This window comes from Corythoichthys intestinalis, chromosome 7 (assembly GCF_030265065.1).
Source record: "Corythoichthys intestinalis isolate RoL2023-P3 chromosome 7, ASM3026506v1, whole genome shotgun sequence".
Lineage (NCBI taxonomy): Eukaryota > Metazoa > Chordata > Actinopteri > Syngnathiformes > Syngnathidae > Corythoichthys > Corythoichthys intestinalis.
Window position 1 is genome coordinate 19,001,936 of NC_080401.1, and position 105,812 is coordinate 19,107,747.

At 38.2% G+C, this 105,812-nt stretch overlaps 2 protein-coding genes across 7 annotated transcripts in view; both read right to left on the reverse strand.

The window, feature by feature from the left end:
* Window positions 1–16,527: 16,527 nt before the first annotated feature.
* LOC130918568 (arf-GAP with coiled-coil, ANK repeat and PH domain-containing protein 2-like) lies at window positions 16,528–93,182 on the reverse strand. 4 transcript variants are annotated; one of them, XR_009063783.1, is made up of 24 exons: window positions 92,753–93,182; window positions 74,152–74,209; window positions 64,103–64,222; window positions 62,389–62,442; window positions 60,445–60,503; window positions 59,576–59,759; window positions 58,230–58,274; window positions 58,041–58,136; window positions 53,180–53,254; window positions 47,771–47,883; window positions 43,469–43,520; window positions 42,978–43,078; window positions 42,767–42,872; window positions 42,384–42,592; window positions 39,685–39,754; window positions 39,264–39,358; window positions 35,903–36,105; window positions 35,263–35,364; window positions 34,334–34,426; window positions 30,909–31,141; window positions 30,703–30,812; window positions 30,523–30,633; window positions 22,070–26,498; window positions 16,528–17,434 (listed from the first exon to the last, which is right to left on the reverse strand). XR_009063783.1 is itself a non-coding variant. In XM_057840370.1 (24 exons), exons 1-24 carry the CDS (start codon window positions 92,803–92,805, stop codon window positions 17,331–17,333), a joined length of 2,508 nt encoding a protein of 835 aa, XP_057696353.1. In that variant the 5' UTR covers window positions 92,806–93,182; the 3' UTR covers window positions 16,528–17,330. The 4 variants fall into 4 exon arrangements, 3 of the variants coding, with proteins under 3 accessions (XP_057696353.1, XP_057696354.1, XP_057696355.1); XM_057840370.1 differs by having other exon boundaries at window positions 26,437–26,498; XM_057840371.1 differs by lacking the exon at window positions 53,180–53,254 and having other exon boundaries at window positions 26,437–26,498.
* An 8,510-nt stretch (window positions 93,183–101,692) lies between these two features.
* ppp1r2 (protein phosphatase 1, regulatory (inhibitor) subunit 2) overlaps window positions 101,693–105,812 on the reverse strand; it is a 22,019-nt gene continuing 17,899 nt past the window's right edge. Inside the window, exons 6-7 of one of the 3 annotated variants that reach the window (XR_009063918.1) lie at window positions 102,473–104,279; window positions 101,693–101,982 (exon numbers count right to left, since the gene is read on the reverse strand). Coding sequence is in view for 2 of the 3 variants with exons in the window: in XM_057841801.1 (XP_057697784.1) it covers window positions 104,260–104,279 (20 nt within the window). In the remaining variant the exon portion in view is untranslated. Of the gene's footprint in view, window positions 104,280–105,812 lie in introns of all 3 variants that reach the window. The other 2 variants (XM_057841802.1, XM_057841801.1) reach the window with 2 other exon arrangements.

Below are 105,812 nucleotides of genomic sequence, written 5' to 3' on the forward strand. Positions count from 1 at the left end.
AAATGATTGATGCAAGTCAACACATGCATCTGCAAGGTTCATGAGAAAATTAGACAGGATTTAGCAAGGGTTAGAGATATTAGAGCACTTATTACACATATTCATTTTCACTTTTCTTTTTACAAATTAAAAAAAAAAAAAGGTTTCATTAGGACCTTATTTTTCAAATTTTGGGATTCTCTGATAATTGCTTCATGTTGCAGGTATTTAAGGGTTAATTTGTGTGATCATCACATCATTTTTCAATGATAATTCATGTTCTCATTGAAGGTATCGTATTCACAATGAGGTTTTACATCAACTATTTTTAATGTTATACCAATAGGAGTATTGGAAGAGGCCCCGATACAGCACTAAAATTCGGGTATTGGCTAGCGTTAAGAAATAATGCACCAAAGCTGCACAGTATGTACTCTTTGAGATTGTTTCCAATCACCGGTGGTCCTCCTCAGGACGGCCGCCAGTTACGAACGATGCCGTAAAAGAAGCCGTGCTTGTCACTCTCGAAAATGAACCGTCCAGGGCCGTTTTGAAGGTTTTTTTCCCCTCATTTAACAGTCATCATTTCGATGTTAGAGTTTATACTTTAAATGGTTGATAAATGTACATGTCAAATGATAGTACCAGCCAGGATTTAGCGTTTTATGAACTGACATTGACAAAAGCATGTTAGTTTTGTTAAAAGGTGGTAAAACAGGGAAACGTAGCTAGCAAAATTGATCTTTGCATTGACTGTGCACTACCTGTTTCACTAAGGTTTCTAAGCAGTGTCTGGCAAAGCTATGATAGCAATTACATAAAAGGTGGGTATGCAGTAATTTAGTATTTTTAAAAAATATATGGCGGAAAACATAGACAAGGCTGAAAAAGCACTTTCTGCTCTTGCACCCCTCTTTAAAATAAACTGCTGTATTTTAAGCCAAAAGAACGGTTGTGTTTGTTAGAACAATATGTCTATATGATGCCATAGCAGCTTCATGGCGCATTATGCCCCAGCACCATTTTTAATTTGTCCGTTTCAACCTGGAGACCCCCATTTACAGACACCTCGCAACTGCTTTTGTGTCAACCCAGCCATAAAAAGAAGGTAAGTGATTATATTTATTATTTGAAATGTCTTTACACTTTAGCTTAGAATCATTAATTGATGCCAAATATTTGGTTTAAAAAAAAAAAAAAAAAATCACTCGCAATGAAAAAGAGTGTAAATAGGCCACGGATATCTACCTCATAACTATCGCTCAATTTTTTTTTTTTTTTTTTTTTTTGGTTACTGTCTCATTTCCCCCGATATTTTAGATGATAATCGATCCGAACAAAGAAAAAAATTTAATTAAAAAAAGTTCAAAAGGGTAAATGTATTGGGAAAAAAAATCTCTACCACTCCTTGATGTCCAATTTCTGCATTGCGACCCTTGAAGTATTTCCGTGTTTCACCCATAAAAGCCCTACAAAGTCTGGCTGTGGCCATTCACAGCTGTGTCTTGACACTCGGTGATAAATGCTATACGGAGTTTTTGGATCGATACAAGTACATGATAATACCTTGTTAAAATCACCATGTCTTTAATTGTGCTCTCATGCTCACACTTCGAGTTACCGGAAAGCCACAAAAAGACATACATTAAGTCAAACGCTAGCGCGAGAATTATGGACACAGCAGGCTAACTGACTGGCGTGCTATCCATTATCTTTTTTACTCTTGTTGCCGTTTGAATTGCTTATTATTGGATGGCATCGATGTATTGGATACATTAGATGCCAAAATCAAAGCCTAGGTCTTAGGCTTCAAGGCTAAATACAATAATTCATGTTATGTACTCACATTTATATGTTCCCTTTATGCATATGGAGCCTTTTATTGTCAGTATCTTACATTCACATTCATTAATCATAATTGAAAAAATATTTTAAAAGACCGCAGCAAACATTTAAGTATTATGATATTGGAATTTAACCCCTAAAATTCCCCTGGAAGTGTATTTTCTTTTAAAGTTTTCATTAACTATACAGCTTACTCCCCGTTATCCATTTTTATCTACAAAATAAAACAGGGCTAAAATAACTCTACATTTACTCACACACCAATTTCCTTTATTGTACATCCACCCACATCATGTGCTTGCATAATGATTATCAAAGACTTGAGTAGACAAAGGGGGATCATCTTGAACTGTTCGTTATTTATTATGTACCAGGATGGATGGGTGTCCAAAACCTTTATTAAATGAAATATAGCCACATTTTTGAGGCCTTTGAAATTTTTTCTCTCACCTCATTCAACCTACCTTTAAGGTGTCAAAAAATGCCCTCCTGTTCATTTTTTTTCTTCCCCCAGAAAATAAAGATTTTAAGCCTTCCAATGATGTATCACACATGCAGATAGGACAATTCTGAAATTCTGCCAAATCGGTGTCAGACCGGACCTTTGAGTCACCTGAGTGTTTTCTGCGACACATTTTTATGTATCTGTACAGTACCTATGCTGATACCACACAGCAAGGCATTAGGAGCAAAAAATGATGTTTTTTTTTCTCATAACATTATATTCTTTCTATCAAAAAATGCATTGATGCGGTAGTGTAGAACATAGGCATTATGAGCAAAAAATGATATGTTTTTTTCTCATAACATTATATTCTATCAAAAATGCATTGATGCGGTAGTGTAGAACATCTGGCTTTATAGTAAAAGTTCTCATCTCCAGTTCATTCTTATGAGCTCCTAAAATTGGTAAAAAAAAAATATATATATATATATATACAGTATATTCTATTAATGTTCTATTGTCATGCTTATTAAAACAAGAAAAGTAAATTTGACTTCTCTTGGCTAACACTATTCATAATGCTCTCGCTCTTCCTTTATAGTCAATCCCACAGGAGGACTCCGCCTTGTCAACAGACCAAAAACTATGCAGGAATTGGTTCTATTTTCATCTCTATTTGCTTTCAACACGCCAAGTTTCCAGTTCAAGTAGGCCGGATGAAAGTGGTTTCATTTGTAATGCCTGGGGAAGACAACATGAGGCCCCCGACATGAATCCTGCGTGACTCAGCGCATTGCTCACTTCGAACAGAGGTGGGAAAATGGCCCAAATTCATCCCGAGCTGATTTTTAGCTTAATTTCCTCATCTGTTTGCCAACCTCACGGTTGTGGGTGTTCTAAAATGCTTCAGCTGTTAGAAAGATTTGCGAGGCCTCATAAAGGCACGCCTGAATGAGTCGAGTGTGGAAGATCTTCCCATTGGTGATGGATGAACTACAACAGAGAAGCTCTTCCCAGAATTAGAGTAACTCATTGGTTCCCAACAAACGTGGTAGGTTCCAAATTGTCCCTAGGTATGAGTGTGTGTGTGAATGTTTGGTTGTCTCATTGTGTCTTGCAATTGGCTGGCAACCAATTCAAGGTGTAACCCGCTTAGTGTCTGTAGTCAGCTGGGATAGGCTCCAGCACTCTCGTTCGGTTAAGCAGAATGGAAAATGAAGGCTTTTGATGCTTTGTTTATAGATGTAGGATAGTGTTATGTGCATGCGCGGATTGCGCGGTCTCAGGCGTTCCCTGAATTGACAGTCAATAACCATGGTTTTCTTTTCATACATAAATACAAGAGTGTAGTTTTGGTCCCACCATTGGCAGGTGCGATATACAGGTTATGACGTAACCGACTTGCATGATTTCGACTTTTCGATGCCGGAGTCTCGTCTGCCATTTTGTCTCCAGCTTTTTTTTTTTTTAAGTCCTGTAAAACTTTGTACATCACAGTTACCATAATTTTATTTTATTAAGATGATTGTTCTGCACTTTGGCAAAATGTTTATTTGATTATAATATTGACTTTTATTTAGTGATGCTTTTATTTTGGCGCAGGATGCGTAGAGCAGGTAGAACCGTACTTCTGCGCCCAAGTACATACAAAAAAGTAGAGGTGTGCATCGGCACTGCCCTCACGATTTGATTCGATTACGATTCGGAGGGCCACGATTCGATTCGATTCAGAGGGTCACGATTCGGTTCGATTCGGCAATGCATGGCGATGCATTAAAGCCTGGGATGCATTAAAATTCTAAAAGCAAAGCATATTTTTCGTGAATCATGAGGCAACACAAGCGGTCAGGCATTAAACAACTTTTTATTGGCTCTTGTGTCACTCCTGGTTGAAGTCAAATGAAAATAGTATACTATATATTAAAAAAAAAATCGCAGCATTTAATTTGTGCTTTGAATGAGAACCAGGGCTTTCTCGCTTTTTTACACACAGCAGCACTCCCTCTTTCTCCGCTTCAGCCATTGTTATGTTATGTCCTATCTCTCTGCTCTCTCGATTGCAACTGCGCATGTCTGTGACGTTACTCCGGTGAGGAAGCGGATTTGGGTTCCTCGTCAACCCTGCATTGCTTTGAATGTAAAGTAGCTTCCTCTACAGCGAAACATGAGAATAATAATACAAATGCAGAAACCAAATCCGTTGCATCACCGGAATTGCGCAGGGAAGATTTTTGAACGTACTTATATAGAGCCTAGTTCAGGCCTAAAAAAGCCAACCCGGCCCGCGCGTATTAAAGCCCGACCCGGCCCGAGCAATTAACTTATCATGCAGGCCCGAGCCCGAAAAACTCAGAAATTTCATTTTTTATTTGTATGCCCGAGCCCGAAAACCCCCCGAAATTTTACGTCTCATTTGTAGGCCCGCGCCCGGAACCCTCCCCTGTGCTTTGGTCAGATGAGACCAAGATTAAGCTTTTTGGCAGCAGTCACTCTAAGTGGGTCCTGCATGCCACGAAAGATGCGCATGCTGAAAAGCACCTCATACCCACTGTGAAGTATGGGGGTGGGTAAGTGATGCTGTGGGGCTGTTTCGCTTCCAAAGGCCCTGGCCCTTGTTAGGGTGCATGGCATCATGAATGCTTTGAAATACCAGGACATTTTAAATCAAAATCTGTTGCCCTCTGCCCGAAAGCTGAAGATGAGTCGTCACTGGGTCTTTCAGCAAGACAATGACCCTAAACATATGGCCAAATCTACACAGAAATGGTTCACCAGACAAAAAATCAAGCTCCTCCCATGGCCATCTCAGTCCCCAGACCTTGTTTTGTTGACAAAAGGGGGTTGTACAAAGTATTAACACCAGGGGTGCTAATAATTGTGACACACATTATTTGATGTCAAATAATTATTTCTTTATGTGGGATTTTTCCCCCACTGAATAAATGCACTTGTACTGAAGGTTGGATTTTTCTCCTTTTTTTCCATTAAGGTCCCATATTATTTGAATAAAAAAAATATTTGAAGCTAAAAAACACATCTTAACCAGGGGTGCCAATAATTATGGAAGGCACTGTACATACATGTGCTGTATGATGTGACATATACATTGTGTATAACAAATGAAAGTGAAATAAGGATTTCAAGTTGGCCTTTGCTACCTTAAATTTTTCTGAAAAGCGGACCTTGGAGAAAAAGTTTGGACATCCCTTGTCTCACTTTTTTTTCTTTCTCCAACTAAAAACTAACACTAATGGGAGTTTTGACTGATCTCAGACACTCACTAGAGCTGTCTCCAAGTATTCAGATAAGTGGTCATTTCCATTTAAATCACCAAGATCTACATAAAAACACTAACAATTTATATCTGTTAGTCTTAATGCGTCCATAATTTGAAAGTCAATCATGTACCGGTGATGCTTGTGCGTGATCTTGTTTCTGCAACGAAAAGTTTCCACAGGGAAGGTGCTGAACAGCTGCGCATTCCCCTCCAACCCATTATAAACTCAGCCGGGAAAGCTTCTGGAAAAAGTCAGATTGGTTGCAGATTGAAATGATGCAGAAGCATCGCATAATAACAATGTTCGGCGAAGTAGAAGAACAATAAATGCATCCCTAACACACAGTTCATTGTTTGGATTACTGGCGCAAAGCAGCTCCAGAAGGTTGAACCTTTTCAATTGACTGAACACATCTTGCCTCATTACACAACGCACTGTCATCGCCAACAAAAGTCAGATTTGTAAAAAGTACCTTTGAACACGTACTTGATGTTGAGTCCAAAAAGTGCAGGGTTGACAAATGTAAGCTTGGAGGTCACAGGAGTCAAATGTTTGGTTTTTATGAAAGGGAACGTCTCCTGTGGCGGTCCTTCATGTCTCCGCAGGCGAAAACACCACAAACTTCCTGGAATACAACCAGGACCGAGGCCAGAGCCTGCGTGTGCATGTGGCCGACACGCATTACGTGCACTGCCAGGCCTCTCAGTTAAAATTGATTTGATGGCTATTGCCGTCAGTGGCAATACAGAAAAACATACATATACGTATATAGATATACAGTGGTATGAAAAATTATCTGAACCTTTTGAAATTCCTCACATTTCTGCATTAAATCACCATCAAATGTGATCTGATTTTTGTCAAAATCGCACAGAAGAAAAAACTGCTTTAACTAAAACCACCCAAACATTTCTAGGTTTTCAAATTTTAATGATAATATGCAAACAATGAAAGAAGGGGAAAAATAAGTAATTGAACCATCACATTTAATATTTTGTGCCCCCCACCCTCCTTTGGCTGCAATAACCTCAACCAGACACTTCCTGTAGCTGTAGATCAGACTGGCACATTGATCAGGAGTAATCTTGGCCAATTCTTCTCTACATAACTGCTGTAGTTCAGTCAGATTCCTGGGATGTCTGGCATGAATCGCTGTCTTTAGATCATGCCACATCACCTCATCTTCGTCAGTCTCGTCTAGTCTGTCTGCTTTTTTTGTATTTCCTCTTTGGATCAACCGTGCTGGTCTTTCATACGAAAAATGGATCTGAGTAGTTGGTCTCTCAGCGCAATTGACAAGATTTTTTTCAACAAGACACGGTGCACGAGGAGAGCCGTCTTGCCCGCCAGCGTGTCTTACTTTGCTGTCCGTGGAAGATATCAAGGATATTTGGCTGTTTGGCTTGACGGTTGTGGGTTTTTCCTTTTGCTTGGCTTCAGAGGTGCCCTGCTCTACCGGAAAGTTTCCAAGACAGTAGCTTTCAAGGAAATCAGCAAATTGACAACGGATCAAGCAATTTAAGGCATTTGAAGTCCGCATCAAGGCTCAGATCGAGAATTGGCTTCGCGGACTCACGGTTTGGTCCGAGGAAGGATGGAGAAAAGTGGATGCTACCTTGCACCCGGTGACAGAACTGTCGAGGGAGACCGCGACTATTGGCAACAGGGGCGGACTGGTAATCTGTGGGTTCTGGAGGATCACAGAACGGCCGGTGCCCTGGACGGCCGGCGGCCGCCATTCATTATGCATCACTGTTTTTATCCCCCCTATCCTCTGATTATCTACAGTTCGCATCCAATCCGACAGGTGGCAGCAATGCGCCTGGTTTTTCACCGCCAATCTGATAGACTAGGAACGACGAAAGTACAGAGTAGCCTTCATTGGTTCCTTCCTTGTGGAAGCAAAATAGCGACGAGTGTTAATGCACAATATGGATGGTGGTGGCAAAAAAACTGAAAAGAGCAGGGTGGCGCGGAGAAGGTTAGAGAGAAAAAATTAAAGAAACTGGAGAGTGAAGCATTAAAATGTCATAAATCGACAAATATTTTCGCAAGCAGCAGTCTGGCTGCAACGGCCACGTCGGGTAACAACAGCTCAGCTCCCGGCGATGGTGAGAGGGAGCTGCAGCCGCTCTGACGTGCAGACGGTGCTGGGAGAGAGAAAAGAAGAGGGAGGGGGCAACGATAAACTGTTGGAAGTTCCCCAGACAAGCGCAGGGCAAGTAAATTGGGATGAAGAGGGTTACTTGCTCTGTAAACTGGCAATTGTTATCCATCAGGTAGCTACATTTTAAATCAAATAAATGACAATTTAAGGGTTAGTGCCAGCTAGTCGATGTACCCGTTTGCAATCGTGTCAAGTTACAGTATGCTAGTCCTACTATCCCTCTCCTAAGAAAAAATATTTTAGCCGTAAAACAATGTATGCACACGCAGCATAGCAATATTAATTCAGAAGAAATATAACAAAATATTAATAAAATGAATGGTTTTACTTTAAAGTTTAGGTAGTTAAATTGATGTTATATACATTATTAATCATTTATATATTGTTTTGTTTTCTGGTTAATACTTTCCAATGAAGTTTATGTATACAGGATTTGTCTTGAAATGTGTATTGTATTTTCATTGAAATTTATTATTTGTATGGCAAGATTAATTATGGCAGGGGTCTCCAAACCGGTCCTCAAGGGCCGCTGTGGGGCCTGTTTTTTGTTTTAACCGATCGAGTACCGACAGTTTAACCAATGAAGTTTCTGCTAAAACAAGCAGCACCTGACTGCAATCAACTGATTGCACTTGTAGGACACCAGATTGGTGCAGAGGTTTTGTCTTGTTTTGTTGGAATGAAATCCTGCGCCCGCCGCAGCCCTATGTGGAATAGTTTGGAGACCACTGAATTATGGCATAAACAATGAAGTCATTTTATAGACAGAGATCTATAGAGATATATTATAATCAATTGGATACGTAAAACTTGCTTTGAAAAATAAATTCTTTCATTTGTTTATTCAGGTTGATCATAGAGCTAGTACAGAAAATGAATCCAACTCCAGTTCAGCCTTGCAGTACTTTGAGTGCCCGTAGTCAGACAGTCACAGTCTAGACACATTTTCTTCATTTTTCTCCCAAAGTGCCCGAAATTGGTGCATTTTACAATAAAATGTAAAAAAAAAAAAAAAATTCTCCCGGGAGGGGCATGTTCCCAGACCCCCCTATGGGTCTGTGTTTCCCTTCGTATAGCGATTCTTATGGGCTGGGCTGAGTCAAAGTCCAGGGCTGCTTTTTAGTCCCAGTCCGCCCCTGATTGGCAATAACTTAAGGGACCTGAGATCTTGCCTACGCCATGAGAAGCGAAAATTTGACTGAAGACCAACCGTATTTGGACATATTAAATTACTTATTTGGCTTAATTTGATTATAATTTTACTTTCCTTTCCCGAACACCCTTACCCCACCCCTCCCTTCTCCTGGAGAGAGCGGCACAGATGGCCCTATCTCTTGCCCTTGATCTCTTCTCAAGGCCGGTCGCAGGGCCCTGCGACTCTTATGTTGTCTACAGACACGTACAAATACTGATACACTTGCGCATATACACACTCACACTCAACCACCCCCCCCCTTCAGTCCGCCATCGCCTGTTTCTTACTATCACTGACCCCCCACCACCCCCCTTCCTCCAGCCATGACTGGTAGTTTTTTTTCGGACAAAAAATCCCTGCACATGACCTGTGCGTTGTGTCATACCCATGCTATGTTGTATGATATACAGTATGTATGTCTGCTTGTAACTTGCTCTATAATTTCTAAAGAAGAGAGCGAAGTGGTGGTGCGCAACAAAGTCTGCAGCGGCCCGATGCTCACTCACCGAACGGAATTTCGTTGCATCTGTTGTCATCTTTTGAGATCTGGTGTCAATGACAAATAAATCCTTAAATCTGAATCTCCATCACTACAAGAGAATTCATGTGCTCTCTGCTCTTTTCATCTTTGTCAAATAAAGGATAGCTGAAATTTTTTCTTTCTTTCTGAACTTACAGGTATGTAAAGGCACGTCGTGATGCACATGACGTCATGCATACGTAGCTGCGTACCAAATATGCGCTCCCCTGGTTATCAACCAGTTTTTGGTATAAAAAATAGCCCAATTGGGTGGGCATCGGTTAAATCTCCAGAACAGGAGCGAAAGTGTTTCACACAGGACTCAAGTAATTGGTGGCGTTTCCCATTCATGCTGGCCATGCACACTCAGAGGTTGGATAGAGTAGCCAAAAAAAATTAATCAAGTAAGAGTAGCGTTACTTTTAAGATAATACTACTTAAGTAAAAGTAAAAAAGTATTTGGTGAAAAGAAAACATCGTAAGCTGTTACTCACTACTTGAGTAAAGTTTTTATTTTACAATGGTACTTTTTTTCTCAGCAGTTATCTATATGTGATGCTATAGACCCTACTCACCTACGTCACAAAATGGGCGTGTCGCTGTTTCCGGCCGCCATATTGTACCTCTTTTTTAGACCTATTCTCATTGTTTTCAATTAGTCGAGCAAGTTATAGAGCAATTCATGGAAGCCCCGGTGTTATCTGACGCTGTAAACTCATTGGATCCGTTGCATAAAAGGCGTTACGTGGAAAAGCTTCAGTTTATCCATTCGCCAGATCCGTATTTGATGCCTAAATCGATGTTTTTCGACACGCTGGCTGCGCCTGACATCTGATATCCCGATATTTACAACTATCTTGTCCACACAAAATCAGCCTATTCTCACGAAAGTTTGAAAAACTTTAAGAGCTTGGAGGCTTATAAATGCTACGTTGCTGGTTGGGTGAAACAGGTCCTCGTACACGAAAATTCGGCAGGAATCCTGTGCTTGGAAGGTGAGTTACGAAATTTTCAATTCAAAATCTTTTGTTATTGCTAACATCCACTGTCAATTCTAATGTATTTCATATCATTTGTCAATGGAGCTAGGGCTTTTAATGTTTATATGGTTTAGCGATAGCACTCTCACTATATACATATATAATACGTAATAAATATGAAGTGCGATAGCACTACTCCAGATTGTCCCTAGTTGAATTTATTTTTTGGCTTTTGACCTCAATAGTGAAATTGTAAATTAATTGTATGACAACTGTCTGATTATCTTCTTATAATTATATATTTTCAGGAAGTTCATTCACAACGTCTGAGTGTATGTTGTCGGCGTTTAGCCTAGCGATGATCTTAATTGTGGTTGTCAGCACAAAACCCTCTAAATATATATTAAATGCATCTTACCAGATATAAAATGACTACTACATAATCTGTGGTAGTCGTTTGGAGCCCAGTTTTCTCGTCGAATTGCAGCAGTCAATCTCGGTCTCCTCTTCGGCTCTCTCGGAATACGGTAAAAATTCAAGTCTCTACGTCTATCTTCTCTGTTTTTGCAACCGACCGCCACACACGACTTCACCATTTTGATTATTAATGTTAACGAGCAGAAAAACACGCCATAATAGGAGGAATTTACGAAGCGCTAATGCATTAACATGACTAGTATCCGGACAACATGGCGCGGGGGCGTGGCTGTGACGTCACGTGAGTAGGGTCAATAATTACACTGTACAATAATCCATTACATAACCACATTAAGCCTTTTAAATACAAAACAAACCCCATTGAATTCCAGCGAGTGAAAAAAAAAAAACGACAAAACTGAAGCATCATTTATCCAAAGAGCATTAGTGCCCTCTAGTGGAGAAAATTGTTCCTAGTTCGAATAGTGACTACTGTAATTTTCGCACTTTAAGGTACACCTGACTATAAGCCGCCAACCATCAAATTTGACACGAAGACGACATTTGTTCATAGATAAGCTGCACTGGACTATAAGCCGCAGCTGTCTTGACTGTATTATCGGATATTTACACCAAAAGATATTAACCGGAAACACTTTATTTGACAGTGGCATCATACGACTGGCATAAGATCAAATGAACCACCATTCATTGCTTCAAATGGTTTCATTTGGCCATCACTGCTCCCTTGGGGGAGGCAGTACACCTCTGCTGCCACCTGCTGTCAACACTGTTGTTGTCCAACATACCTCCTAGCATGGATTGCAATGCTACAGGTGTAAATAACAATCGAAACTCATGTTCTGTGCGAAATATTTCTTCAGTGACTGTTCCAGTTATTTCATCAATTGCTGGTTATGGCATCTTGTAACACTTTATTTGACAGTAGCCCCATAAGACTGTCATTAGACAATCATAATTATGACATGACACTGTCGTGAGCATTAATTAATGCTTATTACAGATGTCATTTAGTGTTATCCGGGTAAAGTGTCTCACTTTTGAATGGATGTAAAAGATCCAAGCTGGACATAAGTGGAGTTAGTGACATACCGTATTGGCCCGGGAAAAAAAAAAAAAAAAAAAGACTGAAAAAGTGGGGGTCGTCTTATATTCGCGGTCTAGACTTTATACCCATTCACGACACTAGATGGCGCCAGATATCATTGAAGCGATGTTCTGTCATGACAGATCTCGGCTTCTCTGAAGTTTAACCAGTTTGCATTATTTTATTGCAATGTTTTCCCTTATTCAGGTTTGTTTCAAGACTACAGTTACAGTTAGACTTCATTTTGATGGTTAATGCAGTTATTGCAATTTTGTTGTTTTATCACAATAGATTGGTTTATTTACATTTCAAAAACCTGAATCCATTCATTTACAAATGTGATTGCACTTTAGTTTACCTATTTCAATTCCAGATATTAAGATTTGAATGAGGCAAAATAACATGCTTCTTCTCTCAAATATATTGTTATAATCATTTGTTTCAGATGTACTGTAATTATTTTCTGGATAAAAATTAATTTGGTGTTCAAAAAGTCTTTTTTCAAACTTCAGTCTTGAAAAAGAGGGGGTCGTCTTAAAATCAGGGCCGTCTTATATTCGGGCCATTACGATAATTTGCTGGATGAGACTTAATGACATCTGTCATAAGCATTCAGTAATGCCCATGATAGTGTCATGTCATAATTATGACTGTCTAATGGCAGTGTTATGACGCCACCGTCAAATAAAGTGTTGCCTATTTACCCAAATAAAATCAAATTGAAGGAAAAAAGTAGCGGCTTATAGTCCGAAAATTACGGTTGTTCCTTCATGTTTCCTAATATGAAATTAAAAGGATCATATCTCAGTTTTTCCGTGGTCAATCGGAAGCCAATTAAAAACTGGGAGAGAGGTCAAAATCCATGCTTTCAAATCATGTTGATGCCAGCTTTGTCAAACACTTGATTTTTTTAACGGTGCTTTAAAGACGGCACCTGATTGAACAGGCCGGCGTGATCATAGAACGGCAAGCTTGAGACCGATTGCTGGAGTCATGCGATTATTGTCGTTGGCATCACTGGCAAAAAAAAAAAAAAAGTAAAATGTAATGACTAGTGTAGCCCAAAAGCAGCAGCGTAGTGTTTCTTCACAAATCTACTCAAGTAAAAAGTATGGCTTTGTAAAACTACTCCTAAAAGTAAATTTTTCTCAAAACGTTACTCCAGTAAATGTAACTCGTTACTACTAGGAGTGGGAACCTCTTGGTACCTCACGATACGATACGGTTTGCGATACAAAGCTCACATTAACGATGATCTGACAATATGACAATAAAACGATTATCGATACATTGGTCAGGAAATCATTCTAGGATATTCTAAAAACAACTAATAAACAGAAAAACAAGCTTCTGCTGTGAACTGGAATGAGTTTATCACTAGTAGACGTCCAATCCGTTTGAACTGGGAGGGTGGCATCCCTCCAACATCAAACGGATTGAACGTCTATGGCCATCAGTAGCATCCAATGCCAGGCAATGAGGGCCATTTAATGTCATTTACCTGTTTATTTTCGTCACTTTCTGTTGATTTTGGGGAATCACCCAAATGAATAGGCAGTGACTCAAAGTCAACAGGAAATGACCTGGAAATGCCCTAAAATGAACAGCAAGTGACCTATAAATGCCCTGAAAATCTGAAAGAATGACTGTGAATGCTCTGGTTTTGAATGAACGAACGTTCCAAGTCTAAATGGATTGGGTGTCGAGCACCGTCAAGGCAGCCTTCGAGTTAACTGAGACACTATTATGGTGGGAGATTTTTTTTTTTTTTTAAAAGACATTGACACCCTTTTAAAATGATATCTCGATTCTTGCAGGAGAATATTGATAAGCTTTTGGGATACAAATGATCACAATATATCACCATTTCGATATTTTGTCACACCCCTAGTTACTACCATACGCAGAGACTAAGGGGGGGCACGGGAGGGGGGTTCGGAAATATCATTATCATTGCATGTAATTGACTTTACTATATATGAATTTAAAATTAAGACTTTGCCGGTAAAATGTTGTGTATAAAAGTTGTAAATCAATAAAACCACCAACAAAAAAGAATGAAATGAACAAAAAAAAAATTTTTTATCATTGGTCAAAATCAATTTTTGAAGATATCATGTGCCGAGAAACTTAGGGTCATTTGCTTTGCTAAGCCAAAACCACCAGAGGACAGAAGAAACAAGGATATACGTAATTTTCTTGGAACCTAAGCTTTCAAAAGCAACAACAACTGCTGAGCGAGAACCAAGGATTGAAAATGTGAACCACGAAACGCCGGAGATCACCGCCAAACTGGTGAGCGAGTTGCAGTTTAAAGACGCTAATTGTAACAGCGCCACAACCGGGCCTACAATAATTCAATGGGCGACATCTTTGGCCTAAAGCATAGCTGTCCTAAAGCAGACCGATTTAAAATTCCCCTAAAAAATGGGGGAAAAAAAAAAAAAGAAACGCTCATTTTCAATGTAGGATTATAAATATTCTTGGCTGGTATATTAGGACAAAAAGGATGCAGTCTCCTGTTTTGCCTGCCGCCATTTTCAAATTGATTCGTTTCGAAAGGGTGTCAGTGACGGGGAAAAAATTAAATTGGATATTTTAACGGAACGCAAAAATCGGAGTCTACTTTTCTGCAGAAAAATGCACGTGCTCACACACGGATGCACACCCACTCACACATAGCTGGGATTCCTGTATTTGCGAGCAAGGGCTAAGCTACTAACTGAGCAATTTGCCCCATGCCACAAAACACCACCTATGGTTACTACTGAGAAAGAATATTTTATTCATGCTTATAAAACACAAATATTAACTGCTGTGAAACTATATGCTTGCGAGACTGTATTCATGTTCGTGCGTTCCAAAGATGTGTTTTTCATATATTTCATTGAACTTCCACAATGACGCCTGTTGACTGCCTAATCAAGATATGACTCCCTCTTGTACCAGCCAGAGCTAGTTTCCAAGGTCATAACTCAGGATGTTTTTCTGTGGAAAATCCCCAGGTTGGGCTGTAATAAGTTTCACTTCTGTTTCACAGTAAGCATCCAGTTTTGAGAAATTACACCAAATAAGGAGAAGCAGTTAGAGCTGACTCACTTCCCAAACTGTTGCTATATTGAACTAACCAATCAACGCGCACCAAGCACCCACTGTTAAGGCATTTTTTGACTATTGCTACTAAATAAAAAGGAGACGTTGCAGTTGGGAGACGACTCGCGACGCTACACAGTTGTGTAGAGCCTTGCAGCTGCCGACCCAGTGCGTACGTTAAACTTTGAAGCTGACTTGAGTGATTCCTGACTGCAAATGGTTTAATCCCCGATGAGGTGGGTGGGTGGTTTCTCTCGTTGTGACTGTCAAATAGAATACTCGTGGTTTTTTTCCTGACAACTACCCACCTCTGTGCATACTACATCGGCAAATTGAAAGTGTCCTGCACTTTTGCGTCTGTGTGCATGCCTATTTCCCCATGAACAAAAAATGTAACCAAAAAAAAAAAAATTCCGTTTTAGGTTCGGACCGTTTCCGTCCAAACTTTGCCTAAGTACAGTAACATATGTTGGTTCTAGTTATTGGTGCACAATAATTACTGGTCCGATAATTATTAGTCCGATAATAGGAATTATGACATCATCCCGATAAATCCAATAACATTATTAATAGGACCGATAATATGTATTGTGCTGGCTTCACAGTTTACAGTGACTTTACACACTATAGGAAAGCAGTTGACCATTTGCGGGGCATTGCTCCCACCTGCTGGTCAGAATAATTCGTTGCATCTATTTTTTGTCACAGTAGTTTTGTTCACATTACAAGCTCATTCACATACACATTGCGGTGCCTAGCGGTCGCATTGACAATCGTGAATGCTTTCTGTTAAGTTTCCGCCTCGGAAATATGTCTAAGTATTTTGTGTTTACTATAACATATGGATGTGCTGTTAATAAGTTGTTGTTGAAGTTGTTGTAGAAGCCAGCCAATGCTTTAGTAGCTCAAGCTAGTGTGCTATGCTATACATATAATAGTTGTGTATATAAGTGTATTGTGCAGTTTGTTGTATATTGAGGATTGAATATGTGTATTTTTCTGTTGTACTTTCACATTATTAAGACGAGTGTCTTCCCATAAAAGCAAGAAAAGACCAAGCCTTGTGGTTTATGGAAGTGCATTCATTTTTAGCTGGCTGTCGGGCAGTGCAGAAGTGAAACACACTGTTTTGTTCATGTCATTGTGAAAAATCTGGTGAGATCAAAGGCAAATCTATGTTCAATCCGCCACAAGTTTTTTTTTTTTTTTTTTTTTTTTTTAAACCTCCTGGTGTTCAAAAACTCAGGTTATACATTTAAAAAAAAAAATTTTTTCCCATCGGTTATCGATATCGGTATCGGCTTTGAGGAGCAGGAAGTTATTGATATCGGTATCGGTTTCAAAAAATGGATATCGTGCACCCCCAGTTCTAGTAGACGTTTTATTTTTTTTTTCCCGTTTTTTTTTTTCTTATGAGCACGTTCTGTTCCAACATTCGTCACAGTTATGCACTTTATATTTAAGAGGAGGTGTTTAGCTTGAAATAAGGACTCTAGACAATGGAATTACTTTGTGTATTGAAGTTCAGCTATAATAATACAAATATGGTACAGGACATGTAACAAAATTAAAAGAACTAGAGGACGAAAAGGGAGAGAGAATATACAAAAGTGTCATTCAAGTACCAGTGAACCATTCTAACATTTCTGTACAGCATTTTTGTTTTTAAATCCCAACTTGTTTTCTCATTTTTCATGAAGTGAAAGAACACGGAAGACAAAGACACAAACATACACTTTTTGAAAGGGAGACAAATTGCAGAATAAGAAGAATGATCACACTTTGGTTTCAATACTATTGTATGTCACACAAGAACGTGTTTTTTTTTTCTCTCCAGGCTTCATGTTGCAATGCTAAACATTTCATTAAAAGTGTACAGTCATTTTTCGCATTTCAAATTAAAACATAAAAAGGTCACAAACAAAAAAAAAAGAAATGTGTGGACAATTCATCACAATTTGAAAGAAAATTTAACTGAAATTGTGACAATAAAATTGCTTACAAACCAAAAGGATGTACGTGTACTGTAATAAAGATACCAGTAAAAAGTTGACATACACATGACGGTACATATGCACACGTCTTACCTTGAGGTAAACACTGGCGGTCATGTAAGACAAATTGATTTGTGCAAATTGAAATAAAAGCTTGATAAAAGCACAATCGAGTTATTTCTATGACGGAGAACAGCGTACCATTCACTTTCACGACGGAAGGTCGTCATCCATCAGCGGACCTTCGCTTCAAGGCTCTGAGTCAAAGCATTCAATTGGATGTCAGAAATGAAAGACGGGTGGTCTTCGTCAGGGTTTGTGGGGGTCATAATGCTGGTAGCGGTTCAGTTTGTCTGGGTCGTTGGAGGCCATGTGGGTGAAATCCTGGAAAATATCCTGGTAGGTTTCATCACCTGCAACAAAAGTAAATCAAAAATGAATTATTACCTGTTAAAAAAAAACAAAAAAAGAACACATTGGATATTTACATATTCAAAATATTTGTATGCTAACCCCTTATAAGGAACTCATTGGATGCCATTGACTGGAGTGGACGTCTAGCACCGTCAATGGCACTGAAAGATGAGCATTCAGAGCTGGTTCTCCCAGTTTAAATGAATTGGATGTACAGTTTATCACAAAAGTGAGTAATATTTAAGTATATGTTTTCATGGGACAACACTGACAAAATGACACTTTGACACAATGAAATGTAGTCTGTGTGCAGCTAATATGATAGATTTAATTTATTTCCCCTCAATATAACTCAAAATATAGCCATTAATATCTAAACCTCTGGCAACAAAAGGGAGTACACCCCTTAGAAACTACGTACATCCCTAAATGTCCAAATTGAGTACTGCTTGTCATTTTCCCTCCAAAATGTCATGTGACCCGTTACAGGAGTGCTGTCAGCATTGCTGCAGAGATTGAAGAGGTGGGGGGTCAGCCTTTTAGTGCTCAGACCATACGCCGCACCGCACGCATGCTATTTTTAGACGGTGACGTCGCATCGTAAAGTGGAAGTAAAGCAGAAGTGGGACATTATAGACCCGCCCTCGCATAGAAACCATGTTAATTCTGCTACTTTTCTCCGGTAATCTTTCAAAAACTAACTTGCCGATCACAGATTGCTTTTTTGGAACTTGTAGAAACGACTCTAGATTTACGACATATGAAGGATGTTTTCTTCACACGTTTCCTGAAACCAAAATGAATCCATTTACATTTCATATGCAGTAAACATTTTGTTGGGTTGGCATGGTCTTTCAGAAGACAAAGAGGTAAGCCATTTTGACATTTTTTACATATTGTTTAGCATGACGTTGTGCCGTGCTGCTTCTGTCTGACAATGAATGACCTAAAAATAATTAAAATGGTGTCTGACTGCCAGTTACCTTCTCTGTTGTTAAAAAAAAAAAAAAAAAAAAAAAAAACTTTACTAAGGGGGAAGTGTAAATAAATTATAGAATTAAGATTTGTAATCAATGAAAAATTAAAAGTGTTCGTTGTCATTTGCGATAGCCGCACAAAACTAACAATATAAATTACCCCCAAGAACGGTCAGAGATGTAGGATAACCAGAGGATACGGCTGGTGGTAAAGGGTAGCTTGTTGAAACAGGAGAATGTCACTGTCAGTCGCGTAAGAAAAGGTGTCGATAAAAAAGCTGGTTATGATTAGGTCGGCTGTTTTTTTTCGTCTTTTTCAGCCCTCAACACATCTCTTTAACTGAACATTTTTATGTTCTTCCACATCTTTGCCAGTGAATTTGGCACCAGGGACATCATTTTCAGAGAGAATTGGTAGGTTTAGCTCTGTAAACATCTCCTTTGAAGACGATTTTCACTCATTTAGTATTGCGGACAAGCTCCCGTTTGTCCCCCACTTAGCAACAGTAGCTAACGTCATGAATATTAATGAGCGGAAGTGACGTGTTGCTTGCGGTACGCCATTGGTGTGCATGGCTGTCACCCCAGGAGGAAGCCTCTTCTGAAGACGGTACACAAGAAAGCCCGCAAACAGTTTGCTGAAGACTTGTCAACAAAGCACATGGATTACTGGAACCACGTACTATGGTCTGATGAGACACTGTATATCACTGTCAATGGCAGGCAACGAGTTAAATACTAATAATTATAAATAAAAAGCAAATTAATTTTCGAGCTTTTTTGTTTTTATTCATTTTAATTCCCCCTCAATGATTTATAAGCTTGGTGGTCCAAAGTATGTATACATTTTATGTTTCATGTATATATTCTGACTGTGTCTGGTAATACAGTTGAAGGCGCAGTGGCAAGATCTTATGGTCGATACAGAATTGCTTTGCATTTTTGTTTGTTAAAACTTTTTCAAGACTTTTTGTAAGACTCTACACCTAAATACAGTATTGTTAATGAATAGTCATAAATTTTAAATTACTGTTATTGTTTTCAAAAACTATGGTAAGCCAACAGTGACCTTCTCTACCACTAGGCTTTGCATGTTTTCTGGGGGATACACTGAATTAAATTTTATAAATTATATTTTATCTATAACGATATTTAAAAAATACAATAATGATTAATAGTAAAAAATATACATTTAATTAGAAAGGCATCCTGGCACCCAAACACGGTATGTGGACATCAGGTCTTTTTGAGATATATAAGATATACAGTACTGTATAATTTTATTATATTATGTATATACAGGATATACTGTATGTATATATTTTCCCCAAGTGGAAGCTTCCATGATCCTAATAAATTTAATAATAAAAAAATATATATATATACAGTACTGTGCAAAAGTTTTAGGCAGGTGTCCTGCCTAAAACTTTTGCACAGTACTGTATATTGTAAAAATATATAATTTTTATTAATGACTAAAAACAGTCACTTGCCCTATAAAACATTAACATTCGCTGCCATTGAAGATGATAGCTGTCCCTTTTAACAAAATGGCACCGAATGAGTTTAGAAAAATATGGATGGATAAATTACATAAACAGACAAACAATAAAAGACTCAACGAATGATAACACGCATGTGCAACACAGGTAGTCCATGGGTTACGGATAAGTTCCATTCCTACGCTGGCGACGTAACGCAAATTTCCGTGTACGTTGGAATTTACCCTTTAAGTACCCCCAACTCTCAAAATAACTATCCAAAAGTCCAAAAATTGCCCTCTGGTGGCAGCGTTGGGTCTGGCTGGACTGTCGCCTTGAATGACTGAGGAGCAGACGCAGACGTCTGACATGGATAAAGGATACCTCCGCTCTGGTTTGGCCCACATCAGGCGTAAGTTGTTTCAGCTAATATATGTTTGTGTATACATTTGTAAGTAGGTTTATGAGCTACAGTTAGTGGAGTAATGTGCGAGCAATTTGCTATGAGAATTGTAAATACTGTACGTTAGCATTCGCAGCATTTAAGCGAGAAGACAGCAGTGATAATTTTGGGGGGCAAAAAAGGAAAGGTCAAAGACAAACACGCACCTTGGCACAATGTCACTTACAGCTACAAATCAAGTCATAAATCTAGGCGTAATTATTGACTCACACCTAAAATTTGATCTTCTGACTAAACAAGACACGGAAAAACTCATGCATGCATTCATTTTCAGTAGATTGGACTATTGCAACGGTATATTTACAAATCTTAATAAAAAATCAGTCAGGAAGCTGCAGCTTGTACAGAATGATGCTGCCAGAGTCCCTACAAATACAAGGAAACTGGATCACATTACACCGATTTTGAAATCGTTATACTGGCTTCTAGTGAGTAAAAGGGTAGACTATAAAATACTACTGCTCATCTACAAAACACGTAATGGCCTTGGACCAAAATGCATGCTTGATTTGTAGGATCCCTATGAAGCATATAGACCCCTAACGTTGTCTGGAACAGGTCTCCTGTATGTTCCAAGCATTTAGTTATTATGCTCCTCAAGTTACATGAAGGTCTGAAATGTGCTCAAACTGTTAGCTCCTTTAAATCAGGGCTAAAAACACTTTTGTTTATCACAGCATATTCATAACTGTCTACATACAGTATTTCAAAGTACTTGCTTTTTATTCATTTTCTGCTTTATTTCCATTTCTGATTTCAATTACTATTATTTTTTTTTTTAATTCTATTCATGATTTAATATGATTTTACCGCACAATTTTTTTTCCTGTTTCAATTGTTTGTTTTAACCTTCTTTTGATTTATTTTTTACGAACCATTTTATCTTTGCTCGTGGATCATGTGACGTAAAGCACTTTGAATTGCCTTGTTTTGAATTGTGCTATGCAAATAAATTTGCCTTTGCCCAAGCTACAGGTCTTTTGTTAGGCCAAATAGGCTAATTTAATCTACTAAATGTACATATTGATGAGACTAGATGGACGTTTGAACACCAATCGTTTTGTGTCAAGCGTTTTATTGTTAAAATGCGTGTTGTTTTGTACATAAGTGTACATACGTGTGTTACAGCTTTACAAATTGTAAGAAGTGAAGAAAGTCAAAAGCAAAATTGCCTTGCTTGCATTCTATAAAGCTGAACAACACAATTATTCATGTCATATTAATAAAGTTAAAAATACGATAATCTGAGGTATAAAGTTTGACAAGACAACAACAGCAAAAAAAAAAACAAAAAACAACTGGAGACAAAATGGCGGACAAGATTCCGGCGTCGTAAAGTCGAAATCTTGTAAGTCGAGTACGTCGTAACCCAGGGTCTACCTATGTTTTTTTGTTTTTTTTTAGGAGATCCAAACTCATAGGCCACTCGCCCCACAAAGTAGCACTGTCCTCGAAAGCTTTTTTTTTTTGTTCATGGAGAGTCAGACATTTTGGTTTCAGTGAATTCCAGATTTTGTACTTTGGTTGTCTCCTACTAAAGAACTTAGAATTAAGTAATCGTGAGCTCCTTTTCACAGCTAAATGAACTCTCAGGTAATAATCTCATCATAAAACGAATGACACAAGAAGTGATCAGTCAACAGAAGAGAACGGATAACCAAAAGCCCCGCATTTCAAAGAAGGAAAGGGAAAAGAAGAAAAGGTCAGCCATACCTGTGAGCGCGCCAGCGCGGCCGGATGTACGAAAGAGAAACCAAGCCCAGAAAGATGACAAGATGAAACAGAAGAAGCAAGCAAGACACTCACACGTACACACAAGTTATCAACTGTATTGCTTAAAGTGCAGCCTTTTATAGACAACAAATACAGCTGGGTCGAGAAAGAAGCCAACACAAGAAAGGCACAAACTCTTGAGCGGGAATTGACATCGACCCATATAACACAAAATTCTACAACTTAAGCAGTTGTGATCATACTGAGCTTCATCACGTTCTATTTCGTTGCCCTCATCCGCAGTCGCTAATCATCTCTTTCATCCTCACTTCTGTCTCATCATAGGTCCAAACACTCGTTATTCCAAAAATGACAGATGATTGGTTTTTTTTTTATATATACAGTACAAATAAAAGCAGCGTGCAAAGGCATTCAACAGTCCAGCACATCCCGAAAACGCACCATCGGGTGATGCAGCGTCATAGTCATTTAAAGGACCAGTGTGTAGAGGGGAAAGTTCCGTTCACTGGCGGCGACGTAATTATCATCGTACATACGGCTCCTTTAATCAAAGTGCTTGTGCGCTGTCCAAATATTTGGGGCTGGATGGGGCAGGCAAACAACATTACGTTTTTACAACGCAGTATCTACACGTTTGGATGATCCCTTCTAATTCTTCACAATCAAATATTAATTACACAGGGGTACAATAACCCAAATATTTTTGCTGAGTTAGAATTTTAAGCTGAATAAAACTAAAATTGGCAGGCTGATTCCAAAATTGCTGTTAGTTTTTTCTCAAGCATATCATGTTTTCTCCTTGCAGTTTAGCCTCCAGATAAGCGAAATAATCATGGCTGACTATTGTTGGAACTTCAAACGCGATTATCTTTAAGTTGAACACTAAAGAATCATTATTACAGAAGCCATATCTCATGTAACATAATAGTTCAATAATTTCATATTTCATTGCATGTCAATCTGATTTTTTATAGAAACAAGCACATATGTTAAGTTTAGGGATGTCCCGACCACATATTTTTGCACCCGAGTCAGAGTCACCGGATTTTGAGAATCCGCCGATACGGAGTCCCAGTACAGTACTGTACTTTTTACAGTACTTCCTCTTCCGCTGTTTCCGAGAGTGTTGCTGAATATAAAACGTATATGGCGGAAAAGACAGACAAGGCTGAAAAAGCAGTTTCTGCTCTTGCACCCCTCTTTAAAATAAACCGCTGCATTGTAAGCCAAAAGAACAGTTGTGTTTGATAGAACAATATGTCTGTATGCTGCCAGAGTAGTTTGATGGCGTATTAAGCCCCCGAACTATTTTTAATTTGTCCATTTTACCCTGGAGACCCCTGTTTACAGACATCGCGCAACCGCTTTTGTTTCAACCCAACCATAAAAAGGTAAATAATGATATTTATAATTTGAAATGTATTTTTTTTCTTTTTAGCTTAGAATCATTAATTGATGTCTAATATTTAGTTTAGACTTTTAAAAAATTATTCACTCGCATATTTTAAACTTTTAAACAAATTACGTCACAATGAAAAAAATAGTGTCTGTAAATAGGTCACGGATATCTACCACAAAACTATCGCCTAATTTTATTTTATTTTTGTTACTGTCGCATTTTCCCCGATATTATAGATGATTAATAATCAATCTGAACAAAGAAAAAAATTGACATACAGTGGTACGTCGACATACGATCGCTTTCACACACTTTTTTCGACATCCGACGTAAAATGCGACTCGCCATTTGTTTCTACATCCGACAACATGCTCGAAATATGACGATATATGACAGCGCCGCATGACAGACTCGGCGGCGTTGGCAAACAGCCGCCATTTTAACGCAGTAGACTTCCCAGATAGGCTCTGTTGTAGAGAACCTTCTTAGCTAACCTAAGTAACTTTTTATCTAAAATACTCCTAAATCGGCAAAATCTTGACTTGAATTTATCTTTAAATGATGAAACAGTTTTAAAACTTTCACATGTCGAAAGTAGACAGAAGGGAACTAATGCAAAAATGGGAGCAATGTTAACAACTTTAACGGCTCATTCACAACATTAAATGACTTCCAAACATAGCAAAGGTTACTAAGTTTTTTTGTTTTGAAAGGTAACACCAGCTACTTTGCCAAATAACTAATTACTTACATTCAGGTTACTAAATCAATTACTTTTTGGGAGAAGTAATTTGTAACTGTAATTAATTACTTTTTAAGAGTGAGATTAACAACACTGGTCATAAAGATGAAGTCTGCAGAATGAAAAGTGACGAAAGCGGAGATTTTATTCTGCCAATTTGTTGCCGAACACAATTTGCCCGCAAATATTGCTGATCACTTCTCAGAATTAGCAAAAGAAATGTTCCCTGACTCAAAGATTGCATCGGTAAGTTAATTTTATCAATTGACCTTTTTAATTTATAATTGGAAAGACTAACGAACTACCGTCAAGTCAAACTATATTGCGAGCTGAAGTGCCATGAAGTGCAGCCATCAAAAGAAATGATAGAAATTGCCAAAAGTTATACATATCATTATAACAAAAGTCACTGTTAAATTTTAATAATCATGATGTATCAGAAGATATTGCTTGTTCTTTGATTGCACCAGGTTATATGTTACAATATTACCAATGAAATCATTATTTTAAATGAGTTATTTTTGTTTCATATTGCACGCTATATACGACGTTGTAAGATTAGTCACCAATTTGTAAGGGCATATGTCACAATTTGTAAGATTGCCAACGGCCTCAGGTTGACAGGTATGAATAAACAAAAAATCAGAGTTGTGCGTAATAAGAATAGAAGTTAATACACTACTGTAAAGCTGTCGAAACAGAAGGGGCGAATGAAGAGGACGCTGGGATACCCACATATACATACAGTAGAAGCTCCTCTTAGCTAATTGGATGCCATGAATGCTAGGCAATAGCCAATGGCAGAGCAGCTATAAATATGTTACATTCACTGAACTCTGGGAACTTCGAGTACCAGCTATACTGTATTTTTGCCTTTCTAATCTTAAAATTTCTTTTGTAACGAGGTAATATTTTCCCGTTGAGGCGTGTCTTAACATGAAAGTTCTGCATGTAGAGGCGTTGTAAGTAGAGGTACAACTGTATTTTGAAAATTAATAACTCAATCTTTTTCCCCCCGATTCCGAGCCTCTGAACAATGGCGCGATCGGCCTGATTGCCGATCAACTGATTGGCTCGGGACATCTCTGGCACAGAATTTTTCTCATTTTTTAAGAAAAGAGGGCTATTATAGTGTGAAAACTTGACATGTTAGAGGGAAAACTAAGATCAGTTTTAGATTCTGCAAACGAAAATGAGTTAAAAACATCTGTTGGACCAAATTAAACAAAAATTGCGTTCCCGCGTGCATTTACTGTGCCAATTTTCATTTAAAACCCGCCATTTGTAACCATCACAGTCATTTCTTACAATAGTAAGTACAATACCCAGCAGGTTTTCAACAATCATAAAGGAAACTTTGGTCCAAAAACAACATGGATTTTCTTTCCCACCCTACCTCGAGCGTAACAGTTTTATATGAACATTTTAACTCATTGGCCGCCATTAATGTCCAATCCATTTGAAAACCCAGTTGAAATGGACTGGACATCTATCGCCATCAATGACAGCCAACTCGTTTAGTGCGTACACTACAGAATTATCTGGAAACAAAATAGGTCATCAAGATGGTTGCATATCAACATCATGATAGAAAGATGCCTCACGTTTGGACATTAAACAAAATAAAGTGACATTGGAAGTTTCAAAGAGACAGCCGCTGGTTACAACTCTGACAGGAATTTGGGTGGATACGCACATTACAAAAATAAAGCTCTAATATTGAGTATGATTATACTACTTTATAAACTAAAGTCATTTAAAAATAGTAGTCTCATAACAGATGTAATTTTCACTCACAAAAAGGATGAGAATGTCTAATATTGTGGCAGGGATCTAGCGGAAATTGTCGTACTTTATGGTTAGTGGAAGTGCATTGAATTTAAAGGGACTATGCAACCTGTGTCTAACATGTAATGTGTGTGACCTCAGAGACTATGAGCTGTTGTATGTTGAAACGGAATACTGGATGCAATCATCTCCCACTAAACTGGAAGTTTTTTTCTTGAGAAAACGCTTCTAATTCATAAGAAGCCATACCAACTCAGGACAAATATTCTACAAACTGCTGTATTTTTTTTTTTCCGTCTGAGCCCGTTTTGTGACACTCTTGTACAGTGCATTATGTGTCATCCAGCTGCAGACTGATAAACTCCTGCATACACTTCCTGTATTGCATCTCAGTGGGGCTGTTGGCGTTATATTGACCTGACTGGCTGTAGGGCCCCTCAGCCTCGCGCATCTCCTCGTTCATCTTGGCCAGACGCAGCCTGGAGAGCAGGAAAAGAGAAAAACAAAACATATTACAAAGATACCAATCAATTATCCTCTTCTAGGCAGAATAGCTTTACAGATGGCAGATCCACGTTAGATATAGTCTTTTTAAGCACCATAAAACACAAACGTCATCCAATAGTGACACCTTGTGGTTAAAATTAAATTCTCTTTAATGCAGACTCGGGATAAATTGTAAACTAAGCATGAGGGGATGATGGTTGAGTTTTTCAATGTGAGAGGAAACCATATGACCTGGAGGAACATGGGTGTTTATTTCCGTTAATGGCAGTGAAACATGATCACTCAATGTCTTCCTATTTGAAATGCACTTGATGTCTATATATATATTATTAGAGGTGTGCGACATTTCCGATTCTTAGATTATTCGCGATTCGGCCGTGGAAGATTTGAGAACAATTCACAAACATCCAAATTCCGATTATTGAAATATGCCAAGTAAAGCGGAAGTACAACACACTCAGCGCGCCGCGCGGTCTTCGGAATGAGGAATGGAGCGAGAGTAGCTAAACACCATGCTTCTCATTACCCGGCCCCTCGGGTAATGCCAATGCTCAACTCACGGCTCTAGCTCAACTCATGCCACGAGATAAAAAAAAAAACACAACAACATACCTGACTGCTGCCGAAAAGCTGCTACAAAGTACATCCACATAATGTTACGGTAGATATCATGTATATAGGACTAGATGCATTATAGATTCGGTAGCGTTAGCAGCACATCTTCAAAAAGCTAGATGCGGGCGTTAGTAAACGGCAGCCATCTTAAAGCAGTACACTTCCCTGCAAGGCTGTTGTAGCGAACCTTCCAAGCGAACCTAATTAACTTTTTATCTAAAATACTCCTAAATCGGTAAAATATTGACTTGAATCTATCTTTAAAATAGTTTTAAAACTTTCACATGTCGAAAGTAGACAAAAGGGAAATTATGGAAATAATGGGAGCAATTTTAAAAACTAACGGTTGATTCACAACATTAAATTAATTGAATGTAGTTTAAAGCTGCTGATACAGAATGGGACTGGAGTTTTTTATTTACTGTTATTTTTGTATATTTGTTTACTGCTATATGTTAACTTGATACTGAAATAGTATTTTAGTTTAGCCTGAGAGTATTTTTGAACAATTTTGGAACTAATGTACAAAACATTAAAAAAATTTAAAAAAAAAAAAAAAAGGAGGGGGGTGCATCAATAATCGTTTTGTAATTGAATCGGATATATATATATATATATATATATAAATTTATTTAAATTTATATATTTATATATATACACACACACACACAGTGGTACCTCGACATACGATCGCATCGACACACGATCGCATTTGCTTTATATTCGACATGTTCGACGACTTTACGACGACGATTTATGACAGTGCCGCAGTTTCTTTTTTTCCCTCAAAACGGACACACGGCAGATTTTCTTGTGAGAGGAATCAACAAGTGCAGGTGGTGAAAAAAGGAAAAGGGTGAAGCTTGGCAATGAAATGAAGATGGAAATGATAGAAAAATATGAGCCTGGTGTGCGTGTCCGTGCACTGGCTCGACAATACGGCCGTAGAATGTCTACGATCTCGACGGTCCTCCTCCGACTTCCGTTCGCCAGTCTTTATGAGTTAAAGTGACTATTATTGTGGTAACATCGCCAAAGAAATCGCCAGCTTTGTCAGGTTTTTTTATCATTTATTTTAGAACTTGTGCAACACAACACGCCTACTGTCTGCTGCAGTTGACGCTAACAACAACATTAAAAGACAAAGTAAAATCTCTACCTCACCTACAGTGTATCACAAAAGTGATTACACCCCTCGCATTTCTGCTGATATTTAAGTATATCTTTTCATGGGACAACACTAACAAAATGACACTTTGCACAATGAAATTAGCCTGTGTGCAGCTTATATAATACAGTTAATTCATTTTCCCCTCAAAATAACTCAAAATATAGCCATTAATATCTAAACCCCTGGCAACAAAGGTGAGTACACCCCTTAGTAAATACGTACATCCCTAAATGTCCAAATTGAGTACTCCTTGAAATTTTCCCTCCAAAATGTCATGTGACTCGTTACAGGAGTGCTGTCAGCATTGCTGCAGAGACTGAAGAGGTGGGGGGTCAGCCTGTTAGTGCTCAGACCATATGCCGCACTCTACATCAAATTGGTATTAATGGCTGTCACCCCAGGAGGAAGCCTCTTCTGAAGACGGTACACAAGAAAGCCCGCCCGTCACAAGATGACAAACTGTTTGCGGGCTTTCTTGTGTACCGTCTTCAGAAGAGGCTTCCTCCTGGGGTGACAGCCAAGCACACCAATTTGATGTAGAGTGCGGCAATACAGAAATTCTCCACAGTTCTTCACTGTTTCAACATGTTAGGATTTGACCCTTGAGGTAATGGAAAGGCACAGTTTAGGTGACTTGCTCTATCTACTGTTAAAGCTGAGAAGTGCAACAAGATGTAGCCTGAATTTAAGATTTTGTACAGGCCTTCTTCAATATTTTCATAATTTACTACGGGCCAAGAAAAACTGGGCAGGAGGCCACAGTTGGCCCTGGGGCCATAGTTTGGACATGTCTGTTGTAGATGAATAACTTTACTGTAATTAGTCTGTACACATTAGAGCATTAGTAACATTGAAAATACAACACAAACCAGTAGAGCTGGGAATCTTATGGCACCTAAAGATTCGATTACGATTTTGATTCAGAGGCTCCGATTTGATTATAAAACGATTATTGATGCACCCCCCTCCTTTTTTTTTTTTTTTTTTTTTTTAAATGTTTTGTACATTAGTTCCAAAATTGTTCAAAAATCCTCTCAGGCTAAACCAAACTATTATTTCAGTATCAAGTTAACATATAACAGTAAACAAATATACAAAAATAACAGTAAATAAAAAACTCCAGTCCCTATTCTGTATCAGCAGCTTTAAACTACATTCAATTAATTTAATGTTGTGAATCAACTGTTACAGTTGTTACAATTGCTCCCGTTATTCCATAATTTCCCTTCTGTCTACTTTTGTCAAAGTTTAAAAACTATTCATTTAAGGATAGATTCAAGACAAGATTCTGCCGATTTAGGAGTATTTTAAATAAAAAGTTAATTAGTTTCGCTACAACAGAGCCTTCTAGAGAGGTCTACTGCTTTAAGATGGCGGCTGTTTACTTACGCCGGAAAGTCTGTCATTTCGCATCTCTGTTCAATAATACATGTTCTAACACCGACGTCGTCTGTCATTTTGCATCTAGTTCTACATATATATGATATCTACTGTAGCCGTATGTTTTTAGCAACTAGCAACTGGGTGTTGTTTGTAGCGGCTGTCGGCCGCAGTCAGGTATGATTGTTTTTTTTATCTAGCGGCATGAGTTGAACATGATATTTACTCTCAGTCCGTTCCTCATTGCGTCCCAAAGACCGCGCTGACTGTGTTTTACTTCCGCTTTACCTGGTATAATTAAATAATCGGAATTTGGATATTTGTGAATTGTTCTCGAATCTTCCACAGCCGAATCGCGAATAATCTAAGAATCGGAAATGTCGCACGCCTCTACAAACCACAGTACCGTATATCAGGAGGCATTCTCCTAAGTCTTTCTGATAGTTTTCGACTGGCCAGTTTGTAAAATAGTATTATCTTTGGTGTGGCGTGGTTTTATTTTCTTCGTCATGATGCATTGACTAGTGTGAATTAAAACTCAGGAGTGATGTACAGTTCAGAAAATATGCTTTGACAAAGACTGCTATGGTTGAGATATCGGAGCACCTGTTCTATAGACCTCAAAACATAATTTCCTACTGTCAGGGTTCATTTAGTGACATAGAGCAGCTCACGGCACGTCACAACTGATTACAATGATGGCCTATTCAGCAAAAATGTGTGCTGACTGTGTTAAACAAAATTGATGAGATGTTTACAAAGCCGAAGCTTGGAGATGCTTCATAAAGAAAAGAGATGGGGATGAGAGGAGATAAATAAATGAGACTCACAATGTAACAATGTCTGCATTGGCCGCTTCCACCGCAATGGCCAGCGGTGTTTTCTCCTCTATGTCTGCAGCATTTTGATTGGCTCCTCTTTTCAAGAATAAGCACACTTGCCTGAAAGGGAGACGCAACGTATTGTGTGCCGAACTTAAGCGCATGAATCAAAAAATTCCAAAAACCAACCCTGTGCGTCCCAGCATGGTGGCGTGATGCAGAGGTCCTCGACCTTGAGCATCTTGCTGATTCACATTTGCTGCATTTTGAAGTAGAAACTCACAGGTTACCAATGAACCCTGAAATGTGACAAATATATATATATACAATACATATAACTACCAAGAACATTAGTACATTTGTCATTTTTCACTGTGCTGGTGAAGCCTGCTCACCCCCCGCACAGCCATAATGAGTGGTGTCCGCTTGTCATCTTCTGTGTTGACCCAGTTAACTGGAGCTCCGTGAGCCAACGCCTCAGCCATGTCGGGCAGACTGCGGGCACACGAAGCCCAGTAGAGCTGAAGGCCTGAACTGTACTCCTTGGGCTCGCAGAACACCATCTCCTTACAAGGTGATGGCGGAGGCAGGGTGGCTGGCATTGGCATGGGCGGACACTCAGCAACATCTGAATAATAAACATGAAACATCTTTCAAAGTGAATCCTTAAAAGCAACTTAAGCCATGTCCACACACACAATGATCTCAAAAAAAACAAAAATCTAATACAAAAAAAAAAAAAAAAGAAAAAGAAAAAAAAAATGATTTTGAAAAACTAAAATTTAGCCAGTCCTTAGTCTAAATTATATTTTGAGTTCACACTGCAAAATCCATCGACATACCATTTTAATTCATTCCAGGACCTGGTTTGCAAGTCGAAATGATCGTATGTCGAGTGGGATTTTCCCATATGAATACATTATAATTCGATTAATTTGTTCCACAGCCCAAAAACCTACGCTACATCCTTAATGAATACTGCTTTTCTGGAACAATTACAGATAGCAGTTACACATAGGAAAACAAATACATTTTGAACAAAAATCAGAATAATAATAATTATGTAATGTGTCGGGTTCTAATGCGGCAGTTGTATTTTGCATGCTGTTACTGAACGCACCGGGTGACAGACGTCAGAAGTGCGAAAGAGTTTGTATTTTCTCTTTGCAAGATTTTGAAAAAATATTGGAACAAATTAGCCAATCATTAGTGTGAATTATATTATTTTGAGTTCACACTGAGAAAAAAAACAGGATAGCTAAGGTAACATTGTTAAATATACAGTGGTACTGTACCTCTACATACCACATTAATATGTTCCAGGACCTGTTTTTTCCAAGTTGAAATGTTCGTACTTGAAGCGATATTTTACATAACACGTTATACAGAATACATTATAATTCGATTAATTTGTTCCACAGTCCAAAAACCTAAGATAAATGCTTAATAAATGCTTATATTAATAATTATGTAATGTATTGAGTTCTAATATGGCGGCTGTGTTTTGCATGCTGTTCCTGAACGCACTACGTGACTGACGAGCAGTGTTGTTAATAACGGCGTTAGAGTATAACGCTGTTACTAACAGCGTTATTTTTTCCAGTAGTGAGTAATTTGCTCATCTCGGCAACCGCGTTACCGTTACTGAGGATGTAAAGGCGTGCGTTACTATGCGCTAATACGTTGGTTGAATGAAGCGAGAAAAGTCAGTGAAAGACAGACTCACGGAGACGAGAGCAGAGAGGGAGTGGGGAGGCGGGACGAGTTGTGACGCCGTTGCAAACGCAATGCTAGGTGCCTCCAATAATAGCTGACTATAGCCAAAAGTAGAGCTGGGAATCTCTGGGCACCTAACGATTCGATTACGATTACGATTTAGAGGCTCCGATTCGATTATAAAACGATTATTGATGCACCCCCCTCCTTTTTTTTCCCTCTTTTTTTATTTATTTTTTAATGTTTTGTACATTAGTTCCAAAATTGTTCAAAAATACTCTCAGGCTAAACCACACTACTATTTCAGTATCAAGTTAACATATAGCAGTAAACAAATAAAAACAACATTAAATAAAAAACTCCAGTCCACATTCTGTATCAGCAGCTTTAAACTACATTCAATTAATTTAATGTTGTGAATCAACCGTTAAATTTGTTAAAATTGCTCCCGTTATTCCATAATTTCCCTTTTGCCTACTTTCGACATGTGAAAGTTTTAAAACTATTTTAAAGATAGATTCAAGTCAATATTTTACCGATTTAGGAGTATTTTAGATAAAAAGTTAATTAGGTTTGCTTGGAAGGTTCGCTACAACAGCCTTGCAGGGAAGTGTACTGCTTTAAGATGGCGGCCGTTTATAACGCCCGCATCTAGCTTTTTGTAGATGTGCTGCTAACACTACCAAATCTATATTGCATCTAGTCCTATATAAATGATATCCACCGTAACACTATATGGATGTACTTGTAGCAGCTTTTCGGCAGCAGTCAGGTATGTTGTTGTGTTTTTTTTTCTCATTGCATGAGTTGAGCTAGAGCCGTGAGTTGAGCATTGGCATTACCCGAGGGGCCGGGTAATGGGAGGCATGATGTTTAGCTACTCTCGCTCCGTTCCGTCCCGAAGACCGCGCGGCGCGCTGAGTGTTGTGTACTTCCGCTTTACTTCGCATATTTCAATAATCGGAATTTGGATGTTTGTGAATCGTTCTCGAATCCTCCACGGCCGAATCGCGAATAATCTAAGAATCGGAAATTTTGCACACCTCTAGCCAATAGCCTACAAACTATGCTCACGTGATGCTACGGTAGATATCACATGTATATAGAACTAGATGTGAAATGACAGACACGGGGCGCGTCAGAATATGTATAGAGAAATAGATGCGAAATGACAGACTTGCCGGTGTTAGTAAACAGCCGCTATCTTAAAGCAATTGACTTCTCTAGAAGGCTCTGTTGTAGCGAACCTAATTGACTTTCTATCTAAATACTCCTAAATCGGCAAAATCTTGACTTGAATCTCTCTTTAAATGATGAAACAGTTTTAAAACTTTTACGTGTCGAAAGTAGACAGAAGGGAACTCATGACGGGAGCAATTTTAGAATAGAATAGAATAGAATAGAATAGAATAGAATAGAATAGAATAGAATAGAATAGAATAGAATAGAATAGAATAGAATTGTATTGTCATTGTCAGCAAGAACGTTGTCAACAATGAAATTTTACGTGGCACTCCAGTATAAAAATATGTATTAAACTAAAACAAAATAGAATTAATAATAAGAAAATAGATACTCTAGTTCTATAAGTGAGTAGTTATAGCTTGCTTGAACTGAATACTGTATGTGCAACATGGTCCTGAAGTTAACAGCGTCATTTGTGCAAAACAAGAATAAAATGTGAATAAAAATTTTCTATAAACAGAACAACTTTAACGGTTCATTCAGAACATTAAATGACTTCACACCAGTTACTTTGCCAAGTAACTACTCTTACATTCAGGTAACTGAGTTACTAAATTACTTTTTGGCACAAGTAATTTGTAACTGTAATTAATTATTTTTTTAAAGTAAGATTAACAACACTGCTGACGACACATAGAGAGAAGTGCGAAAGAGTTTTTACTTTCTCTTTTCATGTTGTTGTTGGCGTCGGCTACGGCGGACAGTAGCCGTATTGTGTTGCCAAGTTTGAAATAAATGATTAAAACCCGGCAAAGCCGGCAACTTCCATGCTGATGTTAGAGTAACATGTTTTTATATATAACCGTGTTTGTGTGGGTATGGCTTTAGTTGTGTTTCTTTTTCTTTTTGTTTTTTTTACCTGCATCTGCCAAACTACTATTAGAGGGGGTGGTGACCAGCATTTCCCTACTGCCATCGGCACTTTGCTGGATGCCACTGTCAGCGCTTTTGACTGTTGAAAAAGAAAAAACGTAATGAACACAGATGTAAAACAAGTTAATCTTTTTTTTGTTTTGTTTTAATGTATTTTTGGTGACTATTTCGAATATCTACCAATTTTATGTTTTACGGTCTTTGTAAAACAGATTAAAAATTTTCTTGAAAAGCAATGTTGATGATTAATATTACAGAAATATTTAGGATCTAATGTGTTATTTTACTGATTTAAGCGTGACTATGCCCTTTTGTTGTGCCAGCCCTGCTCATCATTATAAGATAAAGTACAAGTTTAAGTACATAATTTGGAATATCTTCTGAAAAAAATGAATCAAGTGGGGCAGGGGTGGTTCGATTGCCTTTGTTAAAATATTTTAGACCTCCAATCAAAAAATCTTGATTTTAGAAATGTGTAAACTTCCATTCATTTCTGAAGATATTGCAGAGATTAGGCAAAAAATGAGAGGATGCCAATAATGATAAGCAGGACTGTGGCTATAACTGAAACATTGCCCTGTATATTTACTAAATTTTCTTTATTCACAGATAAACGCAGGACGTGTGCGGACGAAAAGATTCCCCCACTATCAATTCTTCACATCCCAACAATACGATGACAGTGTATATTAATCAAGGAACCACAACCATGTGTGAGTGTCATTCCCTGCCCCAGGAAAAAGACAAAAAGGAATCATTCTCTTCACACAAAGAAATACTATGTTAGTAGGGTCTGGATGAGGGAAGAGAAGGTGAGCGGATGAAGGGTTGTTAGGATCACAGCCTCCAATTAGCAAGAGCCAAATGGACAAATGGGATGGAAAAGCGGCCCAAACATTAACAGTGAATACTTACTGCTCCTGAGCTTGGAGGAGTTGTCAAAGTAGGAGAAGAGTGAGTGAAGCTCGTCAGGACAGAAGAGAGAGTCCCGCCGGGCCTCCGAGCCACTGGCAACAGCTACTCAAGGTATGACGGGATTTGGGGGATGGGATCGGGCAGGACAGGGTATTGATTGAGCGGCAAGGCGGGTGGGATTGGCAGTTTAAGGTAGGCGGGTGGAGCAGGTATTAGTCCAGCAGCAAAGTACAGCCAGGACGAGAGGACAAAGTGCGACAAAAAAGGAGAATGAGAGAGAGCAGAGAGAGAGACTGGGAAGGCAGAAATCATTTAAGTAGCAGCTTGGTTGACACTGAAGGAGGACTACGAGAGGCAATGACAGGCAAACACATCTTAGACATATGTTGTTCCCAAAGAACACACACTATGCCAAAGGGCTTGTTCGTACAGCACAAATAACACACTAAGCGCACAGGAATAGGACAGGCTTCGATGAGGAAAGGAAGAGTGACTCTCAAGATGTTAAGCCAATTGTAATCACCTCTATCACCCGCAAACCTTACTCAAGTAATAAAGTTTGAAAATTTACGAATTATTACATACCCTACAAGTGTTATTGTTTCTATTAAGGGATTCTTAAACTGATTGTTCCACTGACCTGACTGCCCAGAATTGTTGGAACCAGGCCGAAGTTTGGGGGTGGGTGGCGGAGGTCTTGGGGGGAGGTGCTCAGTACTGCTGCTGAGTCTCTTCTCTTGTTTGCTGAGGGACACCACCTTGTGCCGTAGCTCCTCGTCAGACGGCCTGCGCACAAACCTGCGATCCACGTACTTGGCTTTGATGTAGGCTTCCACTTCATGTCTGGTAAAAAACAAAACGAAAAGATCAAATTAAAGTGGTAGGAAAGTTTTTTTTTAATACTTTATGTTTTATCACCTTAGATGGCATTTTACCAGTTTGCACAACAATTAGTGTTGAAAGTGTCCAGAATTTCATTTTCCAAGCAACTTTAGTTGGTCTAGTTGGGGCTCTTCTGCAGATGCAAGGTTTCTTGCTCTGACAAGATTTAATTCGAATACATTTTGCTTTGATGGGGCGTCTGTGAAGTGGGTGCATCGGTGGGAGGCTCGTGAGCGTTGGCAATGCGTGTGGTGACTTTGACACATCGTGGAGACATGGACTACAATCGCTCAATGACACCAAGCTTCGCTATTTCTGAATTATTGAAAAATATTCACTCACTTCACACTCCCGCTATAGCAGTGCGGGCTTGCTCGCAAAGAGTTGACTTTCAGTTAAGGGGCAAGATTTCGCTAGGACTTCCTGGTTCCAAAATTCTTAGATAACCCTTTAATATTTCTACTCAAAGAATCATTCACTCATTTGACGCTAACGCACTCACACAGTGCATCAAGGTAGGAGGTCATCATCGTCTTGCAAGCGTTCGGAGGCAATTAACAGGAGAGATAAAAGAAAAAAAGACCCAAAAGCAATCGAAGACCAGATGAAGAGACCGATTTTTATCGGTGTGCAAATTAAGCCGGTGTTCTGTAAAATTCTGCACCCTTCGAATATTTTGCTCCCAAAGCTGTTGTAGCAGTGAATAAGCCCTCTTTTACATTCAGTTGGACTCTCAATGTTATCCAAATGTGCTAAATAAACAAGTTACATCATAAACATACATGTGCAACACAAATATGGCTTAAATGAATATTTAACGACATGGCGAAGACATTAACAGTGAGAGAGTAGCGTGCAGTTGTCGTGTGCAGCTAACATGGCAGAATATGTCTGAGAACTTTTCTACATGTCCGCCCATCATCAAACGTAAATAAATATTCCTTTCTTTAAAAAAAAGTTTGGAACTGATGCATCGCGGCCATTTTTTATTTACATTACTAACCCTACATGCGCAAAACCGCAAAGTTGCAATTTTTGATCGGGTGAAAATTTTGACAAAACAATGTCCATGAGCAAACGTAAGCAAATATTCTTTTCTTTAATGAAAGTTTGTAGTGTTTACTTTGGAACTGCTGCGGTCGCGGTCCTTTTGAACATTACGCGCATGCGCAGAAACTGCTGAGTCGCAATTTCGGATGGGGTGCAAAATTTGACAGAACACCAGCTCGATGGCAAATAGCGGTGCAAGGGTGAGGGTTGAGATTTTAAAAAGTCACAATGACAGGAATTGGTCGTGAGACAAAATGATTGTGGTAACCCACAGCAAATGCACATGTAAAAATTTAAACAATGATTTGTCTTGTTATTTATTAAGTGGCATTGGATCAATACCCCCCAGGTCAGCTACCCACACGTTTCACATGTGGATTCACTGAACCCTTCGAAATAAGATAATAAAACTTTTTTTTTTTTTCCAAATTCAAAACAAATATATCTAAGCTAGCAAGCTAATAATTCAGCAAATTCCCGTTCAAAATTCTTTTCATTTTGACATGCTTTATAAACAGGTCAAAATTTTAGACCACTCTGCTCATTTGTCTGTTGCATTCCCTCATACCAAGTGCAAGTCAACCTTCCACTGAGCAAACCAGTTTAACCTCCCATCAGATCGAGGACTAGCAGTTAAAGGAATGGATTAAGCCTGTAAATTGGGAGCAAACCAGTCCAAAACCTGGTCTAAAAAGCCACTTTGCCTAAATTTAATCAGAAAATAGGGCTTTGCGTTTCTTTACCTTAACCGAACCCTTTAGACTTACTCACCGAACCCCTGGGGTTCAATCAAACCCAGGTTAAGAGCTACTGCCCTAGCGAGTATAACCTGTTATGACAATGGATGGATGGATTTGTTTACATACTCTGTGCGGTACATTTAAGAACCAGGATGTGGCAACTTCCAGACAGCTATTCTCAGTGTTCAGCGCTCCCGATATTAGTGAGCATGGAGGAAGAACAAAGAAGGCAGGTACCGTAATTGCATAATAATGCATTGTGACCCATTTCAAAAACTACCGTTTGCAGAATGATTTAACATTGAAAAGTGAAATTAAAAAAAAAAACACAAAAAAAAAAACTTCAACCAGGGCGCACTCACATTTCGACCTCTTTTGCATCAAACAATTTAATGTGCTGAAAAATGACTTAAGTACAACTTTAAAAACAGATGCACTGCCTACTACCAAAGGCAAATCTCTCACAGGCTATTCACTGTTATGGTGTCCTTGAGCAGTGGCAGATGAAGTTTTTTTACTTAAGTAAAAGTACAAGTATCTAAGAAAAGATCAAGACTCAAGAAAGAGGACAAAAGTACTTGCTTTAAAATTTACAACAACAACAAAAAAGTATTTTCTCCCAATGCAAAAATGTGATGTATATATTTTCAATATAAATATATAACCAAGCAGAATAGAAAAAAGTACTGTAATAAAACTGACTTCACTGTAAAAAGAAGCTTAACAAGCTCAAAAAAAACTCAAAAACGTATCTTAATGGCAGATTGCAAACAACTATTATGAGCATACCCCCACCTACTCTACAAGAGTGTGCATCACCCATTTGAAGGCACGCTGCTCTCAATGTTGTTTTTTTAATTGGTCAATATCTTGTTCACCCACCTAATCTTGCTTGTATTTGTGTTGCTCCCTCTAGTGCTCAATAACGGTATAGTTGCACGGGGCTTAATGATTTCGCTAGAGGCATGAAAACTAAACTATCAATTCACAATGAAAGAAAACCAAACAAAAGTCACGTTTAACGCAGACGACAATTTGAAAAGTAGTGGAGTAAAGATTACAGGTACGTGCTGAAAAATGTAGTGAAGTAAAAAGTACCACTTCATATTTGTACTCATGTAAAGTACAGATACACAAAAACGTACTTAAGTACAGTAACGCAGTACTTTTACTTCGTTACATTCCACCACTGTACTTGAGCAATAAACTACTCCCAAAGGCGGCACCATTTTTGCCACGTTTACACATTACAGGATGACTGAAAATCTCCACAGTGTATGATTTTATTGATAGAAAACAAAAGAAAATCTGTCCCTTATGAAAGTATACCTTGGGTCGCCTGGCTGTGGTTTCCTCGCTCCCAGCTCCTCTCGCCGAGCTTCATATATCAGGTTAATAACTCCATTTCCAAGTTCACACATAAGCTGTGAAAGATTGGTTCAGCATGTCAAGGGAAAATAAATCATTGCACTCTTTTGGCTGAAAAAATCTTTTAAACCATGATAAAAGACTGTAAGCAAAGTTAAAAAATTAAAATGGGGTTTATGCTGCTGACTTCTGTTTTTCAGTTTTCCATCTTCACCATACAAAATGACTGGATTGTTACAGGTATGCAGAACAGATAAATGTAGTATTGCACTGCGATCAATTATCCTTTCACTTATCTATTATTGTTTTCAAATTCTTTGCAACAGAATATCTTTTGAAAACTTCTTGTGGGTCAAGCATTTCAACTTAAAACTCTTTTTACCTTAAGCAGTTCTGGCTCCCACGAATCCAAAGTCAGGGAGCGGACCTTTGAGAAATGGACACCCAGGCTCCTGCAGATAAGAAAACATTGATGGTAAGCTGATCACAACTGGCATGTTGAAGATGGCCAGGAAGGTTAATTTCTATGGAGTTTCACATACTGTACAATGATGAATTGAAAGGTTTTAGCCTCTTTATCGCCAGGCTATGACTAAAATACTGTTTATCTATTTTCATTATTTATACATGTGGAAATGTATACAGCGGTTAATTCGTTCCAGGACCTTGTTTGTAGGTCGAAATGGTCGTATGTCGAGCAGGATTTTCCAATAAACATACATTAAAATTCCATTAATTTGTTTCACAGTCCCAAAACCTACACTAAATCCAAATAATTACTGCTGGTACTATTACAAATGGCAAAACAAATAAATTATAAATAAAACTCGGAATATTAATAATAATTCCTGTAATAATGTAATGAATCGGGTTCTAATATGGCAGATGTGTTTTGCGGTGCTGTACCTGAACGCACTGCATGGCTGAAGTCACAGAGTAATAAAGGTGCAGCTGACATTTTACTTTCTCTTTTAACGTACTGTTGTTGCTGGCATCAACTGCGGTGGACAGTAGGCATTAGAGATGGGAATCTTGGGGCACCTAACGATTACGATTCAGAGGCTCCAATTCGATTATAAATCGATTATTAATGCACCCCCCCCCCCCCCCCCCCCTTCGCTTTTAATGTTTTGCACATTTGTTCCTAAATTGTTCATAAATCCTCTCAGGCTAAACCAAACTACCGTATTGGCCCGAATATAAGACGGCCCTGATTATAAGACGACCCCCTCTTTTTCAAGACTCAAGTTTAAAAAAATACTTTTTGAACACCAAATTAACTTTTATACAGAAAATAATTACAGTACATCTGAAACAAATGATTATAACAATATATTTGAAAGAAAAAGCATGTTATTTTGCCTCATTCAAATGTTAATATCTGAACATTTAAATATGTAAACTAAAGTGCAATCACATTCGTAAATGACTGGCTTCTGGTTTTTGAAATGTAAATAAACCAATCTATTGTGATAAAACAAGAAAACTGCAATAACTGCATTAACCATAAGGGGTCCCTTTGGCCTGGGGAGTCAAGTCCAGCATTCGCTCAAATGATATCTGGCGCCATCTAGCGTCATGAATGGGTATGTCTAGACCCCGGATATAAGACGACCCCCACTTTTTCGGTCTGATTTCACTGCAAAAAACACCGTCTTATATTCAGGCCAATACGTTAATATTTCAGTATCAAGTTAACAGTTAAAAACAGTAAATAAAATACTCAAGTCCCCATTCTGTATCAGCAGCTTTAAACTACATTCTGTTGTGAATCAATCGTTAAAGTTGTTAAAATTGCTCCCGCTATTCCATAATTACCCTTCCGTCTACTTTTGACACGTCAAAGTTTTAAACGGTTTCATTATTTAAAGATAGATTCAAGTCAAGATTTTGCTGATTTAGGAGAATTTTAGATAAAAAGTTAATTAGGTTCGCTACAACAGAGCCTTCTAGAGAAGTCTACTGCTTAAAGATGGTGGCTGTTTACTAAGGCCGGCAAGTCTGTCATTTCGCATCTAGTTCTCGATACATGTTTTAACACCACCGTCGTCTATCATTTCGCATCTAGTTCCACATATATGTGATATCTACCGTAGCCATATGTGGCCGTATGTTTGTAGCAACTAGCAACTGGGCGTTGTTTGTAGCAGTTGTCGACGGCAGTCAGGTATCATTGTTTTTTTATCTAGCAGCATGAGTTGAACATGATATTTACTCTCGATCCGTTCCTCATTGCGTCCCGAAGCCCGCGCTGACTTTGTTTTAGTTCCGCTTTACCTGGTATAATTCAATAATCGGAATTTGGATGTTTGTGAATCGTTCTCGAATCTTCCACGGCCGAACCGCGAATAATCTAAGACTCGAAATTTTCGCACGCCTCTAGTAGGCATGTTGTGCTCCACAAGTTCTGAAATAAATGATTGAACCTAACGTAGTTGGCGATTTCTTTGGCAGTGGTACCACAATAAAAATTGTCACCTTAACTTATGAAGACTGGCAAACGGAGGTCAGAGGAGGAATATTGTCGAGCTAGTTCATGGATGTGCACACCACGTTCATTCATCTTCATTTTAATGGTAAGCCTCACCTTTTTTCTTATTTTTTGACCACGTGCACTAACCTTCTTGAAACCCGTGTTGATTTCTCTCACTAGAAAATCGGCTGTGCATCCGTCTTGTGGCAAAACAAACTGCGGCACTGTCATAAATCATCGTATTTCAAGCATGTCGTCGGATGTAGAAACAAATGGCGTGTCAAATGTTACGTTGGATGTCGAAAAGATCGCGTGTCGAAGCGATCATATGTTGAGGTACCACTGTATTTTGCATTATAAACAACTTAGTTTTATATCTGATTAATCACAGGTATTGAAAACGACTACAACTGTGCAGTGCAGACTAGATGTTACATTTTGAGGTTGGAAAGTTATTTAAATATAAAATAAAATCCAGGATATTTTTTCCTACTGACATTACATTTCTGAAAACTCTCAAGATCAAGATTTCGCAAGAATATTATAGTGTTTTCACCAAGACAGAGATGGCAAATGATTTAACGGTTTTGCTGCCAATATTTTTTTACCTGTGAATTCCAGAGCACTGGATACAAAGTGTGATGCCCAGATTGATGCTGGCCCATCGTGGATCTGGCTGGCCACAGTCACAGCAACAAGCGTTACCCGGGATTGCAATGACTTTCTGCAGGGCACTCTCCCCTTTCAGTGATCGCTCCTTGGGCTCCCCACTAGAGTCTAAGCTCCCAGTTGATGTGGAAGACTTCCTGTCCAACTTCTGCAGTTGTCATGTTGTAGAAACACAATCATGATTAGTTCAAAGTTCTTGCACACATGAGCATATTACTAATATGCAGTACTATGTGATATATCATCATCGTTACTTTTTAATGTGAATATTTTTCAACCATGCAGTCAGCTTTATTGCATTTTTTTGTTTTTTTTTTGTTACCTCAGCATCTTCGCCCTTATCACGAAAGGCAGTAGCAATGCTGTTCTGGACTGCTTTGATCCATGCCTGGCGCAACTTCTCAGAGTCTGCTTGCATCATGCAACTCCTTTTGGGACACAGAAGCATCACACATCTGCCTTCTGCTCAATGTGAGCGAGCAGTAAGACTGCACGAATAGGTTCTTGTGCAGTGTATTTGTATGTGCACTTACTTGGTGGGTGACACCACCTCAAAACAGAAGCGCCGCTCTAAATCTTCACAGTGTTTGACTGTGCATAGCCTCAGGTCTTCCACAACTACAGTCGGGTTGTCCTGGGGACACAGAAAAAGCAGTAATCAAAACCTCTTTTTCTCTCTTTGGCTTGCATGCACTTATTTGAGAATATGTATTTAAAATTAGCAGTTATTCACTTTCAAAATATACTGAAGGGGTTGACTCATTGGCTTACATACACTAATTTGAGAATATGTATTTAAAAGTAGCAGGTATTCACTTTGAAAATGTACTGAAGGGGTTGAGAAATCTCATCTGCAGAGCACCGCCGGGGGAAAAAAATATATAAAGCCCTTAAACAGTCCAGAAAATTAACAATTTGGAATTACATGCAACATTTATTTATTGCTAAAATTAGCTGTTATGCTTTAAAAATAAGCAACAGTAATAAATGTATAGGGGAGGTCAGTGCGCTGGGTGTCACTTACCTTAAATTTTTTCTGGTAAACCAGCTGATTGTTTTGGATGGAGAACCACCGTCTGTAAAGAAATCCCAAATTAGGAAGCAGGGGTAAAAAAAAAAAAAATCCATACTTCAGATAAAGTACTTCAACGGTATGGGAGACTTCATTTTAATATTAACACACTTTATGTGCTATATGACAATACAGTGAAAAGACAACACGGACAGACAAGTGAAACCAACACCAATGAGCTTGGTGTGTGACGTGCGTGTGAATGTGAGTGAAACAGGTTTGCGGTTATAAAGGACACATAAATCCCAGAACCACACGGGGGGGCCTAGTTAATGACCTACAGAGAGCTGGGACCACAGTAACAAAGGCTACTATCAGTAACACAATGCGCCGTCAGGGACTCAAATCCTGCACTGCCAGACGTGTCCCCCTGCTGAAGAAAGTACACGTCCAGGCCCGTCTGCGGTTCGCGAGACAGCATTTGGATGATCCAGAAGAGGACTGGGAGAATGTGTTATGGTCAGATGAAACCAAAATAGAACTTTTTGGTAGAAACACAGGTTCTCGTGTTTGGAGGAGAAAGAATACTGAATTGCATCCAAAGAACACCATACCCACTGTGAAGCATGGGGGTGGAAACATCGTGCTTTGGGGCTGTTTTTCTGCAAAGGGACCAGGAGGACTGATCCGTGTAAAGGAAAGAATGAATGGGGCCATGTATCCAGAGATTTTGAGGGAAAATTTCCTTCCATCAGCAAGGGCATTGAAGATGAGACGAGGCTGGGTCTTTCAGCATGACAATGATCCCAAACACACAGCCCGGGCAACAATGGGGTGGCTTCGTAAGAAGCATTTCGAGGTCCTAGCCAGTCTTCAGATCTAAACCCCATAGAAAATCTGTGGAGGGAGTTGAAAGTCCGTGTTGCCCAACAACAGCCTCAAAACATCACTGCTCTAGAGGAGATCTGCATGGAGGAATGGGCCAAAAAACCAGCAACAGTGTGTGAAAAGCTTGAGTTAGAGTTACAGAAAATGTTTGGCCTCCGTTATTGCCAACAAAGGGTATATAACAAAATTTTGAGATGAACTTTTGGTATTGACCAAATCCTTATTTTCCACCATGATTTGCAAATAAATTCTTTAAAAATCAAACAATGTGATTTTCTGTTTTTTTGTTTTTTCCACATTCTGTCTCTCATGGTAGAGGTTTACCCATGTTGACAATGACAGGCCTCTCTAATGTTTTCAAGTGGGAGAACTTGCACAATTAGTGGTTGACTAAATACTTATTTGCCCCACTGTACATACACATATACACACACATATATATATACACAAACCCACAAACTAGTCGTGTGCGATATGGGAAAAATCCTTTCACGATATGGGTTTTCCCCCCTCTAACTTTTCTCATTCTTATTTGCCACATAGATAAGTGCATGCATGTAGACAATATTACTTCCCCCAACCCCCAACAAAGAAACCAATTAAAGCCAAACACTTTGGCTATTATTTCTATGGAAATAAAGAACAAATTATCCTTATAACACTTGGTGCATTTCGTCCATATAGTAACCAGCATTTTCATGTCATTCTCCTGAACACAATGCCATAGAGTTCTCAATGTTTGTGTCTGCGCGCGAGCATACATACATGTATAAACCCAATTAATGCAGGTAATGCCAAAAAATATAATGGTATAATGCAATAGTAATAACAGCAGCTAGAGTCGTCAAAGATGAGAAGAGAAAAAAAGATGAGTATCGTACTTTTCAGCAGGAATGGACAGAGGAATGTGCCTTTGTGGAGAGTTTTTGACTACTTTTCGGATGAAGACAAGATAATTAAACGGATAAAAGACATGCCTCTGTCGGCAAGAACTGTTCGCGATCTTACCAACACGATGTCAAATTAAACTGAGGCAACGCAAGTGCAGGACATAAATGCGGCACTGTTTTTTCTCCCGCTTTGGAGGAGTCAACAGACGTAAGCAATTTATCCCAATTCAGCGCGATTGCAAGGTTTTGACCATGAAAGGGACAACAAGCGGGGAGGATTTATTCAAGTCCTTCACTCAGTTTGCTAAAGAAAAAAATCTACTGATGGATAAACTTGTTTCGGTGTGCACTGATGGTGCTCCGTGCGTTGTGGGGAAAAACATGATTCGTGGCGCTTCGTGAACATGAAAAGAGATGCATACAAGTTTCTCAACGCCTGCATGAAGCTTAACCCCACCAAGTATCAACCAGACAACAAAGCCATCAGCAAAACCATGCAGCACCTCAAGTCGCATTAATGGTAAGAAATACATAATCATTGATTAGCAACAGCATAACAACGTTATTAAAAATAATTCAGAGACTAACCCAAACCCTTGCACTTTAAAAGTGTTGAAATTACATTAAATGCACACGTTACTTGTATTTTTAATTTTAAACATATTGTAGGGCTTTTATGGAATTACATTTTAAAATATGTGGTGTTCATGGCTCTCTCAGCCAAAAAGGTTCCCGACCCCTGGTCTATGGCATAACACTTTACCCTTAGTCTATATTAGGGCTGAACAATATTGGAAAAAACTTACATTGCAACTTTTTGGGTGTTTGCGATATATTGCAACATTAAAACTAGAAAAAATTTCACTTGATGTCTTGAATAGCTCTGTTTGGGAAGACTTTGGTTGACTCGCCACGTTTTTGTATTACTGTATTGCACTCATTATTTTATTAGATTGTTCTTCGTGTGTTTCCCCCTTGTTTTTCTCATTTATTCTTGTATTCTTATTTTTTTTCTTTATTTTATATTCTTTAAACAATTTATCATATTCATCATGATAAAAATGTTATTATAGTTTCTTTATATTTTATTGTTGCAATATAGATTTAAGGTGCTTCAATTCACTTTATCTGTATTTATTATTCATTTACTTAAGAACTGAAAGTGCAAACATTTGCAAAACCGCGATATATGTCTGTAATCTTATAATGCTGTTTAACCCAGGCTAAGGGAGTTTATCTGAGAATGATGAACACTGCTGTATATAAAAGGGATACAGGAACCTATGTCTCTGCACACTTGCTACTTTTATGAAGCAAACCAAAATTTAACGTGTTCAAAAAATAATAATGATCGCAAATCCTGCGATAGGACTATTGCGCATGTGCACATCGCGATGGCGATATTCAAACGATATTTTATGCAGGCCTACTCTACATGCAATTTATCTACATATATAAATCTATTTATTCATTGCAAAGAAGGGTGTGTGATGCATTAATGAAAGACGAGGGGGCTGTCGTATCTTGGGATTTAGTCATCTACTTTCCTCTTACTAAAAACTGTCCATGGCGGAGAATTGGTGGGACGGTTGAGAGGGGTAAGGAAATCAAAGGTCTTTGTCTAATCAGATGAGAAACTATAAATTACTGAGTATTATAGGGTGGTTTATTTAAATAAAGGAATCATCGTGTCAAATCATGATGCTATGAAAATTAAGTAGTTAGAAAAAAAAACTAATAGGTTGCTGTAGTGGGAGGTGGACAATGTGGTGTAGTGTACTGAGTGGAATGTGATTAAAAGGTTAAAAAAATAATGCTACGATAATTAAAATTGTTTTTTTTGGTTTTGTTTTGTTTGTTAAGACGACAATGGAATGACTGTTTTTAATTCTGTAACTATTGGTAATCAGATAAAATATAAATGCAAAGAAAAGTAGAATAGTGTAACAGATGAATTGTGACCAAGTGGAGTGATTGTCATTTTCAGAGGAGTTTGTATTTTGTAAGGGGATGAATTCTGTTGATTTTTCCGTGTTGAAAATGTAGGGTGTTCCGAGATTTCCAATTCATGAGGAGTCTTCTGTACAATAGCTACGAGAAGTGAACAGGTGAGTGATTGCGGACAGGTCACCTAGCAGACAGAGGGAGGGGGGGAAGAGTGATGTGGCAGCCAATGATCTGAGATTGTGTTCCAATTATGTTAACCTTGAAGTGGTGGAGGGGTGTAAAGTGCCAAGTAGCATGAATATAGGTATCAATAGCGTTGTGTGAACAATTTGAACAGTTCCCAGATAACGAGAAGCTCATTTTTTGCTGTTTGTGACATAATAAGGTTTTACAGGTCTCATCCGATCAGAATCAAATTTTTCACCGTTTTAGGCAGGACTAGGTCTTTAATAAGTCACCTGGTTTAGGTTGGCACCTAATGACGATTGTTTGCAATAACCAAGCAAATCAAGCATAGTCTCACATCCCTACCCTCGAATTGTCAATGATTTTCATCATATCTGAAGAAGTCCCGTGACTCTCAACATACCTATTCCATGTTTTGAAGGCATTGCTGGCCCTCTTAAAAAGATAACCTTCCATGGCGATGCCATTATCCGCATCCACGTTGTATTCCAACTTTGTGTCGTCGGTTGAGAAGTCCTAAATTGGGAGGAAAGAGTGATGAAATAAAAAGCAGCACATGTTTGAAAAACAGTTAAGACGCACAATTCATTGCAAACTCTGTTTTAACTGATTGCCTTATAAGGTGATGGGTGAGACTGTACGTTTTTCCAAGTAAAAAGAAAGGGTATTGAGTAGAAAATGACCTAGAAATATTCAGTGCTTATGATGATGGCACGCTTCACAAACAACCTCATTTTTTTAAATAGAATGAAGTTAAAATGCTTTTCCTCAGTTTGATGCTTTTTATTTGCTTTCAAATGCTACACAAAATACTACACATTTTATACATTTGGCCCAAATTTCATATTTCACAATACAATTGTAGCAATTGCCAAGCAGCACATTCCTAGTGCGCCGCTGTAAAACAATCTAATGTGTTGTCATGGAACCTTCACTGTTCTCGTATGACTTCAACTACCTGAGTGAGCTATTATTACACTGTGATAAAATCCCTCTAGCTTCCTCCGCTTCAAATGACATTGAACACTGGGATGCGAGCATGTGTGTGATTACGTATACCCTTGAGGAGTCAGTTTACGTCAAGGCCAATTGACCTGCCAACCATTGTAGATTGCAATATCTCTAATATTGCAATCTACAGGGGTTGGACAAAATAACGGAAACACTTTAAAAAATTAACAAAAACTCATTTAATATGGTGGAGGTCCACCTTTTGCGGCTTTAACAAAAGTGTTACAGTAATGAGCAATGCAAAATGCCAATTGATTTAAGTGCGACTAACGTGCATTACCAACTTTGTTTACGTTGAGCCTATTTTTTTAGACCATGCAGTGAGTATTGGCATATTCTGAAACATGGTTTCATGAAAGCAACTCAAGAATGACCCGAATTTGTTGAACCCCCAACAACCCCATCAAACCACTATTTCATAACACACGCACGGGTGAATACCACAGTCCGCATGACACACACTAAGACAACAGTGATTTATTTTTGGGTGCAAAACAAAGGTCTTGAAAAGGGCAATGGGAAAAGTCTCACACACAATTGAACCGTCATCTCTTGCTTAAGGTGGGACACAATTTAGTGGCCAACCATTACATACACCTATTGATAAAAGGTTAAATTTCCATGAAAATAGACCGCTGAAAAATTAACTCAAGTTTGGACCATGAACACATACTCCAAAAAAAATAACTCAATTGCAACACTCTTTCTTGTTCACTTCAAACCAACAATTAACGATCACAGCAGACTGGCAAATTCAATGAGGCATCACAAAAAAACATGCCACACATGGAAGAGACATCAACATAAATGCATGTAAAACGAATGAATGGGCAGTCGTGGGAACAATCATGTACACAAACAATGTTTAGTGCAAAAAAGGAAGGGAATGGCTAAAGTTTTGATTAGAAAATGTAAACCAAACACAAATCAAGAGGTGATACTACGTACGGAGGATGACCTCCAAGCACAAAAGTTTCGGTGGTCTGAGCCGAACTCCGTCACCTCCTAAACATCACACACAGCAAAAGGAAAAGAAAGATGTACTTCATGGCCCTAATAAAGATTTACAGAGAAAAAACAAGCTTAATGTAAGACAGAAAGTGTAATAAATAAATAAAATTAAAAGTCATGGGCACAGACTTGCAATCAACTCTAAACAGCGATACACGTAAATGTACACCAGTGATTCACTCACCAGATACCAAACATAGTGGAAACGACTAAAAATCTTCATTTTCAACAAGGCTGTCCAATGGCCACAATCTTGTAACCCTTTTGGGGTCAAGAAATCTTCTGCATGTTCCGAATGTAGCATCTGACCAACACTCTCAGTAGCATGCCTATTTCTCTCAACAAATACACCTCCTCCTTTGACTTAGCGTATCTGTCAAAACACTGTCACTGCTGCTTCTGCTGTTGCTCCTCCTCCTCCTCCTCTTGAGGCGTTATACTTTGAAGGTCACCTGAGTGCCTGCTTGTGTGTTTGTTTGTGTTGGGGGGGATCCGATATTAAAGTAGACTGTGCAAAACAGCCCAGTCATCAAACATTTATCGGCTACTAAGGTTAGCAGCAACACACTCAGCCTTTTACTCAAAACAAGCTGTCAAAAGCCCTCGTGAAAGCAGACAAGCTCTATCTTCAGTGGCTGTAAAGTCAAGTCTGAGTAATACACACGGTGGGAATGATTCAGAAAATCATGGACGTCACCAGAAGTAGAATAAAATCACATGACCGTGCACAAAGAGAATGTATTGCACAAGGAATGCTCTATGTGTTTATTTTGCTGTTTACATTATAAAATGTGTTTAACAAAACTCTTTGGTTCCAAAAATAATGTCAGTTCAAAAAAATGTTGACTTTTAAAGCGCATCGTTTCTACCCCAAAAAAATAAAAAGTCATACACAAAGCAAATTAAACATTGTCATTTGCTCCACAAAAAATCAGTTGTAATTGTCGCGTGATATTTGATGAAACTGCCAGTTGAATGTTGTGGTCTATTAAAGTAATAATCATGAAGAGGTTAGTGTTTTTTCCCTTTGCCGACCCTTTAAAGCAGTGGTGTCCAAACTATTCCATTTAGGGCCGCAGTGGGTGCTGGATTTTATTCCTACAAAACAAGATGACATCTTTTCACCAATCTGGTGTCTCACAAGTGTAATCAGTTGATTGCAGTCAGGTGCTGCTTGTTTTAGCAAAAACGTCATTGGTTAAACAGTCTGTGCTCGATTGGTAGGAACAAAAACCAGGACCCACAGCGGCGCTTGCGGACAGGTTTGGACACCCATGCTTTAAAGGGAACCTCGGACTTAAAAACTTGTAGGCTCTAAGAAGCCACAACTGTTCTCTTTTACTAAAATATGTTATTAGAAACCCATAAAACATTGCCATTGATTCAAAAATCTATAATATTTAATACATTTTTTGACTTGCGGAGGACGGCATGTTCAATGCGCGCAATGGACACTCGCAGTGATGACATAGTTTGTCACTGTTACTAGACGAACACTACCGGTGTTCTGCGATTCCTTCTACGCAGCGAGACATCCAACACATGCGCACACCTGTTTCCATTGAACAGGATTTTAATTTTTCAAAACATACTAGCCAACTGAAACAAGTATGTGAAGTTCAAATAAATAAAAATAATAACAAAAAAATAACAAATATTCTAAAAAAATTCAAATAAATGCATCTTTTAGTTGAGTGTAGACCCACAGCTTAACATTATTATCGTAAGAAAAAAAATAATTGAATTGTTTTACATAAAAAGCAAGTGTGTATGACTCGTATCATGTTTACATTATACACACACTCTTTCTCAACACATACAGTTGTCAGAGGAAAAAAAAAACACGTTTTACCACTGCTAGACACACTAAACACGCTGGAGTTAATTGTCGTAGCTGGTGGGAAACTTTCATTATAGTATTTACTAACCTTTAATTTTTTTTATAAATGCAGCATGTTTTATGTCGGTTGGCCCTCTTCCTCTAAGCCGCAGCCGTCTGTAAATTCTGTAGCCGAAGTATTCCCATATCAGCTATTTAGTTTTCTTCAACTGGGGGAAAAAGTTCAGGTGTTTCACCTCCTCAAGCCATCGTGTAGCACAGCTGACTCACTGAGACTGAGCAACTGGGGAAGGGTTGAACCTTGCAGCTGCAAGCGAGGGATTTCTCTCTGCATTTATGCTACATAAAAAAATAGCTAATACCTTAGGGACAGTATGGCTGAAAACCTTTGCAGTTTTGAAACAGTGATGCTTTCATACCATGGTGTACCTTGGAACCGGTTATCGGCACATGCCTAGTCACGTAGCGTATTTAAACCATCCTTATTGGATAATACTATTTTTAAGTATTTTCTTAACGCATCTTTAGTATGGACTGTCTGTATGGATCTAAAAAAAAAAACAAGCTTAAAGCGCACGGTAGTACTTTGGGTGTCAAATTCACCTCTTGTAGGACGTTTCGCCGGTGTAGCACATTTTGGCAGCACACCGGTTTTTTCATTCTCTCGTCTCGTCTCATCCATTCTTTCCTGTTCATTTTGTTTTCGCTGCTCATTTTGTGAAAAATCAACAGTACTGTCATGCTCATTAATATTCTTCTCGGGTTCAAGTTGATCGGGTTGAACGGATGACATGTTTACGTCACTAAAGTCATACTCTGGATCTGGAAGCCTGGTAGCGTAACCCAGTGACGTCACCACCCTGCGACGTCAACAACAATGGTGGCCTACCAGTTAAACCAATTTTACAAATTGTATAAAAACGAAAACATCAAGAGGGTTTTTAATATCAAATTATTTTTACTCATAATAACGCTAGAATGACAAGTCTTTATTTCCAAGAAAAAAAAAAAAAAAGTCTGCAACGCAAAGTGGGTCATAGGGGGGGGAAGAAAAGCTGTCTTACCTGCAAAGCCGCCTGAAGTAAGTAGAAGAAGAAATTGGGGAAAAATCCGATCAGACAATCAGAGGAGTTGCGACAGAGCATTGTGGACAGACAACATACAAAATAAGAGCTTGACGATAAGAGTTAATGGGAAGCAAGCATGCATGCGCAAACATTACAACTGGTAAACAGACAACAGAATCGGATGAAAATGTGAAGACAAAATTAAACACCTCGTGTAATTTACCTCTATTGATAGTCGAATATTAGAGTTAAGTTAATATTTGTAATCTTTGCGTGTTAAAGAGGGTGTATATAGCCATCACAGAGTTTTACAAAGTAACTCGCTCAATTGTTATTGTTTAGCGTCAATATTTAATAATTTATTGGTGTGTGGTCAAGACCATCCTGTGGCATCACGTTGCATACGATCGCTGGTGGAATACTTCCACCATTCCCTTAAAGTATGCCAAGTGGGTTTTCATTTTGTCTTTTGTGTATTAGCATGACTTAGACAACTTGAATTTCCCCTCGCATGACCGAAAATAGACAAGGGCTGCATGATTAGGCATTGATAATTGTTTGACATCGAATTATTATAGTCCACAAGCTGAGATTTTAGAAGATATTTAATAAACTCCATTCACGCTAGGTTGTGGGATGTATAGACTGCAGTTTACAAGCTTCTCGCATGATTTGGATGTAGTCTCACTTTCGAGGGTTGATTCCGCCCCCCCCCAAATACATTTGAAATTTTATTCTACAGTCAGGTCATATACGTAGTTTTAACACACATGTTTAATATAGTATGTTGCAGAAAGACATTAACAGTACAATTATGTCTGCTATTTCAGCTACTTTAGTTAGCTACCTTAGTTTAAATTTGAGCAGTTACTTAGATTTGTACCTTTTGCTGGATGGTGGAGTGTTTTTGCTCCATGTCCCGCTTCTCTTTGGCAGCATCCACCACCAGCTGGTCCAACTGCAAAGGACATCAGATTAGTCAGGCATGCTAAACCACCTGGTCACACTCATTCCTCAAAACAACCACTCCGAGATTTCCCAAAAATAACTAAGGCCTTTTTACAATCTTATTTTCCAGTGCTTAATCCAAAACTGCTTTGGATTTAGAAACAAATGCAATGGATGAAAAGATGTCTCACTTTTCCTACATACAATTGATTAGAGTATAAACAACTTGAGAAAATCCCTGTCTAACAAATGACATTGACCCATTAGTAAAGAGTTCATCTTGTGGGAAATCAGATGGCAAATGAATGATTCTTTTCACCCTTGCAAGTAATCACTGCATTCATGGGGGAAAAAATGCCCTTCCGATCATAGACGAAAGCAACAAAAGCCCAGTGCCACAAATGCAACAGTTTGCCTCAAGGAATTGCGGTTCAAGTCTATTTATAATTTGTGCTCACAATTCGACCCAAAGCAGAATGCAAGACAAATGGACCATTCTCTAACAGGCCAATCCATAAAGAGGGTAACATTAACAAAAGTGAGCAAAATTTGAGACTTTCAGCTTCACAAATACATTGTTTCGTCACACCAATAATGAAAAAAAATGTAATTTCAATTTTTTCAAGTGAAATGTATAACCTTGTTAATATGATGTTTTTTATTTGCTTTTTCTGTGTGTGCATGCATATAATCTATTTTACTAATATAGGAGGACGGAACAAATAATTTATTTCCAGGAGGCTATATACATGAAGTACAGGCCAAAAGTTTGGACACACCTCATCATTTGTGCATTTTCTATATTTTCATTACGATTTACATTATAAATTCTCAATTAATATATCAAAACTATGATGGAACAAATAGAAGTAGCGGTTTGTACTTGGCAAGAAAAGGGAAATAACTGAAAACATGTTTTATACTCTACTTTCTTCAAAGTGTCCACTCTTTGCTCTGATTACTTTTTTCCCCTCACTTTTGGCACTCTCTTGATGAGCTTCAAGATGCAGTAACCTGAAAAGGTTTTCACTTCACAGGTATGGCTTATCAGGGTTATTAAGTGGAATTTCTTGCGTTTTCAATGGGGTTGGGACCATCATTTGTATTGCATTGAATGTGGTATGTCCAAACATTTGGCTTGTACTGTACTTTCATTTGACAATGGTTTGACAAACCTATGACGTAATTTCAGATTTTATTCTGGCGAAACATATTAAAGCATGCAGCTATCTGGTGTTGAGAGAAAAAAAAGATGCCTTTTGTTTTGTTTGGGCAGGAAATGGGTGGACTGCAGAGCAGCAGTATGATAGCATCAGATGGGAAATATTTTCCCGCTGTCACAACCATAACAACAAGTCCAGTCCAGTCCAGATTGTCTATCTACCTACATTTTATTCAGATGCGTTTAAAGCTCGCCAACATACGTTTAGAGAGTGAATCACTTTAACCTGAATGTTTTAAATGTCTACAAAGTCTATAATTGAAAACACCCAATTTATCTAGTACACTGACATCTGTACAAGTAACTTTTTTTTGGTAAGAATTGCAAACCAGATTTATTTACCTCTGTCATTTCCTTGTCCATCCACAATAACATATAAATAAAGGCAGATGTTTGTAGTATATCTTTCCTGCCCTTAGTCATAAATAGACAACAGACCTGCTGACAGCTCCTCCACACTTCCCTGCACAGCCGCTCCACCTTCTTCAGCTTCATGATTGAAGGAGACTTAAATCCTCTTGACCTTGCTTCTCACTTTTTGGATGTTGATTCTCCTCACTTGTCACTTTTGTACAGTTTAGTATGCAGCCTTCCAGATTCACACAGCAGAGTTCAGCTTCATTTTCCTCTCCCAATTTTCCTTTTGGTCTTTTCACAGTTGAAGCCATCCGTTTCCATACGTGCCTCTTCCTTCTACGTCAATCACTATGGAAGAATACACTCCGCCTCTTATCCTGTCCTAAATATGCATCAAACAACAGCTTCTATTTTCCTGATACTTCTCTCTTGCAAATAATGATTCCAATTTCAGCACCAGAGTTAAAAACCTGCACGTGTCTCACCACTCCAGTTTAGAGGAATGCTGTTTGAACTGTTCAGAAATCACTCACAAAAAAGCCTTCTCTCCTTTTCAACTATTGTACTCCAATACTTTCTTCTTCTCAAACTTGTCACTCACCCACTAACCGAAAAATGTCCTCTCATTTTGATTTTTTTCTTAATCCAGCCATAGAATCACCTGCTAACCATCCATACAAGTTCAATAAGATTCCTGAGTTTCTCCACCGCATTCTCTCAGCTTACTCGAAACTCCAGTGAGACTGACGGTGGGAAAACACATCTTTAGCCGCCTTCTTCCTCATTCTACTTGAGATCATCATCTCAGAGTCAAGCGCGGCCTAAAAGGGAGTGCTGTTTATCATAGGATGCACACACATTTACTTTACCTGCCGCTTTAAATTATTGTCCTCATTTTAAAATACCAAATGTTACAAGAATACAGTCTTTGACAAAGACAAACTCATTTAGAGTTCATAACAAAAAATGCTGTTATAATCAAACTATAGATACCACCAAGCATAATAATGAATGTTTATCCACCACACGGTACTGGTATGTAAACATTTCTTTCAGTCCGCAGCTTCGCCCAGAATAACTTCAAGTTCACAAAGGATCTGTTTTACAACTACGTATCCGTGTAAATTGTATTTACATTATAATACCAATATCTGCACTAATCTACTAAACAAATCGAACATGTAGCAGTTTTCAGCTATATAGTGGTACTTCGACATACGAATTTAATTCATTCCAGAACCTGGTTTGTATGTCGAAATGGTTGTTTATTGAGACAGATTTCCCAACAAGAATGAATTATAATTCGATTAATTCATTCCACAACCCAAAAACCTACAACAAATGCTTAATAAATACTGCAGGTGCAATTACTAATAGCAATAACACATAACAAAACCAATGATTAAAAAAAAAAAAAAAAAAAAAAAAAAAAACGGAAAAAATCATTTTTATTCACGTTAATTTACTGGCGAACGAGGGTCGAGATTGTATACATATTCCGACCGAATTGTCTGGCCAGTTCACTTACACACACACCATGCTCATATTTTACTATGATTTCTTTCTTCATTTCAATGATAAGCCTCACATTCTTCCTTTTTTTTCCACCACTACTGCCACCTGCACTAACCTTCTCAGGACCCATGATGATTTCTCTCACATGAAACTCCGACATGCTGCCATCTTGCGGGAAAACAATAAAATTGGGACACTGTCGTAAACGTCGTATCTCGAGCATTTGGACATACAGGTGTACTTCGACATACGATCGCTTTGACACGCAATCTTTTGAACATCAGTTGTAAAATTTGACATTTGTTTCTATATCTGACGGCATGCTCGAAATACAACGATTTATGACAGCGCCGCGGTTCGTTTTCCCGCAAGATGGACGCACAGTGGATTTTCTTGTGAGAGAAATCAACATGGGTTCCAAGAATGTTAGTGCAGGTGGTGAAAAAAAAAGGATAAAGGAGACGCTTACCATTGAAATGAAGATAGAAATGATAGACACTGATAAGCGTGGTGTGCGGGTCCGTGAAGTGGCTCGACAATACAGCCATAGAATGATTACGATCTCGACGGTCCTCCTCCGACCTCCGTTCGCTAGTCTTTATAAGTTAAGGTGACAATTATTATTACCGTAACATTGCCAAAGAAATTGCCAGCTTCGTAAGGTTTTTAATCATTTATTTGACAACTTGTGCAACACAACACGCCAACTGTCCGCCGCAGCTAACGCCAACAACAGAACATGAAAAGCATCTAATCCACCTCTCTAACTCTCACTTCAGCCACGCTATGCGTTCAAGTACACCACGCAAAACACATCTGCCACATTAGAACCTGATTCATTACATTATTACAGGTATCATTATTCCGATTTGTATTCATAATTCATTTGTTTTGCTACGTGTAATTGCTATCTGCAATAGTAGCAGCAGAATTAATTAAGGATTTAGTGTAGGTTTTCGGGCTGTGGAACAAATTAATGGAATTGTAATTATTTTTATGGGAAAATCCTGCTCGACGTTTAAAAAACTTACAAAGTCCTGGAACGAATTAGGTTTGTATGTAGAGGTACCACTGTATGTCGAGGCAGATGACCAGTCAAATATTATGTCGTATGTTGAATTAAAAAACGTATGTTGAGCTATCACTGTAGTCAGTTTGAAATATACAGAAAAGTATTTAAGACATAAGACATGCACTTGATTTTGAAACTATTGTAAATAAGTTCAAGTATACCTTCGTTAGTTAGTAAAAGCATCTTAACCCTCTATAGGGCTCTCAACTAACTCACTGGTTGCCATTGACTGCGCTAGACGGCCAATCCATTTTGTCTAAGAGACTCCTATCAAAATAGATTAGATGTCTAGTGGATCGTGTCAATGACACTGAAAGATGAGCATTCACTGCCAGTAATCCCAATGTAAATGAATTGTGTGTATATTTGTCAATGGCAGGCAATGAGTTTACCTATGATTGCTATGACATTTAATTACGATAAAATTAAAAAATAAACTTTAGAATGTTATTAGAGGCCATACCAGTTTGTTTTATTGATTTAAATTCTGTTAGTTTTTAATTATCATTTTATTACTTTAAGATTTTAATTATTCATGAAAACAAAAATAAAGGGTTAAAAGACATTGTTGTGAATGTAAGCATGTACTGTATGCATATTTTCTTGAGCTATCCTGTATGCTGGCTGTACCTGCCCTCCAAGCTGTTTCATTAGAGGCTGTAATTCACTGAAGAGGTCATAGCCTTGGTGAAAAAAGGTCAGGTGGGCATACATGAAGGACAGCATCTGCGATGGGGCCAAGGACAGTCATTAATATCCGGAGATCAAAAGTGAGCCAAGCCTCTTGACATGATGGAACATGAAGAATACGGTACTTACAGATTTTAAGATTTCTGATCTTCTCTTGGACTGTAGCACATTAATCTGCAGAAAAATTGAATAAAAATGTTGAGCTAGGTGATTGAAGAAAGGATGTAGACCCTACTCCTACTACAAGGATGAGGTTTTAGTAGTTCCACCAGGGGGAGCTCAACACGACCGCAGACGATACCCATGTCACCAGTAGTTTCTAAATTTTTGCCTCTAGCCTCGTCTTCGTTTCTCTATCTGCTTTCCTCCGTGCAACCAGCCCAGCTTCTTCTTCCCTTAAGATCTAATTATAAATAAATTGTTAAATCGGCTTGCAAAGCAACTTAAGGACAATACTGCAGAGTGGAGAAAAGAGAATGCAACTGCATATTGTAAAAATGTCAAAATAGCAAATATGTATTATGATGTATTTGTTCTTAACCCTAAAATGATTATAATTTCACTTGAAAATGATTACAAAAATTGGCTTTATTATGTGATGTACACACTGGTGTTGCATAACGTGAAGAAAAGACACCATTCTGAAAAATTCCAACTTCACTAAAACCCTCTGCATCTTTCATATTTTGTGTCACTTTAAACTCTAATATATAATTTGGCTAAATGCAACAAAACAGCAGCAAAGCTAAATTCCAGGTCTTCACAGTTTCTTACTATACCTATAAGTGGAAGGTTTCTTTCTGCTTTGCCAGCAGCTTGCCACATAGATTTCCGATATACAGCCGAGTTCACGGGAAGAACTATGAGAGCTAAGCTTGGTTTTTAAGAGACATTGTTATACATCACAGGGCAAACTAATAAACTGTTTTGTTTCAGCGAATCTGCATTTTTTTTATCCTAAGGCTTTTTAGATTGGCCTTATTTCATGTGAAAGTTATAGTTGCTATGATGCACTCTGGATTTTTATTTGGATTTCCACATACACTTCCTCTTTTCATGTTCTATACATTTTTTTTGATGAAACATACAACCCCACCCCAACACTATGCTATGTATACATCTATGCAAAATAACTGAAATAGGATTCCTCAGTGCTAATGGTACCCCTACCATTTTTGCAAAATCCCTATCATGTGGTAATGTACTTTGTATTTAGTGAGATCAAACATCTGAGCTTCTTTTTTCCTGGTACCACATCAGCATGTTTAACCCTGACTCAGCAAATTAAGACTTTCTGTTCAAATCTCTAACTGCTAGTTCAGCATTTGAGAACTCCTGCTTAATGAAAGATGCATGCCACAACTTATTTCATTCCTACTGAAAAAATATCCTTTTGGAGAAGTTTTTCTTCACGAGTTTCAGAAAACTATTGATTACGTCACTTTATTTTCGGTCATCCAATCATGCCATCCTACCTGTAAAACGTAGTCGAGGACAATGTGTCGGAAGCACTTTCGTGTGGCAGTCAGGATGTTGGTAGCCTCTTCTACTTCATGCTGTTTGTTGCGGGGAGCTTGGGCATTCTTATTCAGTGCTGCTTCCTTTTCTTCACTCACCTTGTCAAATTGCTTCTTGGCTTCTTTAAACTTACGTAGATCACTGGCAATTGAATAGGGTGGGCAGACAGGAAGAATTTTAGGTGGTTTTGCAAAGCCGTCACGTTGTCCATAAAGACCATAAGTGAAAGTGACATTTGAAAAGAAGCCAAGTTATCAGTCATTTTGATTCAACAGTTAACACTGAGAAAGGTGAATGATAAAAGTAATTACATTAAAAATCCACACAGACCCCAAGTTTTCATTATACTAACGAAGCCGTGAGTCTGCAAGTCTCTGCAGTGCAGACACATTAAATATTCTTGTGTCTCACATTTGCTGTTGTGTCTTTGGGCTTAGAGAGATTAAGTCATATTTGAATGCTCTAAGGCAGTGCATAAATATGAAGGACACATTTCCATGCTTCATCAGAGAAGCATTGTGACTAAAGATGTGGGTGTTAAACTCTGGTGAGCCGGGGGGCAAAATAAGCTAATTCCTTAAAAAAAAAAAAATTTTTTTTTTTAAACCTCATTAACAGGGGTTATGATCCCACTGCTTCTTTGAAGTACAAGCCCACCTGCAGCCCTATATTTGGAAACAAGTCCCAATTTAAAACACATTCAGCAACCTCCATCCACTCTAAAAGATATACTTTCCTTCTGCTTACATAATAAATATGACATGGCTTTAGAATAGAAATCAGTTCATGGTGACTTAAAAGCCCTCTTCATTCTTTTCATACTCACTCTTTAACAAATGTTTGAAGCTGGGTCTTGATTGATCTCTGGGCCTGATCAAATAATATCTGTACAGTACGAAAACAAAAAACAATCATTGTATGTAGATGTACAACTATTGTAGGAAACAAGAAAAATAATTTTCAAGAGAATAGTAGGAATATAACTGCAATCATTTGGCAGGGCACAAGATGTTTTCGCTAGGCAAGTGCACTACACTTGTTTGTCCATTGTGACATTGGCTTGCTTATTTTTGTTATTCAAGCCTACCTTATCTCATTGTGACATAGGCTTGCTTATTTTTGTTATTCAATCTTACCTTATCTACCACTGTGCAAAGATTTCTCACGACTACTTCATTCTTATTATAGATACTATGCATTTTGGAAAACAGAGGACAATAGTGTAGTTAGGAGAGGCAAACACCGTCAAACAGAGCACTGTTTGAGATCATGTGCTTAATGATTGCTGTATGGCAACAATCACTCGAGAAAAAGCTGATGTGACCAGCGTTTTCTAGACAAACTAATTCTCATGCCATACATCCATCCTTAATTGATAAATGTAAAAGAATACGGGTGAAGAATTGGAATAGCTTTGTGAAAATATACTTTAGTGTTGAATAACTGCCGATTGTCTATTTCTAGAATGTGTCTTATGGCACAAGCCCAAGTCTACTACACTGGTATTAAAAAGTATCTGAACCTTTTGGAATTTCTCACATTTATGCATAAAATCACCATCAAATGTGATCTGATCTTTGTCAAAATCACACAGTTACAAAAAAAGTGTCTGCTTTAACTAAAACCACCCCAAACATTTATAGGTTTTCATATTTTAATGAGGATAGGATGCAAACAATGACAGAAGGTGGAAAAATAAGTGAACCAACACATTTAATATTTTGTCCCCCCGACAGCAATAACTTCAACCAGACGCTTCCTATAGCTGCAGATCAGTCTGGCACATGATCAGTACCATAACATATCAGGCCCATTCCTCTCTACAAAACTGCTGTAGTTCAGTCAGATTCCTGGGATGTCTGGCATGAATCGCTGTCTTTGGGTCATGCCACAGCATCTCAATGGGGTTCAAGTCTGGACTTTGACTTGGCCCCTTCAGAACGTGTATTTTGTTGTTCTGAAACCATTCTGAAGTTGATTTACTTTTGTGTTTTGGATCATTGTCTTGCTGCAGCATCCATCTTCTTTTTAGCTTCAAATGTCTTAAAGAAAGCCTCAGGTTTTCCTGCAAAATATGCTGATTAACTTTGGAATACATTCGTCCATTAATGATTGCAAGTTGTCCAGACCCTGAGGCAGCAAAACAGCCCCAAATCATGACGCTCCCTTCACCACGCTTTAAGATGGGGATGAGGTTTTGATGTTGGTGAGCTGTTCCATTTTTCCTCCACACATGACATTGTGGGTTACTCCCAAACAACTCAACTTTGGTTTCATCAGTCCACAAAATATTTTGCCAAAACTTCTGTGGAGTGCCCAAGTGCCTTTTTGCGAACAATAAACGAGCAACAATGTTTTTTTTTTTTTTTTTTTTTTTTTTTTTTTTTTTTTTTTAAGACAACAGTGGTTTCCTCCATGGAATCCTCCCATGAACACCATTCTTGGCAATAGTTTTACATATAGTTGTTATGTGCACAGAGATATTGGACTGTGCCAGTGATTTCTGTAAGTCTTTACCAGACACTGTTTTTATAACTGTGTGATTTTGACAAAGATCAGATCACATTTGATGGTGATTTTATGCAGAAATATGAGAAATTCCAAAAGGTTAAGATACTTTTTCAGACCACTGCAGGGAAATTGTTGAAGTTGAGATGCAGCATCAAAACAGTCAGAGCAATTGGGTTTTGTCATAGGCCAGCATAGGCCAGCTGTCAACAGGGAATTCCTATTCTGTGGAACATATCCTGTTCCACATGGAAAAGCGTACCGTGTGATAGTTGATCATCTCCTGAAGGCTTTCTGCAAACTTTGAGAGACTGGACTGTGGAGGCAAAAGACAGTGAAATTAATCAACAGAAGATTTTTGGCAATTAGAAAACAATGATGTGGCCTACTCAAACGCAAACTTCCCCATTATTATTTTGTAGAAGGACAACAAAACATTCCTGCTCCTTAAAATACTTACACTCTATATAAATAATTATAATCAGCCCAGTTAAAATGCTGTTTTATGACGTTAAAATGAAACCAAGATATATCACGCAATGTGACCTATGACTTATATGGCCTATTGGAAAAAAGCATTTTTAGAAGGCAAATAAAAATTATTGAATGAATGTGGCAAGTGTGCAGGCATCGAATAACTTGGATGCAGAATTAACCAGTTCTATTCAAAATAATTTTATGGGATCTGGGTGTAAGCACTCACATGCGATAATTTAGAGTGCCTATAATTTCTGTTAGTAGGTTTCCCTGATATTGTTTTGAATTCGATCTGAAGATTAAAGGCTTTGTAATAACCCCTGTTATTTTGAACTATTTGTGTTTTCTTACCTTGTCTAAGGCCAAAATTCAAGCTGATGAAAAACAACCCCAAATCATTATGTGGCAGTCAACTCTAACTGTAGGCAACAGTCTTCTTTTGGTGACGAGCAGTGTTTGCACAGAGAAACAAAAATTTTGGTACCAAGGTCTAATAGTTCAGTAGTTGATGTAATTTCCCACATTTGGTTCTTTTTTTTTTTGAGATTTTGTTTTAATTTTCATTTACCTTTGTAAAGATATTTTTGTAAAGAATTGTCAAATTTAATGTCACTTTAACTGAGGTCAAAGGTTTAAAATAATTTATCTTTTTATTAGGGGCGCATGATATCCATTTTTTTAAAACCAATACCGATAACTTCCTGCTCCTCAAGGCCATACCGACACGATAACCGATAATATATATATAATTTTAAAATGTATATCCACATGGTTTTTTGAACACGTGTAGGCCAAAAATACTTGTGGTGGATTCAGCATAGACTTGCCTTTGACCTAACCAGAATTTTCATGATGACATGAACATTATTATAATGAACAAAACAAACACAAGAACAGTTTTGACTTCAAATTAAGTGCCCATATTTATTTTTTAAAATAAATTAAATTTGAGTCAATCACAATCAATTAGTCAGTATCATTGACGATGTGTTCCCCTGAATAATGAGCACTGAACTAAAACAAACATAAACTCCACACGTATTGTGCTTTGTCAGCAGATAAAATATTTGGTGCGAGAGGAGACTTTTGTGGTCTTGGTCCATTAAACAACTCAAACGCACACATCCAAATCCACCGACACCGTGCAAAAAAATTATATATTGTCGGGCTTCTTAATAATGTTATTGGATTTATTGTGATGAGGTCATAATTCCTATTATCGGACCGATAATTATCGTGCACCTCTACTTTTTATGTCTGGATTGGGGCAACTATTTTATCCACTGAATGAGCAGTGGCTATCATTTGTACTGCAACTTTTATATATTGTTTTGGTCCTGTGATTTGTAAACAAAACTTGGTTATGTTATTTTTTGTCTCAGTCAAGTCAAAAACACAACTTAGTAGTGCTTCAATGCGCAATTTCATCAATTAAATTCTTTCAAATACAGCTCCAATTTTAAAAACACAAAACAGGCATAAATCAGAATTAGGTTTACCTCGATGACTTCATCTTTGGTAGATTGGAGGGCTAGCTCCCGGATCCCGTTGACAAACTGTTTGTTGGCAGCATTGTAAGCTTTCCCAGCATCTATCATCCCAATACACAACTTCACCAGCTAAAGAAAGATAACATCACGTAAGTATATCAAGGGTGCAAAAATTTTGACTTTTATTCAGTGGTGAAACGCATGACTTAAAAACAACATTAATTCCTTAGTAAAAACAAGGCAATTGTTTCCCTTCTAGGTCACTGGTAGGATAGAGATAATTTCAGGTTATGTAAACATAAACAGAGCTTGGCTATACTCTATTCGCTCCCACAGATGTCCAAGCCAAAATGCAGCAAACAAAAAAGCAACCTCAACTGTCAAGGTCTGAAACAAACACCAGTGCACCCATTTCCATATCTATTAAGAAAAAGATTTTAGTGTTGGGGAAATTGTTTATCCTAATGATGGGTGAGATAAACCTAATAGTGCATAGTGCATTTTCTTTATAAAATTTGTTTCCATTTTCTACCCTGTATTTGGGTTCCTTTCCTTCATCCATTGTCTATTGCTTATTCTCTTCAAGGTCAAGTCAGGGGAAGCTACAGTCTGTTCAGGTTAACTGTGTGTAAGAAGTGCCTTATTGCCTGTCAATCACAGGGCAAAACCTCATGCAAGCACTGGAAGCATCTTGTAAACTCCACATGTCCAATTGCTCATAGGCTAGTCATCATGTGGCTGTAGAGTCCCTGGTTAAAGCCACTGATGAGAAATGTCAAAAATATGTGAAGAACTCTACAAAGTTTGAATACACTGGCAAAGGCAAGTATATATTTACAATTGTTGGGCACAAAAAAAATGTGTGGACAATGAATGCAACTGGCATCAACAAATTCACAGCTTGATGTATTGTGTCAATATGGAAAGGAGTTAAAAATATACAAAGTACGTAGTCAGCAAGGGGGGGAAATTTAAGTGTCTTTGGAGAACTCACTAACAATTATGGGAGTTATAGGGATAATGCTTTCAAAATTTCTTGTTTTAAGTGTGTTACTCATGTGTAAGTATTAAACATCTCCACCCATCAATACACACACATACACACACACCCAAACACACACGCACACAGGCGACTACTAACAGACACTCCCACTCCTCCAATAGATACTTCCTCTTTATAGAAAGAGGGGAAGTGAACGCCGGACTGAGTCAAAGAGATGGGGGTTATGAGCAGGAGGAGGGTGAGAACCCTGTAATTCCAGGAACAATGAACATGAATAGTTTAGGCCCAAGGACATTCCCTCAGTTAGTAAACATGTTGCTTGGGCAACAGAGATTGGCTTGCTTTACGATATGAGATATGGGATGACGGGGAACTAGGAGTGTAACGGTACACAAAAATCTCGGTTCGGTACGGACCTCGGTTTTGAGGTCACGGCTCGGTTCATTTTCGGTACAGTAAGAAAACAAAATGCAAAATATAAATGTGCGAGTTGTTTATTACACACCTTTGTGTTTTCAACACTAGGAACATTAGCCTATACAAAGCTAAAATTCTGGTCAAAAAGTAGCGGGTATTTAAAGATAATAATCCAGCAACAATTTGCCTTTCAGACCCTGCGTATTGGTCAGCTTTCTTTCTGAAAAAAAGAAGAAAAAATGAAGTCCTGTGCTAAAGAGAAAAGCAATCCCAATGACAAAAGATTTTAACATGTATTTTACAAATGAAATGCCTCGATGAATCTTTTTTTTGTTATGAACGGTTTTCAAAAGCTTCATTGGTGGATTTTCTCAAGCTAAAACGCCACACAGAAATTAATCAATTTAATTATGTAAGCAGGATCTGTGTATTATTCCTATTGTTTAATTACAGGTGTTTTAGCTCATTTCAGTTTATTTTATTTAAATGGGCTATTATTTATTTTATTATGTGTTTATATTTTACAAATGTGATGTAGTATTTATTTATATTGTATATTTTATGTTGTATAACTTTAGTTCCTATGTGAATATTAGTTCCTACTTGTTTTGTTGTGGTAGGAGGGTTTTGCATTGAACACGGGGCCGTGTTGGTCATTATTATAGCAGAGAAGACAGCAGTAAATCAACAAAGACAAGTCAACTGCGCCCCGATCTACCACTCAAGAGATCTGATGGACTCAAAAAGTAGGTTACGATTGCATATTAGTTTGAAAATCAACCGGATCCACCGTATTTTACACGAGTGACTTCCGGTCTGCCCGATCCTAGCTAGTAGTATTGACGCAGGAGGGTCGCGTCTCGCGTCAAATAATAAACTCTGCCGTTCTTTTCGCGAGCGTCGTGTTGAGCTGCTTCTGGGACGCGTCTAACACGCGGCCGCACTGCGACTGGTGTGCATTGGCTGATTGACTTTAACGACTGCGTTTCACTGCGTTGTCGCGGCGGCCGCGTTGTCGCGCCGTTGACGTTTCTGGGTTATACTGTCCTACCGTGTTGGTCCTCATTATAGTAGAGAAAACGGAGTAAATATAATCTACACAAAGAAACTGTAACCCGATCGACTCACAGCTTCGAAAAGTAAGGGTTACATTACGTCAGAAACTCGTTCGGTACGCCTCCGTTCTGAACCGAGCACCACGTACCGAAACGGTTCAATACAAATACATGTACCGTTACACCCTTACGGGGAACTAATGAATATTAAAGAGATTTAAAATAACATTAGTGGGCGCACAAAAGCCCCTCATCTTACATTTTAGGGTTGCAAGTACAACATTTAGCGGCACACATATATTTATGTTTACTGTATTTTCTCCACCATAAGGCGCACCTAAAAGTCAAAAATTTTCTCCAAAATGAACAGTGCACCTAATAATGTGGTGCGCCTATTATGTAGACGGAGTACGAAAATATGTCTGTCTGACTGAGCAATTTCTGAAAAGGCTGACATAAGTGAGAGCCATACGAGAACCTTAAAGGGAGAAGGTTTCGTGTAATAGGAGGCGTGCCCCCAGTAGCTATAACGTTCGAGTGTGCGCATTAGGCTAAACAACATTGGTTTGGCGAAGGACCCTTAAAAATGGCATCTACTGCAAAGAGACAAGCCTACGAAGCCCAGTTCTAACTCAAAGCTATCACCTACGTGAAACAAAAAGAAACTGCCACCTATGGTGATTTCTAAGAGGAAGACGCTGCCTAAAGAAAGGTTTCCAGCCAGAGTCATTGTGAAGGCTGATCAAAAGGGCTGAATGGACGAGAAGATGAGAGAGTGGCTGAGGGGAAGTGTACGTCAAGCGACCGGATGTTTTTTTCCACGCGTCACCATCCCTGTTGATCTGTGCCCCATGCGCCCATCTCACGCCTGCTGTGTGGATGTGCATCTAATGAACTCGGAGCTTTCCATCGTTCCAGGAGGCTTGACGAAGGAACTCCAACCGCTGGACGTCGGAGTAAACCAGGCGTTTAAAGTCGAGAGCGCCGTGGGAGCAATAGATGACGAATGGAGAACACAGATTTACAAAGACTGGGGATCAGCGCCAGGCAAGTTATGCCACAATTTGCGAATGGATTGTGGATGCTTGGGCTAAGGTGTTTGCCTGCACTGTTGTTTGTGCTTCGGCAAAGCCTTAACAATTTCAGAGGCGGAGGAGACGCGCGGCAAGGAAACCGACTCTGACAACGACTAGAGTGAACCTGCCACGTATTGTGTTTGATTTGAGGACCATGTTAAATTCTTTGTACAATTGAACTCAATTTTGCTCCTGCTGCCTTATAAAAAAAAAAAAAAAAAAAACGCTAGCGTGTATGCTAGCCCGTGCTAGTGTATGTTTTTCATGCATCCAATAATGCGGTGCGCCTTGTGTGTGTTAAATACAAAAATATTACCCAAAAATGAACCTGCGCCTTTAAACAGGGTGTTCCCTATGGTCGCGAAAATACAGCACTTTCATTCTGAGCATATTTCTAAAAAATATATATATATTCTACCAACTCAATTGTGTATTTACCACCAACTGGAATTAATTGTGGAGCAGATGCTTGTCTGCAAAATATTAAATACTGTATCATAATAATATTTTTTTAGGGCTGACAAAGTTATCGCGTTAACGTGTGGTAATTAGTTTTTTAATTCATCACGTTAAAATATTTGACGCAATTAACACACATGCCCCGCTCAAACAGATTAAAATGACAGCACAGTGTTACGTCAGCTTGTTACTTGTTTTTTGGTTTTTGACGCCCTCTGCAGGCGCTTGGGTCCAACTGATTTTATGTGTTACACCATGACTGAGCATGGTGTAATTATTGACATCAACAATGGCGAGCTACTAGTTTATTTTTTGATTCAAAATTTTACAAATTTTAAAACGAAAACATTAAGAGGGGTTTTAATATCAAATTTCTATAACTTGTACTAACATTTATCTTTTAAGAACTACAAGTCTTTCTATCCATGGATCGCTTCAAGAGAATGTTAATAATGTTAATGCCACCTTGTTGATTTATTGTTATAATAAACAAATACAGTACTTATGTACCGTATGTTGAATGTACATATCCGTCTGGTGTCTTGTCTTTCCATTCCAACAATAATTTACAGAAAAATATGGCATATTTTATAGATGGTTTGAATTGCGATTAATTACGTTTATTTTTAAGCTGTAATTAATTCGATTAAAAAATTTAATCGTTTGACAGCCCTAATTTTTTTTTTTTTTTTTGAGTTGCATCACAAAGGTCCTGGTTTTAACCACCGTTCCCTAAGAACAAAGATAATAGACATATAGACAATATTGTGTTACTAAACCAAGTATGTTTTGTGAAATAAATATTGACGTCGTATTTCAAAAAGACCATCCCATTTAACAGTTGATATACTTTCGTACCTCTAAATACGAAAGCTTCGGTCCACAAAATATTCAGATTTTACGAAAAGTTTTTTGAAGCTTTTTTCACGAAAAATTATTTACCATACGAAAGATAAAAAGAGAACTAATTCCCGCTCACATAAAATTATACAAGTCATGCTGTAAACACGCCATAAGATCCTGTGCCCTTTTGGTCAGATTCTTTCCTATTATGTTTAGTAACATTATTCTGCTCTACTATTGACCTATTGTTGATAACGCTTAACTATGGGTGTCGCAGTGTGATATGTGCACAGGTCTGATGGTGTTATCGTTGTTGTAGCGGGCTTGATGTCTTTGCCAAAAGAGCACAAGTCACCTCGCGTTTTTGTCTCAGGAAGAGTGTTTTTACCCCCACACACTGTCTGCTACATTGGTATCACTTTCAACTTTCGGACATAACCTCGCTCGAATGGTGAGGTTCCATATTTTCCAAAGCTGTCCCGACTAGTCGACATAGTCGACGTCATCGATGACGTAAATCCGTCGACGAGCACAACATCCCGTCGACGGTTAATGAAGGGTTAAAAAAATATATGCGTAGAAAGTTCAGAATGTCGGACGCTTGGTATGCAAGCGGGGAAAGCGGCACAAAGCCAAAAAAGCGCACCAGAGTCCAAAACATTGACTTATTTTTAAAGAAACAAAGGAGGGTAAACTGTTGTGTCCTATCTCTTTAGTGCCAAGCTTGGCTGCACATCGGCCGTGAATGATAACAACAGGAGATTGTAAGTCCGTCTAACTAACTAATGACGTGTTTTATTGAAGTTGCTAAGCCTGTCGCGATATGCAATGAGCCCATTTATCGCATGGTAAATAAAAATGAGGGCGGTCATTTTCACGGCGTTTTATCGCTGCGCGCCCGTGCGTGCATACATTTGTGCGTGCGTGGTGATGGCATATGAGACTCTCCAGTTCTTTTCTCTCATCAACACGCTGTAGAATTAAAGTTCAGACATACAAATTAAGAAAACACATCTATATTAAACACTATATATGTTAGCATTGCTACATTGAGGTGAATGGGGAAAAAAGACGACCTACTTTCGCTGGCTATAAAACAGGCAGCCTTCTCCAAAACTTGCAGTTAAAAGGAGACACTTCAAACATGAAAAATCGCTGGTTAACAGCATTTGAAAAGGAAGAAAAATCTATTACTGACAACACATGCAATGACAAAAAGTGCTTTTTTTGCGGAGTGTAAAGCTTAACACTAGAAGTCCCAGAGAATTCTGCTACTCCTAACAGTCCCAAGCAATGGCCAATTTGGCCTCTCCTCCAAAAAAACCCAGAGGTGGCCTAAATGACCCAAGTGCTTTTGAATTAGCAAGTCGTTGTCCGACAGACAACAGCCGTTCATATGGAAATGCAACCACTTGTGTTGGTATGCGGCCCAAATGGAGGGGAACACACAACAGTAGTACTATTCATGTAATATTATGTGTCAGTTCAAGTCAAGCTACATTTATGGGGTTTTGCACATTTTAATAATGTGTATTGTTTTACGATTTTACTGTCGGAAAAAAATATCTCTGACAGTGTATTTGTGGGGCCTTTATATGCTAGCAATATTTGTTATAACAGTATATTTGTGATGCCTGCAGAAAATAGAACATTGAATCAGTATCAAATGTAAAACTGAAATAAGAGTCTGACAAAGTTAATTTTTGTCTTTTCTTCCTGGTATTTATTGATGCACAGGATTCAAACAAGAGTAATCACAGCAAATCAAAACTATCAAGTCAAAACGATGAAATACTATAGAAAACACACATAAATGTACCTCTTATACACCCTCTATCCTCTATACTGGACTTGTTGAAAGGTTATCAAGATTTTTTTGTTTTCCTGGGACTACTTGTTATACAATGAGGAGCAATTATTTGCACTCCTTGTGATTTTGCCAGTTCACTCACTTTGAAAAGAGGTGGAGGTCTGAAATTTCAATCATAGATGCATTTCCACTCATAGAGACAATCTAAAAAAATCCAGAAATCACATTGTATGATTTTAAAAATTTATTTGTTATATATTTTTATCTAATGGGGTTCAGTTCAAGTATTTGTGCACCTGAGAATCAGCAATAATTATGACACTCAAAGAGTTGTCATTCTACCTTAAAAAAAAGTCCACCTTTACCCCACCCGTTTGAGCTCATAACTGTCACCCGTGCACCCCACAGTCAGTTATAATCCACCCGCTACCATGGGCAATACCAGAGAGATTTCGAAAGGCAGCAGGTAAAAAAATTGATTAGCTCCACAAAGCTGGAAAAGGCTACGGGACAATTGGAGAGCAGGTTGGTGAGAATAAATCAACAGTTGCAGCAATTGTTAGAAAATGGAAAAGGCTAAACATGACTGATAATCTACCTTGGACTGGGGCTCCATGTAAAATCTCTCCTCGTAGGGCATCACTCATGATGGGAAAAGTGAGGGCTCAGCCTAGAACTACATGGCAGGAGCGAAACCTTGCTGAGTGAGGCTGCTTTCTCTTTCGCCCAACCCCCTCCTCAGCTAAAGTAGCCTGACTTGAGCCTTTTTCGCCCAACCCCCCCTCCTCATCTAAAGTAGCCTGACTAGTAGTCAGACACTTCTTTCTTACTTGCCTACTGCAAAAATTGCTTTTAATAATTCTAATTTATTCGGATGTATTTGTTTGAATACCCTCTACTTGTTAAAAAAACATTTTTGTAAAGATCAGTTCACAATTTGCTGTCGATATACATTGATATACATAGATATTCAGAAATACTACAACTAAGCACACCAAACAACAGTGGTAACAAGAAAAACACCTCACATGAAATGGCTGGGAAAAAAATATGCAAGACTAGTAAATACCACTCTTGCTTCAGAAACAAGCTATCATTCAGGCAACTTTTGCATTCAAACACATTTTGCTTTCATTCAAGTGACTTTTGTTTTCAATTGAAAATATATACTTTGATTGAAGGAACCTTTTTTTTTGGATTGACTAAGACATACACAAATCTACCTACAAATTTATCAATCTACAGTAGGCAAGTAAGAAATATGTGTCTGAAACAAATTGACTAGTAGTCAGGCTACTTTAGCTGAGGAGGGGGTTGGGCGAAAGAGAAAGCAGCCTCACTCAGCAAGGTTTCGCCCAACCCCCTACACAGCTAAAGTAGCCTGACTTGAGCCTTTTTCGAGTCTTGAGTCCTACTTATGAAGATGGTATGTCCTGTATCGGAATTTAAACAAATACATATAAAAACAAATTTCCCATTTATTTTCAATGGCAAGTAATCAAGGTCCCTGTGATTTTTTTTTTTTTACCATTTATCATGACAGCCCAATGAGATTGTATACCGCTAACTCTCATATAGGTGAATTAAAAAAAAAAAAAAAAAAGTAAAAAATCTGACCTACGTTTTTTGGGGGAGGAATGAAAAAATCAATTCAATCAGTTAACATAAACATCTTTGATGTGAAATGTTTTATATTGTATATTTGTAATAACGTGTAGAACAAGAAAAGTAACGTGTTACTTTGCTGAGTAACAATTTACTCTTACAATGAGGTAACTGAGTTACTTCTCCCAAAAAGTAATTTAGTTAGTAACTTGTAACTAATTACTTTTTGAAGTAAGATTGACAGCACTGTTTAGTACATATTCCCTTCATAATAATTAGGACTATTAGGACATTCAGTCATTATTTCAGTGTGTTCAAAGAAACTGTTCAGGGCTGCTAACTTCAGACAAAATGACCACAATTCATGCTCCATTAGATCCAGTCATTCTAAACGATATACATGAGCTTGCTTTAAACTCAAATTGCAGTTCTAAAACGTTTTTTTTTTTTTTTTTTGCAAAAACAATGTACACATTTGGGCCATTTTTTTCTGTTTTTCTGTGTGGAGTATAGGAGAAGTAAGTTAAAAGTTTGTAAAAAGCGTAAAACTCCATAAATAAATGTAAATTAATAAATGTAGCTTGACTTGAACTGACAAAAACTATCACATGAAGTGTGCAACCGTGGTGTGTTCCCCTCCGTTGGGCCGCATTCTAACACAATGTATGTCTAGTGGTTGCATTTACATATGAATGGTTGCTCAATGTCGGACAACGACTTGCTAATTCAAAAGCACTTGGGTCATTTGGGCCACCTCTGGGTTTTTTAGGAAGAGAGGCCAAATCGGCCATTGCTTGGGGATATTAGGAATATTTGTCTTGGGGAAGGGCCGAGTTGGCCTCTGCTGGGTTTTCTAGTGTTAAATTAGCGGTTTAGCGAACGTACTGCCGGTGAACATTTCAAAATAAAAGCATGTAATATTCATCATATGAATAACGATTTCTGGAGTTAATCCCACATACTTCAGAATCTACACTAAGAATACCTTTAAAATGACACCCTTTATGAAAATTCTGATTGGCAATGAATAATTATTATAATACTATTATATATAGTACTACAGTATACTATAATATTAATGCTAGGTATTTTTTTAAGAATTTTTTGGAATCATTTTGGAAAGGTGAAGTCAGTGTTCTGAATCTGTTTACATTCCATTCTTTTGCACAAGTTAATTCTATCAGCATTTGAACTCATTGTTTATTTGTGATTTATTATTGTTATTTATCTGTTTATTTGTACTTTAATCAAGAATTTAAGTGTTCCAAAATGAAATGTTTTTGTGAATTTACAAGCGTCAAAAAAAAAATTTAATTGCTAAGTTAGTAAAAAAAAAAAAAAAAAAAAAACATTTTTTTTTTATTATAAGATTAGTCGACTAATCGTAAAAATAGTCAGCTGACTAATCGGAAGAAAATTAGTCGTTTGGGACAGCCCTAATATTTTCTTATTTCTTTTTTGCATTATGTTATCTACTTCATTACAGGTATTAACGGTTTGGTTAGGTATATTTAATGACTCTAATGTATTTGGCTCTTATTTTAATCTGGTTGTACTCTAATTATAAAATTTTATGTGGTGTTTTGGTAGCACCTAGAATGATTTAGGCGATTTACATGTAAAACGTGGTTCATTATCTTGAGGTACCACAGTAGACATGTTTTACTTAGCTACTGCACCAAAGGATGAAACTGCAATATCCCATTTGCACAATAGGATTCAGAGTTTGCAACTGAACACAATAGAACAAAATGCACAATCAAGTAATGTTTTTCTTGGGTGGTACTCACTTTGTCAAGCTTAGATTCCAACTCACACACATCCCCCTCCACTTCCTCTATGGTAGCTCTGCGGAGGAAAAATACAACATTTAATAAGAAAAGTTGGCTTTTGTCTCCTCCTAAAACACAGTTGCTTAATAAAAATCATAAAATCAACAATGTGAAATGTTTTTGAGAGATTGCACTATGCTAAATTTTTGTTGTGCACTTTTCTCTTATTGGGTCGTTACATTGGCTAAAATACATAATTTATGAATAGCATTTTATAGATACATGGATAATATCATTTATAAATGCATGAGGTCAGTGACGGTCCACTCAATGACAGAAAAACAATGTTTGAGAGAGTGATCCAGTGAAATTGGGCAGATGAATTAAGAGCAACACCCTTTTCTGTAACAGCAGCGGGACATTTGCCAAACTCCCTCCAGCTGTTTGTCCTTTCAAATGGAGCCACATAATCTGGGGTCATGTCAGCTAAAGAGGCTGCTTGGCCAGCTCTCCACTTTTAGCAAGAGATGATCAGATGAAGAACCAGAACCCAGAGAAGAAGGAAATTGCAGAAGCAGTGTTTGCTTGAGTGACGTCACAACTTTTCCAGGATGCAGAAATCTTTTTACGCTATCTACTAATAACCAGTGCATCTAACTTGATGTATGTTTTTCTTTTATTCAGATGTAGAGCAAAGGCTTAGAGTTTAAAAAAAAAGTCAATGGAGACACACTTTAAATACCGTTGAAACACAGCCTAGTGGCTAGCAGTGGCGAGGCTCCAAAATGCCTGTAATTTGACAAAACTTAGAAGATGAGTCCATGAATTAATTAAAAAGATGATATTACTTACCGTTCACTAGGGCATTAGTATTCATTGCAGTGCAAAAATATTTTCACACACAAAAATATTTTTCACAAAGCACAAATATTTTTTGCGAGTGCACAATTATGTTTATTTATTTGTAATTATTTTTACGAACATAAAATTTTTTTGCAAACACAAGATGTCTCTGACATTATTTTAATCCCATACAGATTACAGTGCGTGGCATCAATGAGATTGCATCTATTTGAAGCTCACATGCTCCTGTGAAGTGGGTGGGTGATACAGGTATTTTCTTTTGAGACCAAAGCACTTTTGGCAAATCCTCTGATGTCTGGCTCCAACAATCCAGCACCCCCCCCCCACACACACACACACACACACCGTTAAAAGGTAAACGGCCCCCAACCTCCTTAAAATGTAAACATGCACAACAAAATTTGTTTTGATTTCATGAAAGTGAACAGAATTAGACTTTCTATTTCAGAAATGTCATAACCTTACACAAAATCTAGGCAGACATTTACTATGCCACTTATGATACACTGTAAACTATCATATGTCTACTGTCTGCTAAGCACTGCATTTTTATGTCCAAGATGAAACAAATGTGAGAAGCAAGACATTGTGGTTAAAAAAGCCGGGTAGTAAAGTTGAAACTGAGGCTAGATAAAAACTGAGCAGAGTCCTTAAACCATAAATAGGAAAAAAGCCAACTTTTAAACCACGTTAGCGAGGAAAAGGCTGATTCAACACTGACTGAAGGAATGTTTACATCCCTATTTTCACGAAAGAGGTATTTCTCCACAGGAAGTAGTCTTTCTTAAAACTGGGATGTTTATGCGCTGCAATGTTCTTCAAATTGTGCAAGCTTCCCTCATTTTGACTGTCCGGTTCATTGCTGGATTGTGGACTTTCTGCTTAGTTTGAAAGTTTCCCACAGTAATTCTATGAAGTGGAAAACGGGTAACCAAGCCGCCCAAAGCCGTGGCAGATACAACTACAGTGGTACCTCAACATATGAATTTCATTCATTCCAGGACCTGTTTTGTAAATCGAAATGGTCACATGTCGAGCAGGATTTTCCGATCAGAATACATTATAATTCAATGAATTCGTTCCACAGCCCAAAAACCTACGCTAAATCCTTAACAAATACTGCAAAAGCCGTGGCAGATACAACTACAGTGGTACCTCAACATATGAATTTCATTCATTCCAGGACCTGTTTTGTAAATCGAAATGGTCACATGTCGAGCAGGATTTTCCGATCAGAATACATTATAATTCAATGAATTCGTTTCACAGCCCAAAAACCTACGCTAAATCCTTAACAAATACTGCAGGTACAATTACACATAACAAAACAATTATAAGTACAAATCTCAATAATACTATAACAATAATAATGTAACAAATAGTCTTATAATGTGGCGGTTGTGTTTTGCATGCTGTTTCTGAACGCACCGTGTGACTGACGACAGAGTGAGAGGTGCGTTAGAGTAGGAAATTTTTACTTTCTCTTTTCATGTTATGTATTTGTTGGCGTTGGCTACAGCGGACAGTAGCCGTGTTGTGTTGCACAATTTCTGAAATAAATGACTAAAAACTTGACGAAGCTACAATAATAATAATGACAGTCGTACTCAAGATCGTAGTAGACATATTCCAGCCATATTGTCGAGCCAGTTCACTGACACGCACACTTCGATCATATTATTCTATCATTTCCTTCTGAATTTCAATGGTAAGTGTCACCTTTTTCCACCACCAGCACAACCCTATCTGGGACCCATGTTGATTTCTCGCACAAGAAAATCCGCCGTGCGTCCATCTTGCGGAAAAATGGAAATTGCGACGCAGTCATAAATCGTATTTCGAGCATGTCGTCATATGTTGAGACAATTGACGAGTCAAATCTTACGTCGCATGTCTAAACGATCGTATGTCGAGGTACCACTCAAGTTAAGCGCTTTCCGATTGCCTGGGGCAAGTAAAACAAAACAAAAAACAAAACACCCCAGGCAAGTGGCCTTCACGTTGAACTTGCCTGATCAGGCAAGCCAATAAAAAAATATATTTCGAGCTATGCATAAATGGGCAGTAAAAAATTTTTAAAAATAAATTAATTAAGAGTTGTAATTCATTCATTCATTCATGTCATTTGAAAGCAATCAGTGGATCCAAAATGAGATTATTGTACCATCTATTTAATGGAAAGAGTGAGTAGCCCGTCCCCGCAGGGAACGTACGTGAGGATGGACCAAGGAGGCTCCTTTTAAAAAATAAAAAAACAAGCCAAGCACAGCGAGGAATTGTGGGAAATACAAAATGCAACAAGTTCAAATCTGGCGATAACGCTGCAGGCAAAACATGCCACGTTTTAGGCATTGTATAAAGCAGAATATATGTAGCAGAAAACCACTATAGAAGTGCACTCTATTTAAAATAATAAAATCTTATATTCTAAAATCAAAGAGAACTAAATCAGCAAATGATTATTTCATGCCTTATTCTAAGAGTTTGCATGCAAATGCATTTTTATAATATTGCAATATAGATTCTGCACATATTTTCACCCAAACATTTGAACATTTCAGTCCTTTGCATAGCTATATAGATTTTTCGGATATGAACTGGTCATAGTTGCCTGATTTTTTTTTTTTACACACTTGAGCACATTGGCAGCAGTGCAGTCCAGCACATGCTACATTTCCCCTGTTGTTGGTCTTCTGTGTCTGCATTTTCAGTTGTCTAAAGTAAGAGTGTGAACCTCTTGGTACCTCGCGATACGATACAATTTACGATACAAAGTTCACGATAACGATGATCTGACGATACAACGATTATCCATACATTGGTCAGGAAATCATTCTAGGATATTCTACAAACAACTAATAAACAGAAAAACAAGCTTCTGCTGTGAATTGGAATGAGTTTATCATTAGTAGACGTCCAATCCATTTGAACTGGGAGGTGGCAGCGAATGAAAGAATGGCAACATTCGTTCATTCGCTGCCATCCCTCCCACTTCAAACGGATTGAACGTCTATGGCCGGTAGTGGCAGCCAAATGCCAGGCAATGAGGTAATTTTGGGCCATTTAAGGTCATTTACCTGTTCATTTTCAGTTACTTCCTGTTGATTTTGGGGTATTTTATGGGTCTCTTCCTGTTTATTTTGAGTTACAGAACAGGAAATGACCTGGGAATCACCCAAATGAATAGGCAGTGACTCAAACTCAACAGAAAATGACCTGTAAATGCCCTAAAATGAACAGCAAGTGACCTGTAAATGCCCTGAAAATCCGACAGAATGACTGTGAATGCGCTGGATTGGGCGTCGAGCACCGTCAATGCAGCCTTAGAGTTAACTGAGACACTATTATGGTGGAAAGTTTTGGTAGCAACTTGTTGGTTCATTTTAATTTTTTTTTAGACATTGACACCTTTTCAAAACGATATCTCGATTCTTGGCAGGAGCATATCGATAACATTTGGGATACAAAGTGTCACGATATATCACCATTTCGATATTTTGTCACACCCCTAGTCTAAAGCATGGCATAAGAGGTATTTTTGCAATATATCGTTACTTTTGGGCTATTTTTTTAAGTGTTAGCTATATACCCACTATGTTAAAAACATTGCTTTGCAATAATTTTGCATTACACTATATATCAAATCTTGATGTGCAACAAAATTAAAAAAAACGCTTACAAGGGGTAAAAAAAAAAAAAATCAAATTTGGATTCATCACCCCTAAATTATGTAAGACACTTCCTACCCATCAGCATAAATAAAGACAGCAGACACAACTTTGGATCACATAACAAAACATTAGCCCGTTTCAAATCTGTGACTCTCCTGGAAAACAGGCGAAACCTACATGATCAAGGTAATGTTTATGTCAGGCAGGCCAGCCTGCTGCATGCATTCTGTAGAAAAATAAGCTAGAAAAACAGGTTTATCATGTAGCTAGCTAGCAACAAAATTATTTGATTATTATTTATTTATAATCTATTGAAAGAAAAATAATTTATATATAAATGTCACAATTTCTTGCCCTTCAAAGAACTAAGTCTAAATAAGTAAAAAGTATTTTCACCTCAGCCTGCTTTCACTTTTTGAATATATTTAGTATTCAAATACACAGTGACTCGCTGCAAAATTTGTCGTCTGGATTTGTTGTATGAAACCATTTGTTTTGGAACCTATACACCTAGGATAGGTTCATACTGCAGGTCATAATGCACGACACCGATTTTTTCGTGTTTTTCCGATATATAATAATAACAGTGACACCGCAGTGGTTGGACTGATCCCACAGGGAGATGAGGCAGCTTACAAAGAGGAAGTCCACAAATTCTCAGCCTGGTGCTCAGACAACAACCTGGCCCTGAACACCACCAAAACCAAAGAGGTCATCAAGGACTTCAGGGCCCCTGTACATGAACCGAGAACAAAACAACGGCGGTGTTTGGAGCGTGTCCACACCTTCAGGTTCCTGGGAGTCCAGATCTCAGATGACCTCTAATGGACAGCAAACATAACAGTTATCATAAAGAAGGCTCAGCAGCGTTTGCACTTCCTGCGAGTCCTCAGGAAGAACAAGCTGGATAGGAAACTGCTGTTGGCCTTTTCCATTGAGAGCCTGCTAACATACTTTATTTCCACCTGGTACGGGAGCTGCACTGCCGATGACAGAGAGGACAGTCAAGGCAGCACAGAGGGTCATTGGCTGTCCTCTCCCCTCCCTGATGGACATCTACTCCTCCCGGTGCCTAAGCAGAGCTCTAAACATCCTCAAGGACAGCTCACATCCTGGTTTCCAGCTGTTTGAAATACTCCACTCTGGGAGATGCTATAAGAGTTTAAAAGCAAGAACAAACAGACTGAGGAACAGTTTCTTTGCTAAAGCCATCTCCACCCTGAACAACTGTCATATGTAACACCACACCACCCAATGTCCAATATTCATCTAATGCAATACTCTATGTGCAATACTTACTCACATACAATATTAACGTGCAATATTCAACACCTTCACTGTCAAACTGCTGCTACTTCACTTTGATTATTTGCACTGCCTGAACATAGGACTATCTCGTACACATTTTTTATATTTACTCAGATTTTATACTTTATACTTAAAAGTCACTAACTTATCCTGCACTGTAAAGGGAGATGCTCCACAATTTCATTGTATAACTGTATAATGACAATAAAGGGGTATTCTATTCTATTAACTTATTGCCTGTTCATTTTTCTTTATGCACAGGCCAAAGTGATGTAATGGTGGGTATAATTATTCATAATATATGTATACAGTATATGTCTTCATTTTTTGCTGAATGATTGAATAGAACACATGCTCTGACCAAAGTCAAAATGAAAGTGAGTTTTTCATCCGATGCAGCTACTATCAATCAGTGTAGTCTAATTTGCAGTTACATTTTGCCTACATTCCCTAATATTTAATATTGTGCGTGAATTCCAAAGGTGAGTTAGTTTGCCGTAATCACCTAATGATGGCCTCCGTGTATTTGTTAGACTATGTCCGAGGTAATTTCATTTTGTGCTGAGATGTCATTTCGGCAAGTATCCCAGCCAACAAATAGTATTGATGACTCTCGTGAACTTTTCACCTTGAATATTTTAAATACTGAATACAATCATTTAGGGCTGCAGCTATCGAATATTTTAGTAATCGAGTAATCGACTGAAAATTCTATCGATTAATCGAGTAATCGGATAAAACAAATATATTTTTAGGTGAAGAGCAATTATACATATACATGAGAAAACAAGACATTTCATCTAATCTTGAACCATTTTCAGTCAATCAATGTCTTTATTTTCGTTGTATATTGTTGAAAACAGCCAACAATTGCATCTCAGGTGTAACTAGAATTTTAAAAAAAAGACTAATTCACTGCTTTCACTCAAAAAACTTTTAGATCTTATTAATATATATATATATATCTTACCTAAAAATGCCGTTACGCTTGATAACACACATCACTTAAAAGTTAGGATTTTTTTCCCCACGTGTTTCAATTGAATTTCTCTTTGTGTCAAGCCATTTTTAAATTCTAGTTAAGTTTTAAGTTAGTCTAAACTGTAAGTCCTGATAGGATTTTGAGTTTTTGCAGTGTTCAAAATAAATGTATGATACAGGCTGTATTGGAGCACATTAGGGACCAGTGCTACTTGGTGTTTTATCCAGCAATGACTACTGAGCTAAAATTGATAGTTAGCATGATTAAGTTTTTATTTTACACCCTCATCACTCCACAATGCTATGTTATGTTATGTTAAAGCCTGTATGTAAGACACGTTAGCCACGCATCGACAGTGGTCATAATTAATTGAAACCTAGCCCTCCGCAGGGCTAACGTTCCGTGAGCTAGTAGCGACAGTAACGTTAATCTTATTTATTAGCGCTTAGCGCTCTTTATTAGCGCTCTTTATTAGCGCTTAGCGCTGTACTGCTTTAAGATGGCGGCTGTTTACAAACGCTGCCCAGACGCGGCCGAGTCTGTCATTTCGCATCTAGTTCAACATACATGTGATCTCTATGAGACGCGCCAGACGCTGCCTGTTACCAGTGTAGCATTGTGCGGGCTAGTATTTAGCAACGTCGGCGTCGTTTGTGGCGGCTGTCGGCTGCGGTAAGTTTTTTTTTTTTTTCCCTTCTTCCTCTCCGCACGTGACAGCGCGTTGTCCCGCATTAAAAGTAGTCCTAGCAAAACGTGATGCTTAGAGCTGTCAAAATAAACGATTACTCGAGGTGAATAAAATTACTCGGATCAGTTTTTAAACTCGAGTTACTCGAGTTGCTCGAGTACTCGTTTCAGCTCTACAATCATTTTTGTACCATGGGTTCATGGTTGTGTACATGCATCCACAGACTATGTACAGCAAATAAATGAATTCCACTTGAAAACCAATGTTTTGTTGTTATATGCTCCCCTCCATTTTGAGTACATAACCATTTTGTAGCATAAAAAAGGAATTTAAAAAATACTTTCAGAGCTCGGGGGCATTAATTAATTGCAGTTTTACCCCCCGTCACATCAGGACTCGCTCATCCTCCATAAATAGCAAGTGTTCACTGTATACTGTGACTGGTGATTGATAAAAGTACCTAACAGCATTACAGTGATCCCTCGTTTTTCATGGTTAATGGGGACCAGAACCCGCCGCGATAAATGAAAAACCGTGAAGGAGCGCCCTCTCCAACAAATGTGTGTGTTCAATGTATTCATTCAGATTTAGCATTAGAGAAAAATTAAATAATTTAAAAAGAAACATATCTATACTGTATGTGTATTTAAAGGGATCCTCTAATTTTAAGACAAGTAATTCTTAAAAGATAAATGTTAGTTTGAGTTAGGCCTGAACGATATATCGTTTAAACATCGCCATCGCGATGTGCGCATGTGCAATAGTCCCATCGCAAGGACGTGCGATAGTTTTTTAATTTCATTTTTTTTAATCCACAAACGTTTGTTTTGAGGAAGGAGAGGGAAAAAAAAGCGCACAGCTTCTTTCCCTCCAGCAAGTCATCGGCTCCTCCCCCTCCCCCTGCAACAGCGGAGTGGAGGGAGGAGGGGCCGAACAGCAGAGCGGAGGGAGGAGGGCCCGTTCTCAAAGTGAAAGCAAGCAATCAACACGTTGGAGGAGCAAGGAAGACTGTATCCAAAAGGAGTTTTGGAAGTATTTTGGCAAGAACAAGACTATAAGGGACAAAAAACAGCCCTGTCGACAGTGCCTCGCCATGGTTGCCTCAACAAGAAGTAATCTGTCAAACATGTGGGACCATTTAAAACGCAGGTATCTATGCATTCCTGCTACGAGCTCCCCATCAGAGGCTTTTTAGCACAGGTGGGAACATTGTTACGTGCCAACGTTCTTGTCTCAAGCCTGCTATAGTGGATAAACTAATAGTCTTGGCCAAAAACCTATGAGACCCAGTTGAGAATTGCTCGAAGAAACTCGAAGATCCAGGAATTAGACCGATGTGGAGAATAGGGTGAGCGTAATGCTATGACAAAGATCCTGTAATTGTTTAAAAGTGGGGCAGCATATTTTGGGGTAGAGGCGTCCTGCTGTTGTAGAACACACCAAATGATATTCCAACAACAAGATGTCATTAAAGATAAACATTTATATGCTGTCTGAGAATTCTTTTTGCTCTTAAAATGAAGTTGAACATAAGTATCAATATCAGTGCAGCTTAATACCGCCGGTACTTTTTTCGTGAATGTGTACGATACCGTAGCAAGAAGCCTGTCAGTCCCCATCATTAATCACCATTATAATGCCAATTAAAATGAAATGACCCACAGAGTAATTATATCACACAACAACAGTGGGAGCATGCTAACAAGCGTACAGCTTACCTCTCAAGAGAAATTCATCTCTGGCAATATGAGCATCGCTCACCAGGTGCAGGTTCAGTGCCTGTGATCTGCTGACTCGACAGCTGTCAGTGACTCAGGGGAGAGCAGAAACATTGGACCAATTCCTTAATATCACATAACTCAACCATGCTCGGTCAAGTCAATGGGAGAAATAAGAGCATGCAAGAGTACTATGCATGAAATAAACCACTATAAAGGTGTTCTTCTCAATGTCTATTTAAAACAATGCCTTGGCATGGATATTCTATAGTCACTGACTCACTACAACATACATCTCAGCAATGAAATTCCTCATACTTTTTTAATGGCAACACTTTCATAACTAGAAACCCATTCTCTAAAAGCTCATCAAAAGAATGGGGAAGACCTTAAAGCGGAAGTTCAGAATTTTTGACATCAGGCTTAATCTTTGAGTTAGCAGGGGTTTAATTAGTTGGTGGATTTGATTTCGACAAATTCCATCTAGTTTGTTAGTTAACTGTTAGTTTCAGGGCTCCGGAGTGGCTACGCTATCGCGCGTCAATTGGACCATCTTAGCATGCCAATTTAAAACAAAAAACAAAACAAAAAACATCTGCACACATGATATTCATCGATGACCCATGCAATCAATTGTGTTGGCTATGTTTTTCAGGATAAAGTTATTAAAACCTACCATGGCATGTCAATAATTGCAGAACAGCAACATTTGCAATCCACAAGCTCTGCAGAGGAGCAGGGCGGAGTAATATCATATTGTTTTTTTAACCACTGATTTTTTATGACGTAGCCAGCAGCAAGTAACTAGTTTATATTGCCCCTGGTTTTTCATAGGGAATTTGTGGAAACTTTCCTTTGCCCATTTCTTCTGTTTCCACAGCCTCTAAATCAGTGCTTCTCAATTATTTTCTGTAACGCCCCACCAAGGAAGACGTAAATGTTTCGCACCCCCCCCCCCAACTCTCTGCCGCCACTGTAAATAGTATCATTTGTCTATAATATTACTATTATAAGTACGCCTCAGCCTAACATTGTGTCCTTTTTTTCTATTAAAGAAAAAAAGTAACATAGATCAACTTATAATAAAGTATAACTTTATTAACATTGTTTTGCTTGTAACAGAAAAGACAACGCGCATCAATTTGCCTGAAGTAAAAAAAAAAAAAAGTCACATCCAAACTGTAAAAATACACTCAAGGTACATTTTTGACCATTTGATACTGAAAAATAAAATGTAATAAAATCAGTAAATAATAACAAATTCAAAATGATTAGAAACATTTACTCTTCAGGACAACATGCCAAAAAATTTGACCGAAAAAAACAAAACTGAATAGAAGGGGGGGTGGGGGGGGGTCTTTGGACAGAAGGAAAGTTTTTATTTTCGCTGATTCACCACAGTGCTCACTGTTTTACTGATATAACACTGACAAAGCGGGACGATTGTGACAATTGGCAATATTCGGCACGTTTTCGCTGAAAAACAATCAAGCGGCTTATCAATGAGATTGAGGTCTAATGTCTTTAAGTGGCGTCTTAACTGATTTTGCTTCAGAATCTCCGCTATAAGCATTTTTAGACTCAGTAAACAGTGGTCTTTCCTCATTTCCCACTATATTAAAAGTCAAAGCCAAAAGGCAAACGGCCCGAAAAAAGCGCATTCTCGGCGGCCGAGGGAGAACCGTAGGTGAGGGCGGTGGTCGTGACGATCCCAAGCCGAAAACGGCACTTCTCGGCCGGACACGTGAGAACCGGAGAAGTCAGTGGGTCACTGCGTGTGCGTGAGTCCAGCTCTGCATGAGTCTCTTCCGTGTGCTCTTGCTTACTTCAAAAATACTGCACGCACTTTGAAAATGAGGGCGCCACTGCCACCCACGGAGTGGATGTGCAAGTGCACTTTATTCTAGTACGGCAAAAAAAAAAAAAAAAAAAGCATGTTCCCCGAGGTCCCTCGCGCCACCCCTGGCATCGCTCTGCGCCCCCCCAGGGGGGCGCGCCCCACCATTTGAGAAGTACTGCTCTAAATGCACATTTCGCCATGTTGCCGGCCATCAGTTAACTCAGCAGACTGATGCTGCATTCGATGAAAGCGGGAAGTCAGAGTCTTCAACCTCCCATCTGGAAAAATATCATTCAAACGCCTCCACTATTTGATCGCTTATGAGAAGGCAGATAAACTGGAGGTCAAAATGTCTTTTGATGGCCAAAATAAAAAAACAACTTGTCGCGATCAGCCATATTTGCTGTTTACATTCACTTGGAACGCTTTGAGGTCGCAACTGGTACCCTCCGAGCAGTATTAGTCAGACTTCCTACCTTCCTTGAATGCAGCGTTAGCACGAGTGGCCGAAGCACTCCTCTTTATTGTGGTCGTATTACGCATCTAAAAAAAAATCCTGCAGAATGAAATTAATTACGGCAGTTTAGTGTGACATTGTTTTGGCCACATGGGTGTTTTTGAACAATGATCTGTGTTTTGAATTTATTTGATGTTGGATCTGGTCGTAGATCTATCGTTTTTTTATTGGCATGCTATGAAGGTGCCATTGACTCGCGCTATCTTAGCCACTCTGGAGCCCTGAAACTAACAAATAACTTGCAAACTGCATGGAATTTGTTAAAATCAACTCCACCAACTAATTAAACTCCTGCTAACTCTGAGATTAAGCCTAATGTCAAAAATTCTGAACTTCTGCTTTAAAGTCTTCCCTATTTTTTTGATGAGAATTTAGAGAATGGGTTTCTAGTTATGAAAGTCGTACAATTAAAAAAGTATGAGGAATTTCATTGCTGAGATGAATGTAGTAGTGATTATAGAATATCCAAGTCAATGCATTGTTTTAAATAGACATTGAGAAGAACACCTTTATAGTGGTTTATTTCATGCGTAGTACTCTTGCACGCTCTTATTTCCCTCATTGACAAACCCATGTGCTTTGCGGGTCAATAGTGAAGGACTTAAACTGTGACTAGACTCGACAACCTTATAACACGGATTGACTTGACTCGACAACCTTGTAACTCGACATGACTTGCCCCAAACAGGAAAGACTTTGGACTTGCTTTAGACTGACAAAATTACTTTGACAACAACAAATGACAACTCGATTGTGACTCCGATCAGAGGGACTCTTCCAATTGTCTGGCAGCCAGCCATTCCTAGCATTAGCTGCTAAGAGCAATGTTCAATTACAAAAAATACCTTCCAAAATTAAATTGATACAGTTCTGTGATAGATGTATAGACTGGTAGATGTGTAGTCAGTGAGAGTCCAAAATATCCTCTTTGTAAGGCCAGAATTCTTTTATAGTTCTTGTTTGGAATAGTACAGAATTAAAGAGTCCATCTACTTATCTGCTCACACAACCACAGCATTAATCTGTGAAAGGAGATTTGATGCACATCATAGCCAATGTAGCTAAGCATGTACAGCATCCTTCATCCATCTCATAAATTTGTCAAGTATGGTTGACAAAAGTAAAAAATACATACACAGTTTATGAACATAGACAGCTCTGAGGCTAAAATGAGGATAAGTGCAAAATATGAATAAATAAAAATAAATGGTTGTGCCAAATTACCACTTAAAAAAAAAAAAGTTTTTCTTGGGGGGCTACATATTCTCTGGCTCAAAGTTGAAAGCAGACTCTAAATGGAAGCAGATGTCTAGTGAATAAAAGCTGCTCCACTGTACTGGTGTATGGATCAAGTTCTCATCCATTCTCTCCTGCTATATCCTCCTCTCAGGCCAAACACAAGCTATTGGGTAAGGAGGGTGGGAAAAATATCCAAGTGAAATGTGGAAAACTGTTTGGAAATAATCTGTGATTCATTCAAACACGTGATAAGCTTGCAGGGGTGTGAGGAAAGCCAAGAGATGACTTTTACTGCCCGGCTAAAGGTCACCAAACTCATGGATGAATGTGGTTATGATGACATAGCATTCTGGGAAATATATCAGCAAGAAGACAGTGAAGTTACAGGCACAATAGTAATGACAACCTCAGATTGACAACAATGAACTGAACATGAATGAGATGTATATGATTTACAGAGTTATGACAGCAAACTAAAATGTATTATGGCTGTGAAACCCGTTTCTGAAACAAATTATGCTCAATAATTCGAAGCAAATTTATTTCACTGATCAGTCTGTTTTCTCTCATTCATTTTCCAAGCCGCTTATCCTCACGAGGGTTGTCAGTTGAAAATCATAACGTCAAAACCCTCAAGCAGTAATGTGTTTTTGAATGTTAATCACCCAATGCTTTCTAATTCCTTAATGTTTTCCATGGCCAATAACGTGAAGATGGTCCGATTTTCTCTGGCAAGATTATGCCATAATTTTGGGACTATAAATCGCACCCACCAATTTTTACAAGAAAACTATTTGTTCACAAATCAAACACACTGGACTATGAACGGCAGGTGCCCATATTGCATTATGGAATATTTACACCAAAAGATATGCAGCTCATTAGCCTGTAAAAATCGTCAAATAAGTCACACTGTGATATAAAAGGCAGGGTATAAAGCAGAGGGGGAAAAGCAGTTTATAGTCCCCCCCAAAAAATGGTAGTTTTTTTTTTTTCCTCAGGAAAATGAAACCAGCATTCATTTCCAATAATAATCGATCCGTTTTGGAACAATCAATAAATACGCTTTTGGAACATCCCTTTCAAAGCACCAAAAGCCACATGCCTCTTGTGTGACCAATTGTGCGTTGGAAAGACACGTGTTTTGCTGCACTTAACCATTGGTTAACTCTGACCATTGCTGAAATATGCGCATGGCTTATTCGGTAAATTGTTCATGTCAAGCATATTACCATTGCACAGCCACATCAATACATACATAGAAGCATCCAAAATATGTTCAATTGCTAGTTTACAAAAAAAAAATCCCCCAAAAAAACACCATAGACAGCTGTGGCAAACAAGCTCAAGCTTCTCTACTTACAAATCACATACTGCCTATGCTCAACCAAAGAGTATGTAACTTCATAAAAGCAAATTATGCCTGTGTTGCATCATCGACACAAATTCTTTTTCAAAGCCACAATGACAATGACCTAAACCGGGCATATGCAGCATAATTCAGTCTGCAGAAGAATCAATTATAAAATATATAATTGATTATTCTACATAATAGGCCAAACCTGATTATTAAGTTAAAAATAGTTTTTGTTTTACAAAAAACATGAGTGTGAGATGATCATGCAAATATTGTTTTGTCTACTTGGATCGCCTTCCTCGTGATTTTTACTGTAATATATGTGATCTGTGACTAGAACTTGTGTGACTTTAAGAGGCAGGGCTTGGGCAAATGAATGACACGGATTTCAGCAAACGTGTCTAGTTGGCCGTTGTAATTCTTGCACTCGTAATATTAAAAGTAGTTTGTAACTGTAAGTAAAAGTAATTGTTACTTATAAGAGAGACGTATTATGACCCACTTTGAGCATGGAAAAGATTGCAGTCATTGCAACAGTCCTGACATAGGGTGGTGCAATGTTACAAAGTACGCACAGTTTGATAGTTTTATGGATGGTGTGAGAATATACATAAGTGGTCGCAAGGCACAAGTCGCTGGCATGCTACTTTAACGCCGTACTAATCCTTTTCATTACATTGGTCTCAATTTAGTTCTTTTTCATGAAAAATATTTACGTCTTCTGCGTTAGCACGGGCTTATGACACATTCCAACAAATGTTGGCATTATCAAATATTTTTTGAATCTATTAGATCAGTCTATCAATTAACTGAATCATCAGATAAATAGTTGGTTCACAAAACTTTACATATAAAATGATTGCAGAATTTTTTTCCCTAATGATGTTCACTCACTATTGTAGTTTATTTGGTATTCTTTAAAGGCCACATATATTTTTTTAAACCCAAATTAAAATGGTTTTTCATCATCTAAAGTCGTTATGTGTAACTGAATGTTCCCAAAACCAAGGATAAAACAAAAACAAAAAAAAAACACAAGCTTTCTGACTAGAGTTACAAAAAAATCAATTATTACATGAATCGCAATTCGACAGGTGACGATTCATAAAGGCTCAAAAACGATGATTTTTCCTTCATAACTTTATGACAACCACTCGTAGCTGAACGAAATTCAAGACACGTCTGCCGCCCGGACACTGTTAACGGATGCGCGCACAACGTTATGATGGGTGCTCCCGGTTACTGGGAGAGAGATTTACTCTTTTTTTTTAAAAGACTGGAAAATAATTTTGTGTATGAGACAGGCAGGCATGCGCACGTTATTTTTTAGAGCAAGAGGGGAAGAGAGATAGTTCGTTGCTTCTCATCTTTCAGATCTCCAGCTGTGGTTTCAAGTCATGTCAATTGAAAGATGTCCTGAGTGTGTTGCCAGACCCGTGTGCATCTATAGGAGGTGAGTACTCGAACCCTCTTGTACTGTTTAGCCATGATTGTTGTTGTTTTTGAGGTGTTAATAGTTAGCGCTGAGCGCTAAGCCAATTAGCTAACGTGTATTTCATATGCAGAATGTGTAAAACCATGATTAAGTACAGCGGTAACACTACAAACATGCAAAATAGTACAGAAATCTGTGAAAACAAAGTATATTGGTTAACAGAAGGCTGATTTCTAAAAATGGTTAATGTTTTTGAACTTTGTTGTAAAAATAAATAAATAAAAAGCAGTTTAAGGGCAGCTTTTTGTTGAAGGGGCATGTTTCCATCGTTCCTGTTGAATCATTAGGATATTTTAAATAAATAATGGACAAAATTTGTTTGTCTACTTTATTAATTAGTAATGTACGATGCATCGATAATAGTGATAACTGTAATCATCATCAATATCATTGTTCAAGAATCGAATCGATGCACCCTGATTCGTAATCGAATCGAATCGAGGGGTGCATAAGATGGCACACCTCTATTTCTGACGCTACTTTCAGGGTGAACGATTGTCATACAAATTGGACCAATCAACTCAAATAGTCCAATTTACGAGGAAAAAAGACTGGCATGGCCGGCTACCCAATCGCGTGATATCTTGGCGTTGCCACAGCAACTAAGTAATGTATCGTCTTATACCAACTGAAATTGTGCTATCTTCTAAGGTTAATAAACATTTTAATGTTTTTATCCATTTTGTCAAATGGTAGGTACTGTTTGAGCCACAAACACAACATTGTTGGCAACGACTCCCGTCCCTGCCCTACATAAATTTAATGCATCTTTTACGTGATGAGTTGTATAAAGGCGGATATATACTATAGTAGGGTTAATGCAAAACGCGAGACTTTTTGGAGGCCCGACAGCTTTAGTACGCTGCACGGTTTAGGTTCAACGCCCACTCAGCATACTGTCTCCTCGGCCACAGAGGCACTCATTCAATGCTTGCTAATTAGACAAGCTGGAGGAAGCAGTAACGCACCATTCTGTTGGTTTTCCAACTACCATTGACCCTCAAAGAAGAAAGTGGGTTGCGGGGTAATGGGTGAATATTAATTTGAAGGCCTACAGGTTCAATAAACACAAAAGGCTGCTTCAAGTTGTTCACATGTTTATTGTTCATACTATGGCTCCTCATCATAATTTTTTCCATGAAGTGATTATGTTCCGGTAACCGGTTTCGCCCATAGCCTGCCGCTTAAAAGGGAAAAACACTCATCAGTTTTTCAAAGCACAAACAGATGTTTGCAAATGTCTCGTTTTGATTAATTACAACGATAATCAGTCTGCATTTATTGAGGACTATTGAAATCATGAGTATCATCAGCTGTATTTACTACTTAGAGGCTGATATGAGAGGATTTTCACTATTTTAAGTTTAGAGAGTGGCTCCAAATGATTAATGGATTGTCAAAATAGTTGTTGGTTAATATAATGCTCTAGATATCGTTGATTAATTTCAATAATTATTTAGTCCAGGGTTCAATTTGCACACTAATTTAGATCACACTGTAGCAATAGAAATGGAACTCCATCATGAACTAAGAGCACCCTTTCCTATTCCTACTTCTAAATCTGCACCAAACAGGTTGAGTGACCTGCATTTGTGCATTGACTGTACTGTACAAAACCCTTGAATCAACTGTATTGACAACTGCATTTTGACATATGTGAAAAAGGTGCACCACGTGGTCTCGGTGGGAAAATACAGAAGAGAACATTAACAGACACGAGTTCATCACTGGTTATTCATGTCAAGCTCTGACAAGCATCCGCCCAGTTGACCTGACTGCTTGTCTAGTAGCTCTGACTGTGATCTATTAAACATCACTGATGACAGGCTAAAACTGTCTGTAATGATTCAGCATGTCGATATACCCGATCATACATACATACATACAGCAAATGTCAACTTTGCCAACAGCTCAAGAAGACACTCCCATTGTTGAAAAGAATATTCCACTGCCAGAATGCTTGACGAACAAGTAATAAGCATCTGTTCCTCATTTGTGTGAGAAGAGAGGATGTTGCAGGCTTGCAGCATCACAAAATGAAGAACGAGTAAGTCATACTCTCCTGCGATACATAAATGAAAACTGTTCAGACCAATCGGACACTCAGATTTCCATTCTCCGTGTCAAGCAGCTGAACAGGACAGGTTTAAAAGAAAGAAAGAAAAAGAAGAGGCCGAAAAAATAACAGGAGTTTTCTGTCTTTTCTCAGATTTCTTCGACATGCAAAATGAAAAAAACACAGGGACCTAGTAGGCTTTAGAAAATCACAATTAAATGATACTTCACACAGGCTTGACACATTGAAAAAAATGTGTGGCTCCGGTCAGAGAACATAACACCCTTTCACTCGCCAAAAGAACTCATTACAACATTGAAGTGTGTCCAGTCATCTTGCAAAGGTCAAGCCTCTGACTAAATGGGGTCGCATCATAGACTATGAGTGACATCATGATTGTCACCATTCATGCAACTACATGACATCAATGTTGAAATTTGGGAAATTGAGGCGAATGGTATTTCAAAGAAGGTTCACATAGCAATGTCTATTCAATAGTCAGTTGACTGTAAATCAATAGAATTCAATCAAATCTTGAAGCACTATAACAGCATTGTGCCCAAAAAGTCAAGCATAAAAGTTTGAAAACAATGTTCACTAAAGACTACCCGGATCGGTTACTATCGTTTGCTCTGTTTGACGACTTTTACATCACTGATCGTCATTAGATTCACTCACAAACTACTATGACGAATACAGCATATATTACTTAACGAGCTTGCCCACTCTACTGGCTTCGGTTTTCTTGAGAGACCAAAATAACAAATGTAGCAGTCGTCAAACAGCATCAATTTTACTAGTGCATAACACGAAGCAAGCAGCACTTTGATGGTAAAGCCACTTTGGAGAAATGGACACTTATACTGAGACAGTTTGTCTCTCACCTGAACCGTGGGGAGTCCTTCAGACATTCCTCGAAATCCACAGTTATCTTCATTTCGCCGGTTACACGTGAACCTCGAACACCTTGAGGGCTCTTTGATTGTGAAGACAGTAATCCAGGGCGAGTCGGAAGGCTAATTAGCGTGTTTGCTATCGTTACTGTAGCGCTGTCCGACCAGCTGGCTCGCCCGTCCGTCACGGCTCTGCTAGCCAGCTAGCCTCAAAAGGACAGCAGCTACGATTCACAAGTCGCACAAATACAACCATAAAATAGTAGAAGTGCACCGTGGTAACGCTACAAACTGGCGCGGTTGTTTCGGACACGGAGGTCAGTCATGGGAACAGAAAGTGTCGCCCTGTCGCTCAGTCATGGCAGCCAGTGGGGGAGAGGCTTTTCTTCCACGCACATACTAGTGAGGACTCGTACGAAGATCGTCTATGAACGCAAGGCATGATGCGTCGCAACTGACTTCAAGCAGATGGCCCACATTTCCCAAGATAGATACAGAGTGCGCATGTCCAAATGTAAACTCATTATGGGATAGTTGGAAAATATCTTCAGAATATTAATAATATAGCAACCACCGTGAAAAGATGGAACAACTGGATTTTTAAATTTAAATAATAATAGTAATAAGAAAAAGTTTAACCCTTTATCTTCATTTAACTCATTCTTTGCCATTGACGGCGATAGACGTCCACTCCATTTTGAGGTGGAGGCATAGGCGGAGTTTGACTTTTGGGGCATGTTGATGACCCCGAAACACAGTGTAAGCAATAACATTAACTTTCAAGAATATTTATAATAATAATTTTTTAAAACATTGTTTCCCGTCATTTTTGAAGGAAATTCTAATTCGGGCTGCTAAGGACACAAGGGCATAGGTTTGCATCGGGACGGTAGGGACATAACACTACCAACATTTCAGGACACTCAAATTGTCCCCACCAACTTTTAAGCAACCTTATTTGCATTATATAATGACTTTATATTATAGTGGTAATTTAGAATGTCTTCCCAAATGTTGTAAGGATAGAATTGACCCTGCCATTATTACAGTAATTTCCCGAATATAACCGCACTTTTTTTCCCCAAAATCAACTTGTAAAATCATGGTGCGCATTATAAACGGGTACATGGATGGAGACAGAAATACATATATATTACATATATTTTATAAACCGATTTTTTTATTGACACGGCCACGTTGTGTTGAAGAAACGTGTGCGGCGATCCGTTGCCGACCATTACGGTACGTGACGTCACCACTTTGTTTCGGTAATACTTCACTCTGATCGGCCGAATGATTTCGTCTGTGTTAAATTCTGCTTTTTTCAGTCTTCATAAAGCACAGAATTTAGTTTCTTGAACTCATTTGAGTCAACGTTTCTTTCAGCTCCGCAACTCGGACCATAACAAACGTAACAGCATAGACTTCCTGTGTGTGTCCGTCAACTATATATGTACCCAAATAACAATAGTTCCTATTGTTATTGTCGTGTCGACAGCGATGAGCTCTCTCGGATTTCCGACTTACGTTCTCACTTTCATTTTACCGTATCAATCCATGGAAGAAACATTTATTCATCATGATGGAACGAGCAAGTTATACAGCAGCCTTTAAAAGAAAAGTCACATCTGTTTTGTTTTCTCCTAGATTCTGGTAAGTGAGAGAAGTTGTCAAATCATATTATCACCGTAAATATTGCCAGTTTATGGTAATGCTTTGAACTACCAATATGCTATCCTTGTGCTGTGTTTCGCCAGTCAGTAAAATGACATTTCTGTATCTGTACACAAGCTCTGTTTTCTTGTATTCTTCTATTTATTGGTGCTAAAATTAGGGTGCGCGTTATAAACGGGTACAACTATTTCCCCTAGATTTTACAAGTAAATATGGGGTGCGCATGATACACGGGTGCGCCCTATATTTGGGAAATTATGGTAAGTGATTTGCATTGTGTTCAGACTTACATTTACATCTTTTGACTCGCTGAATGTGTCAGTCCATGTTTTTCCCTCAAACGCACGTTTGATTGGCTGATGACTTGACCCCCCAACACACACACTCACAGCCCTCACAAAAATGCAACATGTCGACAACATGCCACCCCCCCTTTGAATTTTTTTTCGACCACTAGCAATCGCAGCCAGTGTAAGTAATGTAAAAAGAAATCAATGTTGTGGAGGTGGGGAACACACTACTAATTTTGCTACTAAAAGTCCGATCACAGAGTTAACATTAAACTGTGTGAATTTGCTAACCTGCAAAATAAAAGTAGGAAGCTGTTAACGTTTATTAGACTTACTAAACTTTTTTTTTGTTGATCCCTGACTACGATTTTTTTTCAGTCATATTTAATTTCTTTATTTAGACACACAACGTTGAGTGGTCTTAAGACAAATGTTTATTTTTTGCATTCCTGGATAGTTAAGGGAGGATTAACACGTGTATGTTAATATAATTTATGTTCAAATATTGCAATTTAAATTTATCATCCAGCGTATTCACCAGTTTGTGTCTCATTCTGGTAGATGGAGTCCGTGGGCAACAGTTTTACTTTCCTCACGAGCTGGTTCATCCATATTTTTATCACGTTTGTATCAACTTTGTCGACTGTGAGTCACAAAATGGTGGTGGAAGTGCAAGTACAGTCACGTGTTTGGAAGAAGCAGACACTAAACTCAACGCGCAATTCTCGCGAGCAAACGGCTACAGACTAATTCGGTGCATTGTCTCATTGCTGAAACGGTGACAATGCACCGAACGGAGAAAAAAAAACGTATTGCACGAAAAACGTGCAGATTTTGAACATATGTGTACACATTTAAAAATCAGGGCTCACTTGTACAAATTGCGCCGAAACCGTACAACTTGACAGGTATGGCGAATACAGCGGTTACAAAGTAAAAACTACAAACTTCTTTGAATAAAGGAATATTTACTTACGTTTGATCATGGACGGACATGTAGAAAAGTTCTCTTCGGACACATCCTGTCATGTTAGCTGCACACAAATACTTCACGCCGCTCTCTCACTGTTTACGTCTTTGCAGTGTAGTTAAGCATTAATTTACACCTTAGTCATGTTGAACATATATGTTTACGAAGTTATTTGTTCCTTCAGCACCTGTGGATAATATTGAGAGTCCAACTGAATGTAAAAGACGGCTAATTCACTGCTACAACAGCTTTGGGACCAAAATATTGTAAGGGTGCAAAATTTGGCAGAACAGGTCCTTAGGTGGTTTTGGCTAAGCAAAGAAAATTATTTGTCTAAGGTGCTAGTCACATGATCTGTTCGAAAAATAATTTTGACCCATTATATTTAAAAAATAATAATAATAATAATTGTTCATTTTATTCATTTTTGTTGTTTGCTTGTTTGTTTGTTGCTTTACAACTTTTATAGACAATATTTTACTGGAAAACTCTTAATTTTAAAATCATATACAGTGTATATAGGAAAGTCAATTATATGTAGTGCTGCAACGCATAATCGATTAACTCAAGTATTCGATTAGAAAAAAATATTCAAATCAAATTTTGTTGCTTCGAGTATTCGTTTAATTGAAGTGGCGTTGTAATGATTTATTTTGAAAGTGTTTGCATTTAGTTTTATTGATTAGGGTGGATACACTGCCCTCTGGTCGGCTCATTTCACATGGCTGAATCCAACTGCTCCCTGTTAAGACCAACGTAAACCAAGTTTTTGTTTGAGCTAAGGTTATGTAATGCATTCGTAATTTAGTTTATAGGTATAGTTAGCCGTTTTTTGTCGGAATAAGTGTCTGAACCATTTGTTAAGAGCATTATAAAAAACTGTGGCATTTTATAGCATTTAAGCTAGCGGACATTTGCTATGTAAGCTAGCCAACTGTTCTTTTGTTGTACATAGATCCTCCTTAAAAATAAAAAATCCGTTTGAGGCTCAGCTCAGGTATTTTAATTTTTCATGTTCCTTATCCGAGTACTCGATTATTCGTACATACAATGACACATTTTCGGCCACCAGGGGGCATGCACCCACGGCCCCCCTTAAACTGCGCGTATGGGTGGAGGGTTGGTAGCGAATGTTCGAAAATGGATTGGACGTTTAGCGCCGTCAATGGCAATGAAAGATGAGCATTGACAAGCAGCCGTCCCTGTCAAAGTGAATTGCACTTTAAACTTCAACATAATACAGGAGTGGGAGGAATCAACTTTAGAGTGTTATGAGGGGCCATAACAAGAGTGTATTTCTGTTTTATTCATTTCAATTTAAATAATCTACACTACATTTTCAATAAAAACAAACTAATTGAATAACAATAAAAAATAAGATTCTACATCAGTGGATATAACACGGGGCATTGCAAGTTACGAAATTTTTGGTCAAAAAATAAAATTTAAAAAAAAATAAAAAAATCTGTATTGACAATCCTGTAATAGCATCAAAGCTTCCTCGTTAAAACATGTTCGAAACATGACACTTTCTATCAACACGAGATGTAACATATGCATTAAGAGTGAGTGGTCATCTTGTATTCAATATCTTTACAACCAGTGACAGGCTTCCTGATCCGTTGGAATTACAGGATCCCTGCCACAAACAAGATCTTTCCTTGCAGTTGTACGCTATTGAATCTATTTAAGGGATTGTTTGCATATAACATATGTATGTTGGTCGCTTATATTCAATCACGGAAGGCATTCAAAGGCTCTTAGCAGATGTTTGTTTAAGCATTGCATGGATGTGAGGTTATGAATTGTAGTTTCGTAGTAAATCTCTCACTACTAGAGCAAACGTGGAGGAATAATCCTCGTATGAACTCGGTTTTGGCTTTTATCCTATTAGTTGCTAGAAATCTCAGGGGACAAATCCGATATAGTGTTAAACAGCGCCACCAAGCTGCTTATATACAAGTTACATTTGTCAAGTGACTGCACGTCATTTGCTTTTTTTTTTTATTTGTCCGTTTTTTTTTTTTTTTAATATTGAAGACACCGTTTTCAGTTACTTCATTTCTTTAATTATCTAGTTGATTTTTTTTTTAATGCATTGAAAGTTTAACCGCACAGCCCGTCCTTTACAATGTGGATTTCTTTTCTAGTTAAGTGTTTACCCTTCTTGTCTCCCTCATAAGCTTCCAGACTTTGGGGGTCACAATAAAGATAAAAAAGGCAAGGATCTTCTTTCAATGAATAATGAGTTATGATCTTCCCTGTCATGTTGTATGACATGATTACACATTGATAGATGCTAGTTCAGTGCAGTGAATAAACATTTGACTGAGCTAAGAAGTGATGATTAGGGATGTCCCGATGCTGACATATATATGGCAGAAAACACAGACAAGACCGAAAAAGCAATTTCTGCTCTTGCACTCCTCTTTAAAAGAAACTGCTGTATTTTAAGCCAAAAGAACTGTTGTGTTTGATAGAACAATATGTCTATATGCTGCCATAGCAGATTCATGGCGCATTAAGCCCCCAAACTATTTTTAATTTGTCCATTTTACCCTGGAAACCCCGGTTTACAGACGTCACGCAACCGCTTTTGTTTCAACCTAGCAATGAAAAGAAGGTAAGTGATCGTATTTATTATTCGAAATGTCTGTCATTTTTAGCTTAGAATCTTTAATTGATGTCTAATATTTAGTTTAAAAAAACTTTAAAACATTATTCATTCGCATACAAATTACGTCACAATGAAAAAATTGGCGTCTGTAAAAGTCACGGATATCTACCTCATAATTAGCGCTTAACTGTATTTTTTTCGTTACGGTCGCATTTTCCCCAATATTTTAGATGATAAATAATCTATCCAAACAAAGAAAAATAAAAACTTTTAAAAGGATAAATATATGAAAATGAAAATCTTGACCACTCCTTGATGTCTGCGATTTCTGCATCGCGACCCTTGTTACATTACCGTGTTTCACCCATAAAATCCCCCAAAACTCCGGCTGTGGTCATTCACAGCTGTGTCTTGACACTCAGTGATACATGCTACATAGAGTTTTGGGATCGAAAAGAGGTAATTACGCGATAATATCTCGTTAAAACCGTGGCGTCTTTAATTATGCTCTCGCGTGCGCTCACCTCCAGTTAGGGTTTTGCTGTTTAGAAATGTTTAATTTATTATTATTTTTTTTAATGCCCTCCTGTTCAAAAAATTTCTCCCCCCAGAAAATTCAGATGTTAAGCTTTCCAATGATGTATCACACATGCATATAGGACAATTTTGAACTTTGGCCAAATTGGGGGTCTCAGAGCGGAACTTCAAATCACCTGAGTGTTTTCTACCATATATACAGTTGTGGTCAAAGGTTTACATACACTTGTGAAGAACATAATGTCATGGCTCTCTTGAGTTTCCAGTTATTTCTACAACTCTGATTTTTCTCCGATAGAGTGATTGGAACAGATACTTCTTTGTCACAAAAAACATTCATGAAGTTTGGTTCTTTTATGACTTTTATTATGGGTTAACAGAAAAAGTGATCAAATCTGCTGGGTCAAAAATATACATAGAGCAACACGAATTAGCAATTTCTTGTAGCAATTTCTTGTGAGTGATTATTGACTTGAACAATCATTGACTTGAACAAGTCAGGAAAGTCACTTGGAGCCATTTCAAAACAGCTGCAGGTCCCAAGAGCAACAGTGCAAACAATTGTTTGTAAGTATAAAGTGCATGGCACTGTTTTGTCACTGGCACGATCAGGAAGAAAACGCAAGCTATCACCTGCTGCTGAGAGAAAATTGGTCAGGAGGGTGAAGATTTAACCGAGAATTACCAAAAAGCAGATCTGCCAAGAATTAGAAGCTGCTGGAACACAGGGGTCAGTGTCCACAGTCAAGCGTGTTTTGCATCTCCATGGACTGAGAGGCTGCCGTGCAAGAAGGAAGCCCTTGCTCCAAAAGCGGCACCTTAAGGCTCGACTGAAGTTTGCTGCTGATCACATGGAGAAAGATAAGACCTTCTGGAGGAAAGTTCTGTGGTCAGACGAAACAAAAATCGAGCTGTTTGGCCACAATGCCCAGCAATATGTTTGGAGGAGATAAGGTGAGGCCTTTAACCCCAAGTACACCATGCCTACCGTCAAGCACGGTGGTGGTAGTATTATGCTGTGGGGCTGTTTTGCTACCAATGGAACTGGTGCTTTACAGAGAGTAAATAGGATAATGAAGAAGGAGGATTACCTTCAAATTCTTCAAGATAACCTAACGTCATCAGCCCGAAGATTGGGTCTTGGGCGCAGTTGGGTGTTCCAACAGGACAATGACCCAAAACACACATCAAAAGTGGTAATGGAATGGCTAAATCAGGCTAGAATTAAGATTATCGAATGGCCTTCCCAAAGTCCTGACTTAAACCCCATTGAGAACTTGTGGACAATGCTGAAGAAACAAGTCCATGTCAGAAAGCCATCAAATTTAACTGAACTGCACCAATTCTGTCAGGAGGAGTGGTCAAAGATTCAACCAGAAGCTTGCCAGAAGCTTGTGGATGGCTACCAAAAGCGCCTAATTGAAGTGAAAATGGCCAAGGGACATGTTACCAAATATTAGCGCTGCTGTATGTATATTTTTGACCCAGCAGATTTGATCACTTTTTTCTGTTCACCCATAATAAAGTCATAAAAGAACCAAACTTCATGAATGTTTTTTGTGACAAAGAAATATCTGTTCCAATCACTCTATCGGAGAAAAATCAGAGTTGTAGAAATAACTGGAAACTCAAGAGAGCCATGACATTATGTTCATCACAAGTGTATGTAAACTTTTGACCACAACTATATATTTTTTTTACTTCCAATCGGATTTTTTTTTTTTTTTTTTAAAGATATGTTTTGCCCATACCAATTCAATATCTATACAAGGTGATTCAATAATAATGTGCCTAAATAATCACGCAATATGTCAAAAATGAAAAATATTACAAAACTCTGGCATAGGCAAAGGTATTGAACATAACTTCAAGTATTATTTAATGTATTTCAAATTCCGGTGATGGCTACCTTTGAGCACGATTTGAAAACTTGGAAGTTACCGTAATTTTCGCACTACAAGGCGCACCTGACTATAAGCTGCCACCCACCAAATTTGAAATGAAAACAGCATTTGTTCATAGATTAGCCGCATTGGACGCAGCTGTCCTCACTGTATTATGAGGTATTTACACCAAAAAAAATCAAACGCTAACACTTTATTCATCACATGATGACTTAGACACATTCTTTTTGAAACATCCTGTATTTTTAGAGCAGTATAAATAATGCAAAATATTGTTTTTGTATGAAACAGAGCTCTGCTGGTACCTCCTCAAAAACATTACACTTTGCTCTGTTGCTATCATTAGTTTCTAAAGAACCGTAGTCTCACTCAGCGGACATATTTGCCTAGTGGTTCGATTTACAGCCGCCAGAAAGTACGATGGTACTGAAAAAAAGCAACTACTGGATCACATCCAAACTTGTGACCAAATCAGATACTGTCAAATACTCCGAAAATAGGTGCCGAAACGTACGCTGCATATCAGATCGAGACATCCCGAATCACGATATTAACTTTTTTGTATTTAAAAGGTTTCGTCTGATTTTTATTCTGTGGTACAAAGAGCCCAGTTTGTGCAAATGGTCAGTCAGTAATCAAAAACCTATCATCTTGAAACCGGAAGGACAAAACAAACTGCTAGTTTGCAGAAGTCAAGATGTTCTGTATTGTATTTTCATAACAAAATGCTCAGCACATCCTCAGTCACAACAAGAAAAGAAATTAGGAACACAATACAAGACATTCTTAGGGCCCCAAGAGTATACAGTGTCATTTTCTCCTCAATATTCAGAATGATCATTTAACATATTAGGAATACATAAAGCCAACGTTTTATGAATTTAGTCATCAGTAATGTCATTCATTCCATTCCTGCTTGAATATTTATTAGCAAAGCACAAATCAAGTAGGCCATTCATTTAATGTTCAATGTTAGAAATTACTATTAAATTATCAGCTCAGATTTAATGGAAAATCAAAACGATCAAAGCATAATGAACATTGGTGGAATTTAAGTGATATAAACGTATTTCCTCTGACATTTGACCATGCTATGGACAACATGTGCTAGTCAACCTTTTGGTGTAACTTAATACTTTCGGTCCTTGGATGTTATGCAACATTGTTACTCCACCCAAGAACAATGGGGAAACTGGAGCTGGAACTTCAGTCCTGGGTTTTTCACTCATCTGTTTGAGGTGCAGAGTAAAAAAATAACATTACATGCAAAAAGTGCTTCTTTAAAGAAAACTACTGTTAAATCTTTCCGTGTTTAGAAAAGTTATTCACTCAAAAGGAAAGACATTGACCCTAAAATGATAATTGCGGTTTGGTGCTTTGTAATGAGCCAAAAATCACATGAAGAAAACAAACCTGTTGGTTGATTTGCTTTATGAAAGTCAGCTTCAGACTTAAAGCGGAAGTTCAAGATTTTTGACATTAGGCTTAATCTTCGAGTTTGCGGGGGTTTAGTTAGTTGGTCGAGTTGATTTTAGCAAATTCCGTTTCGTTTGCAAGTTATTTGTTAGTTTCAGGGCCGGAGTGGCTAAGCTAGTGCAAGTCGATGGCACCATTATAGCATGTCAATAAAAAACAACATATGCACACATGAAAATCATCGATGACTCATGCAATCAATAGTGTTGGCTATGTTTTCAGGATGAAGTTATTAAAACTTACCATTGCACGTCAATAATTGCAGTATGAACACCAACATTTGTAATCCAGAAGCTCTGCAAAGGAGCAGGGCAGAGTGATATCACATCGTTTTTTTTTTTTCACCGCTGATTTTTTAATGTCGTAACCAGCAGCAAGTGACCAGTTTATATTTTTCCTCGTTCTTCAAAGGGAATTTGTGGAAACTTCCCTTTGCCCGTTTCTTCCATATGTTTCCACAGCCTCTAAATGCACATTTTGCCATGTTGCTGGCCATCAGTTAACTCAGCAGACTGATGCTGCATTCGAGGAAGGTGGGAAGTCAAGAGTTTCCAACCTCCCATCTGGAAAAATATCATTAGTACTCCTCCACTTTTTGATCGCTTATGAGAAGTCAGGTTTGCTGGAGGTCAAAATGTCTTTTGAAGGGCAAAATAAAAAACAACTTGTGGCAATCAGCCATCTTTTCTGTTTACATTCGCTTGGAATGCTTTAAGGTCACAACTGGTACCCTCCGAGCGGGATAAGTCAGACTTCCCACCTTCCTCGACTGCAGCGTGAGAATGAGTGACCGAAGCACTCCTCTTTATTGGGGCCGTATTATGCATCTAAAAAAAATAGTGCTGCGGAATGAAATGAATTACGGCAGTTTGGTGTGACATTGTTTTGGCTGCGTGGATGTTTTGAAACAATGATCTGTGTTTTGAATTTATTTGACTATGATGGATCTGTTCGTAGATCTGTATCGTTTTTTTATTGGCGTGCTATTAAGGTGCCATTGACTCGCGCTAGCTTAGCCACTATAGAAACAAACAAATAACTTGCAAACGAAATGGAATTTGTTCAAATCAACTCCACCAACTAACTAAACCCCTACTAACTCGAAAATTAACCCTGATGTCAAAAACCCTGAAGTTCCGCTTTAATACAATTGCAAATATGGACGTCAAATTAAAACTATCAACAATGTTGTCAAAATAAACTAGAGCATTATGAGTGTTAGGGAAATTGTACAACATGTTAACTCATTTTAGGCCTTCCTTACATTGTTGGGATTTAATTTTTCCTTGTACATTAATGTCATATATTCCAATGATCTCTGTATGTAGCACAGCTCTTGTACTGTTGAAGAGACTAAATGTGACCACTGATTATATCAGTCAAGGACTGAGGGTAGCTCAGTTTTCTGTAAACTGAGTATTTTCTAGACCTGCCCAATTACAAGTGAATGTATTGTATGTTAATTTGTTCCTGCTCCTTTTGTCATATAAAAAGAGGAGCAGTGGGAGGCTGTGAACATCTGCTGCCAGCATCTCTCGATAAAGACCAAGCTGACCTCCCATTCTGCATTTCTTGCCAGTGTTAGTTGAGTGAAACCTAACAATGAGTCACACATTCAATGTCCATCTGAACTGCAGCTGGTACAAGCATAGTCATCAGAGGGGATTTCCCTTTGCTTGACCTTCTCGCACTAGGGCATGTAGAGAAGGAAGTCCGAGCTATTTTCCCTCAAAGGTCTTCAATTCCTCCAACACTCATATTCTATTCAGTGCATGTCAGTTCAGTGAGGAGGGATGTTGGGACCTTCATGGCATCGGCGTTGGACCTTTTCCACTAAATCTGAGGTTCTATTGCACTTTTTGTAGTTGTGTAGATTGGGGAATTGAAGGTTAGGTTACTGGCTCTTTAGTTGAGTTAAATGGGTGAAGCAGTGTCTGGTGTTTGGCCTGACATTAATAACACATGGCGCAGTGATGTTGTCTGTCAGCATGGCAAGCCGACACACACTGGAACGAAGAGGGACACCTCATTTACGAGTCCAGAGAATCAGCTAGAGGGAACAAGACAAACATTTACTTGACCAATGCTTCTGCACAGTATCAAGTATTCTTAGCCCTTTTCAGTCTGAACAGCCTATTTAAAAGGAAACTCCAGTCATTTTGATTGTTTATTTCTAAAAACATGAAAGGTGTTTGAAAATAAGTGCTGAAAATGTGCATAGGGTGAGAACAACTAAGTGCTGAATCTTTGAGTTATAACAAGAAACTCTTATGTATGCTCACCTGCCAGGATTTTTTTTGGGTGGGCTTAAAAATCGGGTCAGTGACATCACCCAAAACTTCTGCCTTCTGGCCTGCCCATACCACTATGTAAGGCTAAGCGTGCTGTCATTGGCTGCTTTCCACCTCAGCATACGTAATGCTTTATCATTTACTTTGCAATCAAGCTGTGCCGTAAAACAGCCACCGATCCCCCAAATACATCATCTCTCGCATGCATGTGTTTTGTGTTATTTAGGCTTTGTAGATGTGGGACAAACAGCTGGCCGTAAGAAATGACGCAGCATGAATGGCAGACAGGGAGCGATCTCAGAACCACAAAATCAAGCAATTTGACAACGGGGCATCCGAGGGTTTGTTGGACATGAAACAAAAAACTTTTTTGATTTTGGCAAACTGCTGCAATGACACAGAGAGTAAAAAATTGAAGGGATCTGAATACTTTCCATACCCACTTTATTTCATACATGTAGAGAGACCTATCCAATTTTTATTCATGGTTGAAGAAAACCTGATTCCGATCTAAAGATATTTGATCCTGTTTGTTTGGGATTATAGGCTATAGCAGGGGTCGGCAACCCAAGATTTTGAAAGAGACATATTAAGCGAAAATAATAAAATACAAATAACAAAAAACAAATCTGTCTGGAGCCGCAAAAATTTAAAAGCCTTATATAAGCGTTATAATGAAGGCACCACATGTTGTATGTATCTATATTAGCTATATTAGCCTCCTATCAAAATTACTATGTTGGCTATGAATACATAATGACCCTTCATGATTAAATGTTTATTTTCCTTGCAGTGTATTCTATAGAGACTGACGCACTATGTGACTACTTGTTGTTGTCCGATATTGCCTCAAGTTTAACTTCATTACAATATTAATTAAATTATTAAATTGCTTTGATAAAATTAAAGAAATGCAATAAAGAAATCCGAATTTTGATGTCATTTGTTTTTTGAAGATTCGAAAAAACAACAACAACAAAATAGAATGTGCATAACGTGCCCATTATCTTTGCAACAAACATAGTGCAACAAAACGCAGCTTGCATTTATAGAAAATAAAACGGCACCCGTTTGAAAAGGTAAAGTGAATAATCGGAGTTCATGTACCTGTATAAAAGCGATGGTTATTCAATATCGATCACATCACACGACTCCTCACAAGGTATGCTACCGCTGAATTAATGTCCTTGATTTGCTGATTGGTGAAGTTGCCTGCCATTTTTATGTGCCTTTCCTTCACTGTCTTAGTGCGAGAGGCATGTATTTGATTTTATGTATTATCTCGGTTTTGT

Coding starts and splice junctions, on each gene's coding strand:
- LOC130918568 (XM_057840370.1), bottom strand. CDS start 92,805: ATGAAGATAACTGTGGATTTCGAGGAATGTCTGAAGGACTCCCCACGG. Junction 58,137..58,229: donor GATCAGAAATCTTAAAATCT/GTAAGTACCGTA, acceptor GCCCCATCGCAG/ATGCTGTCCTTCATGTATGC. Junction 26,499..30,522: donor AATGCAGACATTGTTACATT/GTGAGTCTCATT, acceptor CCTGCTCTCCAG/GCTGCGTCTGGCCAAGATGA.